The sequence below is a fragment of the Leucopleurus acutus genome (genome assembly GCF_964270905.1).
Source record: "Leucopleurus acutus genome assembly, chromosome: 14".
Taxonomy (NCBI): Eukaryota; Metazoa; Chordata; class Mammalia; order Artiodactyla; family Delphinidae; genus Leucopleurus; species Leucopleurus acutus.
This window is the reverse complement of record NC_139156.1, coordinates 75,973,322-76,117,500: the sequence shown is the minus strand read 5'-3', so window position 1 is coordinate 76,117,500 and position 144,179 is coordinate 75,973,322.

Genomic DNA, 144,179 nt, shown 5'->3' with positions numbered 1-144,179 from the left:
GGATACAGTACTTTATGATCTCAACACAAAATATAAGGGGTTAATAAAGATTTTCCTCTTTGAAATACCTGGATTCCAGTGTGTCCTTCAGCCCCAGGAGCCTGCCACAATCACTACTCAGTATCTCAGGCTCTCATCTGCCTTTTCAGTAAATGGCAGATGTCCCTTGTGGAAAAGATGTTCCAAAATGCTAGGTTAAACTATTTTTGTTTCTTTCTCCTACTTCATTGGTTTATAGTTCTCATTACCCTACAGCACTCCTATGTCTTCAGATATATTTTAAAAACAGTGTTTCTCACCATTCTCAGTAAAAACAGTGTTTCTCACCATTCTCAGTAAAACGGTTGGTGCATCTTACATAATACGCCATTAATATAAACAGAATGTTCTGTATTAAACGTACATATAATCTGTCTGCTCTACTGGGATATCAGCTCCATGAAATTCAGGATTGTGTCCCTGTTCTTTTTAGCAATGTATCTCTGGGTTCTTCTGTTGAGTTTGCATTGTGTTAAATAAATGCGCATGGAGTCATATAAATATGTAGAACTCAGGTGCACTTGTGATCCAGGATTCATGTTATACAGCATTACTTCCCTAAATTAAATTTTCTTCAATCACTGGAAGCAAGAACAGACAAGATCGTGATAAATACTATTCATATTATAAAATATTAATAATCCCAAGCTGCAACAAAATGGTACTTGGTTTTATAATAATGTAAAGGTGAACTTTATTGGTTAAGCAGTTGAATTTATTAAGCTGTTTGTGGTTGTTAAAACCCAAGAACTTGCTTTAACTTTGGAAAAGTGCCTTCTTCTCCTTCTGGGAATAGATCTTTCATATAAATAATAAGTAGGCTTAATGCTACTCCTCAGAGAGAAGACCCAGATATCCGTAGAACAGAGCTTTAGTTCCAAGTAAGATTTATTTTTCTGAGGGCCTATAATTGTAAGTTAGTACCTTGATTCCTTACTGGAATGCAGAGAGGGTCTTATAAATAGAGTCTTTTTTAAATATTTTAATTTACATGAAGTGGTCATTCATTTTACTGGGTCAAATAACCAGTTTTTATGATGTAGAAGAAATAACATCATACATGCTAGCACATTTTCAGGAAAGTTCTGAAGAGTGTGGACTTGACTGTGATGATGTGCTAACATGAGTCATTCAGTTATGCATTTTAAAGAAAATAGTATGGATAATTCATGTAGTTATTCACTACAAAATCATTTTAAATTTTTTCTCTGTTAATGATTTGGTCAGTACAACCAATGGTGGTGGGAAAAACCTTAGAAAAATAATTTAGTCTCATTTTGTCATCTTACTTTGACTTCTTAACTTGAAGAGACTTTCTAGGTAACTCTGTTCTGCTGTGCTAGAGGGATAGTTTTTCAGACCTCTTCTTTCCCCTTCTTTTCTTCCCTGATAGGGTTTGTGTATGTATTTGGGGAAGAATCTAGCTTATATGATCTCATGGCAGCTAGAAGAAAAAATAAAAGCAAACAGATTCTAAGATCCCTGTAGAGTTCACTGGATCTTCCTGGGACTGCTGTGGAGCTAGGCTGATCTACTACTTGAACTTTTGAACACAGAGAAGCAATTTCTTTGGCTACTTGGTTTAGTCATACTGGTTCCATTACAGCAAATGAGATCTAGCCCCTGATCCAACATCCTTGCCCTCTACCAGTGTTCAGGTATGCTGCTACATAACGTACTACTTCAGTGTCACCCTGCTGGCCACTCTGCAGTTTTCAGGATCCTTAGGTCATTTACCTGATACCTGTTACCATCTGATAACACTTTCACATCATATCTCTTGCAGTGTCATCAATGGTTTATTTATACATTCTTTGAACAAAACATTTTGAGTGTCTCCTAATGGACAAGTTGTTGCTATGTGCCTATCTACATATAGCAAAACACCTAGAAACATGTATTTCAAATGTTGATAGTGTCTGTGCACAATCAAGCTTGTTTTGCTTTTATATTTTGCAATTTTCTAAAATTCTATGCAATACTTTGTGTTCAATAAAAAGAGAAATAAGTGAAAATCAAACAAATGAGTGAAGTGCTTTATTAGAAAACTGACAAAGGACATAGCCTGTTTGATAAATGTATAAAAATGGTAACTTCATTAGAAAATAAATTAATGATAATTAGAATTTTTTTAATTTGCCTTTTTTCAGCTAACAAATAAGAAAATATTATGCCACCTATTTTTCTACTACAGAGATAAGTTTCTAGATTTGGGAGAAGACAAATTGTAATGGCAATCAAAGATCAAGCAGAAAGAATTGTTTTGATTTCCTCCGTACTCATTAGGAAACACATCCAGTAGGGAATAATTTCTTCCATTCCTGGATAAATTAAAACTTGTTTTTAAGGTGGTCATTGACAATCTCATCAATATCATAATGTCAATATCACATTAGTGAAACTCTCCTAGAGAAGTCTCCAGGTCTTTAAAAGCGGAAGAGAAAGGAATCTTTTGGAACTAAAACAAATAAGCCTCTTGAGGAGGAAATTGATCTGAAATCACAAAATAGGTTTGTGTTTTAATTAACACTTCCCTTGAAATTCAACCTGTTTCATAACACGTACTTTTTTTTTCCCTCTAGGATCACAGTTGCTGGATGTTAATCTAAAGTTCTTTCTGAGTGTAATAGAGTTTTATTAACTTCTGGTTATTAATTTATAGTTTATAGACCCGCTATTCAATAAAGTTGTTTTTTTTAGGTTGTAAGCACCCCAAGTGGCTATTGAGATTAGTATACATTTTAGATCTCTTAGAACACTACATTACCTAAGGCATACTGCATGATGAGGATACTTGTTAAATTAGAAACCCTGTCTAAATAGAGTTCAAAATTTCAAATATGTGTACTTTATTAGAATTGGTCAGAATTCTTTATTAATTTATTGTTATGAACATAGTTAAGATTTGTGTAGCAATTTGTAGTTCAGAATTTTCTAATATAATATCTCATTTGATCCTCAGAAATTCACTGATGTAGAGTTGTTATCCCAATTTCATAGATATGGAAACCAAGGCCCAGAAAGGTAAATGATTTCTACAGGATCATGCAGGTAGACTGAAATTGCAAACATTGGAAACTTCATTCAGGTATTCCAATTCCATTTTATTGTGTCATCTCCCTTAGTTATAGAACACAGATAAGGTTCCACATTGCCTCATATGTTCTGCGGCTTGGTTCCAAATGCAAATACCTATCGAAATTAGATATAAAAAGAGAATGAATGAAGAGGGAGGATGGGAAATATGATGAACTGGAAAGCACATGCCTAAACTAAAAGGGAAATTATTGTTCATCTACTGATTTTTGTCTTGGGGGATTGTGGGCCTACAGTTTCCAGATTTCTAATATTCAAAGAAGCTCAAAATTATATTTACATATGAAATTTTACTATTTTGAATGACTGAAGTGAATTCTATATTATTTTATTCTATACACACCGGAAGCAAAACTAAACTACACTAAGCTAACTACAAAGCATTCCTGCAAGCTAAAACTGCCCTGTTGACTGCCATTTTATGAACTCTGTAAATAGTTCTAGAGTATTAGAGTAAATAGTAATTAAATTGCTATAACTCCTGAGTCCTCAAAGCAAAATAGGATAAAAAATATTTGGTAAGTTTCTATTTTTGAAGTAATTTCAGACTTCAGAAAATTTGCAAGAACAGTGAAAAGAATTGCCATATACCCTCTCAAGATTCCCCTATTTTAAATATTTACTTGTATTTGTTTTTAGTGCTTTCTCTGCATACACACACATTCTGTGTGTGTGTATGCAGAGAAACCACTATAAAAATGTATAAATATACATCATATATATATATATTTGAGAGTAAGTTGAGGACTGAGGCTACAATGCTCCCTTTACATGTAAATGTGTGTTTCCTTGGAATAATGACATTCTTTTACATAAATTCAAATTCAAATCAGGAAATTAAATGATTCACAGTACAATATAATCTACAGCTTTTATTCAGAGTTCACAAATTGTCCTTAAAATTTCCTTTATAACAACAGAAAATCTCAGATCATGTGTTGCATTAAGTTGTCACATCTTTTTAGCTTAATTTGGAAGAGTTTTTCAATCTTACCTTGTGTTCCATTACCTTGAGATTTGTGAAGACTGCTGATAGGTAATTTTTAGAATGTTCCCCATTTTCGGTTTATCTGATGCTTTCTCATGACTTGGTTGAGGTTTTACATCTTTGGCAGACATAGACCAAAAATGATTTTGTCCTCAGTGCATCGTATCAAGAATCACATGTGGTTGGCTTATTCCATTACTGATGACATTAACTTTGGTCACTCAGTTAACTAATATCCTGTCTTACAGTTTTCTCCACTGTAAATTGACTATTTTTCCCTTTGGAATTTGAGAATATTTGAGAATATGTAGATATCTGTCTCATCATCAGTTATGCTAGGATATGTGTCAAATAGTGACTTTCTAACTGCATTGTTATTACTGCATTTACCAGTTGGCATTCTACTACAAGGAAGAATGTGTCTTTCTTTTTATTTATTTATTTATATCATCAAGGACTCGTGAATTCCTGTTTCATTCAATGGATTTTAAACAGTGTGTTCTAATCCCTTAATATAATTACTTATTTTCACACTGAAATTATCCCAGACTTGGTAGTTTGGCGCTTCTTCAGGCTGACTTCTGCATACTTACAATATTTCCCTGTCATTCTTTGAGTACCTCTTTACTTCCTGGCACAAAAAGCTGTTCTGGATTCATTGTGTAGTTTCCTGCCCCAGTGCTGAAATTATTTCTCTGAGAAGCCAAGCTTACTTTAAGTGAATGGTATTTAGAAATTAATAACTGTGTGCCTAGTGTGTTAATTGCTACTGAGTGCTATTATTTCTAGTCCCTCAGAGTAAGCAGAGGTAGAAAATAAATATTTTTAACAACCATTTGTGATGCTGAAGGACAAGAGAAAGTACTACCATGCTTGTGCCATCAGTCTTAGGCATATCTGAGACAAAGTCAATGAATAAAATAACATCACACTGTTGTGTTGTATGTATAAGATATTATTTTGAAATATCCTTTAATGTCTCTAACTTAAAATATGTTCTATGGATTTTCAACATAAGAATATTAATTATTATCAGAGATGGATTCAAACTGCATAGGCCAATCTAATATTGAAAGAAGCTCCAATAATTTTGGTGTCTTCCTGTTTACATTGAACAAATGTTCAAGTAGAATTAAATTTTACAACTCCCATTTGATAGATGCTGGCACATCAGCCAAAACCCAAAATTAATATGAAAAAAATAGTATTTTATTTCAAAGTAAAGTTTTTCACATGCAAAAAATTTTCTCTCCTCTTTTGCTGTTCTTTACGTCCCAACGTATTTCTTCCTTTTTAATGAGAAATATTTCAGGAAGATGAATGTTGAAGAGTGTATAACTTCATATAAATAAAAAGAACATATTTTCTGTCAGATCTGAACTAATTTATTAATAGAGTTCTGAGAAGTTACCTTCCTGAGAGAGACATGAAAAAACCCCTGGGCTCATAATTTGTAAGACTGCTGGTGAACCAGGGTATACTTTAGAAAGCCACTATAATAGTGAGGTATAATAACATTCTAGTACAAGCTTGTAGTAAAGGTAAAGGTAAAGAAAACAAATATTCTGTTGTTCTAATTGTGTTTCAGAAAGAATGAACATTTGAGTATTGTTTGAGGAAGTATGAAAATTGAAACCTTAAATACGGCTCAAAAATATTTTGAGAACATAGTTGCTCATAAATCTCCAAATAAGAGCACTTCTAGGTTCTGGCTCAAGGGCTGAACTTGGTGCTTTGTCTTGTTTGCTGTAATACAGAACAATAAAATAAAATAATAAACTTCCACTATTTCTAAAATGCTCTTTGGAGCTGATCAAAGACCTTGGCAGAATGCTGGTTTTCCCATCAAATCTCAGGTAGATAGTTCCATTAATTGAATAGATTTATATTTGTGCTGATTGTTTACTGGAATGGGGCCCATCCTTAAAAGATAGAACGTCCTAACTTAAGTAATTTCTGATGATGGAAGAAGGATGACCTTGGTTTTTATATTAAAAAGTAACATTTTAATACATAATTATTTAAGTAAATAGGCCCTTTAAATAAAATTACTTTTTTCAGAAAATAGTTTTCTCATAATTGTTTTATTAGCATATATCTTTTTGTCCTTTTATAAAGTAAATAAAAATTGAATTTTTTCTCATTACAGTAAATTTACATTCACTGAAATTTCTTCTCTGTAAAATATAATTGTAAGATATGCCATTTTATAGGTTTGATTTTTTAATGAATTACCACAGTGTAATAACACAATTATTTGAACAATATTGTAGATATTTTATTACATGTAATATATGTTTTCCTTTTATTGACTTACATATAGTGCCCAAAAGGAATTAGTAGAAAGTCCTCAGGAGGTGTGACTTAGGAAAACTACCCTGCTTCTTACCTGTCGCAATTTTTCTTCTTGTGTCAGATTTTTCTTCTTCTTGTTAAATCCTTCTGACTTTCCTAGGTGTTCTCTCCCTTCCGCGTCTGCACCGAGATACTGCGTATTTATTATTATGACCTTGACTGAGCAGCAGTTTCTCTGTCTGTGCAACTACTCGAAGTTTAGACCTGAAATATCAGATAGCTTTTAAAATTGCCTTGTCAATAAGTCTTTATTTGCCTTTAAATGTGCTCTATAAACCTACATGTCACTTACTGTTGATTCAACAATGGCTTCTCTTTCATTTGCTCCCCATCCCACATCCACCCAGATTCTGTCTCTATCACATCTGAGTAGTCACAGACGTTATTTGTATTAAAGTCAGAGATACACACCAGCGAAGGTTTTGTTTTTCCTTCTCAGAAAGAAACAAGGGAGGAATGAAGTAGGAAGCAGGCAACACTTACTACTTATATTATTTTTATTCTGAAAATAAAATCTGTCATCCACTGACCCATCTCAGGCAATATACTGAATGGAGGTTTTTTTTCACCTGAGAAGAACTAATCGATTTTGCCTTTTTATTAGAAATCTATTGAATTGTAACTGCTGTAATTCTCTCACACACCAATATTGTTGATGAACTTATTTAGGTCTAAAGTATTTGAAGTGTAGTTTTGATGTTTAATTCAAGTAATAACAAACCAGCAATACTGGTTTTGTTTGTTGAGTTTCATTTTTCTTAGTAATAAATTTTGTTGCACCAACTCCTGAATCAGAACTTTGTTCTACTGATGCATAGTTAAATGAGTATTATTACTCAGTGAAGTAATATCGATGTTAGTCTGATACCTTGTTGCTTTTTCTTTTCTGCCTCAATTATGGATTTAATTACTTGGCATCAAAACCTTGCTCCCCCTACTAAGGTACCAGTTGTCTGTATGGGATCTCTGATGCAGCCATTCATGCTAGGGTGCTAGACATAACTGTACTTCACCCTGTCCAGGTATAACAGTAATGACCTACTGGCCAAGTGCATCTTATTTAAGTACTATTATGACAAAAAAAAAGTTAAAAAAATGCATCTATCAGACTCTTTTACTGAAAATGTTACTGAACATAGAGGAAAATAAAGAATTTTCAGTAACTACAGAGGATGATGGCTCATCATATATTTATCATATACTTATAGATATATGTAACATACACATAGGTATATATAAAAATATTTAATCCCGAGTTGTGAAAAGAAGCACCATATATTTATCAGGCATCAAATATTGATTAAAATTTGTAGAAAATTATGGTGTGTATATTAAAGTACAGAGAGGTATAGCTTTGGAATTGGATTTTGATTTTAACTATTTCAGTTAGTAACCATGGGTTTGTAGTGAAGTTGCTCAGCTCTTCACATTTCTTTCTCCATTTCTGTAGGATGATGATATAGAGTGTACCTGCTTCAAAGAATTTTTGAAAGGTTTAACTGAGATAATGAATGCAAAGTTTATAAGTGCCCACACTTGTGAGGTATTCAGAATGTTAAGTTGTGATTATTATCATCATTAGTAGCTGTTGTAGAAGAAAATGCAAAATTTTCATGACTGTTTGAGAAATAAATGAATAGTTTAAGTAAATTTCATGTGTATTTTTATACCTGTAACTATATTCACGCCCTACCTTTACTTCTCAAATTTACTTCACCCTCATTTTGACTTCCTAGTGACCAGGTCAATGATTTATCTGATCATGTGTGTATCATATCAAGAGTACTTCTGTGGTGGTTAGTTTGGATTTATAGTTATATTATGTTCACAGAAAAAAAAAATCTAGCCAGAATGGCTTGGTTAATTCGTACCACTCTACTCTCATTCTGGCCTGTATGGGATTTTGAGAAAAATAACTAACTTCCTAGCAAAGGAAAATGAGGACGTTTAAGCCAACAGAAAAAAAAAAAAAAAAGATCTGTACTACATGGCCTTTCCCTGCCTATCATTTAAACTGAAGCCTGACTATGTATATGTATTGGTGACAAGGTCTTTAGACTTTTCATATTTTTATCACTGTAAATTGTTTTTTATTTCCTTAAGAACTTTTAATACTGTTAAACTAATTTAAATATTATGGGGAGGTGGGTTGTTCAGGTCAGGTTAGTTCAAACAGAGGAATGACCAAAGGCACATATAAGGATAAGACTGAAATTCAAAGATATTGCCCCAAACCCTAATTCATTCATTAGCTTCACTTAACTACCATTTCTGCTCCCACTAGACAGCCTTATGAGTAAGTGATGTGTTTTATCAATAAAATTCCTGTGTGTTTCCTCATTTTCATACTAGGCAGTACATTCCATTGCATAAGATATTGGACAAATAAGGGAATATTGTTGGACTAATTTGTGAAATTTTTTACTCCCAACTGGGAGCAAATTGTTCCCATATTTCATCATACAATTTAATTTTTAAGAATAGTTTTTCGTTTTCATTTCTTTTTAATTTTTTAAAATTATTATTATTATTTTATTTTTTCATTTATTTTTGGCTGTATTGGGTCTTCGTTGCTGCACGTGGGCTTTCTCTAGTTGCAGCGAGTGGGGGCTACTCTTCGTTGCGGTGCACGGGCTCCAGGCGCGCAGGCTTCAGTAGTTGTGGCACGTGGGCTCAGTAGCTGTGGCTCGTGAGCTCTAGAGTGCAGGCTCAGTAGTTGTGGCGCACGGGCTTAGTTGCTCCGTGGCGTGTGGGATCTTCCCAGACCAGGGATCGAACCCGTGTCCCCTGCATTGGCAGGTGGATTCTTAACCACTGTGCCACCAGGGAAGCCCCTCGTTTTCATTTAGAAAGCAAGAATCATGAAATAATTTTGTTTATGCTGAAGCTCACAGAATCCAATGAAGGTATCCATAGATGTCACGACTTCGGCAGTGATTGTTCTTGAGCACAGAGGTGGAGTAAGTCTATGAAGCAGTTGGTGTGCCTTGATGTAGACTCCATGGGGCTGAGCTTTGGGGCAACCACAAGCTCCCAAGAAAACGTCATTAAGCAGTGTGTGAGCACTCCCAGGAAGATGGGACGGCAGTCTGCCATAGCATCTGTGCTCATTTTCCACTGAGTCATCTGATCTCTCCTAAACTCACCCACTCTTCCCTAAATCCTTCAGTTCAAAATATGTGGTATACTTAGGAGCACTCGCTGAATGAAATAAATAGGAATCTGCAAACTAAAAATAATAGATAATGTGGTATGGTAATTCTCAGCCTACTCAATCTTCTCAGGCTGTTCTCTACAGCTTTTAAATATATGTGTGTGTGTATGTGTGTGTGTGTGTGTAATTTCTTTTTTCTTTCCACCATCTGCTCTAGTCCAGTGAGAGCATTTCCTGCTGTGCCTCTCCTGCAAGTCCTCCCATGCCAACTCTCTGACATTCTTTTAGGTCCTTTGGTATATAAATCCTTTTTATTCTCCAATGCTCCTCTCTCCTATTTCATGGCTTAGCATACCCAACCCACACTCCCAACATTGCAGAGATGTCCAGTTTCTCAGGATTTTCTACTGGCTGAATCTGATAGCTATGCCAACAAGCCTATGCATTGTTGAAAATAAGATTATCAAGCATAAAGGCAAAACATCAAACAAGAGTTAAGAATAAAATTCCAAACAATGAAAGTAAAATTCAAATTTTTATTAGTTAAGGAAACAGAAAACTTGTGTGTTTACTCTTCTGGAAAGTTTCCCAGGTCTCCCCATTCATAGACTCAGATGGGTGACACTCTCTCTGTTTTCTCCACTAGCTTCCCTGTCCATGTAACTATTATAACATTTACCACACTGACAGAGCCTTTTTTTAATATAAATTTATTTATTTATTTATTTATGGCTGCGTTGGGTCTTCATTGCTGCGTGCAGGCTTTCTCTAGTTGCAGCAAGCAGGGGCTACTCTTCCTTGTCGTGCACGGGCTTCTCATTGCGGTGGCTTCTCTTGTTGTGGAGCATGGGCTCTAGGCGCGTGGGCTTCAGTAGTTGAGGCATGTGGGCTCTAGAGTGCAGGCTCAGCAGATGTGGCGCGTGGGCTTAGTTGCTCCACGGCATGTGGGATCTTCCCGGACCAGGGCTCGAACCCACTTCCCTTGCATTGACAGGCGGATTCTTAACCACTGTGCCAACAGGGAAGTCCCACTGACAGAGTGTTATCTCTCTCTTTTATTAGAATGAAAGTTTCCTGTGAGTAGAAATCCCCTCGTTCATCATTTGTGATTGGCACATGATATGTATTCAATATATGTTTTTATAAAGAAATCAACTACAGGAGGCTATCTCATTCTTTATGTTTCATACATAAGAAAGATATTATACAGGTTAACTTTATCTCAGATTTAAGAATTTCATTATTGATATAACTAAATTATTAACAAATTTATGAGGTGAAAAAGTAAATCAGAATTGTTCCCTATCGCATGTACTAAGCTGTAACAAGAACACAGAATCTCGGCAACCTGCCACTTATATCTCCACTGAGAACCTAATACACTCAGGTATTTTTTCTTGATACAAAGTGATTGTATAGAAAAGATCATAGATTTGATTTCTCAGCTCTAAGACTCTTGCTGTCAAGTGATTAAACTGAGGTGTGTCCTCACCTTGACTGCTCTCTGATTTGAAACTTTATTATACTAAAATTTCACCGTCTTAACATTTCAAGCTGTCTCATTTTGCTAAAATAGAATTAATAGAGTGTTTTATATAAAATGAAGCCTTAGTTAATTTTTAAATGACAAGCATAAAATTACCTATTTTCTTAAAAATAGTTAATAGTTTAGTCACACAAAATTCGGGGGAAAAAAGCTCAAAAACTACAGTGTAAACAAAGAAAAGTATGACTTCTTCTCACCCCAGAAGGTATTCTATCTTCAGAGGTACCCACCCTGTTTCATTTATTGTATTTATCTCTGAAATGTTCCACACATATTAAAGCACGCATTTACATGTAGTACTATCTTTGGTATCCATTGTGACATAACAAATTACCACAAAATTGGCAACGTAACCCACATTTATTATATTTTTATTTTTTTAATTTAATTTTTATTTTATATTGGAGTTCAGTTGATTTATTGTACAATGTTGTGTTAGTTTCAGGTGTACAGCAAAGTGATTCAGTTATACATACATCCATTCTTCTTCACATTCTTTTCCATGTAAATTATTACGGAATACTGAGTATAGTTCCCTGTGCTATACAGTAGGTCCTTGTTGGTAGTCTATTTTATAATAGTAGCATGTGTATGTTAATCCCACGCTCCTAATTTATCCCTCCTCCCCACCTTTCCCATTTGGTAACTGTAAATATCTTTTTGAAATCTGTGAGTCTGTTGCTGTTTTGTAAATATGTTCATTTGTATCATTTTCTTTTTTTTCTTTTTTTCTTTTTTTTGCGGTACGCGAGCCTCTCACTGTCGTGGCCTCTCCCGTTGCGGAGCACAGGCTCCGGATACACAGGCTCAGCAGCCATGGCTCACAGGCCCAGCGGCTCCGCAGCATGTGGGATCTTCCTGGACCAGGGCACGAACCCGTGTCCCCCGCATCGGCAGGCGGACTCTCAACCACTGCGCCACCAGGGACGCCCTGTATCATTTTTTTAAAATTAGATTCCACGTATGAGTGATATCATATGATACTTGTCTTTCTCTGTCTGACTTACTTCACTTAGTATGATAATCTCTAGGTCCATCCATGTTGCTACAAATGGCATTATTTCGGTTTTTTTTATGGATGAATTGTATTGTATATATGTACCACATCTTCTTTATCCATTTTATCCATTCGTCTGTTGATGGACATTTCGGCTCCACATTTATTATTCACAGTTTCTGTAATTTTGTTTATGCTGTACCCCCTGCTGCAAGGGCTTAGCTTGTACCCCCTGCTGCAAGGTTTCCCACAAGGCTACAGTCTTGGCCGGGGTTGGGACCTCATCTAAAGGAATGACTGACGAAGGATCCATTTCCACCCTCATGTGTTTGTTAGCAGTATTTAGTCTCCTATGGGCTATGGGACTGAGAGCCTCAGGTCCTTGCTGGTAGAATTCCAGAGGCCACCCTCACTCAGCTCCTTGCCCCATAGACCTCTTTAACAAGGCAATAGGGAGAGTCTGAAAGCGAGACAGAAGTTAAATTCTTATGTACTTCTAATCATGGAAGTTATATCCCCTTTGCTCTGAGGTATTCTGATAGTTAGAAGCATACTACTTAAAAGGAGGGGTTTCCACAAGTTCACGATCACCAGGAGGCAGGGATATTGGTAGCCATCATAGAAGCTGCCTAACCAAGTCTGCACTCTGACCCCAAAACACATCACTTTCACATGCTAAACACATTAAACCCCCTTTCTCAAAAGTTCTTTAGGGCTTCCCTGGTGGCGCAGTGGTTGAGAGTCCGCCTGCCAATGCAGGGGACACGGGTTTGTGCCCCGGTCCAGGAAGATCCCACATGCCACGGAGCAGCTGGGCCCGTGAGCCATGGCCGCTGAGCCTGCGCGTCCGGAGCCTGTGCTCCACAACGGGAGAGGCCACAACAGTGAGAGGCCCGTGTACCGCAAAAACAAAACAAAACAAAAACAAACAAACAAAGTTCTTTAGAGTACTAACCTGTTACAGAATTTGCTTCAAGTCTAAAGTCTCACCTTCAGAATCAGGTGTAGATGAGAATGAGTGTAGTTTGTTAAGTAAAACTCCTGAAATACAGTTTCTCTTCCTCTGCAGGCATGTGAAACTAAAGAGAAGAGTTATCTCCTGTCTATCTCTGTAACACACAGTGGTGGGTGAGACATAGGATAATGGCTGCTGACATTCCTATTCGAAAAGGGAAAAAATGAGAGATAAAAATAGTCTAGAATAATTTTGAAATCCACCTGGGCGAAGGTTGGAAGGTCCTTGATTAGGTTTCAAGGCCTGTGAGTAACTCTCTATAACTCTGTTTTTTGGTTTGGGTTTGGGTTTTGTTATAGATTTATGCATCCAGTTTGGAATCCATTTTTTTCCAGGAGTCTTTCAAAGGTGTTAACTGCTCTAATACATTTAGTACATTTCAAAATCTCTATGGCTGTGGCTAGCAAATTTAGAAGGAAAAAAAAATTAACTCCTAGTGACTGGCTCTCTGGCTATTCAGTTTGTGACCTCTTAGGACACATCACAAAAGTCAAGACAGGTTACAATACACACATCATTTCATGTATGAAGCTAGTGAAAGACTTCATTTCTACCTCTAAAATCTTCTGTCTGTGGCAGTGGGAAAAAATGACAGACAGCCACTTCCTCTGCACTCCTTTTATTGGTATGTGTCCATCCTGGACCAACTGAGTATATACCTGAGAGACATTGGTGTTAAAAGTTGTAAACAAGGACTGGTAGATGGGGCCGAAGTGCAGAAAGCATGTTTTCCCTTTGTTTGTTTCATTGTGAGTGTCACCGTTTTTAGAGCTCCTTTTGCTGCCTTTCCACAGTCTTGGTTTCATCCTCTGAGTCTCCCTGACTTTTTCATGAAAAGTAGCACGTGTTTGCTCTTGAGTAGTTTTCTCAATATGGTCACTGTCAGGAGAAGTTTAGAGGAGACCAGCAGTGTCTTTTCATTTTCTATTCTCTTTGTTCCTTTTAGTTCAAACTGTCAGTGGTTTAGGTGACATGATTTTCTCAAAAATTTGTGGGCTTTCTGCAGATTTCATTGGGATTTATTCCATTAGGCAAAGCCACACCCAGAAATGTCTTCTAGATAAACCTTTTTCTGCTTTGGGCTCCTGCAGAGCTGGCTGAGGACAATGCCCTAAAGTTTCCTAGATGCCCTGTGGTTTGAATGAAGGGTTCTATGAGCCACACCATTAGTCTCTCTAAATGACTTTTTGTGACAGAATACTCTGATACTTTATCTTTCTAAAGTTTTAACAAAAGGTTTGTCCAGGGGCTTCCCTGGTGGCTCAGTGGTTGAGAGTCCGCCTGCCGATGCAGGGGACACTGGTTCCTGCCCCAGTCCGGGAAGATCCCACATGCCGCGGAGCGGCTGGGCCCGTGAGCCACGGCCGCTGAGCGTGCGCATCCGGAGCCTGTGCTCTGCAACGGGAGAGGCCACAACAGTGAGAGGCTTGCGTACCACAAAAAAAAAAAAAAAAAAAAAAAAGGTTTGTCCAGTTACACACTCAACTTTATTTCTAGACCAAACCTCATCACTAGAATACATTTTTCTGACATTTTTCTTGGAAGTCATTTCTTAATTTTAGCATCTTTTGCCATCTGAAGAAGCTGAACACTTTGCAAATCATTGGTCTTGGTTCCTTTTTCGTTTGACACCACAGGTCACCCCTAATTTGTCTCCTCTTGCACTTTGCTGTAAGTAGTAAGAAGAAACCAGGTGGCATTTTCAACACTTGTCTCTCACTTCTTTTGAGCCCTCACTGGCTGTGCCCTCAATGTTCAAATTTCTACTAACAGACTGGTCAAGGCAATTTAGGCTTTCTTTGTTATTCTCCTGCAAATCCTTCCTGTCTTTAACTATTACCCAGTTCCAAAGCCAGTCCCACACTTTAATGTTGTAGAAGCATCCCACTTCCAGGTACCAAAATTTGTATTAGTTATCTGTTGCTGCCTGACAGTTTATCACATTATAAGCAGCTTGAAACAATGCATATATACTTAAAATCTTACAGGTTCTCTTGGTCAGGTATTCAGTTATGGCTTAGCTGGGTCCTCTGCTTCTGTGTCTTTCATAAGGCTTCAAATAAGGTGCCATCCTGACCTGGGGTCTCTTCTGAACATTTGACTGGGGAATAATCCACTTATTCTTTCTCTTTGTGGGCTGTTGGATTGAGGGCTTCAGTTCCAAGCTGACATTGGCTCAAGGCTGCCCTCAGTTCCTTCCCATATGGACATCTCCAACATGGCCACTTGCTATATCAAAGCACGCAAGCCGAAAAGAAATAGAATCTGCTAGCAAGATAGAAGTGGCAACCTTATGTAACCTAACTTTCAGTAACATCCTGTTCCCTTTGTCATATTCTGTTTCATAGAAGCAAGTCACAGGTCCCACCCACATTCAAGGTGTGGGAATTACATAAGGGTGTGAACACCAGGAGTCAGGGATCATTCAGGACCATCTTAGAGTCTGTCCACTACAAATTCTCTCCACCATTTTTTCCCATTAAATCATATATTTTGATGATCATTCTATATAAGCATATGTAGATATATCTTCTTCTTAAAATGACTTCTTTATATTTTTATTTATAAAAACTCTTTCAGGTGTATTATGTCCTTGATCAGTGCTCTTTTATAAAGAAAACTGCAATGTGAAAGGAAAGATTAATCCTAAGTCTCTAATATATAAGTGAGCAAATTGTACTGAAGTAATTCTACTCCATAGAACTGTTTTTAAGAAATTCTTGTCGTCTTCTCCATACTAAAATTCATATAGAAATAAAAGTGACAAGGCTTTTGTTATTTGTCATTTATTATATCTTTTCACCACAAGTTTGATTAAACACAATGGAGAGAATTAAAATTTGGCAGTATTCTCAACTTAATATGCCACTTACTAAAGCCTTCGTCATATGACCATAATGAAATCAAACCTGAAAATGATAATAATTACATTAAACTAACAGAACTATTAGGTATTGTGAATGTAAGTATAGAGCTGGTATCACTTAGTAATAAAGAAAACATGTAGAAATTTTCTGGGTCAAATATTTGAATCAAATCTTTTGAAACTATGACAAGGGGGTAAAGGAAGCATTGCACTTTGAATACTTTGTTGATTCACTGCACTCAGAAGGCCGTTTCTGTTTTCTTTCTCTAGCTTAATTAAATAAAACTGTGTTTTTTTTTGCTCATCTGATTTTTAGGTGCCAAACCTTTGTTTAGCCAAATGTTTCATGTGCACTCCTGTTAAACAAAGTAGAGAAAGATGACACTTAAAAGAGTTTATTTAAAGATTCACTTCATGAACCTGGAAAAGCTGTTTATGACTTCAGGAATAGGAAATTTACCAAATTCCCAATATCAAATGCTTCCCTCCAGTAATAGAAAAATATATCAAGCAAAGAACTCTAGAAATGTTGAAGCAAGTCTCCAATGTATAAAAATGCCACCTTTTAAAAAACTTTCATTGATTATAGCAGGACTGTTTAACACTCCTGTGAATTTCCAAGAAAATCTGTCGGGGACTTCCCTGGTGGTGCAGTGGTTAAGAATCCGCCTGCCAATGCAGGGGACACGGGTTTGATCACTGATCCAGGAAGATCCCACATGCCGCGGAGCAACTCAGCCCGCGAGCCACAACTACTGAAATCCCCGCGCCTACAGCCCGTGCTCCACACAACAGAAACCACCGCAATGAGAAGCCTGTGCACCAAAACGAAGAGTAGCCCCTGCTTGCCACAAGTAGAGAAAGCCCGCACACAGTAGCGAAGACCCAACACAGCCAAAAATAAATAAATAAAATAAATTAAAAACAAAAAAGAAAATCTGTTAATAGGAACTTATTTTGTTACTTATGTAAAAAATTAATAAACAGAAATCTCAGTTAAATAGAATGCCAGAGGGGGGAGCTCTCACACCCTACCATAATAGCAGAGCCCAACAGGAAGAAGAAAGACTCCCTCTTCTTTCCTGGCAAAGACTCAGCCAAAGAGAGACTGTCTCAACTCAGCCAATGGAAAGCCATGGCCCTCCCAACTTCCTTTTTCCCTCTATAAAAAAGTTTTCCTGTCAATTTTTGCAGGGGACTTGTAAGGGCTCACTATGGTTGCAGACCCCAAACTGCAATTCTTTGTTGATCCGAAATAAACCCATTTTTGCTGGAGAAACAACTGGCAGTCTTTTTGTTTTAGGTGAACATATTATATATTTGATAACAAAACTACATTAGAAGATTTTTCAATAGAAAAGACTTTTTATTCCTTTAATACACAAACATGATTGACTTGTAATGTGACCGAACCTGGTAAAGTGATTTTATAACAAAGTTTTGATTTAAGTTAGATTAAATCTCTGAGTAATAGTATTTTTTTTAACTCTAAAGCTAATTCGAACTTTGAAAACTTTCAGAGTTAAAATTTATAGTATTTTTTTCACAATGGTAGTAGGATATCTACTCAATAAATTATCTTGGATAGGTCACATGTTGAGGGCAAGGTGATGTTCATATCTTCTTTTTCCTTTTTTGTGCAATTTCTTTTTATTTTTTAAAAAAACTTCTGCTCATATACTAAGTTTTCCTATTTAAATGTTAATGTTGCTACTTCTTTGAAACCATGAAACACAAAGTACATATTGGCATGTCACTTGCTAAATTTTGTAATTGTTTACCATTTCTTGCAATAGGTTTTACCTGTTGTGAAGAAAATGGTATAATCATTTTCTTCAGAAAGCATAATTTTTGAAAGACATATAGATTTTGGAATTCTTATGCTTTGGATTTCAAGGGGAAACATTGACAGTGCCATCTAGAGATTATTCACTTCATTGTGGTCACAGTAGTAAGAAATTTAACCACCTAGACAATTTTATCTTGTACAAGTAGAGCACATGTATTCCTGATTCCAAATTGGGTTCAGGTCATTATTTGAGCAAATCTCTTTCTCCGATATTCTGTTTATGTATATAGGATAGATATGATTTCTAAATAGATGAAAATACCCAAGAATATCATTTCTGTTACTTAATAAACACTCATTGTATGTTAGGTACCACTATCAGCGTTAATAAAACATATCAAATATATATATATATATCTCACACCTAACTCCCTTTTCTAGTCTCTGTTTATTTTTTAATTTTATGTCATGGAGTTGTAAAGCATCTACTCAAGAAAGATAAAATTTCTAAACATACAAGTTGCATAGCAATGGGAGTGAGTGTTGTAGGCTGTGATACATGCTGGACTTTAGTCCCAGGGGTTGTTTCTAATTCATTATATTATTTCAAGAGCCTAGTAGGCAGTTGAATAAAGTATTAGTTTCTTAGCCCTGTTGTAACAAAATGTTACAAACTGTGTGGCTCAGAACAATAGAAATTTATTGTCTCACAGTTCTGGAGACCAGAGATCTGAAATCAAGCTGTTGGCAGGACCATTCTCCCTCTGAAGGCTCTAGGGATGGATCTGTCCAGGCCTCTCTCCCTGTTTCTGGTAGTTCCTTGGCTTGTGGCAGCATAACTCCAGCTTTCATATAGTAGTCTCCCTATGTGCAGTCTTTCGTGAATCCAAATTTCCCTTTTTTATAAGGACACCAGTTGTATCAGATTAGGGGCCCACCCTACTAATCTTAATTTAAATAACATATGTGATGAATACGATCATATTCTGAAGTATTAGGGGATTAGGACTTCAACATATGAATTTTTGCAGAATATATTCAGCTCATAATAGGCAGCAATTAAATAAATGTTATATTACATTAAGATGATATAGGATATAATCTCAATAAATGACCTTTGAAATTTTTGTAAAAAAAATGTTTTAAAGAGAGTTTTCTGTGATTTTACCTTCTAATAAAATTTCATAGGAAGTTACCCTTCATTGTCCTTAATTGTATTTTAATACATACATTTTTAATCTGCCCAATTGTTTACCTCAACTTGTGGGTTTTTTCCTCCAAGAAACAGCATGAAATAATAATGGAAGGCACAGAAATTAAATTCCAGTCTGAGGACAGACTAATTACCACACTGATGTTTCCGCAAAAGTTGGGTGTGAAGCTGGGTATTTAGGTTTCTCCTATTTAATCAGTGTGTGGGTGTTTCAGAACTCTATTGTATTCACATCTGTTCATAATCCAGTGGTGGAACACTCCAAAAAAGCTATCGTGTATGTTGTTGCTTCTAATCAGTTTTATTAATTATTTCCTAGTTTTCAATAGAATAATTGCCATTTCTTTCTTATGCAATCTCTTTTTTTCCTTTTCTCTTTCTCTCACTCTCTTTTTTGCTTCTTATGTTTTGGGCCATTGAATACAAATCAACTTTGTTATTATTTGGCTATTTTTGTGCTCACTGTTTTTTGTTTTTTTTTTCCAGAAGTGAGCTTTAATATTTAGACGTCTGGGGTTGCTACTGGTTTTGTTAGTGATTATAAGCAAGTACAAAAATAGAAAATCCTTATATTGGCAGTTCTTAGATGCTAGTAGTGTTCTAAGCCCTTTAGATATATTAATACACTTAATCTTCAAAACTATATGAATATGTAGGTACTATAATTTTAATGCTGATTTTGTGGGTGAGGAGATTGAGTCACAGTATTTTGTTTATTATGTTATAATAACATTTTACATGTAAAAGGTAATATATTTTATGAGTGTTATGAAGCTGAAATATGTTCAATCCTATTTTTAGGATTAAATTTCACTCTGCCTGTCTCCAAGATGGGTGGTCAGCAAAATTTTTCTTTAAAGAGTCAGATAATAAATATTTTAAGCTTAGTTGGCCATATGATCTTTGTTACAACTAATGAATTTTGTCATTGAAAATATGTAAATAAATGATGTGGCTACGTTTCGATACAACTTTATTTATAGAAACAGGAAGTGAGCCAGATTTGGTCCATGGGCCATACATTATAAATTTCTGATCCAGAATATATTTTTAAAATCCACTATGTATTCACTTATGCTTAAGGTGAAAAAATTTACTAAGCTCCTACTTGCTATGCTGCATAGATTCATTTTCCTCAGAGAACATTTCATGAACCTTTGTAAGGTAGTGCTTTGCCTTAAAAGTAAAAGATTTTCCTCAGTGCTTAAATTTAATGTTTGTGCTAAGTACATACCTAAATCCAGAAAGTACATGTAAGTTTTAAAATGCAGAATTGCATCAGTTCTAAGATGCACACTTTTTATACATCAATATCTGTGAAATTGGAATGTGTCTTGCAATTTGTAGTCTTAAACTTGAGGAATTACAGAATTAGCTCATTTACTTATGTTACATGGTTGATAATTTTTGATGAAAGACCACCAGAAACACACCTGGAGTTGACCAAGTTGTGTTTACTACTCATTTCAGGGAGTAAGAAGGCACCCAGGAGTAAAATGGTGTTGAAAATGACTTACGGAATTGGAGTTTGTGTCAGCAGATTTGGGGGAGGGTATAAAAATGGATATTTGTTCCTCACTGGATGCTGTCAGGAACTGTGGGTAATTCTATGCCTGGGTATCTTACTAAATCTTCTCTGAAGATGAGAGTATAGCTAAAGGCTAAGCTGTAGTTGGTGAAAGGGCAGTAGTCACTCACATTTTCCAGTATAAAGTGATATTTAGTCATTTTCGTGACATGAACAATGTTACAGAGTGGTCTTCTTTTTGGTCTCAATTCATCGTGGTCACAGAATGGCTTTGTTTGACGTTGATGATCCGTGAAATTGTTTATGTTCAAGGGCAGAGCACTAATGCCTCCCGTGTGTACCAGGCCAGCCTCCGGACAGACGGTCAGAGGCTGCTTTTCTCTAGCTCAATATGATGTTACCTTAATCAACTTATCATGCTGCTATAAACTTTTAGTTGACATCAAAGAGCTCTATGTGTAGCTTTTATTCTTAGAATTTAAGATTTCTTGAAGTAATCAAGTTTGAACTAGAGTGACTAGTAGAGTTTCCTGAGTGTAGGAGGTATTCAGTAAACGGTTGCTAAATGATTTTGTTACACTCATGCGGTATATTTTTCTCCATGAATATTGAAGGCTGAATTCTAAATGAAATGTATCAGAGATGAATGACACACAGATGTCCAATATATAGTCTGATATGTCTAACAGACCTTTTAAACATTAGACTGATGAACTTCTGTGAGTTCACTGAAACGCTAGAAATTTTTCCATCTGTTTCCTTACTCTCACCTACAGTAACATCACCTTCAAAACAAGACAAGGTGATTTACAGTTGGGCCAAAAGCCCTCTCAGACATGAGTTTGCCTTAGATAAATATGTAAACTATTCATCCTAAATGAGAAAATAAGAAGTTAAAAATGATTCCGATAACCATAAATTTTAATACTTCTGACTGGAGTATTATTGAGTGATTTATTTTGGTTCCTAATCCTTTCCAAGTCGTGGTCCCAGAATGTAATAGCTTTACATAATCAGGGCAGAAAATATCTATTGCTAAGACTCACAATAATAGGGGAGAAAACAAAGTTAGAAAAAATATAGTAAACAAAGCACATAGGATCTTACACAATGGGAACATTCTGCACTAATAGTGGAGTTGTTGAAGTCATTTAAAGTCTTTGACTTAAATTTTTTGGTTAAGTACATCATTCTTTTCCAACAAGTCTTAAAATGTCATATTTTTCACAGCAACATCAGTCTCATAAAAAAATGAAAAGAACTTGTTTCTGAAAGTGTCATTTTTTAACACCAAGAGAAGAGAGTTGTAAAATGTGTTTCCTTATATAAGTGGGGAATCATGAAATCATTTAAGGAAAAAGTTGCTGAAAAAATTTATTGAAAGTGCTATGTGTATCTTGTTAGGATGGAGTTTAGTTCTGACTTATAGGATCACAAAAACACTCATTAAACTGTCACTCAGATGCTACACAAGTAGAATAAGCTATTACTGATTTAATTAGGTCTTTGGGATTTTTCAGTTTAATAGTGACAGTTGCCTACATGTGAACAAGAATGTATATTTTTGCTTTTTTAATATTATTAAATTTAAAGTTGATGATGTAGTGAAGGCAGAATATTGCCCTTTTCTTGACTGTAGTCATAGTTTATATCTGATGTCTCTCAGTTAAGGAACATGGCTTTTCAAAATTCAGCTTCATTAGTTTTTTCAGTTGGCATGGGCTAAAGAAGAAGGGACTGGAAAATAATTATAAATAGTAAAAGAAGAAAATATGTACTTTGGGGGGCATAAGGAAGTAAAGTTAATTGAGTATAAAGTCCTGTTTTGAAAAGCATGCTCCCCATTCAATCATAAATTGCTTCTGGGTGGACATTTTTTGTCCATCAAAACACCTAACAGCATTTCTTGGTAGATAGATAACTGTTAAATCTAACTGTTTAGTATATAATCTTTCAAGAACTTTTATTTTAAGCCATCATTAAGAATTCATTTTTAATGTGGTTATTTGTAATAATACATATTAGCTAGTTGAATAAATAAAATTTCTTGTATAGGATCCAAGATAGGACCATTCATATGAAATTCTACGTTGCAATAAAGTAGAAAATTCAGGGATATTATTAATCTAAAATGCCTACACTGATTGCTTCTATTCTGGGCAAGATTCTTGACAGCTCTAAGTACCATTATTCCTGAGAGCATCCTTTGGGAAGATAAGAGGGAATGGAATCTAGAGCTTTACTAATTTAGGCAGAAAGGTGCCAGGATGGAAAATCTCCATACAGGATGTGGGTGGTGAGAGGAGGCAGGGATAAACTCCTGTTATGAAAACAAAATTGTCTAGGCTGTTACACTAGACATCTTATTTCATGGCATCGCATTCAGTATGTCTCTGAACATAGCGGGGAAGGAACCCTATCAGACTGGTAAGTAATTGAAGATCTCTTGGAAAACATACTTGTATGACCTACAGAATCTTGTGGAATCTCTTCTCTAGGCTGGCATAACACTTTTATGCTGTCAGTGCTTAAACTGCAGTGATTAGTCCGTGAATTCAACAATTGATATTCATTAAAAACTCCCCCAGTTTGAGTCTATATACATAAGTAGCATGAATAAACTTTGCTAGCTTCGTGGTCCTATTTTCACCCATAAGTTTGTTAAAACCTGTAGAAACTGCCATCTCCTTCATGTTAAATTCTCTGTACTCTGCATAAGATGTAAATTGGTATAAACACCATGGAAACTATTTGAAAGATCTGAAAAAGCTAAAAGAACATATATCATATGAACCAAATTTCCATTCCTAGGTATATATACAATAGAAATGCATAGGTATATGTTCAATTAAAATATGAGTAAAAATATTTATTGCAGCTCTATTTCAGTAGTCCTAATATTCATTTTCTAGGCTGCCATAACAAAGTACCACACACTAGGTGACTTAAACAATAGAAATGTGTTGTCTCAGTTCTGGAGGCTGAAAATTTGAGATCAAGATGTAGTTTGGCAAGGTTGTTCCTTCTGGGGATGGTGAGGGAGAATCTCTTCCTGGCGTTTCCCCTAGCTTCTGGTGGTTTGTTTCATTTTCACATGGTGTCCTCCTTATATGGATATCTGTCTTGAAATTTTCCCTTTTTATAAGAACAACAGTCATATTGAATGAGTATACACACTGATGATCTCAGTTTAACTTGATTACATTTATAAAGATTTTATCTTCAAATAAGGTCACTTTCTGAAGCACTGGGGATTAGGACTCCAATGTATGGATTTTGCGGGCACACAGCTCAATCCATAACAGTCCTCAAATAGAAATGGCCTAAATATCCATCAGCTCAGAATAGATAAAGTGTAGTATATTCCTAAAAAGGAAGAAATGCTAAATGGTAATAAGAATAAATGGTGTATTGACAAATGAATCAACGAGGTTGAATCTCGTAGTCATGACATTGAGCAAAAGCAGCCAGAAATTTACATACTGCATGAGCTCTAGAATACAAACAGAGTGAATCATTGCTTATAAAGTCCCAAAATATGGGCTACATTGCAGAGATAGGAGCAGCCACTCCTGGAGAAGGCTCAAGGGTTGTCACTAGGGTATTTAATTCTTGATCCAAAATGATTAAATCGATGGAATCACATAATTAATTAATTAATTGAGCTGTAGAGACATGATTTGTGTGCTTTTAAAAAAATATATGAAGACAGTATAAAAAGTTCTAGGACACAAAAGAAAGGAATAATTATGTGCTACCTTTAAGGAAGCCACGGAAAACTGTCTCCAATTTCAATAAAAATATTTTCCAACTTAAAAAATTGCTCATAATCTCATGCAAAATGAATGGTTTAATTAATATGCAAACATGATCATATTGAAGCCCAGAATAACTAACTCTTTCATTAGAATATATGAAAACTTCAGAGGAAAAGTGATTTAAGGCAGTTTTTTTTTATGGGTGAGTAAAAATGCTACAGGTGAAAAAGCAGAAGAAAAATTCTAGAAAAAAAGAACTCTCTGGGAATTGGCTGAGATTCACAACAAGACTATGACAAAGTTGAACAGAAGTTACTGAGAGATTTAATGTGACTAAAACATGAAGGAAAAGTCTCAGTGTATTTGGTATATGTCTCCTGCTAACTTACAGAACTCACAGCTTGGAATGCTTTTCTGTATTCTCCTGTGATTGTTGAATCTTTTAACATGGCTTCTGTAAATTACATTTGTTTTGATGCCTTCCTCAATACCCACAGTTTATGACTGACAGCGTATTGAATCAAAAACATATATTTTCTCTGATTGAGAGAGAGACTGTGCCAGCGTTGGCTTGTAGTTTAGTTTCTGGGAATATGGGAGACATTTAAAGAAACATCTCCTAAGAATGTTAGATAAAATATTTATTTTGAAAAATTTTATAATGCATAGGTGAGTGGAATTTAAGTATGAATCAGTGATCAGAAATACCGTAAAGGGCATTGCCACAGAGGTTAGGAGATCTATAGCAAATGTTTGTCCCAAGTATATGCGTCAAACCAAAGTGTTTTGTTTGAGTGTTAAGGGTTGCGTACCTGTGATAAAGGAGACAAAGCCTGGCCTGAGCAAGGTGGAAACTCAGATTAGAGATCCCGTGAGTAAGACTAAGACAGCAAAGGATAGTATCTTCTCCTTATTTCCATTTGTACAAAACAAACAATGTATGCGTTGGAAAATGACCTGTCTTTCCCAGCCCTGTTTCTAAGTGAAGAAAATTCTCACTTAAAAAGCCTTAATAAATCATGAGATTGAGGCCATTATTCACAACATCCATTGAGACTCTAAAATCTAAATTAAAGATTTGCATTAAATATGCTACTAGGCATTTGGCAAAAACCAGTGCACATTCTCTGTGGAGGAGCTCAATTTAAGTGCAGGTTTCAAAGATTTCCCAAAATTAAAGTCAAAGAAAAATAAGCCCAAGCTCAAAAATCACTGAAAATTTAGAAAACAAAACACAATGCAAATGAGTCAACAGAAAATAAATCAGCAAAATCACTTTCAAAAAAGCTTGTAAAAACAGGCATTCCTCACTTTATTGTGCTTCGTTTCGTTGCACTTCACAGGCATTACAGTTTTTTACAAATTGAAGGTTTTTAGCAACCCTGCATTGGGCAAGTCTATTGGTGCCATTTTTCCAATGGCAGTATTTTTTAATTAGAGTATGTACATTGCTTTTTCAGACATAATGCTATTGCACACTTAATAGAATACAGTGTAGCGTAAACAACTTTCATGTGCACTGGGAAACCAAAACCTTCCTGTGGCTAACTTTATTGTGATATTAACTTCACTGGAGTGGTCTGGAACCAAACCCTCAATATCTTGTGAGAGACAATGTAAAATAAATTATGTTTAATATTTTGAAATACATAAAGAATTAAAAACGTGAAAATAATAAGAAATTATAAAAATGGACCAAGCAGATTTGTAAAAGTACTAATGTGAAGTTACAAAAATTACAAAAAATGTATAAGTAAAATTAAAAATTCAGTTAATGTAATAAACATCAGAATAGGTGTAACTCAAGAAAACATTGACAAGTTAGAAAATATATCTGAGAAATAACCAAGAAGTCAGCACACAGAGAAGTAAATAAAATAAAATATAAAATGGAGGTTTATAGACTTACAGAATAAAGTAATAATAATCAAAATACATCTAATCAGAGATTCAGAAGTAGATCTGGGGAAAAGGAAGTAATAGCTAAAAAGAAATTTCTAGAACTGATGAAAAGCATCAATCCAACTGATTGGAAGAAGACTAATGAATAATAAACATGTTGTAATTTAAAGAAGTAAAACTGAAACACATTGACAACAAATAGAAGACTTTAAGATCAAATGCAAAAGGCAGATTTTCAGTAAATGAATGATTACTTGGCTGGTAGAAATAACAGATGCCAGAGACATTAAAATAAGTTCTTCAACATTCAGAGAGAGAAAACAAAGCAATTCATCTAGCTAGAATTACATATCCAGAGAAATTATCTTTCAAAAATAAGGGTAAAATGCTGGCAGTATTACACAAATGAAACTCAAAAGATATTATTAATAACACACCCTCAAAAAAGGAATTTTTAAAGGATGAACTTTAGAAAGAAGTTTCCAAAAGGAAGGTGTCAGATGTAAAAGATGATAAAATTATATTTATGTGTAAATCTATTCAAATATTTTGAATAAAAGAATAAAAAATCACCCTGAAATTTGTGGAATTGAAAAATCAATATAGAAGATAGCACGTATATGACACAGAGGGTGATAGCACTTTAAAGTTCTCCAGTCCTTGTTTTCTTAAACAGTCTAAACCATTCCCTAAAACATTAGACGAGTAGTATATAATTTTCATAACAGTACAGGCAAAACTGAAAGAAAAAGAGATGATTAAGAAAAAGAAAAGTGGATAGAGGAGAAAGAAATACAGGAAAAGTGTAATCACTGAGCACACAAATATGATGGTAGAAATAAATCCAACCCTATCAATAGTTATTATCAATATAAAAGTGTTAAAATCTCCAGTAAATGTCAAAGATTGTCAAAAAATCCAGTTACATGTTGTTTACAGGAGGCATACTTAAAGCATAAGGACATAAAAGTTTAAAAGTAAAAGTTTAAAAGTAAAAACGTTAGTAAATTTTATTCCCTATGAATCCTAATTACTATCAGTCAAAATAGATATAAAGCAAAACATTGTAAGTGATGAACAATAACCATATGTTAATAGAAGGCTTAGTTCCTTAAGAGTCTCTATCAGTAATTCACCAGTATAGTCTTAACATGACTTCCAAACTCAATAAGCAAGTTTTTCTTTTTAACATCTTTATTGGAGTATATTCAATATGCATAAGTATATCCCCATATCCCCTCCCTCTTGCGTCTCCCTCCCACCCTTCCTATCCCACCCCTCTAGGTGGTCACAGAGCACCGAGCTGATCTCCCTGTGCCATGCAGCTGCTTCCCACTAGCTACCTATTTTACATTTGGTAGTGTATATATGTCACTGTTACTCTCTCACTTCGTCCCAGCTTACCCTCCTCCTTCCCTGTGTCCTCAAGTCCATTCTCTACATCTCTGTCTTTATTCCTGTCCTGCCCCTAGGTTCATCAGAACCTTTATTTTTATTTTTTTTTAGATTCCATATATATGTGTTAGCATACAGTAATTCTTTTTCTCTTTCTGGCAAACTTCACTCTGTATGACAGACTCTAGGTCCATCCACCTCACTACAAATAACTCAATTTCTTTTCTTTTTATGGCTGAGTACTATTCCATTGTATATATGGACCACATCTTCTTTATCCATTCATCTGTCAATGGACACTTAGGCTGCTTCCATGTCCTGGCTATTGTAAATAGTGCTGCAATGAACATAGTGCTACATGACTCATTTTGAATTATGGTTTTCTCAGGGTATATGCCCACTAGTGGGATTGCTGGGTCATATGGTAGTTCCATTTTTCATTTTTTAAGGAACCTCCATACTGTTCTCCATAGTGGCTGTTTCAATTTACACTCACACCAACAGTGCAAGAGGGTTCACTTTTCTCCACACCCTCTCCAACATTTATTATTTGTAGATATTTTGATGATGGCCATTCTGACCAGTGTCAGGTGATACCTCATTGTAGTTTTGATTTGCATTTCTCTAATGATTAGTGATGTTGAGCATCCTTTCATGTGTTTGTTGGCAGTCTGTATATCTTCTTTGGAGAAATCTCTATTTAAGTCTTCTGCTCATTTTTGGATTGGGTTGTTTGTTTTTTTGATACTGAGCTGCTTGTATATTTTGGATATTTATCCTTTGTTAGTTGCTTCATTTGCAAATATTTTCAACCATTATGAGGTTTGTCTTTTCATCTTGTTTATGGTTTCCTTTGCTGTGCAAAAGATTTTAAGTTTCGTTAGGTCCCATTTGTTTATTTTTGTTTCCATTTCTCTAGGAGGTGGGTCTAAAAGGATCTTGCTGTGATTTATGTCATAGAGTGTTCTGCCTATGTTTTCCTCTAAGAGTTTGATAGTGTCTGGCCTTACATTTAGGTCTTTAAACCGCTTTGAGGATTTTTTTGTGTATGATGTTAGGAAGTGTTCTAATTTCATTCTTTTACATGTAGCTGTCCAGTTTTCCCAGCACCACTTATTGAAGAGGCTGTCTTTTCTTCATTGTATACTCTTGCCTCCTTTATCAAAGATAAGGTGCATGGATTTGTCTCTGGGCTTTCTATCCTTTTCCATTGATCTATATATCTATTTTTTGTGCCAGTACTATACTGTCTTGATTACTGTAGCTTTGTAGTATAGTCTGAAGTCCAGGAGCCTGATTCCTCCAGCTCCGTTTTTCTTTCTCAAGATTGCTTTGGCTATTCGGGGTCTTTTGTGTTTCCATACAAATTGTGAAATTTTTTGTTCTAGTTCTGTGAAAGATGCAAGTGGTAGTTTCATAGGGGTTGCATTGAATCTGTAGATTGCTTTGGGTAGTATAGTCATTTTCACCATGTTGATTCTTCCAATCCGAGAACATGGTATATCTCTCCATCTGTTTATATCATCTTTAATTTCGTTCATCAGTATCTTACAGTTTTCTGCATACAGGTCTTTTGTCCCCTTAGGTAGGTTTATTCCTAGGAGAATAGGAATAAACACATTAGTGTATAGGAATGCAAGAGATTTCTGTGCATTAATTTGGTATCCTGCTACTCTACCAAATTCATTGATTACCTCTATTAGTTTTCTGGTAACATTATTAGGATTCTCTTTGTATAGTATGTCATCTGCAAACAGTGACACTTTTACTGCTTCTTTTCCAATTTGGATTCCTTTTATTTCTTTTTCTTTGCTGATTGGTGTGGCTAAAACTTCAAAAACTATGTTGAATAATAGTGGTGAGAGTGGGCAACCTTGTCTTGTTCCTGATCTTAGAGGAAATGGTTTCAGTTTTTCAACATTGAGAACAATGTTGGCTGTGGGTTTGTAATATATGGCCTTTATTATTTGAGGTAGGTTCCCTGTTTGCCTACTTTCTGCAGGGTTTTTATCATAAATGGGTGTTGAATTTTGTCAAAAGCTTTTTCTGAATCTATTGAGATGATCATATGGATTTTATCCTTCAATTTGTTAATATGGTGTATCACAGTGATTGATTTGCATACATTGAAGAATCCTTGCATTCTTGGGATAAACCCCACTTGATCATGCTGTATGATCCTTATAATGTGCTGTTGGATTCTGTTTGCTAGTATTTTGTTGAGGATTTTTGCATCTATGTTCGTCAGTTATATTGGCCTCTAGTTTTCTTTTTTTGTGACATCTTTGTCTGGTTTTGGTATCAGGGTGATGGTGGCCTTGTACAATGAGTTTGGGAGTGTTCCTCTCTCTCCTATATTTTGGAAGAGTTTGAGAAAGATAGGTGTTAGATCTTCTTTAAATGTTTGATAGAATTCGCCTGTGAAGGCATCAGTTTCTGGGCTTTTGTTTGTTGGAACATTTTTAATCACAGTTTCAATCTCAGTGCTGTGATTAGTCTGTTTATATTTTCTATTTCTTCCTGGTTCAGTCTCGTAAGGTTGTGCATTTCTAAGAATTTTACCATTTCTTCCAGGTTGTCCATTTTATTGGCACAGAATTGCTTGTAGTAATCTCTCATGATCCTTTGTATTTCTGCAGTGTCAGTTGTTACTTCTCCTTTTTCATTTATAATTCTGTTGATTTGAGTCTTCTCCCTTTATTTCTTGATGAGTCTGGCTAATGGTTTATCAATTTGTTTATCTTCTCAAAGAACTAGCTTTTAGTTATATTGGTCTTTGCTACTGTTTCCTTCATTTCTTTTTCATTTATTTCTGATCTTTATGATTTCTTTCCTTCGGCTAACATTAGGGTTTTTTAGTTTTTATTTCTCTAGTTGCTTTAGGTGTAAAGTTTGTTTATTTGAGATGTTTCTTGTTTCTTGAGGTAGGATTGTATTGCTATGAGCTTCCCTCTTAGTACTGCTTTTGCTGCATCCCATAGGTTTTGGGTCATTGTGTTTTCATTGTCATTTGTTTCTAGGTACTTTTTGATTTCCTCTGTGATTTCTTCAGTTATCTCTTGGTCATTTAGTAATGTATTGTTTAGCCTCCATGTGTTTGTATTTTTTACAGTGTTTTTCCTGTAATTGATATCTTGTCTCATAGCATTGTGGTCAGAAAAGATACTTTATACGATTTCAGTTTTCTTAAATTTACCAAGACTTGATTTGAGACCCAAGATATGGTCTGTCCTGGAGAATGTTCCGTAAGCACTTGAGAAGAAAGTGTATTCTGTTGTTTTTGGATGGAATGTCCTCTAAATATCAATAAGTCCATCTTGTCTAATGTGTCATTTAAAGTTTGTGTTTTCCTTATTTATTTTCATTTTGGATGATCTGTCCATTGGTGAAAGTGGGGTGTTAAAGTCCCCTACTATGATTTTGTTAACTGTCAATTTCCCCTTTTATGGCTGTTAGCATTTGCCTTATGTATTGAGGTGCTCCTATGTTGGGTCCATAAATATTTATAATTGTTATATCTTCTTCTTGGATTGATCCCTTGATCATTATGTAGTGTCCTGCTTTGTCTCTCGTAATAGTCTTTATTTTAAAGTCTGTTTTTTCTGATATGAGAATTGCTACTCCAGCTTTCTTTTGATTTCCATTTCCATGGAATATCTTTTTCCATCCCCTCACTTTCAGTCTGTATGTGTCCCTAGGTCTGAAGTGGGTCTCTTGTAGACAGCATATATATGGGTCTTGTTTTTGTATCCATTCAGCCAGTCTATGTCTTTTGGTTGGAGCATTTAATCCATTTACATTTAAGGTAGTTATCGATATGTATGTTCCTATTACCATTTTCTTAATTGTTTTGAGTTTGTTTTTGTAGGTCTTTTACTTCTCTTTTGTTTCCTGCCTAGAGAAGTTCCTTTAGCATTTGTTGTAAAGCTGGTTTGGTGGTGCTGAACTCTCTTATCTTTTGCTTATCTGTAAAGGTTTTAATTTCTCCATCAAATCTTAATGAGATCCTTGCTGGGTAGAATAATCTTGGTTGTAGGTTTTTCCCTTTCATCACTTTAAATATGTTCTGCTACTCTTCCAGGGCTCAGAGTTTCTGCTGAAAGATCAGCTGTTAACTTTTTGGGGATTTTTAACATAAAATAACTTTTTATTTTAACATAAAATAACTTTTATGTTATTTGTTGCTTTTCCCTTGCTGCTTTTAATATTTTTTCTTTGTTATAATTTTTGATAGTTTGATTAATATGTGTCTCAGCCTGTTTCTCTTTGTGTTTATCCTTTATGGTGCTCTCTGCACTTCCTGGACTTGATTGACTATTTCCTTTCCCATGTTAGAAAAGTTTTGACTATAATCTCTTCAAATATTTTCTCAGACCCTTTCTTTTTCTCTTCTTCTTCTGAGATTCCTATATTTTGAATGTTGGTGCATTTAATGTTGTCCCAGAGGTCTCTGAGACTGTCCTCATTTCTTTTCATTCTTTTTTCTTTATTCTGCTCCCTGTCAGTTATTTCCACCATTTTATCTTCCATCTCGGTTATCCATTCTTCTGCCTCAGTTATTCTACTATTGATTCCTTCTAGAGTATTTTTCATTTCAGTAATTGTGTTGTTGCTCACTGTTCATTTGCTCTTTAGTTTCTCTAGATCCTTGTTAAATGTTAAATGCATTTTCTCCATTCTGTTTCCAAGATTTTAGATCATCTTTACTATCATTTCTCTGAATTCTTTTTCAGGTAGGTTGCCTATTTTGTTTTCATTTTTTTGGTCTTGTAGGTTTTTTCCTTGCTCCTTCATCTGTAACATATTTTTGTCATTTTTTTTTTTGATGGGTGGGGCTGTATTCCTGTCTTACTGGTTGTTTGGCCTGAGACGTCCAGCACTGGAATTTGCAGGGAGTTGGATAGAGCCGGGTCAGTGCTAAGATGAGGACCTCCAGAAGGCCTCACTCTGATTAATATTCCCTGGGATCTGAGGTTCTCTGTTAGTCCAGCAGTTTGGACTTGGAGCTCCCACCACAGGAGCTTGGGCCCGACCTTTGGCCTAGGAGCCAAGATCCTGCATGCTTCATGGCGTGGTAAAAAAAAAAAAAAAGAACGAAAGAATGGAAATAAATAAGGACTAGTACATTATCAAAGAATAAAAAAGAAAATAAAATTAGAAAGATAAAAAATATATTAGGAAAAATAAAACTATAATTGAAACAACTGCAACAAGGTAAAATATAAGCAGAACAGAAAAAAGAAAAAAAAGGGGCAGGAACAAGCCAAAAAGAGAGAACAATAACAATGTATAAAGAATAAAATAAAATTAGAAAAATGAAAGGTTTATTAGGAAAAGTAAAAATATAAAAGAATAACAATGAATCAACAAGGTAAAACAGAACGCCAATCTAAAAGAGAAAAAAAATAAAGCCTTGGCTATGGGAGCGGAGTTTAGGCAGGGGTGGAACTTAGGTAGGGGCGGGGTTTTGGGTGGGGCAGGACCTAGTTGGGTAGGAGAGTGACGTCTGAGAATGGGGTGGGGCCTAGGTGGGGCAACGTTCAAGTTGGGGTGGGGGCTGTGCTTAGGACCTGCATGGAAGGGGAGAGGCAGCACCTCGAAAGGAGGGTCTCTGGGGTGTGCAGTTCCGGAGTTTGGAGGCAGGGCCCTGGATGAGGGTGTGTGGGTGGGGTTAGGCCCAGCACGTTGGAGGGGGTCTCAGGGGGGGGGTCTCCGAGTGTAGAGGTGGGGCCCTGGGTAGAGGTGTAGGGGCGGGGCTTGGGCTCTGAGCAGCAGGAGGGAGGCTCCGGGGGCAAAGAATTAGGCCTGGGAGCCCAGCAAGCTTCCTGGTGCCTAAGTGGACAGGGAAAGCTCTGGCTGTGTTTCCTTCTGTTCCTTCATGCCACTCCCCCACCATGTCCCCCAGGGTCTCCCCCATTGCTGCTGGACCCCTAACAGTGGGTGGGTCCCTTGGATATAGGAACTCCTTCCCTCCTCCAGCCACCCTTCACGGGTGCCGGTTCCGGAGGTCCAGCCTTTACTTTTGATCCCCCTTACCTCCCTCCCTCTCCCTCAGGACCCGCATGGCTGGAGGGGGCCTTGTTGGGCAGAGGATCAGGCCTGGGATCTCAGCAGGCTCCCAGGGGCCCAATTTGGCAGGCAAAACCTGGCCATGCTCACTTTTGATCCTCTGCCCCCCAGTGGTTCCCCAATTTCCCCCTTTAGGCGTGGGATCCCTTCCCCTCCCCCAGTTGCCCCTTGGGAGGGCCAGTTCAGTCCTGCTGCCACTTTTCCTCCCCCTTCACTCCCTCCATGTCCCACATCCTACCCAGTCTCTTGGGTTTTCTCCCATCCCCTTAGGTGTCGGTGGTCCCCCACCGTTGCAGGGTAGATGCCCTAGTTGTGAGGAGACACAAATTCTGCGTCCTTCTAGTATGCCATCTTGACTCCGCCCCGCAATAAGCAAGTATTGACAGAATAAGAAGGAAAACAGAAAACTTCACAGGCATAATAGAATATTTTAATTCAGCAATCTTAGCTGTTGTTGAATCAAGCAGAGAGAAATTCAGTATGCATCCAGGTGATTTATTTAACATATATAACAAACTTATTTAATAAACTTATATACAGATTTCATTGTATACAAATGTGCATTGTATAGTTAGTCAAACTCTTCCAGAAAACTAAAAAAGAGGAAATACTAATTCATTTTATGAAACCAGTATTGCTTTCTTACCAAAACAAAATAAGGATGTTATAAGACAGAAAATTTTATTAATACTTATAAATCATTAATGTAGATACAAAATAATAAAATTGGTGAAGCCAGTATGGAAAACAGTATGACAACTCTTCAAAAAATTAAACATAGGATTACCATGTGATCCAGCAATTCACTTCTGGGTATAAACCCAAAACAATTGAAAGCAGTAACTAAAACCGTTATTTGTTGATCTGTGTTCATTGCAGCTTTATTCTCAGTAGCCAAAAGATGGAAGCAACTCAAATGTCCGTTAATGGGTGGATGAATGAATAAACAAAATGAGGTGCGTATACACATACACACACACACACACACACACACACACAGCACAATGAAATATTATTTAGCCTTGAAAAGGCAAGACATTAAGATACATGCTACATCATGGATAAACCCTGAAGACGTTATACTGGATAAAATGAATCAGTCACAAAAGGGCAAATGTTGTATTATTCCATTTATAAGAAACATGTAGAACAGTCAAATTCATAGAGACAGAAAGTGAATGGAGATTGCTAGAAGCTGGAGGGAAGGAGAGTGAGAAGTTAGTGTTTAATTGGTAAGATTCCTCCAGCTCTGTTTTTCTTTCTCAAGATTGTGTTGGCTGTTTGTGTTTTTTTGTGTTTCCATACAAATTGTGAAACTTTTTGTTCTAATTCTGGGAAAAATGCCCTTGGTAATTTGATAGGGATTGCATTGAATCTATAGATTGCTTTGGGTAGTATAGGCGTTTTCACAATATTAATTCTTCCAATCCAAGGCCATGGTATATCTCTCCTCCATCTCTTTCTGTCATCTTTGATTTCTTTTATCAGTGTCTTATAGTTTTCTGAGTACAGGTCTTTTGCCTCCTTAGGTGGGTTCATTCCTAGGTATTTTATTCTTTTTGATGCAATTGTAAATGGGATTGTTTCCTTGATTTCTCTTTCTGATCTTTCATTGTTAGTGTATAGGAATGCAAGAGATTTCTGTGTATTAATTTTGAACCCCGCAACTTTACCAAATTCATTGATGAGCCCTAGCAGTGTGCTGGTAGCATCTTTAGGATTTTCTATATATAGTATCATGTCATCTGCAAACAGTGACAGTTTAAGAGTTTCACTGTGGGAAGATGAAAATATTCTGGAGGTGGCTGGTGGTGATGGTTGTACACAATGTGAATGTACTTAACACTACTGAACTGTACACTTAAAAAGAGTTAAAATGGTAAATTTCATGTTATGTATATTTTACTAAAATAAAAAATCATAATAAAGTATTTTCTAATTGAATTTGACATTTTATAAAAAATAATATGCCATGGTAAAGTTAAATTTATCTTAAGTATACAAAGATAACTTAATATTTAGGAATATATGCACTTAATCAAAAGAGAAAAATTTTATCAAGAGGAGTAGAAAGTATTTTCAAAATTAAACACTCCTTATGATTAGAAAAAAAGTCATGAATAAAAATGAGGAAGAGAAGGGAACTTCATTAGTCTAATAAATCATATCTAGAGCTGATTACAGGGCAAAGTACATAATTCTAAATGGAGATTTCTGTAAAGAGAAGCAATCTCTTTAACATCAGGTGTAAAAGATGATCACTCTCATTGCTTATGCCCATCAGTATACTAGAGATACTGGCCAGGGTATTGAGGAAAACAAACAAGCAAAGTAAACTGGAGGATTAGAGTAGGAAAAAAAGAACATAATATAATCACTGCATTAGAAAACCCTAAAGAATTGTCAGCAAATTCTAAGAATTAATAAGAGATTAGTTAGATGGCTGGATATAAGGCTGATGATCATAAGTCTTTTTACACACCCCTAGCCAATAACCCAAATATAAAAGAAAACACAGCTTATAACCATATAGGCAAATGTTAAGTATCTAGAAATAAATTTAGTGAAAGGGGCACAAGGCTTCTACAGAAAAACAATTTCACACATTTATGAAAGAGATAAAGAGAGATTTGCAATGTGTATGGATAGAAAGAATGAATGTTTCACAGATTTTAATTCTTCCATGTCAATCTATAGATTCAGTACAATTACATTAAAAATCCCAACACATATTTTCATAAAATGTGATAATATTCTAAAAAAATTAATTGGTCAAGTGAAGGAAGAATAGCTAGAACACTTTTGAAAATAAAGAGCAAAGTGAGGGGACTTGCCCTACAAGATGTCCAGATTTATTCCAAAATTGTCATCAAGAAGATAGTGTGGTATTGTCATAGAGACATACAAAAATTGACAAATGGGTTAGAATAGAGGACACAGAAACAGACTTACAAATGTAGAAAACTGCAGTAAATGCTACAGATGTCATGTCCGATTAGTGAGAAAAGGAGCAACTTCAATGAATCTAGAAAAGAACAATTATTAATATGGGAAATGTTGGATTGGGTGAATATCACCCACCATATTATAAAATAACTCTAAATATAGCAAAGACTTAACTGTCAAAGAAAAATCTTAAAATCTTAGGAGAAAATAAAATGGGACAATCTTATTAAAACGAGTTAAAGATAAATCTAAGACTCAAAGAACATTGTTCAGGAGAAAACAGATCAATGTAACTTATTAAAATTAAATGTGTTTTTCTTCAAAAGACAACAATGAGAAAACACGATAGAGACTGAGAGAAGATATTCTCCGTACACACAATTGATAAATGATTTGTATCAAGAACGTGTAAAAAAATCTATAAATCAATAAGAAAAACACAAACATTTCTATAGAAAAATGGTTTAATACTTGTCAGTGAAATGGAATTACATATTACCAATAAATCTAGGGAGAGTTGTTCACGTCATTATCAGTTTGGAAATGCAAAACATAACCATAAAGAGTGATAATTTTACACCTAAATAGCAAATTAGTAAATTTGAAGATTGTAACACTACCTAGGATTGGAGAGAGTAATTACCCTTAGAACTCCTGTTGTATTGACTGTGATAGTGAACTAGTACTACTGTTTTACAGATGCCATGTCAAATTATTTTGTAAAGTTGAATTTTTTTTTAAAGGGAACGCTATTTTATTTCATTTTTTATTTTTTGGCTGTGTTGGGTCTTTGTTTCTGCGCAAGGGCTTTCTCTAGTTGTGGCGAGCGGGGGCCACTCTTCATCATGGTGCGCGGGCCTCTCACTGTCGCGGCCTCTCTTGTTGCGGAGCACAAGCTCCAGATGTGCAGGCTCAGTAGTTGTGGCTCAAGGGCCTAGTTGCTCCACGGCATGTGGCATCTTCCCAGACCAGGGCTCGAACCTGTGTCCCCTGCATTGGCAGGCAGATTCTCAACCACTGCGCCACCAGGGAAGCCCTGAAGTTGAATTTTTATTTACCTTATGATCCAGTTCTTTATGACCTAAAAGAAAGGTGACAATAGCAAATGTGACAGTTGCAAATACCTGAGGATGATCCAACTGCCCATCAATGAGAGAGTGGATGAAAAAACTGTTATAATCACACAATAAATATGATGTTGCAGTTAAAATGGATGAGAGTAACATGTAACATCGTGGATGAATCTGCAGACAAGTTCCAAAATATTATATACAATAAATACCTTGTTCCTATATTTGAAAAGTATGTAAAACTAAAATTTATGTGTGCATATGTGTATGTAAACATATGCAAATGCTTTTTAGCAATACCTATAGAAGTAAAAAATAAGTTGAAAGCAAGGAAAAAATGAACACAGCATTCACGATTAAGTTAGCTCAAATGTAGTGGAGGTGGAGTGAGGAGATAACTTGGTTAGATGAAAGGCATTGTTCAGGTCCTAGCTTTTGTTATGGGTGTTGATTTCACACATAATAATATGATTAACAGTGATATATAATAATATAAATATATTATAAATGAGAAACTAGATAAGAAACTAAAGTGGTTATGAGAGTGTGTCATGACATTAATGCTAAACATTTGTTTATATTTATGGGTTACCAGAATGGCACTGACTAACGAAGCATTTGGTTACTGTGCCTATCATAAAATTAAAATATTTTGCTCATCAAAGGTCACCTTAGAAAAGGTAGAAAAGATAAATTACAAATGAAGACAATATATATGTCCCCAGTTCTCCTTTTCCCATATATTTGGGAAACCATAAGTTAAAGCAAAAGAATGATTACCCCAATTCAGGTTAGCGGTTAACTCTGGGTGTGGGGGGAGGAGGCTGCAATGAGGAAAGACACAATGGAAACTAGTAGTAAAATTTGGTGTATTAAGCTTAGAGGTGGTTATATGGCTGCTCTTAATTATTACAACCTTGTTATCACAATAATTTGCATGTGTATTGTGTTAATACATATATTACCTGGCATTATCAGTTTCCACTAAAATACCTTCTAGTTGGGTGAAGTGTATCCTTCAAACTGATGTTAGAGTTAAATAATTTATTACATATAGATAAATCAGAACAGTGTCTAGCAATAAGTCCTTATTTTAGTAAGTCCTCAATAAGTGTCAGCTGTTCTCATTATTAAAAATGCTGTAAAAGCCATTTGCAGACTTATCTCATTTAGTCAGCAGAACAGTCTTCTGGAATCAATATGTCTGATAACATTTTATAGATAAAGGGTTTTATGTTTCCCAATGAAATGCCTTCGTCTTGGTCATATTTCTAATGTGAAATAGAATCAGAAGTCAGATTATTAGATTCTAAATAATAATCAGTTTTCTGTAAAATGCCTAAAAAGAACTCAGTGTTAAAAAATTGGCAGGCAGTATGCCATCACCAAAATGCAACGTGGCCTGGGATTCAGCTTCATTCTGCTGCTGACTAGCCTGTGACCATGGCCACTTAACCTCTGTGTAACTCAGAAAGTGACCTGGGCTGAATAAGGTTATATCTTAAGCACATTTTTAGCTCTAAGATTGTGTCACATATTTGATTTTTTTCCCGTATTACCACTGATATTTTTGTAAGGCTTGACAAGAGTAGGTGGAAAGGAGGATACATGCATGTTAATTTTCCAAGATAAATGTGGCTGCCTGTTAGTCTACTTTTTAATCCTTTATTTGCATCACTCTTGCTTTGTTTTCTTGTCTCTTTCTGTGTATGTCAACATAAAATTATTTTTTCTCAGAATTTTTTATTAAGAAAAATAAAACCCATGTCTTTGGTATAGCAGTGGAGCTTTCTAAAACTATGCACCAACCACAGCCGTAGTCTTTTGTAGAGAATATAACACACTTTCGACCAGCTCTATATCCCAGTGGTTCAGAAGTGATATTATGTTTTACATCTTTAAATCATTGAAAATATTTTACTAATTTGCAATTCATGAAACTTAATCTAGAGAAAGACAGAAAAAGAATAGAAGGTGCTCACATTTCTATTAACTTGAAAAGTACTTAGATTGCCTGGCGTATAGGAAGGAACAAATAAAAATCAGTTATTATCATTGCTAATACTAAGTAAGTGGAATTAGGCTTAAGAAGTGACACACTTTAGGCTGTCAGTCAGTTACCTGGTAGGATAAATACAATTTTTGGTACAGTTTGGAGATAGTTTTCTTGTAATATGTAGTAGACAGGGACTGGGCTCCTGGAAATAGGACAGAAGGTACAAAACTAGTTGCTGAGGGCACTGAAAACATACTTCACTGATCTGCATTTTCTTAGGAATAGTCTTTGAAAAAAGGAAACATAATTAGGTAAAAATGTTAAAGCCAATTCCATATTGATAAACAAGTATTAAAGCAATGTGCTCCCACTTTGGAAATAATAGTAATTATTTATATAAATACTATTTTAATGTACTTCACATACCTTAGTCCAAAAATTATACTGCAGATGGAATAACCAGGAGAATTCAAATACAAAAGGCATTAATGTTACTGGAAGTGTTAGATGTTATTTTTAAGAAATGACTACAAGAAATTGTGTGGATAATGACAAAATAAACATTAGGATTTATGGAGAACTCAACATCCATTCAAATAACATCATTCTCTATCTACTATGAGTAAGGACTCTGATTGATATTGGACTTCATGGTCTCCAAGATAAAAGTAAAAATGTCAAATTAATTTTATAGGAAAAAAGAGATTTTTAGAACCACAGAAAAAGTCATGTAGGTGTTGCTTCTTCTGCTACTAAAATATTTGAATAGCAATCATTTGGTGTTAAGAGTATCAAAGATTGTAAAAGACAGCAACTACCTCCAAAGGAAGCAATATCCATGTTTTCTGAACTTTACAAAGATTGCCTCCAAAGAACTATCATATTCTTTATCAACGGGGGATATGTTCCAAGACCCCCAGTGGATGCTTGGAGAGTACCAAACCATATCTATACTGTGTTTCTTCCTATACGAACATACCTATGATAAAGTTTAATTTATAAGTTAGGCACAGTAAGAGATTAACGACAATAACTAGTAATAAAATAGAACAGTTATGACATAAAAGTTATGTGAATGCAGTCCATATCTTTCTGAAAACATCTTGTACAAATGCAGTGCCTTTCCATCTTAACTAAGCGCTTATCATGCACTGTGGCCATAAGTTTCGCAGTTTGAGGTGTGACAGCAAACCTAGCATGAATTTCTTTTCATTCTTCACAATTTCAAAGATAGAAAATTCATTCTTACCATACATTTTAGCAATCTCACTATAATGATTTTTTTCTTTCCTTATTAAGTGGAGAACTTTCAACTTTCCACTTACAGGAAGCATTTTGCAGCTGCTTTTTGGCATATCTGAATTGCTAGCATCCCTGCTCTTGTGCTTTGGGGACATTTAGTAAAATAAGGGTTACTTGAACACAAGCACTGTGATGCCTCAACAGACTATCTGGTAACCCAGCTGCTACTAACTGACTAACGGGTGGGATGTGCTAGACAAACGGATGATTCACGTCCCAGGTGGAATGGAGCGGAATGGCGTAAGATTGCATCTCACTACTCAGAATGGCGTGGAATTTAAAACTTATGAATTATTTATTTCTGGAATTTTCCATTTAATATTTTCTGACCACATTTGACCATGGGTAACTGAAACCTTGGAAAGCAAAACTGTGGATAAGGGAGGACTATCGTATACTTTCTGAATATTTATTTCAGTAGTATAAGTTGATGAACTGTATTAAGAAGCTCATCAGTTGCCAGTCATCTTTAAGAGAATATTAACTTTATCAGGCCAGATATATAGAATATACATTTAACATTCTGCCCCAAATAATTTGAGGCAGTAGTATATATACATTGGTTACAATGAAAAATAATAAAATAATGGTTCCCTGTTTTTTCTCTGTTCCTTCACCCATTCTTCCCTTTATGAAAATAAGCATATTAAATAAATTACTCTAGACAATTAATGTCACTTGAAAATTGAATGGCAGCCAGGCATTTTCTTAGGAAACATTTAGAGGATGGAAGTACTTAGAAAATTGAGGATTTTAAAAGTGCAATATTTCAAACGTATCATTTTCTAACATATTTTAATTTTTTTAATTAATTAATTAATTTTTGGCTGCATTGGGTCTTAGTTGCTGTGCGTGAGCTTTCTCTAGTTGCGGTGAGCGGGAGCTACTCTTTGTTGCGGTGCGCGGGCTTCTCATTGAGGTGACTTCTCTTGTTGTGGAGCATCGGCTCTAGGTGCACGGGCTTCAGTAGTTGTGACTCGCAGGTTCGGTAGTTGTGGCTCACGGGCTCTAGGGCACAGGCTTAGTAGTTGTGGCGCACGGGCTTAGGTGCTCCATGGCATGTGGCATCTTCCCGGACCAGGGCTCAAACCTGTGTCCCCTGCATTGGCAGGCGGATTCTTATCCTCTGTGCCACCAGGGAAGTCCCTTATTTTAATTTTTAAATTTATTTTACTTTTGAAAGAAGAAAGAGGAAAAATTGCAAGGCAAAAAAACCTTACAGAAAAAAAGCACAACAGTTTGAATTGGTTCTTTCCAAGAAACTAATGAATCAGTTCAATAATGAGTGAACGTAAGGTTCTAAAAACAATCTATATTTTAACTCGTTAATTGGTTGCATACTAATTTGAAAAAATATCGTTAGGAAATTGGAGGATTCTGGGAAAATTACATACTAAGTACAATAATGTGTTTTCTTTTTCCCAGAAGTTGACCTTGTATGTGTGTGTGTGTGTGTGTGTGAGCCCATGTGCACATGTATGTGCATTGGAGGTAAGAGAGGGAGATGATTAATCCCCAAAGTTATGATGGGGCCCTCTAATCTGTTTCCAATGTGCCACGATGATGTGGATAGGTGTGGATATAAGAATGAGAGGACCTAGTGTTTGGCGAGGAAAGTTGCCTACCCAAGTAAGCCAAGAGCAAATAAACACCTTGATATGCTAGCTAACAGAGGGTACCCAAATAATTTACATATTGTATCTTCTTAGCCATCTGTTCATTTATCCATCTGTTTAATTTGTGCTCACTTATTTTACATGTATTTACTATCTACTATTTGTTGGAACTAACTTGGTATTGGGGATACAGTGGCAACAAAACAGACATGGTCCTTACCCTCATGGAATTATCAGTCTGATTGGGATTGGGGTGGTAGATCTGTGATGGGTAGGAAATAAATACAAAAACATAAAATCCTCTTTTAGAAAAACATAAAATTCTCTTTTAGAAAAACATACAGAAAGTGGAGACTGAACAAGCATAATCTTGCCAGAGGAGGTCGAGAAAATCTTCCTGAAGGAAGTGACATTTGAACTAAGACTAGAAAGATGAGTAGGAGTTAATTAGCTCAGTAGACAAAGACTTGGAAAGGGCAAAAGTCCCTGAGGCAGAAGGGAGTCTGGTTCATTTAAGGAAGTGAAAGTTGAACAATTTGACTGGAATAAAGAGAAGGAAGAAGAATTGTACATCATGAAGTCAGAGGGCTGGACGGTGACCAGATTTTGTCCTTAAAACTAAGGGAAGTTATTGATTGAAATACTTAATCAGAAGAGTGCATGGTTAGATTTGTAGTATGTAAGAGGCTTCTATGACTTCAGTCTGGAAAATGGTCTAGTGGTTCCCAAGAGTAGCTGTGCAGAGACTATTAATACCATAGCCAGAAAAAATTGATAGTACCTAGGACTAGAGATGGTGAAAAGAGGATAGATTTGTGAGATATTCGGGGGAAAAAATATCGGGTGCTAGAATGTAATAGTAAAATTTGAAGAGCCTTCAGTTATTTGCCATGGGGTATTTTATGTTGGGTATATTGAATTTGAAGAGCATTTGAATTGTGCGAGTAGAGATTCAAAATAGTATTTGGGTGTGTGTAACTGGAAATGGAGCAATATGTATTGAGCAAGAGGTGTAGATTTAGGAGTGAACATCATATATGTGATATCTGAAACTAGGTGGAAGTGTTAACCAGAATCATGTAGAAATTTGAAGGAAATTTGAAGGAAAAGAAAATTACAATATTATTTTGAGGAATAAGAAGGAGAATGCCTAAAAACAACCAGAAGGAAGAAGCAGAAAGGTAGGAGGAATTGGCAGAAAAGAAGAGTAGTACATTTTTTTAAAAACTGCAATGATCTGAAAAGCTGCTGAGATAAAGTCTAAAAGTGTTCATTATTAAGAACATGGAGGGTCATGGAAGTTAATGGAGTCTTTGACAAGAACAATTTTAGTGGCTGCTTGGTAGGAATGGAAGTAGGATTGCCTTGGGTTCAGAAGCGCAACGTGAGGAATTGGAGAGAGTTAGTGAAGGTAGTGTTGGAGTGGGAAAGAGGAGTGGAAGGTAAGAAAAGCTCCCTGGCCCCTGTGTACCCCATCAGGTTGGGAAATAGTTGAGTATGTTGGAATGCTGATGGAGAAGGAGCCATTTGAAATGGAGATATTGAATATAGGAAATAGAAAAATATAGAAAAAATAGAAAATGTTGAACATGGAAAAGTAGTAGGAGTCATTGGGATCACCTTAATCCAATCAGGCATTTAACTCAAAACTCGTGGTATGGTTTTTTTACCTCTGCTTTGCCCCGTATTGTAAGATGTAAATTTCCAGGGACGCCAAATGTTTTATAAGACTCCTTCTATTTAGTATAATCTCATTTTCATCTCTAAATCAGCTTGAGGCTACTGATAACTCTGCTCTGCTTTTTTGGTGGCTTTCTGCTTAGTTTTTAGCATCTTGCTCTTTTCCTAGTTAAAATTTCAGCAAATATATCAAGGAAGGAACCCCTTGAGTTTGACGTTACTTCCCTACACCTCCCTTCTCAAGATTTTGGCTTATTGAATCATGGATGACTGGCCAGCGGCAAAGTTTATCTCACCTTGCCCTTGTGAGGTTGGCAGAAGTTTGCCTTGCTCTACTGATTCTTCGCTGCATTCCTGACGATTTTATCAGCCTCTAGTTCTTCGCTATTATTAGCAAATACCCTGCATAGAAGAACAACTTACATGATACTAGCTCACATTTCTGGGATTCCCTTTCCTTCAAGATCTTGTCCTCTCAAATACTAGTTTCTTCAGCAACTCTGCAATGGATTCCACCTGATTTTGTATTTTATCCAACTCCTCTGGTTGTTCCCAGTGGGAGCACGGCCTTGCAGCAAGCTACTCCGTTATATTCTAAAGCGGCAGAGTTGTGCTTCATCTAACTCTAAATACCATGATTGAGTCAATAAAAATCTCAGAAGTTATGCTCAAGATGTTCTCTTGTTTTATGCAGTTAAATCATTATAGTGGCAATTCATTCAGCGTTCTGATTTTGCATAGAAACCTTTAAAATGGTATGCTGTTAGCATCCAATACCCAGTGTAAAAACAAAGTTCTTTTAATTAAAACCTGCTTTTCCATTAGGGACAGTGCACAGTCTTCAAAAAACTGGTAAACAAAACCAACAATTTGGGTTTGATTCACAATCCACAAGCCATGGATTTTAGAATGTCCTCTGAGGAGGAAAGGCATGTTTTCTCATTCCAATGATTTCGGGAACAGAGAGGTGCCTGATGAAGCTTTGAGGACTAACAGTGCTCCTCTTAATCTTGATTTTTTTTAGCAGGGAATCTTTTATATTGCAAAATTTATAGAATTAAACAATGAAAATAATTTTTTACATGCTTCTGTTTATTCTATAAGAATTTCCCTGTAATAGGAGACAAACAGCATCATTCCTCAAGTATAAAGTTTAAATTATAATTCACTTGATGAAAGAGACGAACTCTATAGGTAGTATGTTGTCCAGTTACAGCCCTGTTAAATTCTCCTCCTTCCATTGTCCTTTGCTTTGTTTTACTAGTGATTGGACATAGCCCAGCGCTCTTGCACTGTTTATATGAACTACATATTGGTTCAGGGCCTTCTTTTCTAAACTCCTGTATTTGCATTCCAAGTTTCCACAAGAAATCAAGAATAAAATTATATTGTCATTGGGAGATAACTACAATATCCTTGGAACTTACTTTTAGGACATCAGACAATATCGTTTTTTATCTGCTAAATAACCTGAAAAGATCTTTCTGTAGCAAGTCAGGTTGGTTATATCTCTCACGAAGTTTGAATAAGTTGGCTTTTACCGTCTTGTTCTCTACTGCTGTAGTGATTAAGGAAGGTGAATTGAGTATAGGAGTGATAATATATGTCTATTTTGAATATTGAACTGTAGCTTTCAAAGAATCTAAACAGCAGCTTTGGGCCTTTGTGTTGATGTGTCTGTAAGTCAGTGTGAAGAGTTAGGCGAGGTGACACCTCAATCAGAAGGACTTGAGAGTACGAAGAGTCTGATATTGACTAGCTGTATCCTTGGGCAAGTTACTTAATTACTCAGCTCTATAAATGGAGAAGAATAGAACAATAACAACACTGTCCTCAAAGATATTCCCTCAAATGCAAATCAAAGAGTGTGTGAAAGCACTTTATAACCACATAATACTAGGTAAATGTTAGCTTGGACAACAGTTAATAACTAATAATCGAAAACATCAAGGGTAGTCAAAAGGTACAAACTTCTAGCTATAAAATAAATAAGTCAAGGGGATATAACATACATTATGGTGACTGTAGTAATAATACTCTATTGTATATTTGGAAATTGCTAAGAGAGCTAGATATTAAAAGTTCTCAACACAAGAAAACAGATTTGTAACGGTGCGTGATTATGGATGTTAACTAGATGTTGTGGTGATCATTTCACAGTATGTACATGTATTGAATCATTATGAAACTAATATAATGTTATTTTGTCAATTATATCTCAAACAAACAAATAAGAGCTGAAATCTATACTTAAGGATCATGGTAAATCCTAAACCACAACCTAACACTTCATTGATTAAACAATGAGGTTTGGTTTTAAGAAAATACTATTTTTTTAACACCATAGTGGTATATAAAACATTGAGGATTTTGTTCTTATCATCGTGATTTTCAAATACAAAATTAGGTGTGCCATACCATGTAAGTGCTTCGAATATTTTCATGTGCAAATGACTGATCATCCAATTTCGTTTAACATGAATGAAAACTTTTGGCTTCCAAATAATTGCTAATTCTATAGAGATGGCCACATGGATAATCTGAAGAAAGATATTAGCGTTGTATCGTGTTTTCATTTTGGTTAAATCCTCATTCCAATCTGATTTAACATTGATAAAGCAATTACTCTGCTTTTATAAAGCAATTATAAAGTCCCGGCCTAGGCTTGGTTCATAGTTTGTTCCTCCTTGGTCTTCATTTTCTAAACAATCACATTATAAAATATTTAATAGATATTGTGGGATAATAGATATTCTGGGGCATCACATTTTTTCCAAAACACATCTATTGGGATACTGTATAAATATAGTGTAAGAAAAGTATGACTCCCTGCAAATAGTTGTCTAAATACTTCTAATAGTCCATATTTATTTTGTTGAAAGTATAATTTTAAGGATGTATAAAAGACAGGAAAAAGAAAGCTCAATTGAGAAATCATGTGCTTTGGGGAAAACGGAATAATAAAATAGTGATATGTAGCAAAAAAGCACAAAATTTGATTGTGTAGATGCTTCCTACCTATAGAATGAAAGGGTTTCTATTCATTTTAAGGTAAAACGGGTAATAATTTAGGAACAAGAATGAAGAAATTGACCTCCTGTTAATAAGGCACTAACTTGAGAACAGTTTGTTTACTTCCCTGAAAAAACTGAGTCATGCGTACCTAGCCTGAGGTGGTTGCTGGGATCTGAATCCCAACCCCATGGCCTCAGAAAACACTGTGCAAAGGAGGGCCATGTACCCCAGCAGGCGGAGACAGGGGAAGTGGGTTTTGCTTTCCTTTACTACTTGTCTTGTGAAAACCCAGTTGGGATTTTTCCCCCTTTCCTCCTTTCTTTTTACTGTGTCCAGTTCTAGTGGTGGGTGGATGGTGGGAGTAACCAAAAGCAGGCAGGAGAAATCTGTAGAATACATGTTAATGTTGTGTGCACACAACCAGTACAGTACAGATTACCAGGATTTAACAGACACATGGTAACTGGAAGAGCTTTCCCTTAGCTGTCAACCCAACAAAAACACAACAATGACCCGTTCTTTCTGAGTATCAGTCTGTGATTGTCCTTCAGTGTCTACAGGTTTTCGTTTCATCTCCTGTGCTTTTGAATGCCTTGGCACAAAGATTTCCCAATCTCCTACTATTGTCTCCGGGGTAACACAGCCAATGTGACAGGCGAAGTCTCACGCTTTAACGTTCTGCTTCAATTTTTTTTTTTTTTTCTTGTCGTCCTGCTTCCACATTCTGTGGGCTTATGCTCTGGCACAGATCCAGCCTGGGACTGAGCATCAATATTAAAAGATTGGATTTGTCTAAGGAAGTTGTTAATCCTATTGTGCTAGTTAACATTATGAAATATTTATGAAAAAATACTGCAAAACACTTGGAAAAAACCCTCAGTAATTTGTCACGAAAGAATACTAGAACTTAAAAAAAGTAATACAATAAAAATGTATGGTGCACATATTAATATGAGCCCAAATCAAAGGTTATTTATTATGTAGTATACAAAGTAATAACGTTTTTAGGAGAAAAAGGCCAGAGTAAAAGGCACAGCCCCTGTTTTTATGGAAATAGAGTGTAATTACAGACACAAGTAAGTAACTAGTTACATAGAGATTGAGCATATTATTTTTGTTATGATAGAGTAATAATCACACAGAGGATAAAGAAATTATCTTGATTGGCAACATAAGAGAAAACTTTATGGAAGAGGTAACATTGAGTAGAGATTTACAGAATTTCAGCATAACAAGTTGAGTAGGGTAGGTTGTCCAACATAAAAGAAAAAATGTGAAAAAAATTAAGAAACCAAATGATCAGAGAATTGGAAATTATCATGTGTTTCATTTTTTCATGAAGAAATAGTTACTGAACATTTGCAAACAGTGTTTAATAAAATAGGATGAGCCCTTACTGCTTAGTGTTGAATACAAACTTAAAATAAATGAATAATTATAATTGTGATGAATGTTATGAAAAACATAGCCACTATGTTTTCATAGTTCCTTACTTGGTCAACTCAGGGTGGAGGAGCAGAGAAATCCGTCTGATAAAGAGATTTTTAATTAAGTTAGATATAAAAATTGTTTATATTTTGCCATACTAATTGCATCCTTTTTGCTAAATTTTGTGGGGTTTTTTTGTTTTGGGTTTTTTTTTTTTTTTGGCCACACCCCTCAGCATGCAGAACTTCCCTGACCAGGGATCAAACCCGTGTCCCCTGCATTGGAAGCATGGAGTCTTAACCACTGGACCACCAAGGAAGTCTCTTTTTGCTAAATTTTGAAAGTAAATTATAGACATTGGCATTTCACACCTAAACATTTTAGTAGGAATCTCTAAAGTATAAGAACATTTTCTACGTAATCTTAAAATCATCATTAAAGCTAAGAAGGTACCAGTATTTCCCTAATATCATACACTTTCCAGCCATATTTAATCTTCTCAAATTGCTCCCTTAAAAAATGTTATTTTTTTAATAACCAGACTGTAGTCAAGGCCACGCATTGCATTTCTCTCTCTTAATCTATAACATTGCCACTGCCCAACCCAAATGTGTGTGTGTGCGTGCACACACATGGAATATTGGCAATATTCTACCTTCTGGATTTGTCTCAATCATTTCTTTTTGGTGTGTTTTAGGTTGTTTTTCTATACCCTGTATGTTCTGTAAATTTAAGATTAAATCTAGGGACTGGATAAGATTCACTCCATAGATGATGTTGTGTACTTCCTTTTGCATCATTTCAAAAGGCATATAATGCGTGGTGTAGGTTTTCTCATTATCAGTTATTTTAAATTTGATCTCTGGGTTAATGTAGAACCAGCAAGCTCTCTCCATTGTGAGGTTATATTTTACTCCCCAAACCAGCAATTAAGCTGAGACAATACCTCAGCTCCTTGCAAATTCCAGTTATCCATTGATCTTTGACCTCATAGTTTTAGAGTCTAATGATTATGCCTGGTTACCAGTTCTAACACTACAGTTGCAAAATTGTGATTTTCTAATTCTACCACTCAATATATTTTTATTAGCTTATAATTTTTAAAGAAGTTCTTTGCAGTATAACTATTTGGGCATATTTGGTAACCTTGAAACACAATTGTTACTAAAAAGGTACCACAAAGGCTATTTCTTTTCCTGTAATTACCAATGCTTCAAACAAGTAAATAGTTTACTAATTCATTTGATGAAACATTTTTAAGCTAGGAACAACAAAAAAAAGAACAAGATGTGGAAAAGAATTTTTTAGACAAACAGGACAGCATTTCAGAGTGTACACTTTAAAAAAAAAGATATAGTTCATTAAAGGAAACAAAAGAATGGAGTGAGGTTTGGATGGGGAGAGTGAAATAATGCTAGAAGAAATGAGGCTGTAATTGTGGGCCTTGTAACTGATGGTAAGGATTTTGGTCTTCATTTCTATGTAATTACAAAATCACTTAAAGGTTTTAAGCAACAGAACCAAATGTTCAGATACGCATATTTTTACATAGTTCCATTTTTTTCTTTCTTTATATCTATTTTTTAAATTGAGGCATTTCATACATAGGATAAAGTGCACAAATCCTGAATGTACAGCATCATGAATTTTCTGATATCGATACCTTCATGGAACTACCCAGATCTACATATAGAATATTTCCAACCTCCCAGGATGTTCCCTGATGCATTTTCCGAGTCAGTACCCTGTGGTACCATCCTCAAGTTGAATCACAGTGACCCCTGTGTCATGGTATCCATATCCTTGTATAGTCCCCTTGCACAATAAATAAGGCTGGGTTTTCTTGTCTTCTTGTTTTGTTTTGTTATAACAGATAAGATGATGTATGTTGCTGATAGAGGTTGCATTGTGTGCATCTCACATTTTAATAATATTAATTATTCCAACCCAAGAACACAGAATACCTTTTCATTTATCTGTGTCTTCTTCAGTTTATTTCATCAGTGTCTTATAGTTTTAAGTGTATAAGTCTTTCACTTCCTTGGTTAAATTTATTCCTAGAGTTTATTATTTTAGATGATATTGTAAATGGAATTGTTACCTCAATTTCCCTTTTAGATGGTTCATTGTTAGTGTACAGAAATGTAATGTATGTTGATTTTGGATCCTGCAACTGCACTGAACTCATTTATTAGTTCTCACAGTTTTGGGTGGAGTTTTTAGGGTTTTCTTGTAAGATCATGTAATCTTCAAACAGAGAAAATTTTACTTCTTCTTTTCCAATTTGGATGCCTTTTATTTATTTTTCTTGCCTAATGCTGTGGCTAGGACTTCCAGCACTGTGTAGAATAAAAGTAGTGACAGTGGGGCATCCTTGATCTTAGAGGAAAATCTTTCATCTTTTCACTATTGAATGTGATGTTTGTTGTGGGCCTGTCATAGATGACCTTTTAATTAATTAATTTATTTATTAACATCTTTATTGGAGTATAATTGCTCTACAATGATGTGTTAGTTTCTGCTTTATAACAAAGTGAATCAGCCATACATATACATATATCCCCACATATCTCCTCCCTCTTGCGTCTCCCTCCCACCCTCCCTATCCCACCCCTCTAGGTGGTCACAGAGCACCAAGCTGATCTCCCTGTGCTATGCGGCTGCTTCCCACTAGCTATCTATTTTACATTTGGTAGTGTATATATGTCAGTGTTACTCTCTCACTTCATCCCAGCTTACCCTCCCCCTTCCCTTTGTCCTCAAATCCATTCTCTACATCTGTGTCTTTATTTCTGTCCTGCCCCTAGGTTCATCAGAACCGTTTTTGGTTTTTTTTTTTAGATTCCATATATATGTGTTAACATATGGTATTTGTTTTTCTCTTTCTAACTTACTTCACTCTGTATGACAGACTCTAGGTCCATCCACCTCACTACAAATAACTCAATTTCTTTTCTTTTTATGGCTGAGTAATATTCCATTGTATATATGGGCCACATCTTCTTTATCCATTCATCAGTCAGTGGACACTTAGGCTGCTTCCATGTCCCAGCTACTGTAAATAGTGCTGCATGACTCATTTTGAATTACGGTTTTCTCAGGGTCTATGCCCAGTAGTGGGATTGCTCAGTCATATGGTAGTTCTATTTTTCGTTTTTTTAAGGAAACTACATACTGTTCTCCATAGTGGCTGTATCAATTTACATTCCCACCAACAGTGCAGGAGGGTTCCCTTTTCTCCACACCCTCTCCAGCATTTATTGTTTGTAGATATTTTGATGATGGCCATTCTGACCGGTGTGAGGTGATACCTCATTGTAATTTTGATTTGCATTTCTCTAATGATTAGTGATGTTGAGCATCCTTTCATGTGTTTGTTGGAGATTTGTAGATCTTCTTTGGAGAAATGTCCATATATGACCTTTATTTTGTTCAAATCCATTCCCTGTATTCCCACTTTGTTGAGAGTTCTCATCATGAAAAGATGTTGAATTTTATTAAATGCTTTCTCTGCATCTATTAAAATTATCATAATATTTTATTTATTTATTTTTATTTTTATTTTTTTTTGCTGTATGCGGGCCTCTCACTGTTGTGGCCTCTCCCGTTACGGAACACAGGCTCCGGATGTGCAGGCTCAGCGGCCATGGCTCACGGGCCCAGCCGCTCCGCGGCATGTGGGATCTTCCTGGACCAGGGCATGAACCCGCGTCCCCCACATCGGCAGGCGGACTCTCAACCACTGCGCCACCAGGGAAGCCCTATCATAATATTTTAAAAATTTATTCTGTTAATGTGATGTATCACATTTATTAATTTGAAATATCCTGACATCCCAGGGATAAGTCCCACTTGATCATGGTGTATGATCCTTTTAATGTGCTATTGAACTTTGTTTGCTAGTATTTTGTTGAAGATTTTTGCATCTGTGTTTGTAAGGGATATTGGCCTATAGTTTTCTTTTCTTGTAGTGTCCTTATCTGGCTTTAGTTGGTATCAGGGTAATGCTGGTCTTCTAAAATGAGTTTGGAAGTGTTCGTTCCTCTTCAGTTTTTTTGAAAAAGCTTGAGAGAAATTGGTATTAATTTTTCTTTAAATGTTTGGTAGAATTCATTAGTGAAGCCATCTGGTCCCTTAGTTTTTTTCAGTGGAAGGTTTCTGATTATTGATTCAATCTCTTTCTCATTATTTATCTGTTCAATTTTTCTATTACTTCATGACTCAGTCTTGATAAATTGTATGTTTCTACAAATTTGTCTGTTTCTTCTAAACTATCTAATTTGTGTGCATATAATTGTTCATAGTAGTCTCTTATCCTTTTTATTTCTGTGGTATCAGTTTTAATATTCCTCTTTCCTATAATTTTATTAATTTGAATCATCTCTCTTTTTGTCTTAGTCTAGCTAAAGGTTTGTCAATTTAGTTTCTCTTTTTAAAAAAATAACTCTTAGTTTAGTCTATCTTTTCTATTGTTTTTTTAGTCTATTTCACTTATCTCTGCTCTAATTTTTATTATTAAATTAACTTCAGTTAACTTTGGGATTAATTAGCTCTTCTTTTTCTAGTTCCTTAAAGTGTAAGGTTAGGTTGTTTGAGATCTCTTTTTTTTTTTCCTTAGTGTAGGCTTTTATCCCTCTAAACTTTCCCGTAAGAACTGCTTTTTCAGCATCCCAAAAGTTTTAGAAGGTTGCGTTTTCATTTTCATTTATCTCAAGATATTTTCAAATTTCCCTTTTGATTTCTTCTTTGACCCATTGATTGTTTAGAAGTTTCTTGTTTAATTTCCATGTATTTGTGAATTTTCTAGCTTTCCTCTTGTTAATTGGTTTCCAGTTTTATACCATTATGATCAAAAATGACACTTGATATGATTTCAGTCTTACATTTGTTAAGACTATTCTTGTTACTTAACATATGATCTATCCTGGAGAATGTTCCGTGTGCTCCTGAGACGATTGTACATTCTACTGCTGTTGGATGGAATGTTCTACATATGTCTGTTAGGTCCATTTTGTCTAAAGTATAGTTCAAGTCCATTATTTCCTTATTGATTTTCTGTCTGGCTAATCTATCCTTTGTTGAAAGCAGTGTATCAACCTCTGCTACTTTGATTGCTTCTTTCTACCTTCAGATCTGTTAAAAATTGTTTAATATATTGCAGTGTTCTGATACGGGATGCATATATATTTACAATTGTTATATCCTCTTGATAAAATTACTCCATCATTATATAATAACATTATTTATGTCTTGTTATAGCTTCAACTTAAAGTCTATTTTGTCTGATATAAGTAGAGCTACCCCTCCTCTCTTTTGGTCTCCAACTGCACAGAATATCTTTTTCTGTCTCTCCTATGAGTGTTCTTAAAGCTTAAGTGAGTCCTTGTAGGCAGCATATATTTGGGTCTTGTTTTTATCCATTCAGCCACTCTATGTCTTTTAATTAGAGATTTTTAAACCATTTACCCTTAGAGTATTTACTGATAGCTAAGGATTTACTATGGCCACTTTGTTCATTGCTTTATGATTATTTTGTGGTTGCCTTCTTACTCTCTTGCTATCTTTTGATAATTTTTTATAATGGTATTCTTTGATTTTTTTTCTCTTTATCAATTGTGTATCTATTGTAGGTTTTTGCTTTGTGATTCCCATCAGCCTTTCATAATACATCTTATAAGGGTCTATTTTAAGCTGATAAGAACTTAATTTCTACCTACTTACTTGACCTCCTCCCACATTTTACATTGTTGATGTAACAATCTACATATTTTTATATTGTGTATCCATTAACAAAATATTGAAGCTATATAGTTATTTTTGTAACTTTTGTCTTTTAACCTAACTAGAGTTCAAAGTGATTTATGCACCAGCATTTCAGTACTAGAGTATTTTGAATTTTACTATATATTCACCTTTACCAGAGAATTCTATTTTGAATTCTTTGTCAGGTAACTCATTGATCTTCATTTCTTTGGGGTCAGTTACTGGAAAATCATTGTTCCTTTGATGGTGTCATGTATGATTGCTTCTTCACATTTCTGAGGGCTTTGCATTGATGTCTGAGCATTTGAGGGAGCAGTCATTTCTTCCAGCCTTTTTGGAGAAAGACTTTCGTCTGTGGTTGGCTGTGAGGGCACTGGCTGGGTGGGGTGTAGTGTCTCCAGTTCCTGGAAGGGCAAGGTGGCGGTAGTCTCCACGCAGCTCTGCCAGCTGAAAGCCGCATCCACAGAGACTGTGGGGGTCTTCTGTGGTCAAGGGTACAATGGTCCCATGAGTGGCAGGGTACTCAGAGGCAACAGCTGCTAGACTTCTGTTTTCCCCTTTTTGCCTATGGGAAGAAGTTTTAGCTGAGGGGATTCCTCTTGGTGCCAGTTATGGGGTGCTGACGCTCAGAGCAGCAGCTGATCTGGGGTCCTGGGATCAGGTACAATTAGAACTACTGTAGCACCTGGGTTCTGGGTATGTTTGTTGTGATGGTGGTGCAGGTATCTGAGATGTGGGCATGTGCAGATCTCTTGTGGAACCTTGGTCTGGGTCTCTGGGGATTGCCACAATGACTCAGGCTGAGGATGAGGGGGGAACAGTGGAATGGTCCCTGGGTTGAGAGGGTGTAGCGGTGGCTTCGGCTCAGAAGGCGGGGTGCAGCAATAGCCTGCCTTGGGAATGGTGGCCCCTGGGGGCGGTCACAGAACAGCAGTAGCTCAAGTTTGGCAGGTCAGAGCCCCAGCTTGGAGCCCAGCGGGTGGGATGCAGAGCAGCAACAGTGGAGCCCTGGTAATAGTGGGTAGAACCATGACATACAACCTTGGGGATGGGGCAGAGCTGCAGCAGAGCAGCCTGGTGATGGCAGGTCAAAGCCCCAACTTAGGACCAGGGAATGGGTTGTAAAGCAGCTTCAACTTGGCCTCGGTAATGGCAGGTAAATGACGTAACTCGGGGCCTGGGGAAACGGGGGGTGGGGTGCAAAGCAGCAACAGATTTGGTCCTGTAGATGGTGAGGTGCTTTGGTGACATGATCTAGGAGAGCCAGGCACAGCAGTCAGTGTGGTCTCACCGCAGAGACAGCCCCAGCCCCAGGGAGGAAACGCAAGGGCAGGGACTTTAGGCAGCTCCATCATCTGGGTTCAATATTGGTGAAGAATTGGGAGATCCTGAGCAGCAAAGTCTGCATAAGTCATTGGTAGTAAGGATTGGTGAAGTTCTCCTGCTCTCCTTTTCCCTTTGGCATGAACTCCCCACAAGGGAGGGTGTCTCTGTTGGCCCCAAGCTCCTCTATGCTGGGGGATGGGGTGGTGCAGGTGAAATGCTTCCTACACTCTTCTCTGTAGCCATCCTTGGATTTTGAGCTTCATAGTTTTTTGCTACTTCTTTGCTGTAGTCCAGAGCTTTCCCAGAGATATTTTCTTCAGTTCGTGGTTATTTATTTACTACTTTTGTTGTTTTTGTGGGGAGAACAAGTGTTGAGACCCTCCTAGCCCTCTCTTTGCTGACATCACCCTCGTGCAAATTTACTTTTGTTCTGAAGTCTTTCGCTCAACGTAATGTTTTTGAGATAGATTCATGTTCTTGGTCGGGTATGAGTAATTTGTTCCTTTTTACTGTTAAATACATTTCATTATGGAGATATACCATATTTTTAAAAATTCATTCTACCACTGAAGGGTATTTGTTTTAATTTTTTCAATTTGGGGATATTATGAATCAAACTCTTTTTTCTATTACACATATTGTATATGTCTTTTCATGGAGTTATGCACTTCATTTGTCTTATGAATATGCATAAAAGTAGAATTGGTGAGTCATAAGGAAGAAGTTCATTTAGTTTTTAGTAGATTCTGCCAAATAAATTTTCAAAGTTTTTCTATCATTTTACAGTCCTACCAGCAATATATGACCATTCTAAGTTGTGTCACCGCTAGATATTGTCCCTTTCTAGTTTAAGTCGTTTGTTTAGATGTGTAGTGGTGTCTTGTAGTTTTAATTTGCATTGCCATGGTGAGTATTGTTGTTTCATGGTTTGTGACCACTTAGATAACTTGTGATATATCTTTTTCCCATTTTACTTTTTATTTTGATCTATAGGTTATTGATTTGAAGAATTTTTAGGACTTCTTTATATAATCAGGGTATGACTCATTTATTGTATATATGTATTGAGAGACATTTGCATTTTCAATCTTTTAAAACTGTCTGCTGTTTAGCAGAAGTGATTAAGTTTAATAAAATTCAACTTATCTATCTTGATTTTATGTCTAGTGACTTCTGTGCCCTAAACATTTAAGAAATGTTTGCTTATTCCAGGTTATGAATATATTATCTCATGTTTTCTTCTAAAAGCTTTATAATTTAACATGTCACACTTAAAGCTACGATCCATTTCAAATTAGATTTTGTATAAATCATGGGGGGAGGTCAAGGTTCATGTTTCTCTACAGTATCCAGTTGGCTCAGTATCATGTTTGGAAAGGCTCTCCTATGCCCTATGAATTGCAGTGGTGTTTTTGTCATAATCATATAACTGTATAGAAGTGGGTCTTTACGTGCAATGAATGGATCCTATAACAGAAAACAGGCATGAGTGGAAAAATTGGTGATTCTTCAGTAAAGTCTGGAGCTTAGTTAACAGTAATGTTTCAATTTTGGCTTCTTGGTTTTGCCAAATATATCATGGTGATGTAAGATGTTAACATTAGGGAACACTGGGTGAGGGTATATGGACACTTTCTGTATTATCTTTGCAAATGTTCTCTATATTTGAAAGTATTCCAAAATAAGTAGCTTGTTTTTCTGAAGTCAAGTCAGCATGGACTCTATTTTGCTTATTTGGTGTATTTTTCTACCATTTGCATTGATAGCACAGTGCCTTAATTGCCGTGGCTATATAGCAATCCTTGTATGTCTGATGGCTTTAACCAATTCAAGGTGGTGGAAGTAAACTTAGCCAGTTCTGGGATTAAGCTGGCCTGTCAGATTCTGCTTTTTCACTTCTAGGAGTCTTGAGTCTCCAAGTAAGTAGTTCCAGTTAGAGAGAGTATATGTAGCTATGACACAGAGAGGTGACATGGAAAGGAAGAGAAAGAGACTCAGCTAACCCAGAATCTCTGCTGAGCCCTGCCTTCAATATTATCCCCTACGTCAGCTGACTTGGGAGTGAGCCATCTTGGAACTCCAGGTTACTGAGGCTACTGCTGGTATCATTGGGAACAGAGCGCTCCAGCTGAGCCCAGTGAGCATATGGAATTGTAAAAGCCACTTTTAAGCCACTGAATTTTGGGTTTGTTTATTATGCCACAAGAGCTAAACAAGATTAAAGCTCTAACAAAGGCCTAGGCAAAAGGTAGGGTAGTTTATCACTGAAGTTAAGAAGGAAGGTTCAAGTGACCAGGGAGGAGAGAAGTGTAAATGTGTAGAATAAAAGGAAAGCACATGACCTTCTATAATGCTCTGAGGGACACAGTGCATGGCTCTTTCAGGAGGTGAAAGGAAGAAAAAAGAAGAGTGAGTAACCACCTCTGCTTCTCTACATGCTGGAATTCAGGGAGCAGACTTATTCTCCTACCTTAAACAATAAATATGACAAAACATAACAAAAATTGTTCTCAAATATGGGACAATAAATAGTGCAGGACTTATTATTTTTTTCCTTTTTTAAAATATTTATTTATTTATTTGGCTGCACAGGGTCTTAGTTGCGGCATGCGGGATCTAGTTCCCTGACCAGGGATGGAACACAGGCCCCCTGCATTGGGAGTGCAGAGTCTTAACCGCTGGACCACCAGGGAAGTCCCAGGACTGATTCTTAGGCAAAGGGAAACAAACATGGTGAACCCTGTGACTGTACCAGATATCTATCCAGAAGCAATTTCTGAATCATGGTGCAGGGAAGAGGAACCGAAGCAGAGCCAATAGTCTTGCTTAGCTGAGGAAACAGATCAAAGTTCCGGAAAACCGCTGCACGCAGAATTTGGAGGGCAGAACACTGAAAATGAAGGCACCATGAGAAGAGAGCTCCATAAATCAAAATAGGGGTCCCATTGACCCTTTAGCTGCAAACCTATCCACACTTACATGGGGTAAAAACTCATGAAAAAGGTGGGAGGCCAGGAATCTTAAAAGTCCATAGTTCCTGGTTTTCAACAGGACTGGGAAATGTTTGAATTCCAGCCACTGTGGAGACCACTTTGGACAACATTGAAATTTTAATCAGTAAAGCCCCAAGACAAGTCAATTCTTACCAGTAAGGCTAATTTAGTCCTGAATAAAGGCTGCTGTAAATCTTCCCTGCAAAAGCTTAACAGTAAGCCTCCAAAAGAAAACCCTGATTTGCAATTAACTTATTGCCTACCAAAACAAACTTCAAAGCTCTGAAAGAAAGAAAACAAAATCCGAACAACCAAAATTCTATAAAGGAAGAAAACAAGTTCTAACACTCAAAAATATGAGTCAAAATATCATACATTCAATTAAAACTAGTAAGCATATATGGACATAGAAAAAAGTGATCCATTACTGCATTTAGTCAATAAAATCAGCCAGAAATAATAGAGATGATAGAATTTGTAGACTAGGATGCTAAGGTGTATGTTTTAAATGTGCTCAGTATGTTTAAGGATTAAAGGAAATTAGGACAAGAGTAGAGGGAGAAAAGAAACACATGGAAAAAAAGAACTGAAGGAAATTTCTGGAGATGAAAAATGTAATATTTAAAATGAAAAATTCAGTTGATAGAATTATAAGTAGATTAGTCATTGAAGAAGAAAATATTTAGTGAAGTTGAATACACAGTAAAATAAATGAGCTAATAGTGGAGATAAAATGGACTGTAAGAAAATATAAAATTAATAAGGAAAAAAAGAAGGGCATAAAAAAGATGAAGAGAACAGAAGGGAGAAATGGAACATAATTGGAATAGGGTTGATTTACCCTAATCATGTTAAAATTTTTATTAAACAAATAATCTAACTATTCTAACAAAGCAGTGGTTTTAAATACAAAGATACCAATATTTTTTACAGAAAGTAATAATTTTAAAGTGATATAATCATCTAAAATAACAGTAATAAAGCAGCAGTGGCTGTGTTAATTTCAGAACAGGTAGACTTTATGACAAAGGACATTACCAAGGATGAAGAAAACATTTCAAAATTATAAAGAATTCAACTTATCCATGGGACTTCCCTGGTGGCGGAGTGGTTAAGAATCCACCTGCCAATGCAGGGGACACAGGTTCGATCCCTGGTCTGGGAAGATCCCACATGCTGCGGAGCAACTAAGCCTGTGCGCTACAACTACTGAGCCTGCACTCTAGAGCCCATGAGCCGCAACTACTGAGCCCATGCACCACAACTGCTGAGCCCGGGTGCTGCAACTACTAAAGCCCACGCACCTAGAGCCCGTGCTCTGCAACAAGAGAAGCCTCCACAACGAGAAGCCCGCACACAGAAATGAAGAGTAGGCCCCGCTCACCACAGCTAGAGAGAAAAGAGCTTCAAAATGCATGAAGTAAAACTGACAGAACTGAAAGCCAAAAATAGACAAGTCTATAATAAGAGTAAGAGTTTTCAACACTCAGAGCTTAGTAATTAATAAAACAAGTAGGTAGAAATCTCTGAGGATGGGGAAATTTATACAAAGATTATCAACCAATCTGGTCTAGTAAATTTGGTAGAGTACTCCATACAACAGCTTAAAAAATAGACATTCTGTAATGCACATAGAAATTTACCAAGATAGGCCTTATGCTCATCCATGAAACAAGTCTCAATACATTCATAAGAACAGAGGTAATTCAGAATGTGTTTTCTGACCACACTGGGATTAAACTGGCAATTAATAACAGAAAGAATGAGACACTGCCAAATATTGGTGAAATTATAATGTACATTTTAATGTAACTTATAGATAATAGAAGAAATCACAAGAAAAAGTAGAAAATATTTTCACCTAAATGGGGATGGCAACAAAACATAAGAAAACTTGTGTGATACTAATGAAGTGAAATTTGAGGGAAATTTATGGCTTTAAACATTGTTATTAAAAAAGAGGATTTATCTAAAATTAAATAATGTAAGAGAAAGAGGAGAGAAAAAGGACAAGGAGCAGGAGGAGGAAAAGAAAAGTGAGTTAAATCCAAAGTAATTAGAAGGGAAGCAGTGGTAAACATAATAAAGATTAAAATCAGAAAGTGGCAAAATAAAATATGAAAAACAATTAAAAAAACAATGAAACTAAATGCATATTATATGGAAAGGTTTAAAAAATGGGGGAAAATGTCTAGTTATCAAGGAATAACAAAAAGACAAAGACGTAAATTCCTAATACCAGGAAGGAAAGGGCCCATTACTACAGATTTTACAGACATTAAAATGATACCGAGGGACAGTTATAAGCAACTTTATGCCAGGTTATTGAATATCTTAGCTGGAATAGACAAACTTGTTGATGAACACAGCTTACCAAAATTGACTCAAAAAGCAATAGAGTACCTGTCTCTCAATAAAATCAAGTAATTTTTAATTTATAATAATTTGCCACAGCAATGATTTTAGGTCCGGATGAATTCATTGCTAGTTTTGACCAAGCATTTAATGAAAACTAATATCAATTCTACAAAACTCATGCAGAAAATACAGGAAGAGGAAACACAAATCATTTTATAAAGCCCGCATTACTCTAGTATCACAACCAGACATCAACAAGAAAGAGATACACAGTCCAATATCTTTTATGATCATAAATGCAAAAATCTTTTTCATTAATATTAGCAAATCAAATTTAGTAATATATTGGAATAACATACCTGACCAAGTGGGATCTGTCCCACTTGATTTCAACATTTGAAAAACATTCAATGAACTTTATTAACAGAATAAAACAAAGGAGATATATGATTGTCTCAATAAATGCAGAAGAAAACACTTGATGAAATTCAACCTCCATTAAAAATAGTCTCAGCAAATCAAAAAAATTCAACTTTTCATGTTGAAAATAGACATCTTTAAATTTCAAAGCTAAAATTATACTTAAGAATAAAAGCATGGGTCTTCCCTGGTGGCTCAGTGGTTAAGAATCCACCTGCCAATGCAGGAGACAAGGGTTTGAGCCCTGGTCCGGAAGATCCCACATACCGCGGAGCAACTAAGTCCATGCGCCACAACTACTGAGCCTGCGCTCTAGAGCCTACAAGCCACAACTACTGAGCCTGCTCACCTAGAACACGTGCTCCGCAACTAGAGAAGCCACCGCAACAAGAAGCCTGCGCACCGCAACGAAGAGTAGCCCACGCTCACTGCAACTAGAGAAAAGCCCGCGTGCAGCAATGAAGACCCAATGTAGCCCTAAATAAATAAATAAATAAATAAATTTATTTTTAAAAAAAAGAAGAAAAACATGAACACTCCACCCATGAGACTGGGAAAAATCAAAGATGTTCCTCTCACCACGTACACCAAACATTGTACTGGAGGTCTTGAAAAGTGCACTAAGGAAAGAAAAAAAGGAAAGCATACACTTTAGAAAAAAACTAAATTTTTAAATTAATAGACAATATGATCATGTATGCAGAAAATTTGTGGAAATCTACAAATAACTACAAGAATGACACAAGTTATTTGACACAGTTCAATATGTAAAATTAATTGTATTTCTATGCACTAGCAATGAAAATTGGTACTCAATATTTTTAAAAAATTATTTAGAACAATGTAAAACATGAAACAATTAGGGATACTTTTAAAAAATATGTGCAAGAATGGAAATAAAACAGTGCAAAATGAAGCAGAGAGAAAATAAGAGATCTACATAAACGGAGAAGTAAGTATACCATGTGGATAGATCAGAAGATTCAGTATTATTAAGATTTCAATTATCCCACACACTGTTGGTGGAAATGTAAATTGATGCAATGACTTTGGAAATGCATTCGGCAGTTTTTTAAAAAGTTAAACAACACTTATAAATATTTATATCCTTAGACATGTTTGTCAAAGAGAAATGAAAACTTGACCACACCGATACTGGTATACAAATGTTTATAGAAGCGTCATTCAGAATGGTCAAAAATAGGAGTCAGTTTATCCATTGAAAGGTAAATGGATAAATACACTCCACAGTATATATAGTCATACATAGAATACTACTCAGCGATAAGAATGAACCAACAACTGATATATGAAGCATGAATAAACCTCAAAAATAACAAGATGAGTACATACTGTGTACTACAATTTAAATTAAATATTGGGAAGGATAGATTGCAGAGCAGTTGGTAGTGGTATCTGGTTTGGTAAATGGTATACCAGCAATAAGCACATGGGAACATATTGTGGTGATGGGCATATTCTGTATCTTTCTAATGGTGATAACTACATGGATGTACACACACAGGTATTTGTGAAAACTCATCAAAATGTGCACATAAAGTGGATGCATTTCATAGTATGTAAATTATATTTCAAAAATTTAATGAAAAATAAAGTGTATAAAAAATAGCCAGGAATACAGGATTTGGGTGAGGAAAGTAGTGGAACAAATATTTGGAATTACATGTAAGTTCGGATAATGGAGGGAGTTGAATTCCATTTTAAAATTTGGGGATTTTATTCTGCCTTTCAGGCTGTTGTAATATCAAATTCTCACAGTTTACTGTCAGACACTCAACTTTTTGAATTGTTTTACTATTGTGTCTCATAACTTGACATGTAAGAGCCCGATTTAAAAATACAGATATGGACTAACAGATTTTACAAGGATGGGTAAACTTGGCCTGATAATTGAGGCTGGTTGGCTGAGGAATTGGCCCCTGTTTGGAAGTCTACTCATGAAACTATTAGGACAAACTTGGTGAGCATAGCATAAATAAAATAGACCTCAGTATTCTGAATGGGGTGTTTCCATGGTGAAGTGATAAATCCTCTTCTACATTGAGAAATATACACTTGTACTATGCCCTTTATTTTAGGCTATAAGGGACAAGCAAGGAACTCTCCTTTTTCATGTATGATGATCATCCTCCATCTTAATAAATTCTAAAGAATGACTTGATTTTACAGTTTGCAAAGCATTTTCGTGTAAAAAATTTATATTAGTTTTATTAATTGCACTGGTAATAGAGAGTATACTAGCTTTATTTATATTAGCTTTATTATTGCTTCTATTTTAGAGGTAAGGAAACTATGATTCCAAAAGTGAAGGAGAAGAAGACACAAATAGAACTGACATTTATTGAACATTTATTATGTCTCAGCATTATGATGTAGAACCTAACCTCTGTGTGCTGTCTGCACTAATCCATACAACACTCTTGAGAGATCAGAAGTATATCACTGTTAATACATACAGAGACTCAGAACCAAATGTCCAGGCTAGTAAAAAAAAAAATAGTAAAGAACAGAAACAATGTTTTAATCCAGATGTCTGGCTTCAAATATCTGTATGTTTCACTAATCAAAACTGCCTTACGTGAGTTCCTAAAGAAAATATAAGTTGAATCCTGCACTTTCTATTCCAAGTTTAGTTTTCTTCACTGTGCGTCTGCTGGTCAAAGTACATATTCCCCCACTTACAACTCATTTCAAATTAACTTTATAATATAACAAGTTTTAATTAATTCTTGTGTGTAGAATAATTTTATCCATTTTATATAACTGAAACTATTCAAATTAATATATAATTTTATCAGGAATATGATCCAAACCAAACTCCAATAATGGTCATTTAAAAAATGTTTAATTTAGCATCTGTTCTTTCCTGTAATTTGCAGATTTTTGTAGACTGCATTTGCAGATACATTTTCTGACACAATTATCCCAGGGAAGCCCGGTTTGTTTTTTGGGTTTTTTTTTTGATATTGAGCAGCATGAGCTGTTTGTATATTTTGGAGATTAATCCCTTGTCAGTTGCTTCGTTTGCAAATATTTTCTCCCATTCTGAGCATTGTCTTTTCATCTCATTTATGGTTCTCTTGATGTGCAAAAGCTTTTAAGTTTAATTAGGTCCCATTTGTTTATTTTTGTTTTTATTTTCATAACTCAAGGAGGTGAAATCTAGAAAAATGGTACTGATGCACCAGTTTTCAGGGCAAGAATAGAGACACAGACGTAGAAAACGGACGTGTGGACATGGGGTGGGGAAGGGGGGTGGGATGAATTGGGAGATTAGAATTGACATATATACACTACCATGTGTAAAACAGCTAGCTAGTGGGATCATGCTGTACAGCACAGGGAGCTCAGCTCGGTGCTCTGTGGTGACCTAGATGGGTAGAATGGAGGGGGAGGGAGGTCTAAGAGAGGGGATATATGTATACATACAGTTGATTCATTCCGTTGTACAGCTGAAACTAACACAACATTGTAAAGCAACTATATCCCAATTTAAAAAAAAAAAAAAAGAATAAAGTTGCAGAGTGGGACTTCAACCACTAAAGCATTTCCTCTAAATAGAGTTGAAAACACAGGATCTTTCACCAGACTTTGAACTTCTTGGTTTTTAAAACAATGGTCTAGGCTAATTAAGTAATGTTTAGGAATGTAGTTACCTAAGATTTTATTTGCTCTCATTTCAGTAACAGCTGACAGCACCTTGCTGTCTATAACTAAGAGTAGAAAACAGTTTTGGACACTGTAGACCTAATACTTTTGAAATAATTTCTAATGAGTTGATGAATTGCATAAGTTTTAAAATACTGTTTTCTTTCTCTTTGGTTTTATAATTCATGAGGTTTCAGAGAGAAAAAAAATCACACATATTGGGGCTTCCCTGGTGGCGCAGTGGTTGGGAGTCCGCCTGCCGATGCGGGGGACACGGGTTCGTGCCCTGGTCCGGGAGGATCCCACATGCCCCAGAGCTGCTGGGCCCGTGGGCCATGGCTGCTGGGCCTGCGCGTCCGGAGCCTGTGCCCCGCAGTGGGAGAGGCCACAGCGGTGAGAGGCCCGGGTACCGCAAAAAAACAAAAAAACAAACAAAAAAACCCCCACACATCTTCAGCCTTTTAAACAGCTGAAAAACGTCAGTAATTTATCTAAAAGTTACCCAGATGTAGGCAAAACTTGTAACATTTCCTAGAGTTTTGTTTGTGTATGCTTGACCTGGAGTTTGTGATCTTACAAATTAAATTCATGCTGATGTTAATGGACCCAAATATATTTGTCTAGTGAGTATTACTACTTTAGGCAATTTTGCCTGAAGAGGACCGTGCTTCATCAATGGAAGAAATCTCTAAGGGTAACCCTTTGGAGACTGCAGTGATTCTGGTGGAAAAAAAAAAAAAAAGCCCACGGTCTATGTTTTGGTTGCTCAGGTGGCGACATTTTTTCTTTTTTGTTGTCTTACTTAATAGTTGAGATTACTAAATAAATAGGAAGAGATCCAATTTGAAAAGACCTTGGAATGATCCAATGGCACATAAGAAAAAAGAAAAAAATGCCAGGTATAAAAGACTGGGGAGGAAGAAGTCTTGGAAAATGAAAATAGTGACAAAGGTTTCCATAAATAGAAAATAACTATCAATAGTGATATGTATACTCGTATAAAATTTACTTCAGATCAGAAATTTTTTTGGAGACACATGAATGCAATGTAAAGAAATACGAATATTATTCTGTATCTGTATTATATATTATATTATTCTGTATCTGTATTATTCTGTAGCTAATATATACAGAATTATTTAATGGGTGTTGAGAAATATACTCTTCTGAAAATCACACTTTTTTGTTATTGTTATTGCTGAAGGATTTCACTGCCAAAATGAACATTAAAGGGGAGTAAATTCAGTAAAAGTGAGCAGAACAACACATTAACTTGTCTTAAAAATAGTTCTGCGTGTGGGAGAGAAGATGGTTGCTCTAAACTTCATTAAGCCAATTGTTAAGAAGACATCTGGAAGCTGATATACTAGGGGAGGCCAGGCAATAAACGTGCATTGCTATTTTATGTTAAAATGCAGCCGTTTAAGTTGGATTTGCTTGAACAAAACGCATTTTTTTAGTACTTGCCAATTGCGTTGCCTCCCTGGGTCCTTGCTGGTGTGGCAGGAGGACAAGAGATAATTTTTTTTTTTGTATTCCATATATTATGCTCTAGACCCAAACCAACATTGTGGTGGGTCTTTGGCAATATCATTAAAGCAAAAATGAAAGTTCATAAAATGTCTTTGGATATATACTTTTACATCAACTTTATCACTGAATATAAGACTTCATTTTTCCATGCATAAATAATGAATTGATGTTAAAGAATTATCAGATATGAAGTTCCAAGAAAGAAACGTTAGTATACTCATAGCTTGGCTCCAGTGGCTTTTAAATTGTTTGAAGGCAGCTGCTGTGTCTTACTCACCTTTAAATTAACAGGGCCTAATCCTGCATTGACTGAAAAAATTGCATAAAATGGTTCAGGAGCCTTTTGATATTTTACAGAAACAATTCTTTAAATCCACCACTATCTCCCTCTTTCCATACCATTTGCACAACCATTTAATATCTGTTCTATATATTTCTGCACAAGTATAGCCTGTGCATAATGGTCACTTCCCTGCAAAAAGCATCATGTATTTGTCTTCCCAAGGATTCTGAATATGCATGGATCCTCAAAGCCACCACCAATTCTTGCCTAACTCTGGTTAACAGTCTGTTTTTATTAGTTTGTCATCTTTCCGTGTGTCTTTCCTTGCCTTCATCAAAGCACATTTTTAAAAGGGCTGAGTTTTTTTTTCTATTTCAAAGCAGCTGTTTCAAAATATATACAAATGAGTTTCTTTAAAAATGTATTACCAAGGATTATGCTCAGCATAAATCTCCCTGACCCTGACTCCTGAGTCCCACTTCGATTACTGAGCACTTTCACTTTCTATTTTATACATCCCTCTAGTGTTTGAAGTTTCAAAGGGTGTATTGCTTTTTCTATTCAGGGAAAACAATAAAGATATTAAAATTTTGAGTAGGCTTCTAAGGGGATATATCAAGCAAGTATATCCTCAAAAGAGTTTTCCAAATATTAAATTTAATTTATGTGAGCTATTGAGAGAACTGTAAGAAATTTAATTAAGTTTTTCTAATGCAGAATAGAGATGATATAAGAAGAAATATTTTCCCAACCCCATCTCCTATATAATTAGGAATACCATGAAAGATAGAGGTGTTTATCCTCTAGAATAAATGTAACACTAAACAATTCTTATTCTTCAGCATGGAAATGTATTAATTCAAATAAATTACAGCAATCAAAGACTTCAGGTATAAAAGAGAAAATACTTGAAGGATGTCATTTAAAATATAGTTTATAGACCTTAGAATTTGATTGTAATTTTCAAAGGCCCTGAGTCAGATAAACAAATAGGACCAAAACATGACTCCTGATTTTATGTCATATTTCTATTCCAATCCTCATCTGTGTCATCACCCTGTTTTTGAGACATTTCTCACCCCTACCACATTAAGTTCCCCAGTTCAGAAGATAAGGGTGGAAATGAGAGGAAAATCATGGATATATTCAATCATGTATGGCACTATTACTTTGACTACGCTTTTCATTTCTTTATACTCACTAAGCCCTCCAGAAATGCTTGCATATCTCTTTTATAATTTTCTCCCACTGTTGTACATTTCTGCTGTTTCCAAGTAGCTCTATACCACTTGTGTATGAAATCTTTAAGAATATTTTTGTAACTTCCTTCCTAGAGGAGTGAGTGTCACCTGATAGAGGATAAATGTATTTGTAATAAGTAGTATTTTTTAATTAATTTATTTTTAATTTATTTAATTTTGGCTGTGTTAGGTCTTCATTGCTGTGTGTGGTCTTTCTCTAGTTGTGGTGAGTGGGGATTAATCTTCATTGTGGTGCATGGGCTTCTCATTGTGGTGGCTTCCCTTGTTGCAGAGCACATGCTCTAGGTGCTCGGGCTTCAGTAATTGTGGCACGCGGGCTCAGTAGTTGCGGCTCATGGGCTCTAGAGCGCAGGCTCAGTAGTTGTGGTGCATGGGCTTAGTTGCTCTGCGGCATGTGGGATCTTCCCGGATCAGGGATTGAACCCGTGTCCCCTGCATTGGCAGGTGGATTCTTAACCACTGTGCCACCAGGGAAGTTCCCAGTATTATTTTAATGAGTCTTCAACATGGAAATTTAGGCAACAGTAAGGCTGTCAGAAAAACAAAATGCCATTTAAGAAATGTTAATCTAGGACATAATGCTATAAATGGAATGAATGAAGTCTAAGAGCATGTTTCCAATGCTTTTCTATTTATTATTCTGTTTATTTGGGAGTACTCAAAAAAGCTTTTTGATGGTTATCAAGTAAAGACGTACAGTTGTAGTAGCCAGCTTTGATGATGGCCCCAGTGATGCTCACCCCCAGATGTGTATCCCTGTTGTCTTCCCCTCCTGCATTGAATAGGGATGACGTGTGAAACACGTAGCAGATTGGGGAAATTATTGCAGCTTCTGCTTTTCTCTCTTGGATCATTTTCTCTGGGTGAAACCAGCTGCCATGTCCTGAGAATACTCAAACAGCCTTTTGGAGAGATCTCTGTGGCTAGGAATAGATTCCTCCTGCCAGCAGCCAGCACCGACTGGCCAGGCATGTGAGCACTCCCCTGAGAAATGATCCTCCAGCCACAATTAAACCTGCAGATGACAGCAGCCCTGGCCAACATCTTGACAACAACTTTATGAGAGGTCCTAAGCCAGAACCAGCCAGATAAGCCACTGACAAATTCTTATCCACAGATGTGATAAAATAAACATTTATTGGGTTTCCCTGGTGGCGCAGTGGTTGGGAGTCCGCCTGCCGATGCAGGGCGCACGGGTTCGTGCCCCGGTCTGGGAGGATCCCGCGTGCCGCGAAGTGGCTGGGCCCATGAGCCATGGCCGCTGAGCCTGCGCGTGCATCCGGAGCCTGTGCTCCGCAACCGGAGAGGCCCGCATACCGCAAAAAAAAAAAAAAAAAATTGCTTTAGGCCGCTAAGCCTGGGGGTAATTTGTTATGCAAATATAAATATAAGCCTATTTACTAAAGAAATTACTATAACTTTAATTTTTTTTTCTTTTATTCCATCACATTATAGATAGAAAATATATTTTAAAAAAAATTCTGATAGAATCTAACTACTTTATATGAGATTATAACCATGAGAACATTCTACGACAGACATATTTAAATATATCTTGCTCTTGATCTTTTTTATTTTTAACAATGCCAGCAGTCAACATAATAAGTCTTGTTAGTGCAGAGTTACAGAAACTTCATCTTAGAAATAGTTTTACAGCTTTTGATTTAAAAGACCATGAATATTTAATCCAAATGGTGTTAAATTAAAATGTATCTTAATTCAACTATTCCCAACTTAACATAATTTAACTTTAATAAGATGTCCTCAAAATTAAAAAAATATGAACCATGAATATATGCATATAATTTATCGGAGCAAAGTGATTCCTATTGCTAGCTTTTGACCTGCTATGCTTAATCTATTTTTTAAATCCTTTTGTAAATGATGATTAAGATGCACAGCATTCAAAGGTAAGAATCTCAATTAAATTGTTCTTAAAAAAAGTCTAAATTGTTCCAGATTAGAATGATAGACTGACATTGGAGTTCATGTCTCCCTCAGACTTTATATTGGAAAAGAGAGATAACAATTACTCATCCATCCTCCTAGTAATTGTACTCTATAGTCCTTCTTACTGATTTATTCAAATAAGCTGCTGTAGTTTTTCCTTCCAATATACACCTCACAGGCAGTATCTATTCCATACTCTTCCCCCTAAATTTAATATATCTCTCATAAGAGAAGTATATTTTATGCATTTTTTGAATAAGTGTATTTTTAAGAATTTTGAGGCCCAGTATTTATGAGGTAGATAGAGGTGGTAAGTGGAGTGAAATGTTGATCTCATCAAAAAGAAACAAACAATGAAACCCGACCCAGGTATCAAATCTATTTCTCTTGGTCAGGATTATCAGGTCTCAAATGGAAGCTAATCTCTCATCCATACTAATATTAACTGCTTTTGTTTCTTAGGTTGTTAGGGAAAGGCTAAATATATTTCATGGGAATTCATGGTTTTTAAGTCTCCCTGATTACTTGCCAGTAGAGGGAAGGGAAGATATTAGCATTGTTTTCCTCATCTAACTCCCTTAATATTGAAAAACAATCTGAGCCTTCTCGGTGAAAAGCTTTACTGAATATATTCAATTCTCCTGCAGTAAAACTGAAAGCATTTTTTGTATTCAATTATTTCTAGTTATTTTCCCTGTATTTTCAATGCTGTTTTTTTAACCACACTAAGGAGTAAATCAAATAGACTTGGTTTTGCTACTTACCAGCTATCTTGAATATATTTCTCAATCATTTATGTTATTTTTCCTATGGTGGTTGTATTTCTTAATCACTCTGAGCCTTAGTGTCCTCATCTACAAAGTGGGAATGATAATACCTAACATTATGTCTAAGAAATGTGAACTGTGATGATTTTACCTTGAGAAAAGGGAAAGTGAAACCACACAGGAACTATTTTGGTTTAGAATGTATTACTCTGAGTAAATGAAGTGTAGATAATTTTGGGCTGGACAATATCATCAGGAATTGGTAACAGCAATTTCTTCTTTGTAGAAACATTTATTCTCCCTGAATAAAATAGAGCAGTTTAGCATTGGTAATCATATCCCTAATTCTCTGAGCAAGTCTTAGGAGACATTGGCTGCTCCCTTGGGGAGATGCAGACAGCTGGTCTTTGATGGGCAGGCATTCGGTTGGTGGTACAGGATACACTTGGAAGGCGGAGGCCTGGTAACCAGGCATGCCTATAATGCAGATTTGACTTGTTCACAAAACACTGAAGTTCTGGGGACGCTCCCTTTAAAATAACAGTGGAAGAGAGGTCCTAGTACCAACAAACCATAGTTTAACACAGGTCCCTGAAATCTGCTGCGATCTCAGATTTTGCAAGGGAAAATATCCATAGTCTATGAGCATTCTCCCTTGCATCCCAGGACAGGACAATGGCAGAGATGGGGGAGGTTGGTTCTTTTATTGTCCGTTGATCCTTATCAGTTCTTCTTCCCTTGCCTGATCCTGAGTGCTCAATGCCAGGACCCACATATGCAGTTTCCCTACCTAGCTCAGAAGCACGCAGAGCACCAAAATGCACAAGGCTGTGGTGATGATTAAGTAAAATATCAATGAACATTTACAAAATACCCAGCCCCATACCTGGTCCAAGGTCATCATCCAGCAAATCATATATAGTCCCTTGCTCAATCCTTTGCATTCATTTATTCAACAAAACTTACTGTCAATGAGATTTCTTAATTAAACATTTTCTCTTTTTGTCTTAAAATGTTAATTTAGGAAGAATTTTCATCTAAGCATGTTGAAGTTGTAGATGATGAGAATTGAGTTCAGATTTGAGATCATTGCAATTTTTAACACTAAAAAGGTATCTGTTTCTCAGTTTTAGGCAAAAAGACTCTGGTTTGTTTACTTTCCCTTTTTTTGGTATTTCTTGCTACATGTCAGTAGCCCTTGAGTGTGATATGTGGTCACTGAGCAGCAAAGAGCCAAAAGGAGGAAGAAGCCAGATGTGAGGGAGAGGTACTGACTGGGTAGTGGGAAGGGGGTAATCCTGGTAGAGTATCCAAGGCACTTTCAGTGCTATTTCCAGAGTAGTTTTTCCCAGGACATCTAATGAATTGGAAAGTTATGACATCTTTTTTAAATTGAAGTATAGTTGGTTTACAATGTTGTGTTAGTTTCTGTTATACAGCAAAGTGATTTTTATATATATATATATATATATTCTTTTTCAGATTCTTTTCTATTATAGGTTATTACTAATATTGAATATAGTTCCCTGTGCTATACAGTAGGATCTTGTTGTTTATTTTATATAAAGTAGTGTGTATCTGTTAATCCCAGGCTCCTAATTTATCCCGCCCCTTCTGCTTTCCCCTTTGGTAACCATAAGTTTTTCTTTGTCTGTGGGTCTATTTCTATTTTGTAAATAAGTTCATTTGTATGATTCTTTTTTAGGGTCCACATATAAGTGATATCATATGATATTTTCTTTCTCTGTCTGACTTCACTTAGTATGATCATCTCTAGGTCCATCCATGTTGCTGTAAATGGCATTACTTCATTCTTCTTTATGGCTGAGTACTATTCCATTGTGTATATGGACCACATCTTCTTTATCCATTCTTCTGTCAATGGACCCTTAGGTTGCTTCCATGTCTTGGCTATTGTAAATAGTGCTGCTATGAACATTGGGTGCATGTATCTTTTCAAATTAGAGTTTTCTCTGGATATATGCCCAGGAGTGGGATTGCTGGATCATATGTTAACTCTATTTTTACTTTTTAAAGAAACCTCCATACTGTTCTTCATAGTGTCTGCAATTTACATTCCCACCACCAGGGTAGCAGGGTTCCCTTTTCTCCACACCCTCTCCAGCATTTATTATTTGTAGACATTTTGATGCTGGCCATTCTGACTGGTGTGAGGTGATACCTCATTGTAGTTTTGATATGCGTTTCTCTAATAATTAGTGATGTTGAGCATCTTTTCATGTGCCTATTGCCCATCTGTATGTCTTCTTTAGAGAAATGTCTATTTAGACCCTCTGCCCATTGTTTGATTGGGTTATTTACTTTTTATTTGTTTGTTTATTTTTATTTAGCTGTATGAGCAGTTTGTATATATTGGAAATTAAGCCCTTGTCAGTCACATCATTTGCAAATATTTTCTCCCATTCCATAGGTTGTCTTTTCATTTTGTTTATGGTTTTCTTTGCTGTTCAAAAGCTTTGAAGTTTAATTAGGTCCAGTTTGTTTATTTTTGCTTTTATTTCCATTACTCTAGGAGTTGGATCCAAAAAAGTATTGTTGCAGTCTATGTCAAAGAATATTCTGCCTATGTTTTCCTCTCGGAGTCTTATAGTATCTGGTCTTACATTTAGGTCTTTAATCCATTTTGAGTTTATTTTTATATATGGTGTTAGAGAATGTTCTAATTTCATTCTTTCACATGTAGCTATCCAGTTTTCCCAGTACCACTTATTGAAGAGACACTCTTTTCTCCATTGTATATTCTTGCCTCCTTCATCTAAGATTAATTGACTGTAGGTGTGTGGGTTTATTTCTTGGCTCTCTATTCTTTTCCACTGATCCATAGGTCTGTTTTTGTGCCAATACCACACTATTTTGATTCCTGTAGCTTTGTAGCATTGTCTAAAGTCTGGGAAGATTATACCTCCAGCTTTGTTTTTTTCCTCAGGGTTGATTTGGCAATTCTGGGTCTTCTGTGGTTCCATGTAAATTTTAGGATTATTTGTTCTAGTTCTTTGAAACATGTATGGGTAATTTTAGAGGGATCACATTAAATCCATAGATAGCCTTAGGTAGAGTTATGACATCTTATGGTAATCCAGCTGGGAATTAAAACTTTGGGAGCAGAGGCATGAAGAACATCATGACCACAGATACATATTTAGGTACTGAAGTGTTTATGATCAGGGTTAGGTGTAAGGCCTAGAAGCAGGGGATAAAAGCTGTATAGAGAGAGTGATGTAGGGTTCATATGGATAAGTTATACATTTGTTCACCTTCTGTGGATAAGTATATGAGACTGACCCACACATTCACTATCACCTTCCTAGCACAACTGCATTAATTACATTATTACATAATATTATTCCCTTTGCTTTGGGCAGAATTAATATTAAAACCAGTTGTGTGAATAATACTTTGGTGTGTGTTGGAGCTGATATTCACTTGGGTCCTTGAGTTACTTTTATTTTTTTAATTATTTATTTTTGGCTGCATTGGGTCTTCGTTGCTGTGCGTGGGCTTTCTCTAGTTGCGGCGAGTGGGGGCTACTCTTCGTTGTGGTGCGCAGGCTTCTCATTGCGGTGGCTTCTCTTGTTGCAGAGCATGGGCTCTAGGTGCGCAGGCTTCAGTAGCTGTAGTACACGGGCTCAGTAGTTGTGACTCGCGAGCTCTAGAGCACAGGCTCAGTAGTTGTGGTGCATGGGCTTAGCTGCTCCGTGGCATGTGGGACCTTCCTGGACCAGGGCTTGAACCCATGTCCCCTGCACTGGTGGGCAGATTCTTAACCAGTGCATCACCAAGGAGATCCTTTGAGTTACTTTTTAAAATGTCTTTGTGAGAAATTTGTGAATTCTTACTTTCAGGAGAAAATACCTCAGAGATTAAGTTCCCTTTTAAGAAACAGATAATGAAATATAGCTAAACAAATGTTTTTGTTTTTACTAAAATATTTCTTCTCAACTGTAGTAAGGGATTAAAATCAAATGGAATTCCAATAGCTTCTATTTTGTTTTACCTTAAATATCCTAAGGGGTGAGTTGGACATAAGAACAACTAAATATAGTATCATAAAGGCTTAAATAACAAAAATGTTCATTTGAACAAAATCTTCATTTTCTATAGATTTTCTCATGGAAGCACCCTAGAAAGTCTTGTTCAGAGATTCAGACAGTTGAGGTTAACTCTACAACCTACTGTACTCACTTTTGCATTTATCAAAGAGCATAGTATGATCTAAATTTATTTTGATATTTTTGATATTTGAAAGCCTATTAATAATATTTATCAAGACAATGGAATGTGCATTTATGTGTTCTCTTGAATCTGCAGTGGAAAAAATCCAACACAGTATTCGGCAAGAATATTGAATTATGAATACTAATAGATTCTGGGTTTTTATAAGACTCTACATCCATTTATTTGATAAATAAAAATAATGGGTGAGACTCTGTGCTAGGTCAGAAAGATTCAGTGTATTCCAGGCTTCATGAATCATGGAATCTAAGACGTAGGACAGACTTTAAACAAATTAACTATGTAGGGACAAATGAAAGCATTTATCAGAAAAATATTGAAATATAATCCGAAGGGCCAGAGAAATATCTTTGAGAAGTGATTTTAGATGAGTCTTAAGGGATGAGAAGAAAGTTATACTTGTGAGAGTGTGAAAGGAAAGATCAAGGTCTAAAAAAGTCACCATCTTTCAATGTTTAGTGGAGAGAGGAGCATGATGAGGGAACTGAAGGTTAGGTGAGGCCATAGAGATAAGAAAGAGGGGAAAAAAAGAAAGGAATTAAAGAAACAAAACTGGAATTACAAGTGATAAAAAAGTCAAAGGAGTGTAAGATGAAGGAGGCCTTGGTCAAAACTGCAGACTTGTACAGAGAGAGAAAAACTAAGATGAATACTGATAGAAGACCACTCCATTTAGTGGGCTAGACATCATTTGAAATCTTACCAGTGAGTGAAAGGTAAGGGGAAAATAAAGGGATGAAGACAAACATATACCACTCTTAAAAAGTTTAGCTATGAGAAGATTAAAAAATCAGAAATTGAAAGAAAATAAGGGTAGTTGGAGTTTTTTGTTTTGTTTCACTTTGTATTATCTGAGAATGCAGTGCTATTGTGATCATTGCTTATAACACAATGGGAGCTGCAATAAAGAAAATAATTTGAACATGTTTGTAAAAGTGAAAATGTGTTAAAAGGGAGTCTTCTTTCTAATTAATGATTTAACTATATACAAAAATACTTACAATATGAAACCTGTGCAGAATTATGAGATGAGTGTGATTACATCTCAACATTTTAATGTCACATAAAATCGAGAATATTTCAACAGCACTTAAATCTTCAAAGCTAAATCCATTTTTCAAATTGATTTTAATGGCTCATAGCACAATGCCTGATTATTTTCTCTGCTTTCACCCAGTATATGTAAGGATATTAAATAAAATCAAGTAGAAACTATCTTTAAGAAAGGAAGCTTTGTCTGGCCTATAATTGTGTCAGATTAGATGGGTTAACAACCACTGTTTTAGCTTAAATATAAACTCTGGATTTGGGTATTGAAAAAGGATAACTTTTTGGACTAGTCTAACAGACTAGAACTTTTTACACTGCTGGCTTAACAAATGGGTCAACTAAAAAACAAGTACAGTTTGAAAACATAGTCTTTTAGATGAAAAGTATGCCAAGATTGTTCATGTCAATAACTGATACCATTAAATTAAGACTTGTCTGAAGTTAATCAGGGAATGTATTTTATCACTGTGAGCTACAATTGCCAAATTTCTCAAAGTTCAATATTATTTGTGTTAGATTAAATGATTATCTTAATGATATTAATTATTAAGTACTTACCATTTAATTAAGCATTTAGTAACCACTGTCTTATCAATTGAGATGATATTCATGGTGGCACTGGATTAGTTCACTAGATATGTTATTTTCCATGATCATGATTCTATTACAACTCTGTTTTCAAAATCAGATATTGTAGCAATAAAAAAAAACTGGTAGAGCTTCCCTGGTGGTGCAGTGGTTGAGAGTCCGCCTGCCAGTGCAGGGGACGCGGGTTTGTGCCCCGGTCCAGGAAGATCCCACATGCCGCGGAGTGACTGGGCCCGTGAGCCATGGCCGCTGAGCCTGCGCGTCCGGAGCCTGTGCTCCGCAATGGGAGAGGCCACAACAATGAGAGGCCTGCGTACCGCAAAAACAAACAAACAAAAAAACTGGTAGAGCTTATGATTTCTACTAGGATTAAAAATGTTTGAGTCAATCCAAATAGGAATTCTAAGAATAATAAAGGTGAAAATTAAAAGCTGATAATAAAAGTGAATAATTTAATCAATGATATTAGAAAGAGTGAGGCACCAAGGTTAATAAAAATAAAATAAAATTTCTACTTAATTTTTTAAATTTCAAAATAAATTCCAGTTGGATGAAAACTTTTAAGATAAAAATAAGAATGATTTTAGCCCCAGTATGTAAAGAGCTGAAAAGCTGCTATTTTCATCCTTACAACAGGAACGTTGGACAAAATGAAAACTGACAACTTTCTACTCATCAGATGACTGAAGTCACAGGGCAGACTGACACCCCAGGCACATCCACAGAAAGAAACCCAGATCTGACTACCTGGAGCAGAATCCTTTGAAGTCATAACCTGAGAGGAGCAAATAAAGGGTAATTTTGATTAATTGCAGAGATTCAGTGTGGACTTGAGTATGAGTTAGAAACTCCTTGGTCTCTTAGGGGAGCCCTCACACAGTTTTCACTTTGAAGATCTGAGAACATCCCCTCCTAGCCTTGACAAGGGGAGGGGGAAGGAAATCAATGTGAAAGAAGCCCAGCGCACTCTCTACCCAACTCCCAAGTGTATGGGCTGTGGTAGAGGAAGGAGTAAAAGCACTTTACCTGAGCTCAATTCTGAAACCATATCTCAGCTGGGAGAAGGAAATTCCTCTTTCCTCCAGCCCCTTGAGCTTTCCTGTCTTACCTGAGTGGGGGGAAGAGGAAACACATTTCAACAGGGGGTAGGGCTTCAAGAAAATAGACTGAAAGTGTAGCCAGGAAAGTCAGCAAGAAGAAAAAAGCTGTATGAATGGAAGAGGGGGAAAAAATCACTTTTGAAGTCTACGGTGCAGAGACGCAGGCCCACTAAGTGGCTGAGACTTTTTCAGAAGACTATATAGAATGTTCCTCCTCCTCCCCTAATTGACCACCACACCAACTGGGATCCAGGATAATAATAATGAATTACAGTTGAAAAAACAGCAAGCTGTAGACTCTCTCTGAGGAAGAATACTTAGATAAGCCCAAAATCAAGAGGAGAGACAATAACAAAAGCTCTAGAGAGATCTGAAGCCTCAGACACTCATAGCTACAGCAAACATTAAACATAGGCTAACTCCTAGTAAGATTAACATAATACTCAGACTAAAGGAATTTCTGTTACCTAATACAACATGTCTGGCTTTCAAAAAGCAAAATTACAAGCTTTGAGAAAAGGCAATAAAATACACACCATGAGGAGATAAAGCAAGTGTCAGATTCAGACTCAGATATGACACAGATTTTGGAATTACCAAACAGGAAATTTAAAATAACCATGAATAACATGTTAATAGATCTATTGAAAAGAAAGACAACATATAAGGACAAATGGGTAATGTAAGGAGACACAGCAATTCTAAGAAAGAATCAAAAGGATACATTAGAAATAAAAATACAGTAACAGAAATGAATACCTTTGACTGGCTCATTAGTAGACTCAACATGGCCAAAGAAAGAATCAGTAAACTTGAACACAGATCAATAGAAACTTCTCAAGCTGAAATGTAAGACGATAAAAATAAAAACAATAACAACAACAACAAAAACCCAAAACGTGATAGCACATTGAACAACTGTGGGATAATATTAAATGATATATCTGTAATTGGAATATCAAAGTAGAAGAAATAATGAACAGAACAGAAAACATATTTGAAGTCACAATGGCAGAGGACTTTCTAAAATTAATTACAGACACCGAATCACAGATCCAAGAACCTCAGAGAACACCACGCAGGATAAATACCGACAAAGACACACCAAATCATATCACATTCAAACTACGGTAAACCAAAGAAAAAGACAAAATCTTAAATGACATTAAGGGATGGGGGAGTGTCTTACATATAGAGGAACAAATATAATAAGTAGGCTTCTTATTGAAAACAATGCAAGACAGAAGACAGAGAAGCAGAACCATAAAAAGAATGAAAAACATTTAAAAATAATATACTGTCAAATTAGGATTCTTTTTAATTGGACTATAGTTGATTAACAATGTTGTGTTCATTTCAGGTGTACAGCAAAGTGATTCAATTATACATATACAAGTATCTATTCTTTTTCAAATTCTTTTCCCACTTAGGTTATTACAGAATATTGAGCAGAGTTCCCTATGTTATACAGTAGGTTCTTGTTAGCAGCCTAAATGTTCATCGACAGATGAATGGACAAATTAGGATTCTATACCAACAAGTATATTTAAAAATGAAAGTGAAATAATGACATATTAAGACATACAAATCTGACATAAATTATCACAAGAAGACCCACATTTTAAATATTAAACAAGCCCATCAGACAGAAAGAAAATGATAACGCTTGAAAATCTGTATCTGGGTAAAGAAAGGAAGAAGACTGGAAATGACTTACATTTGGGGAAATTGTTATTCGTTTGCATTATAAAAACTATAAAGCAAATTACGAAGATTATGAGTTATCTCATATGGGTTATGTCACATTTTTTAATTAATAACTTCCAGATAGAGCCCACATTATAACGATTTCTGTTGCCTATTTCTTCTGGTATATCAAACATTCTTTTCTGGGTTTTGTTGTTATTGTTTTTCATTTGTCATAATTCTTTGTGTAAACTGCATTTTAGCTAAAAAAATGTTGTAGCAACTCTGTCCTCCCACATCCAAAATTTGTTGTAGTTTTTCATTATCTCTTTTATTTTTTTAGTGACTAACTAGATTATTTAATTTAAATCTCTTCTGCCCTCTGCAGAGTTAAGTCTCTAATGTTCTTTAAGAGGCATAGCCTCGGTTATGCCCAAAGTTGACTGGGAGTGACAGCAGTTTTGGCTTGTTTCTCTTTGACTTTCTTTCCTTAACCACATCCAGCTCTTACAGTCCATTAATTGCTAATCTCTGTAGTCATGAACAATGTCCTGAAGCATAAATAACTCAAAACACTATACCCATCAATAGCAGACTCCTTTGAAAGGATCTTTCCTTAGGTTAATGTTTGAGATGTGTTTCAACCCCAATCAGGCTCTTCTGTGCTGTCTTTTTAGCAGGTTCTCACAGGCAAACTAACCAGCCTACAGTTTAGCTTATATGCACAATGACTCTACTAATCTTCTGCTTTTTGTCTTTTACTACAAGCTCCACTATTTTTAAGAGGAATCGGAAGCTTTAAGTTCTCCATACTCTATTGCAAATAAAGACAGTCTGTTGGGGTAAAGAAACTATCTATTTTACGCCCTGCTTTTGCTCCCCCCCAAAATTTCTGAGCCTTGAATCTGGAGTGGGGCTTGGGGATGCTGTGCACTTCTCACTGGATGGCATCATTGCTTTGGTAGTGCAGTGCTCAGTGGACAGGAAGCAGTAGTCTCAGATCTTCTACGCTTGTCTCTCCTGAAATGGAACCATTGCTAAAGGAAGGGCTCCAGGATTCTCAGCTCCATGCCCAAGGTAGACTTTCTGACCCACAGGCGAGGGCTGGGTGAAAGAAGAGAGTTCACACTAATCAGCTACACTCACCCAAAACTTAGCCTCAGCAACACACCCTGAAGGCAGGATGAGAAATGCTGACATCCTGCCCATCCCAGTCAGATAGCCCTCCATCTGGGCATTGGCTGGATGGGAGCCTTGTGGGGAGCCTTGTGTCCTTGGCTATACCAGTATGAACTGGGATTTTCATCTCGCTGAACTGGAAAGGGAAGGGAGGAAGCAGGTCTCAGTTCAAATACCACAAACTCTCATTATTCTTGCCAAATGTTAGTGAAATCTCTTGAGTAAACAGTTTCCTCATTTGCCGAATAGGCAGACCTGAGAGATGTGGCGGGTTTGGTTCCAGACCACCGCAATGAAGAGAATATGGCAAGAAAGTGAGTCACACAAAGTTTTTGGTTTCCTAGTGCATGATATATGTTATGCTTACACTATACTGCAGCCTAATAAGTATGTAATAGCATTATGTCTAAAAAAACAGTATACTTGTATAACTGATTCACTTTGTTATAAAGCAGAAACTAACACACCATTGTAAAGCAATTATAGTCCAATAAAGATGTAAAAAAAAACAGTATACATACCTTAATTTAAAAATACTTTATTACTAAAAAATGCTAACAATCATATGAGTCTTTAGCAAGTCGTAGTAGTAGCATCAAAGATCACTGATCACAGATCACCATGACAGATAAAATAATTACGAAAACGTTTGGAATATTGCAAGAATTACCAAAATGTGGCATAGAGACAAGAAGTAAGCAACGCCTTTGGAAAAATGGCACTGATAGACTTACTGGATGCAGGGTTTCCATAAACCTTCAATTTGTAAAAATTGCAGTATATGTGAAGCACAATAAAACACGGTATGCCAGTATACCCATGGGACCATTTCCGGAGACTACAGATTTTTTATATATACATATATATGTGTAAAATTTTCCCCAGTATCACTGAGGAATGGATCCACAGAACATCTCACACTGTCATGCTAGAAAATACTGCAAAGAAATTATTAAAGCACCTAGTGTCCAATTCAAATAGAAAATACAAAATCAAGTGCTTGGGTTTTAATTTGATCCAAAGAATTATAATATAGAATTAACTAGGAAGAAGATAAAATGAGGAGGCAGAGTGATTACTTTCGTATATTAAATTTTTTTTAATTTGGAACTCATCCAGTACCTCATTTATTTTAAAGGCAGCAAACAGGCAGATAACGAATTAAAAAAGGTCTATGACCACCTGTAATAGATGTTACAAAATCCATTCACATACTTAGAATAAAGTCATTCAGGTCTTCATTCAGAATCAATTTGCTTTAATACATACAGAATTCTAACAATCTTAGTCATCTGGTTTTGAAACCCAAAGCTGACTAAAAGCAGCTACTACGAAGATGAATAAATTCTACTGCTGCAAAATGTAATAGCACAACAGAATAGACCTATTTAGTATAGGAGAAATAATCTTCAATAATATAATAATTTATGTTAGTAATGGTCATTTTTAAAAATTATTTATTTTTGGCTGCATTGGGTCTTTGTTGCTGTGCACAGGCTTTCTCTAGCTGCGGCGAGCAGGGGGACTGTTCGTTGTGGTGCGCGGGCTTCTCATTGCAGTGGCTTCTCTTTTTGCGGAGCACGAGCTCTAGGTGCGTGGGCTTCAGTAGTTGTGGCTTGTGGGTGCTAGATCACAGGCTCAGTAATTGTGGCACACAGGCTTAGTTGCTCCGTGGCATGTGTGATCTTCCCAGACCGGGGCTCGAACCCATGTCCCCTGCATTGGCAGGTGGTTTCTTTACCACTGCGCCACCAGGGAAGTCCTCTCTTTGCTCTTCTTAGAACACACTCTGACATGTTCCTACCTCAGAGGTTTTGCATCCCTCTTCCCTCTGCTTCAACTTCTCTTCCCCAGATATCTCCAGAACTCCTTTCTTTACCTCTGCAGCATCTTTGCCTGACTGTGAACTTCACAATTAATCTTCCCCGATCTCTGTATTAACTTGTACACCTCCTCACCATTTCCTATTCACTGTCCCTGCATACTCTCCACAGCCCCTGTTGCCATCAGACATATTTATTATCTAACCCTCTTGTGTACGATATAATGTCTATGACAGCAGGAGTCTTTTTTGTTGTTTGTTTTGTTCATTGCTAAGCCTCCGTTGGTAGAAAAGTGTTTGACACAATATACCCTCTTAGTAAGTATTTTTGAATCAGTAGCTATGACTGGAACACCGGTGTGCTCAAGCTCTTAAATTTAGTTGGAAAAGGAATCAGTAAAGATCATTAAGAGCAAAGACAGAGGAGAAAGCAAGTCATATAAGTCATGGGTAGGAAGAGTCTCATGAAGGTTTGGGTAGGTGAAGATTTTAAAATGTGGAAAGTAGTCAGGATTTTGAGGTCAGGTCATGCACTTTGAAATTAGGAGCTTGATGATGAGACAGACTCTTTCCACAGAAGCATGGGTCTATAAGTGACATTGCACTGATGTTTTGTTTTGTTTTTTAAATATTATTTATTTATTCTGCTGCGTCAGGTCTTCGTTGCCGCACGCAGGCTCTTCATTGTGGTGCACGGGCTTCTCTCTAGTTGTGGCATGCGGGTTTTTCTCTTCTCTAGTTGTGGAGAGAGCTCCAGAGCATGTGGGCTCTGTAGTTTGCGGCATGCAAGCTCTCTAGTTGAGGTGTGTGAGCTCAGTAGTTGCGGCGCGTGGGCTTAGCTGCCCCACAGCATATGGGATCTTAGTTCTCCGACCAGGGATCGAACCCACGTACCCTGCATTAGAAGGTGAATTCTTTACCACTGGACCACAGGGGAAGTCCCTGCACCCATGTTAAATGTGATTTGGAGTAGATGAAGTCAAGCAGCAGCATTTGACCATCGTGTTACATAGCCTGATAAAGCAAGAAGAGATAGAGATTGAAAATGACTCTATGTGGATTTAGGCATGAAAATAGGTTATTTTAAGATGTGGGAGACTTGAAAAGAAGTCTGAAAAGAAGGAAGGCAGTAGAGATGGACCATGGCTGAAGATAATAAGATAAAGTGTTCTGCTTCATGGATCCACCATTCTAACTGGAGAGGAAAAACCAGAAATTTCCGTAAAGAACAGAGTATAATCAATACTATCAGAGGAGTAAAGGAGTTCAGCCAGAGCAGATAAAGTTAAAAAGGTTTCAGCAAGGTTCTGACATATGAGACATCGCTTGGAAAATACAACAATCCCTTCATAGTATGTATACATTTATACAGTTATAGTTTTCATCTAAGAATAAAGTTTGGGGGAAAAAAAACCCTTATGCTTCTGAGTTTTGTAGACCCAACACAAGAAGCAGAACTAAGCTGCTGTAAAAAATCATTAAGGTGCAAGGAAAAGCAAACTTTATAGAAGCAAACTGTAAACCTGTGATCCTGATGGTTTTAACAAGTTCCAGAGTAGACATGCTATACAGAAGGAACTTCCACAGCAACACAAAACAAAACAAACTGAGCCAGGGAAAGGGTATTTTGATGCAGTGTTACAATAAAATATTTTACCTAAAAATAATTCATTGTGTCATAGTAGGGAAATAAATTTGCCTGCAGAAATGACAGATTTTGGAGTTAGAGTCCTAATTCAACTATTTAGATTGATTTCATTTTTTTGGAGAGTGGTATTGGGTCTTGAAATTTCTTAGTATTTGTTTGTTTATAAAATTGTCTTCTTTATTTGAAGGATATTATAAAAATGATAAATAAAATTAAACTTGAATAACACTTGCTTTGCAAATAATAGGCAAAAAGATATTGCTTCTTCAGTTTTAGAGACATCAGTGCATTGACATTTGAAGGCTTTCAAAGAGTGACAGAGCAGTGGCCCTTGTCAAAATCAATCTAATCCTTAAGGAAGTATCTATACGGCTCCCACATTTTGTTGTCCTTAACATGTCACATTGAGAAATTTAATGGTTAAGAATTATGTTTGATAATATATAATTTTAGAAGGCTTTCGAGTGAGTATAATACTGTATTTTTATGGATAAAGACAACACAGGTGAAGGAGTAGTTATTGGAGTGCTCTTATGGGAATGATATTCAACTTGTCAAATCAGTATTGTCAACTTGAGAGTACTTAATAAAAACAAGGAAGGGGAAATACAGGGAAAATGATCTCTGTCAAGAGGAAAAAATGTTATTTTGCAATGTTCTAATACATTAATCAAATAGATTTCATGTTTGCTTTTCATTTCCCAGTGGTATGCTAGTTTAAGATAATTAGTGCTATGTAAAATATATTATTTAAGTAATTGAAGGTTGGTTGTGGGAAAATTTTTTATCTATTTCTATTACATTCTGGATTTTATATTAACACAGTGAAACATGGTTTCCACGAATATAAAATTCTAATAAGGATTTTTTATGGTGATGTCAGGTATAAAGTAAAGATTAGTTGTTTTTTTTTAGTTACACTTCCTTGGCAATATATTTTTTTCATTGTTTAACTGAATGAAAATTATCTAATACAAATTATCCTCTTTCTTCTAATGCTTAAGAGAAATGGAATGGGTTTATAGTAACAATCATTAAAAATGAGAATCATTTCAAATGTAAAATTTATCATTTTAAAAGAAATGATTTCAGAAAAATTTATACTCATTTTAGCAATAAACATGTACTTTAGGAACAGATTTCCTGCTATTTTATTTCAAGCAGAAATAATTCAATATCAACCTCTTTTTACAATGTTAAATTATTCAATATGTTCTTTGATTTGAGACTGGGAATTGAGCAGATCATTTAACATAAAAAAATTGCATAAACTCAGAGCTCAGACATTGGAATCTCTTTGTTATTTTGAAACTTTTAATTGTCAGTGAATAAAAACAGTCCCAATATTCTCTGAGTCATTGAATCGGTCAATTCTATCAGTAATCACCTATTGTTTTATGGTAAGCACAGTGTTAGGCCCTATGGGTATACAACAAGACTAACTTCTTGACCTCAGGAAGCTCACAGCCCAATGGCAAAGAGAGAAAAAAAGAAATTCACTTGGCACCATAACTATATGCAGCTAACAAAAGAAACTAAATCTGTTTACCTTTAACAGATGTAGTGTTTATGAGAAGAGCACTGGAGAACCCAGAGATTAGGAGGGAAGCCTGAGGACCTTAACTTGTAAAACCCAAAGGAACCAAGGCATGGTGGCTCTGCTGATGGGGTTTTGGACGCTGTCGCGGGCACGGTCACCACTTGATAACTGCTTCACCACTGCTAGATTCTTGGTGAGTACACTGCTGGTGTTGGGAATTTCTCATCTTCCCCTGCAACTCTGTGTCACTTGCTCAAGATTCAAACTCGAAGTGGAACGCAGGTTTGACTGAACTTAAGTAATGTATCCCACGCCCTGTGTGTCAAAGAGAAGGGAGAAAATATTTTCCCCATGTGGTCCTGAGGTTGGATCCACAGCTGAAGTTCTCATCATAAGAGTCAAGAGGAGGGAGCATGGGCTGATGAAGCAGCTTGAAGGAAGCAAGGTGGCTAGTGCCATACTGAAGTAAGCCCAGCTCTCATTCATATAAATTTGACAATAAGAGGAGAAAAATGTAATTTTTCAGTATCTGATTCAGCCCTGTTCCCACCTGCTCATCCTTGATAACTACTATTCTTGATTTCTTCTGTATCTGTCTAGAATTTCTATCTTTAAATTCAAGTAAATATGAATATAGTCTTATTTCCTTCCCGCTTTACACATAAGAACATATTAAACCACTGTTCTACATCCTGCTTTTTTATTTAATTTATCGTGGGGCTCTTTCTCTATCAGTACATATTTTCCTCCCCTTTTTTTAAAGTTCCATGCATCATTTTGGATTAGCATAAGTTATTTATCTTTAAATTACATAGAATTTAAAATAAACTGGCTTAAATTATTTTAAATTATTATAATTTAAGATAAATCAATACATTATTGATGTCTAAGTTTGTCCTTCAACCTTTTGCCATCACAAACAATTTTTGCAATGAATATTCAGAAGTCATTTTGCAAGTGTGTGTATACATCTGTATAGATATAGATATGATAAATTCCCATATGTGAAGTTTCCCGATTGAAAAATACATGTATTTATTTTGAAAAAAATTTACAAACTTTCTTCCATTAGGATTGAAGTTTTGCTCCCACCAGCAGTATATGAGAGTGCCCATTTTATCCCAGCAACTTCACAAAAAAAAATGACTTTGAACTTTTGTACTGTTGCCCATCTAATGCAGTTTCAGATTTTTTCTTGCCACTTTTATTTGCATTTGTTTATCAAATTTTGCCAGTTTTAAGTTTGGTGTTTTAGATTTTTGTGGTTGCTGTTTATTAATGTAGTCAAATGTATCCTCTCACTGTTTCTAAATGATGAGTAAGAAAGGCATTTTCCACCACACAATTATAATGGGATCTCCCACATTGTCTTCCGAGGCTTTTACACTATTATTTTTACATATAAATCTTCGATCCACTTGGTTATAATTTAGTGTAATGCATATGATGGAACTCCAAATCCATCCTTTTCATATGGATATTCAGTTACCCGTTTATTCAAGTCTATAATTTGCTAACTGTCTTGGGTCTCGCTTTTTATCTACACTCAATTACCATACCATTTTGATTTATTTCCAGGTTTTTAATCATATTACATTGGTCCATTTGCCTATCTTTCTAAAAAATGAATTTCTTACCTACCAGGGTTATGATTTACTTCTTAAAATGTAAAGGGAGGGCTTCTCTGGTGGTGCAGTGGTTGAGAGTCTGCCTGCCGATGCAGGGGACGCGGGTTCGTGCCCCGGTCTGGGAAGATCCCACGTGCCGCGGAGCGGCTGGGCCCGTGAGCCATGGCCGCTGAGCCTGCATGTCCGGAGCCTGTGCTCCGCAACGGGAGAGGCCACAACAGTGAGAGGCCCGCGTACAGCAAAAAAAAAAAAAAAAAAGAAAAAATGTAAAGGGAGAACCTGATGCAAATTGTTGCACTGGATTTAACTTTAACTACTGAAAAATAACTGGTGCTACGAAAGTGTGTGAAGGCTTGGGAAAAAGGTAGTCACAGTGAAAGTTGCTTTTTTGCCAAAAATCTCTCCCCTTCCAGTCTTTCCATAATTCTTGAAATTATCACACAATGTATTCTGTAGGGTTACACTGTGAATAGCTCCTTTTCAAATGCAAATATTAAACTGCTTAACATTTTTTATATATATATATATATTTTACATCTCTTTTGGAGTATAATTGCTTTACAATGGTGTGTTAGTTTCTGCTTTATAACAAAGTGAATCAGTTATACATATACATATGTTCCCATATCTCTTCCCTCTTGCGTCTCCCTCCCTCCCACCCTCCCTATCTCACCCCTCTAGGCGGTCACAAAGCACCGAGCTGATCTCCCTGTGTTGTGTAGCTACAGGTAAATCTTAGACACAGCAGTCAAAATCCAGGGTAAATTACATTATATCAGAGGCACTGGAAAATCTTCAAGGATGTCTTCCATTTAAAAGATTTTATACCTTTCTGTTCCCTGTACATTTATTTTCATAAAGGCATATTAGATTAATCCTGTAGGTAGCAATCTACTGTGGTAGATTAGATTAATCCTGTAGGTAGCAATCTACTGTGTCAGGAGCGCAGTAAAACTTCAAAAATACGGTTCTAAAATGAAGAATATTTTATCCAGAGTAATGATTGATGTTTACTGCTATCAGGGAGAGTTTGAGGATTGTTACGTTAGTAACTTCCTTTTCTCATCCTTACATGTTAACAGATGCAACCTGAACTTCATTGCCAAAACTCGAAAAACATTCCCTAGGGCAGGGGCACAAACAAAGGTCCATCGGATGGCAAAACATGAACTTCTTGATTGCAGCTCTGACAGGGACTTCTAAATGTGCTGGGATACAGGAGAAGCCTGCTTTATTTCACCCTGTGTCTCAAGCCCAACAGATCTGAAAAACAAAGCCATCTGCTGATTGGTCATTTATTATGCTATGAACAGTATCTAAATCCTTAGAAGAACAACAAAGGGCATCCTTACTTAAAATAGATTTTTTTCTCTTTTTCCTCCCTACCATTTATTGTATTTTGCCATAGTTTTCTGCACACTTTTTATTGAGTTATAATTTATAAAACAAAACACAACTACATTTTACTTTTGAATAAAATATGTAATGTCATGAAATAAAATGCATTCATTTTAAGAGCACTTTTTAGTGACTTTTGACAAATATGTACATGTAATACACCTCCCCCAACACACGCATATTCAAAACCAAGAAATACTTCCACTCCCAGTGTACCTGCATGCTCCTCTTTTCCCTTTGTAGTAGATTGTGCACTGCCCCTCCAGGTGCCTGAACCCAGGCAACCAGTAATCTGTTTGCCAACAGAGATCAGCTTTGCTTTTCTAGAATCACATATTAATGAAAATCATGGTGTATGTACTCTTTTGTGTCTTGTTTTTTTCCTCTCAAAAAAATGTTTTTGAGATTCATCCATGTGGCTCAATGTCAGTTTTTAAATCTTCTCTGAGGTTGCCCATTTGAATAAAGCTGCTGTCTTATTAAATTGTAGACATTACATATTTGGATACCAGTCCTTTGTCAGATATATGTATTGGAATATTTTCTCTAGTCTATAACATACCTTTCACCAGAAATCAGAAGTTTTTATTTTTGATGAAGTCCAATTTATCCTTTCTTTGCCTTATATGCCCCAAATAACATAGCTCTGCCTATTTTATTTTATTATTATTTTTTTGCGGTACGCGGGCCTCTCACTGTTGTGGCCTCTCCCATTGCGGAGCACAGGCTCCGGACGCGCAGGCTCAGCAGCCATGGCTCACAGGCCCAGCCGCTCCGCGGCATGTGGGATCTTCCCTGACCGGGGCACGAACCCGTGTCCCCTGCATCGGCAGGCGGACTCTCAACCACTACACCACCAGGGAAGCCCAGCTCTGCCTATTTTAAATTAAAAAGCAAACTGTTTCTTGTTTTACAGGCATAGATTTTAGGTTTAATGATCCATTTTTAGTTCATTTTTCCGTATGGTATGAGGAAAAGAAAGTAGTTTGTTTTTTCCCTCCCAAATGATATCCACTTGTTCTGGCACCCTTTGTTGAAAAGGCTTTAATTTCCCCATGAAATTACCTTGGCACTTTTATTAAAAATCAATTGCACATGTATGTATGGTTTACTTTCTGAATCCTTTCTGACCCATTGATCTGTTACCAAGTTGCCTTCATTACTGTAGCCTGTTAAGTACTGAAATAAGATGGTATAAATCCATATGGTATAAATATGTTCTTCTTTTATAAAATTGTTTTGGCTATTCTAGGTCCTTTGTGTGCCCATATCCTTTTAAAAATCAACTTAACAAATTTCTACAAAACAAATCATGCTTTGATTGAGATTGCATTGAATCTATAGATCAATATAAGGACAACTGATATCCTAGCATTTTTCAGACCAGGAGCATGGTATATATCTGCATTAATTTATTTCTTTAATTTCTCTCAGCAACGTTCTGTAATTTTCAGTATACAAATCTTGCACGTATTTTGTTAAATACATCCTTAAAATTTCATGTTTTTGATAATGTTGGAAACTTGTTGTTATTGTTGATGTTGTTTTGAAATTGTTCATGGCAGGTATATAGGAATACAGTTGATTGTTGAGAACTAACCTTGGCTCTTGTTAGTGGCCTGAGATCATCTCTGAAAATTGTTCGCTGTTTACTTAACCCAGAAAACCCCACAAAATCATGCGAATCAAGAGGTTCAGATCTTTGTGTTTACTTGTAGAACATGAGTGAAACTTTTCAGGCCATCAAGGGCATGCATACCCAAAAAGCCACTAAGTATCTGAAGGATGTCACTTTATAGAAGCAATGTGTGCCATTTTGTCATTACAACAGTTGAACCAGTTGGTGTGCTTAGGCCAAGAAGTGGGGCTGGATACAGGCTCAGTGACCCAAAAAGAGTGCTGAATTTTTGCTGCACATGCATAAAAGTGCAGAGAGTAATTCTGAACTTGAAAGTTTACATGTAGTTTCTCTGGTCATTAAGCACATCCGGATGAAAAAAGCACCTAAGATACAGAATTTACAGAGCTCATGGTTGGATTAAACTATACATGAGTTTCCCCTGTCACACTGAGTTGATCCTCAGCAAAAAAGAATAGATTGTTCCTAAACCAGAAGAGGAAGTTGCACAGAAGAAAAAGATATCCCAGAAGAAACTGAAGAAACAAAAACTTGTGACCCATGAATAAATTCAGCATAAAATAATTACAAATAAAAGTAAACAACAACAATAAACTAACCTTGTATCTTACTACCTTACTAACTTATTATTCGTAGTAGTTTTTTATAGATTCCTTAGAATGATCTACATACTTGGTCGTGTCATCTACAAATAACACTTTTGCTTCTTCCTTTTCAATCAGTATGCATATTATTTATTTTTCTTGCTTGTTGGACTGGTAAGGATCTTTATGATGCTAAAGAGGAGGGTTCAGAAGGAACATCCATGGCTTGCTCATATCTTAGGGGAAAGCTTTCAGAATTGCATCATTAAGAATATTGAGGACTTCCCTGGCTGTGCAGTGGTTAAGACTCCTTGCTTCCACTGAAGGGGGCATGGGTTCAATCCCTGGCTGGGGAACTAAGATCCCACATGTCGTATGGCATGGCCCCCCCAAAAAAAAAGATTATTGAGAGTTTTCCTCATTGATGGGCATTGAATTTTGTCATTTTTTTTCACCTATTAGTATATGCATGTGGCTTATCCCTTTCTTTCTCTTAATAAGGTGAATTACTCTGATTCACCTTTCCATGTTAAACCCAATTTGGTCATGCTGTATTACATCTTTATGTGTTGCTGCATTCTATGTTCTAATATTTTGTTAAGGATCTTTACCCTTATGTTTAGCAAGGTATTATTATACACATTCTGGATTTTTTTTTCCCCACAGACTTGTGATGTTTCACTTTGAGTAGTTCTGGAAAATTGTATACACCATGAACCAAATACTAAAAAAAACTACAGAACATTTCAGTTACACCAGAAAGCTCTGTCCTGCCTCCTTACCCCGTGGGTAACCATTGTTCTGATTTCAATCACCATAACTTAGTTCTGCTTGTACTAGAACTTTATATAAATAGAATCATACTGAAGTCTTATACTTCTCTTTTGTTACTCAGCCTGATATTTTTGTGATTCATTCATGTTTTTTTCCATGCAGAAGTAGATTTTTTTCCCTTTATTGCTGAATGGTAGTTCGTTTGGTGAATATACTACAATTATTTTAAAAATCTCCTTGTTGAAGGACATTTGGCTTGATTCCAGATTTTGATGAGTATGAATAAGGGTCCGAGAAGATTCCCGTAGAGGATTTTGGGGGGGACATATGATTTTATTTTTCTTTCTTTCTTTCTTTTTCTTGGGTAAATACCTAGGAGTAGAATTGCTGGGTCATAAGACAGACATATGTTTAAATTTAAAAAAACACAGAAGAGTGTTTCAAAGTGATTATACAATTTTTCTTTCCTGCCCACAATGTATGAACATTCAAATTGCTCCACGAGGACGTCACCATTTTGTATTTTCAGCCGTTTTGATTTAAGTCCCTCTACTGGGTATAAGAGGGTATTTAAATATTGTTTTAATTTGCATTTCCGTGATAACTGATGAAGTTAGAAGTATTTCTGTGTGCTTATTGGTTATTCACTTACCTTTCTTTATAATTGCCTCTTTATGTTCTTAACCCATTTTGATTAGATCGTTTTTCTTTTAATAGTTTAGTATTTCTTCATGTTTTCTAGATACTATGCTTTTACCTGGCTTTGGTCTACTGATTCATTTCCTTAATTGTACTTTTGATGAGCAAAACATTTTAATTCTGATAAAAATCCATTCTTTTCTCCATTTTAACTGTTAATTTTTATGTCTTATATTAAAAAATCTTTGCTTATACCCAGTTTGCAAAAGTATCATCTTATGTTTTTCTTTAAAAAACTGTATAGTTCTACCTTTGTATTTATGCCCATGATCTCTCTTGAATTAGTTTTTGTATATGAAGCATAGTCATGGTAGAGGTTCTTTTGTTCATATGGATACCCAATATTACAAAATTATTTATTAAAAAGCTTCTCCTTTTTTTTATCAAATTGAATTGATGCTTTGGTTGAAGATTAATTAACTGTATAGGTATGATTCTATTTCTGGACTCTTCATTCTGTTCCAGTGATTTATGTGGCTAGCTTTCAACCAATACTACACTATCTTGATTACTATAGCTTTATAGTAAGTCTTGAATTCAAATACTGAGAGTCCTTCAACATTGTTTTCATTCTTAACCATTTTTCTTCTCTGGCCATTCTAGGTCCTTTGCATTTCAATATTAATTTGAGAAACAACTTGCTAATATATTTTTTAAAGCCTGTGGGATTTTAATTGAGATTGTGTTGAATCTGTAGATCAGTTCCATGAACATTGTATATGTTTCTATTTACTTAAGTCTTCTTTAATTTTTTTCTCAGCAGTGTTTCATAGTGTTTAGGTCTTGCATACCTTTTGTTAAATTTACCCAAAGGTACGTGATGGGTTATATTTAAGTATTTTAAAATTCAATTAATTTTAAATTTGATTTCAAATTGTTTATGATTACTATAAAGAAATAAGTTAATTTTGTATTGACCTTGCTAAATTAATTTATTAATAATGATAGGTTTTTATAAATTTTATAATGTGCCCTACATGCAATCACATTAGCTGAGAATAATGACAGTTTTTTACTTATTCCTTTATATACTTAATGTCATTTTTTTCTTGCTAGTATCTTCATGAACCACTACATTAGGCCCTCCAGATGTTATTTTTTTAACTTTTTTTTCCTTTTTTTTTTGCGGTATGCGGGCCTCTCACTGCTGTGGCCTCTCCCATTGCGGAGCACAGGCTCCAGACGCCCAGGCTCAGCAGCCATGGCTCACGGGCCCAGCTGCTCCGCGGCTCGTGGGATCTTCCCGGACCGGGGCACGAACCCGTGTCTCCTGCATCGGCAGGCGGACTCTCAACCACTGTGCCACCAGGGAAGCCCTTAACTTTGTTTTGATTGAAACATAGTTTTCTCTTTTTTTAATGGCTCTCATAAAATATAATTGACTAAAACAAACTGTACATATTTAAATTGTATAGTTTGATAAGTTTTGACATATGTATATCTGTAAAATCATTGCCAGAGTGAAGAAAATTAACAAACCAATTATTGCCCAAAATTTTCTCTTGCCCCTGTAATCTCCCATATTGTTCCTTCCCATATCCATTTCCAGTCCCTCACTGCTACTGGGCTGCTTTCTGTCACTGTAGATTAGCTAACATTTTCTAGAATGACATATAAGTGGAACCATACATTACTCACTATTCTTTGACTTATTTTGCTCAGCATAATTATTTTGAGACTCATCCATATTGTTGTCTGTATAAATAATTTATTTTTATTGCTGAGGACTATTCCATTGTAAAGATATACTACAGTTTGTTTACCATTCACCTTTTGATGGGCATTTGGGTTGTTTTCAGTTTTTGGCTAATAGCAATAATGTTGCTATAAACTTTTGTGTACAGGTTTTTGTAAGAACATGGTCTTTCTCCTGAGCAAATACTCAGTAGTAGAATGTCTAGATCATATGGAAGATGTAAATTCCCAAGCTGTTTTCCAAAATCTTACCTTTTTATATTCTAGCAGTGTTGGAGAAATCAACTTGCCCCAAATATTTGTTAATATTTAGTGTGGTTAGTTTTGTTGACCTAAAACAAATAGACTGCCAGATATTTCTCCAGCAAAGATGGATTTATTTAGGATTAGCAGAGAATTGCAGGTTGGGGTCTACAGCCTTGGCAAGTCATGTGCAAGTCCCCTCACAGCAAAGGAAGGCAAATACATTTAGAGAGGCAAAAAGAAAGTTGGGAAGGCTCTAGTAAACAAAGAGTCCGTGGCTCTTCATTGGCTGAGTCCTTGCCAGGCAAGAAAAGGAGTCTTCCTTCTTCCTGTTAGGCTCTGCTATCCTTCTAGGGTGTGAGATGCTCCGCCTCTGGTTTCCAGACTCTATTTAACTGAGGTTTCTGTTTATTAATTATTATACTCTTTTAAAAATATTATATATTCTAATACGTGTACAGTGGTTACTCATTCTAGTTTGAATTTGCATTTCCCTAATGGCTCATAATGTTGACATCTGTTTATATGCTTATTTATGTCATGAAATTAAAATAAACTAGGTAGTTAAAAATGACACATTTGCAAGAAAAAAACAACATGGCAAGAAAACACAGATTTATTTATGCTTTAATAAGTTATGAGCAGAATAACTAGTATGTTATGAATTACAGTTGCAGTATCTTGGCACTGGTAAATTTATCTGATTGTTACACTATCCCAAGCTTAAAATATATTTGAATATTAAAAAACAAAAATGACTGTGTATTTCAAATATTAATATTTCTTTTCACTAGAATATTTCTTTCTGAATATTCCTCTAGTTTTACAGTACACACACATGCACACACATACTTTAAAAAATAAAATTGTTACTATTAAAAGAAAACAGTATACTGAGACTTATAAATTCTTAACTGTACTATTCTTCTGATACTGCATCTGATATAGCTCCCAGGTGATGTAATATGCTTAATACATTTCTCATTAGTAGTGAATAATTTGTGTTATTTCATACGATCCATCCTGTGACAAATATCAACTTAAATTTAGTAGTACTGTCAACAACTGTGCTGCAAATTGTTGATGAGAAGGCTTTACAGGAATTAAATCCACAACCTTAACTATGTTGTCAATCTTTTCTAACAAATGAGTTAACTTATATAGGACTGGTTTCTGTACGTGGTCAGAAATGTAAAATAATGCTGAATATTTATGAATTTTGAACTGAGATGACCTGGGTTTGATTTTGAGGTCTGAAATGTATTAAGTATATATTGATAATTTTGGACAGAGAATTTAATCTCACTGCACATCAGTTTCATATTTTATATGATTGCATTAAAATCTTTTATATGTCACAAATAGTAAGTATAAGTTTACAGGACTAAAACTAACAAGAACTATTTCCATCAGTACATGTTTTTGATTGCCTATAATGTGCCAGTCCTAGTGTTAAACCAGAGATTTTTTTTTTCTTTTGGCCGTGCTGCGTGGCATGAGGGATCTTAGTTCCCCAACCAGGGATTGAACGTGCGCCCCCTGCAGTGGACCACCAGAGAAGTCCCTAAGCCAGAGATTTAGATATGAGTAGGTCATATGTGATTCCTGCCTTCAAGGGAGTTATATTTTAGTAGAGAAGATAAAGCTAAGGAAGTGAGAATTCAGTAAAAATATCTAAGACTAAAGGAGTTAAATAGGCAAATGAGGGAAAGAGATAATATGCCAGGCAGAACAAATTCCATAGGCAAAAGCCAGTAACTGAGAGAAAATAACATTAAAGTTTTGTGTCATGGCTAAGGTTTAGAAAATAACAGGAGAGAAATGGCACAAGATGAGCCAGGAGGGTTGAGCTGGAGACATCTCAGAGACCATGTAAACATATTACTAACATTGCAATTAATCCTTAAGACAACTGAACAGCTAGGTTGAACTGTACTAAATTGCTGTCCTTATAGATGAAAACAACTCTTTGGTTCAAGCTTAATAAATAATAATAAATCATAAAATAAGATGAATAATAATACCTGACATATAAGAATAGAGATTTACATGATCCAATATATTTAAAGTGCTTAGAACAATGTTATACTGTGTTAGCTATATTTTAAAAAGGCAATGGCGACAATGATGGGGAAAAGATGACCAATAAGAGGTTATATTTAGAAAATGTGAGATTATTTGGAAATTTATTGGTTATAAAGGAGATGGAATAAATCTGGGGTTTTAAGGATGATCTTCACGTTTCTGGCTTAATGCAAATGATTTGTACCATTTCTTGTCAGCATGAACAGTGTTCAGATATCACATCTCAGGGAGCTCAGTTTTGGACATGAGGAGTTGGGGATGGCAGTGGAATGTGAACATAGAGGTGTTTGGTATAAAGTTTTGGGGTAAATGCTGTTAGGAAATATCAATATAAGAGTTGCTAGCATGTGGATGATAATTGAAGGCATAGGAAGGATGAGTTATGGGTGTCCCAGGGAGAGTGTGGGCAGTGGACAAAGTGAAGGTATTATGCTGTAGCTCTGAAATACACCCACTTTTAAAGGGTAGATGGGAGGATGGAAAAATAGAGTAAGAGACTAAACAAAAGTAATTAGAAAGCAGGAGATCTGTTGTCTTAAAGGTCAAAGGAGGAAAGTATTTTGAGGAGAAATCGTTTCATGTGGAAAGCAGTCAAATTTAGTGGGGTCAGTTGGTGCATCACCATGAGTGAGTATTCTGTACTGCTGCTTTTCCTCCATGCACGTTTCATTTTCTTATTTTTCTCTGACAAGAAATATACTTCATGTGTCACTCACAGGGAGCACAGTGTACAAAAATCAGCGAAAGAAGACGGTTATTCATAATAACCTTCTTGATAAAAGCCAAGAATGATAGTTTCAGTATATTACAAAATAGACACATGCTTTTTTCCTTTGCTAAATGACTACAGTAGTGACTGAGATAAATGCATAAGAAAAGTCAGAAAGGGGAATTCCCTGTCCATCCAGTGGTTATGACTCAGCACTTACACGGCCATGGCCAGGGTTCAATCCCTGGTTGGGGAGCAAAGATCCTGCAAGCCCCGTGGCGCTCCCCCTTTCCCCCTCAAAAAAAGAAAAGGCAGAAAGTTTGAAAATGAAAAATTAATAATTTAAATTATTACTATTTAAAGTCATTAACATTCATTGTGAACAAAGAGGGAAAGAATGTCAATCTCTTTTTTTAATATTTTTATTTATTTATTTTTTAATATTCATTTTTATTTATTTATTTGGCTGCGTCCAGAGTGCATGGGCTCTGTAGTTTGTGGCACGTGGGCTTTCTAGTTGAGGCACGTGAGCTCACTAGTTGTAGCGTGCGGGCTTAGCTGCCCCGCAGCATGTGGGAACCTAGTTCCCCGACCAGGGATCGAACCCACGTCCCCTGCATTGGAAGGTGGACTCTCTACCACTGGACCACCAAGGGAAGTCCCAAGAACGTCAATCTTTTAATTCACAAATAAACTAAACAAATAAATGTCACAATTAAAAAAATTTTTTTAATAAATCTATTTATTTTATTTTTGGCTGCGTTGGGTCTTCGTTGCTGTGCGCAGGCTTTCTCTAGTTGTGGTGAGCGGGGACTACTCTTCATTTTGGTGGGTGGGCTTCTCATTGCAGTGGCTTCTCTTGTTGTGGAACACAGGCTCTAGGCACAAGGGCTTCAGTAGTTGTGGCACACGGGCTCAGTAGTTATGGCTCGTGGGCTCTAGAACATAGGCTTAGTAGTTGTGGCACATGGGCTTAGTTGCTCCACGGCATGTGGGATCTTCCCGGATCAGGGATCAAACCCGTGTACCCTGCATTGGCAGGGATATTCTTAACCACTGTGCCACCAAGGAAGTCCCTAAAATTTTTTGAAGAAAGTTTTATAAGGAGTTGGAACACTCCAGGTTACCAGTGGACTATAAGGACCATGCAGTGGAGGCCTACTGCCTCACTTAACCTATGGTGCCTTTTGAGGAGAATACTGATCTGAACGCAGTGTTGGCCTGTATGATGTGTTTATCACAATTCAACAGAATATTTTGGAGATTGTGTTATCCCTAATCGTTTTCATTAAAGAATAATTTCTGAAATATTTTCATTTTCATATGTGATGCCTATCATGGAAGATATTTATAATCTACTTTTACAAACTTTCTTAGGATGTGAAATAATAAATTATATATATTTGTCCCAATAATTCTGATAAAATGAAGTGTAAGAGTAACAAAATTTATACCGATGGGAACTTATATTACAAATTAATTTGCATAACAACCTGAACACTAATGATTAAATATTACTTATGTTTGTGGCATGAGAGGGTTGAAGGGGTCATTGATGATATAATAGTGAAATCACTACTTATTGTTTAGATTATATAACATTTAATTCTGTCACCTAAAAATGGAGCATCAGTGTTACTATACTTCTCTCCAAGAAAATGGTATGAAATAATGTGTTATCATCAATAAATGTAGATGAGCTGGGCAGGGGTTAGCAGGGCACTTCCTTATAGTTTCTTTGCAGAGTCAGCCTGTTTCATTATTGACTTAAAAAATTGATGTCCTTGTTTAACATGCTGACCAAGCACTTTATGTCTCCCGGATTACTTTAGAGAGGTTGGTGAAGCATAGGAGAAGGTTAGGGCCATCAGTTGTTGGAAAAAAGCAGAGTATATAGCAGCAAGCTAAGTGGAGTGGCTGTAAGATCAAAACTCTTAGAGACTTAACAGTTTATCAGGAGGTAAATTGGGGAAAGAAGAAAATAAATCACTAGCACAGAAGAGGAGATTAGAGGAAGAAATGTAACTAAGTAAAGTGCAAATAAAGTACAAAACAGAAGAAATAGGGAAAATGTTTTCCTACTTACCTGGAGATAGAGAATTAAGAATTTAGAGAAACCCACCAGAATAAATGAAATTACCATTTCTGAATATGAACTCTTACGATTTGTTCGAGTATCTCATAGAAGCAGAAGTGAAATAATTCTGAGTGTTTGAAAGATCTACAGCTTTAATGAAATGAAAATGATTTTGGGGTGGGGATTTTTAAACATGCTATCAAGTTATAGTTTTGCCTTATCATGCACAGCAATGTGAATTATTACTAACATTAGTTATTGTTTTCCATTTCATAGATTTCTACGTTGCTTTCATTAAACTGACATTGCAAAATGTATCAGTGACATTTTTCCTCCAAGGTCCAGTGTGGAATCTCTTTAAATAAATGAGCTGATGTCATCTTAACTTTGAGTGATACTGAGATCAGGTCAATACCTAAGGATGAGAATGCACTTTCATTAAGAAAAAAAGAAACAATAAAAGTAAACATGTAATAAATCACAATCTTCTTTGATGGCTTTAAATGAAGCCTCATTCTGTAATCCCTTTCAATCAGAAAAAACATTATCATGTATTTTTTACTTCTCTTGCAAACTATTTTAAAGAAACCTTCAGCATTTACCTAAGTAACCTTACTACCAGCTCAAAACTTAGTTTCTCTGAACCTTCTCAATTTCTGTTAAACTAAGTGAACATTTCTATTATGGTATTAAACTTAAAAATATTCCTTAGAAAATCCAGCATAACTGGCAATTTTGATTTTTTATTGGTTACTACATCTGCCATGGAACATCAAATATATGATTTCTGATGTTTGTTTTAGGAATAGTTCCAGAAAATATACAGAAATTTGAAATAATAATCCAACTTGAAAGAAAAAGAATGAAATTGGCACACTGGACTGGACAGCATAGGAAAGTAGTCAAGAACAGGGACTAATCTTGGCTGTGTGATTTACTGGCTGTGTGATTCCAGACAACTGTCTACTTCAGTTTCCTCTTGTGAAAATCAAATATACTAGTACCTAATTCATAGAGTTGTGAGGATTTGATAAGGTGATATATATAAATTACATAGAATAGCACTCTCTCTATATAAATGCATATGTGTGTGTGTGTGTGTGTGTGTGTGTGTGTGTGTAAAATTATTGCCTAAGGTAAGCCAGGGATTGCTGACCAAATTATATCTATAAATGACAAAACAAATAAAACTAGGTTATCGTTTAGAGAACCATGATTGGTTATTAACAAAATTTAACATTGTTTTCTAATTTATGAAGACAGTTGTCTAATTCTATTCAGGCTGCTATAACAAAAATACAATAGACTAGGTGGCTTACAAACAACAGAAATGTATTTCTTACAGTTCTTGAGGCTGGGAAGTCCAGGATCCAGGCACTGGCAGATTTGGTGTCTGGTAAAAGCCCAATTCCTGGTTCATAGATGTCTATCTTCTGTGTCCTCACATGGCATAAAGGGCTGGAAGATTCTTTAAGGTCCCTTTTATAAGGGCATTGCCCACCCTCGTGATGTAACCACCTTCCAAAGGCACCACCTTTAAATATACTCATATAAGGAATTAGGTTTCAACATATGAATTTTGGGTGGGGATGAATGCAGTCTATAGCAACAATCCAGAAAATATGTCTGTGTGAATGCAAAGACTGTCTCCTACAATCATGGTCTAGAGATCGTTTGCTCAATAGAACATCCTGTGATGACTAGCATGTTCTATAATCTTTATTGTCCAGTATGGCAGCTACTAGCTTCATGTGGCTCTTGAGCCCTTGAAATGTGGCTAGTTTAAATGCTGAACTAAATTTTCAATTTTAATTAATTTAAATTTAAATAGTCACGTGTGTCTCATGGCTACTACATTGAATATCACAGGTGGAGAAGATATGATAGAGGACCTAGAAATATATTTTTAATTATGTTTTATTTTGTTTACAGGTTATAAAAGACTGCATAGTCTTTTCAACAAATTTGCATGCTATATAAACAATAATAAAGGGAAAACTGCCTATAATTTCAAAATGTATAAGAAATAACCTCTCATCAAACCTAAGTAGATTTTCTCCCAGATTTAATCATGAATGTGTATAAAAATTCTATGTGCTTAATTTTTTGAATAGTTGGTATCATAATGTGTAAAAAGTAGGGAATTTCGAAAAATGGACTTATGTACAATGTTTTTGGGGTCATTGGGTGCCTCTGGAAATGGAAGCAAATTCGTTTGTGTTTCAAGAAAAGGTATTACCAATATCAGACAAATGCAAATGGACAGACGTTCCAAAAAATAACTGATCAGTACTCATCAAAATTGTTTTATGATGAACTGGAGGGATGTGGAATGCAATGTGGAGCACTAGATTGGGTTCCGGACGAGAAAAAAAGAAAAAGTACATTAAAAGTTGGGTTTCCCTGGTGGCGCAGTGGTTGAGAGTCCGCCTGCCAATGCAGGGGACGCGGGTTCATGCCCCGGTCCGGGAAGATCCCACATGCCGTGGAGCAGCTGGGCCCGTGAGCCATGGCCGCTGAGCCTGCGCGTCCGGAGCCTGTGCTCCGCAACGGGAGAGGCCACAACAGTGAGAGGCCCACGTACCGCAAAAAAAAAAAAAAAAAAAAAAGTACATTAAGAGAGGGGACAATGGTAAAACTCAAACAGGTTTGTAGCTTAGTTAAATAGTGTTTTGGATGATAATTGTTCGATAGTTACATAAATTGCTAACGGGAAGCTGAGTGAAGGAAATACGTGAAATCTATAATTAACAAATTCTTTGTCAGTCTAAAATTACTTTAAAATAAAAAAAAATCACCAAATTATGTAGCTTTAAACATAGGCATTCAGTAAATTTTCTTGAACTGAATCAGACTTCAGTTAGCAGCATGTACCTTTCTGTATTCCTCCTGCCCATTTTCCTTCAGCTTAAGCACAACGGCAACACACATCGTACAGGTTGTGTGTACGCAGGAAAATGGCTTAATCTCTCTGAAGTTTAGTTTCTTCACTTAAAAAATCAAATAAAACCTGTTGCCTGCCTGACTCATAGGGTGGTTGCCAGATTCAGATAAGGTTTGGGAAAGGAAACTGTAGCTCAAAGCTTTTCCCTCCTTATTGAGCCTGAAACTCTAAACTTCATTGATTTATTGTATAAATATTGAATGGGTATATAGTACAGCATATAAAATCATGGCTCTCAAAGTGTGCTAACCTAATGGAAAACACAACAAAGTCAACAGATAAGCAAATCCTTTAGGATTTCATGTTAGGAGAATCTTATTCCAGATTTTGGATATCAAAAAGTTTTCTCTAAGGTGAATGTGATTTTGAGATTTAAATAATTAATATGTATTATCAGATGAAATATGACTTTTGATCCAAAGACACACACATAACCTGTTTAGGAAATAAACTTCAGCATGACTAGACAGTAGTGAAGTGAACAACAGGAGCTTTAATTGTTTAACTTCAGACAGAAATTATATCATGACGCCTCTTGAACATCATGCTAAAAATTGTTATCTTTAAGGTTTGGGGGAGGAAATATGGATTTTAAGAAGAGGCTTTGGAGGCCTGTCATCATGCTTACATTTTGGAAAAATCATTCTGTTGAAATGTGGAAAAAGATTGATAAATCTTTTCATGAATCTGTATGATTTTTCCAGGAATCCTAAAAATAAGCTTTGGTAGGAAATGGTAAAAATAATTACAGGTGCTACTGCTCTTGCAATAGCAGTGGGAGCAGGAAAGAAGAGATTCCTTAGGTTTAAGGAAAGGTAGTTGGTATGCATTTTGAACCAGCTGGATGTTGGGAATAAGAGTAGTAATCGGTGGCATCCTTGATCTTGGGTGGTCCGTTAATTATGCAAGATTATGTACATCAGGAATTTGTGTATGGAGATGGGGATTTAGAAGTTGTCAATAAATATACTGTAGTTGAAAGGAAACATCATGAGAAAAGATTATTAGTGAAAAGTATACACCGCAAGACAAGATACACCGCAAGACAAGAGAAGGGCTGGAGGATGAAAGAAAGAAAGAGTACAGAGGAGTGTTGAGTAGGAGTAGCGAGAGAGATTGAAGAAACATCAAACATGGAAAGGGTTTGAAATTCATTAATGATGCCAAATACTGAAGAGTGGCCGAGATGCTGACTTGGCGCTCAGTTGTTCACTGGTGACCTGGAAAACAGACTTGGTAGAATGGCAGGAATCCAGAAAGCAGCATGGATAAAGAGTAAATGGGAAATTGTAAAATTGGAAAGGCAACTATGGCTAGTTCTCTCAAGAAGCCACTCTGAATCTGTATCTCTAGCTAAACAAAATTGTTGAACTCAGTTATCTTGAGGGACTCTTAGCAACTCTAAAGTTCCATGTAAATAGTACTGAATGGAGCATTGCATCACTTCTCTTTAAGTTACGTATTTGGACTGAGTGATCAGAATTCTTAGTTGATATGCTCTTATAAGAACCATATTCTTTGTGAATTCCCTATTCAGCATACACATTAATGATGTTAAATGATCAAGGAGGCTATTAACATTCCATTGTTTTAAATTTTGTCAGCGGATTTGATAAAAATAAAAAATACAGCAGTTTCTCTTTTCTCTACCCAAGTAATAATTATCATACTTCTTTGCTTCTGCTTATTTCTATGTTGAAATATAAATGAAATGTAGTCTAAGTGCTAGTTCCCTTTGTTTATATACTTTATTTTAATTTATCTTTAAAATGAAGTATTAAAGATTATTTTGAGTGCCTCAAATTTCTGCTAAAAGTTTTATCATAAAATAGTGTAAAATGTGCAAATCACATGTCAGAAAAGATTATTCCAGCCCAACTGAAAATTCTTCCCTGTGTGTTCCTTGGCACGTTAATCAATCATGAACATGAAGGAACAGCTGGTGCCAACTAGTCTCATTGACAAGGAAGTGCCAGCGTCTGGAAATAGATGGTCCAAGATTTCCTTGTGTTGATTTCTTTAACCCTCTCTCTCTCTCCTTTTTTCTAGTTTCCTCCCTACCCTCTTTCACACATACACACACACACGCTCACACATGCATGCACACATGCACACGTGATTCATGGCCAAACAAATAGGCATTTTGATCAACTTATTCATGATATCATGATTAGACACTATAAGGAACCATACAATTAAAAAACATAGCTTGGGGCTTCCCTGGTGGCACAGTGGTTAAGAATCCGCCTACCAATGCAGGGGACATGGGTTGGAGCCCTGGTCCGGGAAGATCCCACATGCGACGGAGCAACTAAGCCCGTGCGCCACAACTACTGAGCCCGTGTGCCACAGCTACTGAGCCGGTGCACCTAGAGACCGTGCTCCACAAGAGAAGCCACCGCATTGAGAAGCCCGCACACTGCAACAAAGAGTAGCTCGCCGCAACTAGAGAAAGTCTGCACACAGCAATGAAGACCCAACACAGACAAAAATAAATAAATAAAATAAATTTATTAAAAAATAATAAAAAATTAAAAAGTAACTTTAAAAAAACATAGCTTGGGAAACATTGGGATTTATTTTTATTTATTACTAACCATGTGTTCATTTCCCTTGATTATGAATAAATTTCTTTTTAGAGACTAAATTATCATATTTAAACATTTATGAATACTAGCCCCTAATACATTGAACAAATATGGTTATCAGTCTTGATTTTAATGTATATATTATTTCTTCTTGAATTCCTGATGCCATTTTTATTGTATTCCTTATTATGCATACCACAGATGAAAATCCTCAGAAAGTATTTCAATAGACATTTAGGAAAACTTGTACTGATTCTGGATTTGCAGATTGCTGTATCACTCTTTTCAAATGTGTGGTCCCCAGTCATTTGTTTGAATACTATAATTGTATATTTCTGTAAATTTGTTTTAGGTGTTGTTTTAGAATAAAGTCAAAAGAAGATATTTATTATAGTTCGTAAAAGGTAGCTAAAATAATGTAAAATTCCTAGAACTGAATAAAAAGGGTCTTACAGAGACAGAAAACAATACAATTTCATAGTGAATTGGAAACAGTATGTGTCACCTTGGCAAAACCACCTTTGTTTGTAAACATTACAAAACAGTGTTGCCTAAGCAGGAGGAAGAAAATGGAGTGATAAATTACATGAAAGGTTCTCCATTATAAGAAACATACAGGAGGAAAAAAATTGTGTTTAAAGGAGAAAGGAACAGATTCTGTTCAGCTTAGAAATTTTGCCAGTGAGGAAAATGAAGGTAAGGGAGATTAAATTGTTTGTTCTAAACCACAAAGCTATTTACTTAATGAAACAGGTGGGAAAATAATATTTTCTTTAATTCAGAATTATAACTAGTTTTTCATTAAAATGCATTTAGCTTGCATTATTATGCTTCCAAATTACGATTATATGGTTGGCAATAATTCATCTTCTCTAAATAAATAAACTTAGTTTAATCTGAATATTTACAGATGAAATAGGATTGGGATACCTTCATTAGTTAGTGATTTAAATGTAATTTGTGCCTAATAAGCAAGAAAACTAAATTGTAAGAAAGCCAAGTAGGCTATTACTGCAAATAATGAATACATTTAGTAGATGCTAATTCTAGAGTACATACATTACACTTAACTCTACATTGCTTGTACTGCATAACTCTACAATATATCAAATAGATGATCCATGAAAACATTCACTAATATTTCAGAGTTTAAGCTTCATTTTCCTTTCTGTAAAATGGAGGCCTTAGACTATTTGTCCTTTAAGATTCCATCTGTTTTAAAACTTTTCTAACTTTTACATCTGATACTAAGTAATATCAATTTTATGACAAAGCATTAAATAATGGAACAGTGTATCTTTACAGTAGCATTGTAGAAGAGCTCATTTCTTTTAGCTCTTGTCTCCTTGCCATTGGTCTCTACTTCTAGGACTACCCTTCACACTGTCAGAGTTATAATATTTCCATCAGAGAACAAGAAACACAATAGAAAACTCTCAACCAACCTTTCTTTAAAAAAAAATGCACAACAACATAAAATGAAATGGTTTCAACACCTGAAAACTCACCCCCTGAGGTCTCCAGGCATCTCGGAAGGCAGGGGTTAGGCTTAAGTCTAAAAATAGAGGGATTGTTCAAACCTCCCCAGAGGGAGCAGGTCAGTGGCTATGTACCCTCTGAAACCTCTTAGCATCAGCTAGGTTGTGACCCTTCTACCTGCACCACTACGGGAGACTGGATTTCTTCTCTGAAGATTTAAAATCTGAGAAATTGCGGACTAAGGACTACCAGGTGCAGAAAAGTTTAGTGTTGAGGTTCAGGAATACAAACATTAAATGAAAGTCAAAAGGCTGAAAGAAACTGCTCCAAGCCCTCTTGCTGCACCTTATCTAAGAATACAGGCAGCCAGGAGGATCCTCTCCAGAGAGAGCATTCCTCTAGATACTAACATTTGGGAAATTCTCAGTGAAAAATTCACTCACTATCTGTTCATTCTACAGGGAAGCCTACACGTTAATAAGTCCTGGCCATGCACACATAACTTCCAATCAACACGATTAGTTTTTAAAGAGTAAAAGGAATTCTACTTCAGAAAATAAGGTGAATTGGTCTTCTTCCAGTGTAAACATATAGACATTCTTGATTAAATATATTTTATATTAAACTACACTGTTCTTGTTAATACATTTGTATTTTATTAGAAAATCAATCAAAGTATCCAGATTCCAATGACAAAGAAAGGAAACAAATTGGCAGCATTAAGTTGGAGCTGATGTCAAATAACCCAGATGGATTGGGTCCTACTTCCAACTTTTTGTGACCATATAGGCATAAATGTGACTTTACTAATAGATAGCATCACATACACAGTAGTCTAGAGTAAAAATGTCTTCATAATAAAAAATATGTAACAGTGAACTTTGTTGACATAATGACTTAATATAATAATACTATGTTATAATTAACATGATTTTTTTTTTTTTTTTTTTTTTTTTGCGGTACGTGGGCCTCTCACTCTTGTGGCCTCTCCCCTTGCGGAGCACAGGCTCCAGACGCGCAGGGTCAGCGGCCATGGCTCACGGGTCCAGCCGCTCCGCGACATGTGGTATCTTCCTGGACCGGGGCATGAACCCGTGTCCCCTGCATTGGCAGGCAGACTCTCAACCACTGCGCCACCAGGGAAGCCCAATTAACATGATTTCTAACCTAAGGATGTACCTAGGGAGTTACTTTCAGCAAATAGTCATGCCTCATAACACTGTTTTTCTTCCATGTCAAGAAAAAAAGTGAGAAATATCATCTCTGTATAGACTGTTGTACTAACTTCTAGCCACTTTGTTTTTTAACTTTTAGCCTATCTGTCCAATTGTTTTGACGACTCTCCTTGCACAAGGTCTAGAAAGAATTAATCAAAGTAATACCAAATAATGGCAACTAAGATGTAGAGAAAATAATTTTGTTTTTTACCTAGAAAATGTTATTAGCATAAATAAATCTTTTCAAGCCATTAAAAGGGTGAGTTTAGAAATATCAAATTACTGATTTCAAGAAAATGTAAGATTTAGTACTCTGAATCATCTATTATTTTTCTTGATGTAAGCAGCTTAGTAAATGGGTTGAAATCACTGTGCGTGTAAATGCCTTAATTTATCTCCAACTGCTGGTATCTGGAGATCAGAGATGTGACGTCTCTCACACCCTCCCACTCTGATGACATCTCCAGCACACACCTTATTTTTTCAGAAGTTGAAGGAAGTGAAGGAGGCAAGAGAGGAAAGGGACAGGTTATTTGTTTGTTTGTTCATGTTGTTGTTTATTCACATTTAACTGTCCTGCTATGGCAGGTCTTTCTTTGTTAATGCTCATAACCATAAATGCTCAAGATGTGGCAGTCGCTCCAAAGCTTACTTGGAGATACATGCATATGCTGTTTGGAGGCCCCATGGGAGAAACACTAGTATGTTTCATGATATGGACAAGGCACATTCTGGCTGCAGTCTTGCCACATGTCCCTATTTTTGCCCCTTTGCAAGAAATAAAATCTATGCCCTTTCAACAGTTGAGGTCTGCTCATCTTGGCAGTATGCCTACTTTGGAAGAATACTTGCAAGATGGCTCTGTTCAGCTATCATCCAAAACATCCATGTGCCAGTCAATTCCCGCATCTTTGAATGTCAATCCAGGATGCTCCCCAGCTGCCCCCTCTACTCACCCTGTCATAAGGGGCTCCTCCAGGTCATTTCATGTCTTCATCATCCTTAAGGCAGAGAGGTCGGCGCCAGTTTCAGCGTTTGCAAATGTCCTCAGACTCCAATAGATGTATCACCTTCTGGCTACAGTCCATTTTCGTGGTGCCCTGGGGTACGCTTAAGAGTTTCTAAAACTCAGTCTCCTCTCCTTTCAGACATCCCCAACTCTACAAAGTTGGGGAAGCCCTCTTTACCTGGCATAACTATAACATTATGTGAAGCTTGATATTTTATGAGATTAATCAACTTCAAAATTACTTTGCTATTTTCAATAACTTGTTCTTCCATATGAATATTATGAAAAATACCTCAGTGTCATTGTAAAACATCTCTGAGATTATTAGAATTACATGTAATTTATACGTTATTATGAAGAAAATTGGCGTAGTGAATCCTTTTATTTATGAACATGGTTTCATTCTACAATTAGATTCTCATTAGTTTATTTCAGTAGAAATTTATAATTTTTTGTAAAACTCTTGTACATTTTTATTTAATTATTCAGTATTTTCAGTTATTGATACCATAGCTTAAAAACTACTTTTTATTGTGGTAAACTATACATAACATAAAATTGACCATTTTATCAATTTTTAAGTGTACATTTTAGTGGAATTAAATACATTCACTTTGTTGTGCAACCATCACCACTATCCATTTCCAGGACTTTTCATAATCCCAAACTAAGCTCTATCCTTTTAAGTTAGATTGCCTAATTAATTCTTTTGCTACTATAAAGGATAACTACTAATTTTGTGTAGTTACTTCATGTAAGGAAAACCCTCAAGTCTGTTATTCATTCTAATAGTTTATCTCTAGATTCTTTTATATTTGCTGTATAAAAGTTCATGTTGTCCTAAAACACCAACTATGCCATTTCCTGATAGTTTCGTGTAACTTAATCTCATATTTTATAACACTTTTTTTCTCTATTCTAAATCTTGGACATTTTCCTTGTGTCTTTCCTAAATTTCTGCTAATTTCCCTTTTAGCTGGGTGTAATTAGATATTTAACTCAGTTGCTGAGGTTTTAAGTTCCCAATTTTAATTTTTCTCAGATCTACCTGTTCTCTTTTTTTTAAAGATTTATTTACTATCTATTTATTTGTTTCATTTATTTTTGGCTGCGTCAGGTCTTAGTTGCGGCACACAGGCTCTTTGCAGCACGAGGGCTTCTCTCTAGTTGTGGCATGCGGGTTTTCTCTTCTCTAGTTGTGGTGCTGGTTCCAAAGCGCTTGGGCTCTGTAGTTTGCAGCACTCAGGCTCTAGTTGAGGTGCACAAACTCAGTAGTTGTGGCGTGCAGGCTTAGTTGCCCCGAGGCATGTGGGATCTTAGTTCCCCGACCAGGGATAGAACCTGCGTCCCCTGCATTGTAAAGCGTATTCTTTACCACTGGACCACCAGGGATGTCCCTCTACCTGTTCTTTTGTTCATAGCACCGACTCTTTTCATTATAACTTCTCCTCTTTGTATTTTGCTTCTAAATGATTTTTTTAACATCTTTATTGGGTTATAATTGCTTTACAATGTAGTGTTAGTTTCTGCTGTATAACAGAGTGAATCAGCTATATATATATATATCCTCATATCGCCTCCATCTTGTGCCTCCCTCCCACCCTCCCTATCCCAACCCTCTAGGTGGACACAAAGCACCGAGCTGATCTCCCTGTGGGATGCGGCTGCTTCCTACCAGCTATCTGTTTTACATTTGGTAATGTATATATGTCAATGCTACTCTCTCACTTCGTCCCAGCTTACCCTTCCCCCTCCCTGTGTCCTCAAGTCCATTCTCTATGTCTGCATCTTTAAGTGATTTTTACATCACTTTAAAATTGTTCTGGGGCTTCCCTGGTGGTGCAGTGGTTGAAGGTCTGCCTGCCGATGCAGGGGACACGGGTTCGTGCCCTGGTCCAGGAGGGTCCCGCATGCCGCGGAGCGGCTGGGGCCGTGGGCCGTGGCCGCTGAGCCTGCGCGTCCGGAGCCTCTGCTCCGCAACAGGAGGGGCCGCAGCGGTGAGAGGCCCGCGTACCGCAAAAAAAAAAATTGTTCTATTTTAGTTTCTCTGGGTGCTAATCTTCACATGTGTTGTTCTTGTGTTCTCTTCTTTATGGTAGAATGTTTAACATTGAATTTTTTTTTTCTGTTAGCTCATCTTCTGTTGCTTCTTCCAATCCTGTAGTCATCCATAAACTTCAATACCACTTGTTCCTCTAGAGTTATTTCATGTTTGCCCCAGCAGGTGCTCAATGGATTTCAAAAGTCACCTATTTGTCCCTCTATATTAATTACTGGCTTGTAGATATCTAAACAAAGGGAATGCGGGCAATTTGCGCTCAGTGCTTGCACCAGGTAGAGGCTATAGCTTTTTCCACATACTAAGTTCAAGTTAAAGCCAATTTTCCTATTCCATCTTGACCTGCAGGTGGTTTCTTTTTCATTCACTATCCTAGAGGGTGATGCCTGCCAGGCTTCCTATATCATGCAGATATCTCAGTTCTAGAGTCTGATTTGCTTGGGCCCAAGGAAAAGTCCTTATGCCCCTTACCATGGGATAACCCAGACACCCAGTCATTATGTCCTATTTCTGGACCTAGTTCTTTCAGGCTGCATATCACTGTTGTGTCAAGTTCACTCTTGTTTTGCACAATGATATTTTTTTCATTATTTTTTTTCTCCTCTATTTAAAAATTCTTCATGTTATTTTTTTTTATTTTTTTGCAGTACGCAGGCCTCTCACTGTTGTGGCCTCTCCTGTTGCGGAGCACAGGCTCCGGACGCGCAGGCTTAGCGGCCATGGCTCATGGGCCCAGCCGCTCCGTGGCATGTGGGATCTTCCCGGACTGGGGCACGAACCCGTGTCCACTACATCGGCAGGCGGACGCTCAACAACTGCACCACCAGGGAAGCCCTATAACCACATTTTAATAAAAAACATAGATGCTGGAAGAAACTGAGAGATCTTTTAAGTCTAACTACTTCATTTTAGAGTGAATCTTCTTATTTATGCAGATTTGGCTCTTGGCCAAATTGAATGCCTCTTATCCCCCTGCTTTTAAACGGTAGAGGTCTCAAAGTAATCTGACTGAAGTACAATAATTTAATCTACTTCTATTCTATTTCAGTACTAAACATTGCAGACTATATTTTTTATTTTTGAGTACAGATGCTTTATTAAGAAATGGCAGAGAAACAAAAAGAAATATAAGGCAAGGAAGAATGGGAAATAAAGAGATGGTGCATTACACAGAGGTCCTTTCTTCATGCAGAAACACAAACCTCCCCTCTTTTACTTGCAAGATCGGCAAACAGGCTATAGAGAAAACAACATACTCCAAAATGGACATAGAAGGAGAAATGGAGAGGGAATTTGTCTGTCTGCTTCCACCATCTTCCATTGGTCCATGTTTGCCCATGGGGAGTTCCAGTTTTCGTCTGACAGATCAGATAATGGAACTGCCCAGATGTGCATGGGGAGTAGGTCTCCTCAGCAGCAGCTTCAGCTGAGCAAAGGGTCAAGGACTCCAGAGACAGGTAAACTGAGAACCTAAAACAGTGCCTAAGAGGTATGATAGTACATCCATAGTCCCCATCCTCTTTTCTTCATCAGATTTGCTTGCGTATCATGTGGCGCCAAGTTCCCTTTCTGAAACCCCTACACTCTTATTGTTGGATTTTAAGCAGACCTAGATGAGAGGGGTCCTTCATCACCAGAAATATCCCTGTGGAGGTGCTGTAGTACAATCTGAAGCGTACAGTGCCAGAGGATGTTGAGCATCGAAATTGTATATCGACCTTCCAGTCCTGTTGTCCAGTCTTGAGCCATGCAGAGTGTCACAGCTCTGGGCAGTAGGTTCCAGCACTGCATCCCTGCTAACACGGAGTTGTAGGCTCACCCTGAACTTTCCAAAGAGGTTTATGGTCAGTGGAAATTGGAATTTTTTGCCCTAGAGGCATTCTTTTTCACCCCACAAGCATTCTTTTTAGGTATAAAAATATCTTCTTAAAGCACGTAGAACCTGGGGAGATAAATATTATAGACAGGTTAAGAAGTGGTTTTAATTACACAGTAAATTATTGGGCTAGTCATTATTATTTTTTTTAAGAAGATGTTGAGGGTAGGAGTTTATTAATTTATTTTTGCTGTGTTGGGTCTTCGTTTCTGTGTGAGGGCTTTCTCTAGTTGTGGCAAGCGGGGGCCACTCTTCATCACGGTGCACGGGCCTCTCACTATCGCAGCCTCTCTTGTTGCGGAGCATAGGCTCCAGATGCGCAGGCTCAGTAGTTGTGGCTCACGGGCCTACTTGCTCCGTGGCATGTGAGATCTTCCCAGACCAGGGCTCGAACCCGTGTCCCCTGCATTAGCAGGCAGATTCTCAACCACTGCGCCACCAGGGAAGCCCGGGCTAGTCATTATTGAAGGTAGATACGGAATTCCTTTATATTCTCTCTGTGAGTTGTCCTAAATGAAGGATGTTCTCTGAACTGTAACTTAGTTATTTTAATACACTTTAAATGAATAGATTTCAGAAATCACCTGAAAACATATTAAGTCAGTTTGAGTCTCTCCTTCGATTTCTTTTAGGTTTTATCTATGGGTTACGAAAATAAATTTGGTTAAGTTTTAATTGTCCTTCCATTGTATTTCAGAAGAGGAATCACAAATAGTCCCTCACGCTAGCTGCTGACTTGAAGAAATTAAAAGTCATAAACCAGTTGGAGCTCTTTGAGTAAAAGATAGTGTGTATAGTCTAGTAAATAGACTATATACTAGCCTATTATATACCATAGTGTACCTACCTATAATATACAGTATACACTATAGTATAGTGTGTCTTTTGGGAAGGAGGATGGGAGTTGGTACCAGTGGGAAAAAAAAAAGAAAATAAGCAAGGGAAAAGTAAAATGGTAAGCCAGCATCTTTATACAAACTAATGAGATGGTGTACTCTGAATTGAGAGCATGTAAACTCAAATATATGAACTCAGCAAACACCAAAGTTTTAAAATAAAAGTGAAGTAGGAAGAAATGTAATTTCAAACTGTATTCTGTTTTCCTTCCTCCTTTACACAGTGGTTTTCCACAGACCTTTAGAGGTACATTGTATTAGACAACTTCTTTTGAAATTCAGCGTCATGCTCTAAATGTAAATTTGAATCAAGCATGATGATGCGTAGTTTTACGTGTCAGTGGCTACACTGTAGTACCCAGTAATTCAAGCACTAATCTAGATGTTGCTGTGGAGGCGTTTTGTAGAAGAGGTTGACATCTACCATCAGTAGTCTTAAAGTCAAGGAGATTATCTGCAATAATGGGGGTGAGCCTCATCCAGTAATGTGAAAGACCTTAAGAGCATAACTGAAGTTTCCTTAGAAAGAAGAAATTTTGCTTCTCAACTGCATTTTCTGTTCCTGCTTGTAAGTTTCCAGCCTGTCGTCCTACCTATGGACTTCAGACTTGCCCAGCCAGACCCCACAACCACATAAGCCAATTCCTTGAAAAACAATCGGTGTGTGTCTGTGTGTCTGTGTAGTTCTGTTTCTCTGGTGGAACTCTGACTGATATAAAGCTTGAAACCTTGACTGTCAAATACAAAAATCAGAATTATGAACAAAATAATCAGCACTTTCAATATCAACAGTGAATTTGGCTTAAAGGGACACAAATTCTCAAAAACAAAAAGGCTCTTTGGATTGTTTTCCTCGATTATGAATCAACCATGTTCTGAATTTCTGACACTGCTGTAGAAAGGCAGTTTTATATATGAGTCTATATTTGGAGATTTACCTCATTTTCTGCACAGTCTCTCAGTTTATATTCTTAGGAGTTTGTTTATTAGCACATACCTTCACAGATGCAAGCATGCAGATAGTAGATGATAATTTTAGGTAGACAATTGCAGGAACAATCATTTGTCATCAACAACAAAAATTTTCTCAATTTTTATTCAATTATGAACTGCTTACTTTCACATGAAACGTTTTGTAGACTTTTAGTTACAATAACTCATTAATTTTATCATGCTCTATTTTCAAGTATACTGCAAACTTTTGTTTTTCTTTTATTTTTTACATATTAATTATTTATTTATTTATCTTTGGCTGCACTGGGTCTTCATTGCGGCGTGTGGGCTTTCTCTAGTTGTGGCAAGCGGGGGCTACTCTTCCTTATGGTGCACAGACTTCTCATTGCAGTGGCTTCTCATTGCGGAGCATGGGCTCTAGAGCACAGGCTCAGTAGTTGTCGCGCACAGGCTTACTTGCTCCATGGCATATGGGATCTTCCCGGACCAGGGCTCGAACCCCTGTCCGCTGCATTGGCAGGCGGATTCTTAACCACTGTACCACCAGGGAAGTCCTGTTTTTCTTTATTTCAAAACATTCAGTCAGTTCTCTCAGCAAAACTATTCCTTCTCTACTGCCCCTAGGGGAGTTTGCACCAACCTGTTAGTAGTTTATTTTTCTGAAATATCAGTTTTGCTGTTTGAATATTTAAGCCAAAGAGGAGGGGGTCAGAATTTTAAAAAGCATTGCCTACCTTGTAAAAAAGCAAGTAAATGATCTTAGAATTCTGTCAAGGCAGGATGTGCAGTTTTGCAAAGGAATTTCCCTTCATAATTTTGCCTTTCCTTCTCTCTCACCTGTGGAATGGCTTGTGTGTCTGAATACTTCTGTAAGGCTGGGCTTGGCTGGACTTCCTTACACTGACTCTACTTGCCTGGTCCCTCACTGTCATTTGCATCACCTTTGATCCTGGCCATGGAAGTTGGAGTTCTTTGTTTCTCCCAGTGCTTTCATCTCTTCATGAGCCTTACCAACTCCACTGTTCCAAGTGAAAAGGCAGTCTAACCGATTTTCCTTGAAGGCCCCCCCCACTGGACCTTTTTCTACTTTAGACACTTGAACCTTCAATTATTCTCTTTGACCGAGAAGCAGATGTGTTTGCCCTAAATATTACACACTCTGAAACAAAATATGTTGAATGCACATTCATTTCTGTATATACATGTTTAGCATAACTTCTTGAAGTGTGGGTAAGGGGAAAGCTAAAACTTAGACAGCAATTACAACAGTTACACAAGTAACACTTTTTCTTCCCCAGATCAGATAGTCTCTGAGAAGGAAAATTAAAGGCCCTTATTAGTTTTGCAGTCTTGGACAAATTATTTAACTCTGAGTTACATCAATGAAATGCAAATGATATCTATCTTGCAGAGTAAGGTAATGATTATGTACATAAAGTTCCTGATACATTGTAGGTGTTCAGTGAAAGATAGCTGTTACTGTCATTAACTTTCTCTCCAGAAAAGGACATAATCACACTTGATTATATCTTCCCTGTGATCCACACCCCAGGGTGTGAGGATGGGCAGAGAAGCCTCAGCTCCATCCAACCTCAAATTAATACCCTGCCTGTGAAGGGCATTGCCCTTAATATTAGGGTAGCTTTGGTTCCTGCTAGTTGTTCAAGTGTCTTGACCCTAGAATATCAGGGCAAGCACATCGTCACTGTCTTCCCCATGAGCCTCATTCAATACAAACTTTGATATCAAGAAATTGTCCATGCATGCACGCAAATTGGGCAATCCACTTTGCCCTGTAGTTGTTTATTCTACTCAAATATTTTGAAGCTGATATAGCTGGAGAGGTCAATTTGAGATGAGCTGGATTCCACATAGGCAACAGCATATATTTGGAAACATTTATCTTAAGGTTTTGGTTTTTAATTTTTCTCGAGTTGGAAGATACATATGTGTTTGAGCTTAAACTGATTTTTCAAAATCCAATTAAGAGTGCTACCCACTTGACATGGAGATCGAAGCACCAATAAAATTCAGGAGTTGGAGCTGAAATAAGGTGGAAACAGAGAGTCAGAGCCAGATCCCACACCATTGCCATTCGGGCACCTACTACAAGGTGTGTTCGTGTTAACTGGAAGAACAAAGACAACCAACAAGCCGTGGACTCGGCCTCAATCATTCTGTAGAGACATCTGCCCTTAAAAACCATCTTTGATGACTCCCAAGACTGAAGGACTGTAACCTGAGAAGGGAGAGGACTTGCTTAGAAGCTGCCACTTTGCTCATTTTTCCTTCCACGCTCTTGAAATGTTTCCCCTCCTGCTGGGAGTGCCACCATCCTTCTCTTTCTCCAGTGAGATTTCTGCATTCTTATTGAGTACTGAGCTCATCCAGGAACAGAACAGGAGACTGTTCTGAGTCTCAATGGATTACGTGCTCTTTCTTTGCGCTCCCACATCCTCATTAAAATTATTACAGAACTGTAATTTGTATCTATGTGCTCCACTGGACCACGATCAGTTTAACAGCAGAGACAATGCTACACTCATCTTTGATCTCCAGTGTTTAGAATATTGACTGGTAAATGATACAATTTTGGCTTTTAGAAAGAGTTACATCAATAAATAACATTTGTAAGATACATTTATTCAAACTACTCTGCATTTACTTAAGAATACTGTTATTTAACTCAAATCTTTATTCATTTTTCAAAAAACATATCACAATAAACTTGATTAAATGATCTGTTAAACACAAAGGAAAATACTGATTTTAACATACCTTCATGTGCCACACTAGAAATGTCATTAAGGGAGGAAATGATTTGTCTGTTATGATCCCTTAGGTGGCCTGAGTTTGGTCCCACTTGTAAGTTCTTTCTACATCCTAAGACATGATTTGCTGATACGAAGCCAAGGTAAATCATCTTTTGTCATCCTTTCTTACCTTTGGGCCAGTCCATTTCTGAGATGGTTGGTTCTCTTCCCTTCTCATGGAGGTGCCTTAGTCACAATAGATATTTACTGCTGGGGGCTTTTCCTCATCATATGGAAATCTGTACCAACCATCCCAGATAGTAATCCCGTCTTTTGCGTCTTTGGTCCTTATTGTTTCTTCTCTCTTTACCCAAACACATTTAAATAGTTACTAAAGTTTGTGAATCCACAAATTCTTCCCTAGTAATCACTGTCAGGTCTTATTGCTTTCCTCCATGATTTCCTGTAGCATTTTTTCCTATACCATTCACTTTGCCATTTAATTCTTTCTCCAACTGATGACAAATGCTGTGCAGTCTATTTCCAAATATAATATAAGCTGACATGTTAACAAATGGATAACATCTCAGTGTGAGTTTTCTCAAGCCTGAGACAAGGGATTGTACTCCAGTACCTTATTTTGGGAAGTAATTCCAAGGGACAAAAGTGGGGGACTGGGAAACATGAAACCAGGAAAGCTTGCCAATTCAAGGCTAAATGGTTACTGCTGTGGACAATGGGGTCCCAGTTCTACTGGGGACTCTGTGAAGAGCCATGTGAAGTAGTCCTTAGTCAGTGAATCAGGGTGTACTTATCCATGGACCTCCCCCTTCGCTTTGACCAAGGGCTTGCCCATACTTCTTGGTTTAACTTACCTCAGAATGGTGAGTGGATCCCTGCAGACCCCCATGTGGGGGTCATAGAGAATTCTCACGGCAAGAAGTAAGAAATGTGTGCTGCTGCTAGAGCACAGTATTTCAGGTTGCACTGCATAGTGGTGGCCACACAGAGCCTAGAGTAAAACGGTGGGCGAGGGAAGGTGAGGGGAGCATAAAACTGGCTCATAGAAGCTATAAAAGCGGCATCTCTGGCTTTTGGTGGGTAAACACAGGAGCTAACTGGTCAGCTGCTCCATAGGGCAAGAGGAGGGGCAGGGAAAACGTTGTAGATGGGGTGATCATTGAGTTGCACAAAATATTGACTTCAGCCTCAATGAATTACTGTAGTACAGCATGAAATGCTTTGGCAAATTCAATGAATATAAAGGAGAGATTTTTCTATTTCCCTTCTTCGGCATCTTACTTACAGGAATAATTTCATTCTGGCTCTGCTTAATGAGTTTTATGACCCCAGGCAAGTGAACACCTTGGCTGGACTCCAGTTTCTTCATTTATGAAATGAGGTGATCACTGAACTCCACTGAGGCTCTAACATTTTGATTCCGTGAATCCGTATCCTCATAGTACACTAGAGCCTAAAATCCCACTGTCTTTCCAGAAATATGCACATCTGTATTACTGTGCTTTGCTTTCCTGCTAAATTCTCTGCTAGAATTTTTCCAGGGCTGGGAGACTCCACTAAGCTTCATTTTGCTTTCTTATGTTCTGTATGCTGATATTAATGATTCATGAATTGCTTTGGAATTTCCTAAATATTTATACAAGAAAAAAGTCTGTAAAGAATGCAACCCTGAAAAAAATAGTTAATGATGACTTCATGAAAATTTTAGCACATGTGCCCTTGGAAATAGTGACTTATAACTGCATGCTAAATGGTAAATTCCCAGAGTGTTTCCACTAAGATGAAAAACAAAAACAAAAACAAAAAACCCTGAACTCTTTCCCATGGCCTCCAGATTATATATCATCTGATAAACAAACTCTGCTTCCTCATGCCCTTCCATCTCCCTTCCCTCTCCTAGTTCGAGCAACAGTGGCTTGCTTTCTACTTCTTGACCATGCTTAGCTCATCTCTGACTCAGGGTCTTAACCATTCATGTTCTTCCTGCCTGGACTGCTCTGCTCATCTGTGTCTTCTCCTTGTCATTCATCTCTCCAAGCCAATGTCACATCCTCGGAGAAGCCTGCCCTGCCCATCCAGCCTAAATTTGCTACGGTCAGTCTGTGTTACTTTATTTTTCTTCCCCAAATTATCACCATATTTTTTGGTTATCTAGTTTATATTTAGTTATGTATTTATTTATTTTCTGTCTCTAATAAAAGATAACCTTCCTTCTTCAATTGCATCCCCAGTTCCTATTAGAATATCTGGAACATAATCGATTCAGGATTGCTGAGTGGCCCATGGTCAACATTCAAACAAAAGAAAACAAACATTGAACTTGAAACTAGAATTCTTGAGTTGTTTCTGATATGAGATTATATAATCTGAGAATAATACCATCTATCCTGTCTATTGCACAGGTTGTTGCTTTATGTTTCGACTTTAATTGTCTGAGACGTTCCCTTCAAGAATATTCTAGAAGAATGCATTCATTCATTCTTTAACACTTTATGCTTATGGTTTGAATCCCAACTTCATCATATATTAACTGTGACAACTTGTCCAAGTTACTTAACTGCCTTATGCCTCAGTTTCCTCATCTACAAAACAATGATGACAACAGTACCTATTTCATATATTATATCCAGAGTGCTTAGGAAGTACCTAACACATGGTAACCACTATGTAAGTGTTAACTACTATTTTTTTTTCATTCTGTATAAGCTTCTTTCTCTGTTAATAACTCTGATGAATCCTAACCATCCTCCTAGGCAACACTCAAATGCTTGGTCTTCCATAAAACCCTTCCTTATATCCCCATTTGCCTTTACCTTCCCCAACCAAAATCCACGTAACATTTATAATTTTTTACATTCTATTCACTTAGAAAACACTTTAATACTTTCTTGTTTGTTTATTATTTGGTTTTGTACCACACAGTAAAGAATCATCCGGTATTTTCTTAGTGCCAGTTTATGAATAAATTTTTCTCCCAATAAATGGAATTAATTCTGTCTCAATTTACTTAAAATGCATATTTAAAACATTTGATTCAAACGATTCCCTTTGTAATGATCACTGGTCTTCCTGAATAGAGGGGAAAATATCACATCTACTTTTTCAAGTCAGTTGTCTTTTCATTTCAACATACTTCAGAAAAAGTTCATTTTTATTTTACTACAATTTATTTGTTATAATTCAATATAAATTTTGAGAAAAATAGTTACTGAATTTAATGAAAAAGATCTGTACACCAACCCCAAATGATGTGTATCTGCTGTTTGTCCAGAAGATTTGTAACTTTAAAAGTACAACACAATATTCTTCAGGATAGTTCTTATAATTTAAAATCATTTATACCCAAAATGAAGTGTGAGGCAAAATATTATACACAAATTATAGTTTACATCTATTTCCGGTTATAGTCAGAAGTGTTAATCTCTTAGTAAGAACTTCATTTGCTTCATTTTCTACTGATAGAAATATAGACGAAACTCCAAAGGTGTTCTCCTAAATATATTTAGAAATTGAACAAACATAATTCCTTTATTTATCTCCAGTCAGTCATCTCTTCTATTTCCTGAAAAGACGGGTCTAAATCTTTATCGCTAGCTCCAGTTCCCCAGGTATACACCTGCAGGGACATTCATCTGCAGATAAAATAGGACCATCGGATATGAACCTTTTGATTTCCCTCTACTTCCGGTCATAAAGATCTCTGTATTCACTTATATTTACTTCCTGTTCTTCTGTGGAAGGTCAAAGAAAAGTACCCCATTTTCAAGCTCAACACCTTTGTCCCCTTGGCTTGCTGGAATAAAGAGTATTAGATATACCTGATTTAGGTGTACCTGAATATGAATCCCAGTTCTGTTACTTAATAACCATGGGACAATGGTTATTAAAATTTTCTGAGTATCTTTTGTTTCTCTGTTGTAAAGTGGAGATAATAAGTCCTACCTTGTCGAGTGATGATTATAAACGTTATAAATTACATAATGTGTTAAGTAACCAGCAGTGTACACGTACAGGACCTAAAAAAGTTGATTTCTCCCTCTGCTTCTTTTTCCTCTCTTAAACTCACAACTCGCCAGACCTCAATTGTCTTTGTCTCAATGAGGGGAGATTCCTTTTCCTTTCATCCCTCTCTAACATCTCATTTTCTTATTTTTATCTTGTCCTTATCCAAATCACTCCATTACCTCCTGGATTCTACACTTAAAGACCCTTTCCTTACTGTCTCTCTTCTCCTTATAGCCAAATTTCTCCAAAAGTTTCTCCTGTCTTCATTTCCTCAGTTTCCCATTCATCCTGCTAGCTAACTCAGACGCCTATCATGTTATTAAAACTTCTGTTTGCAAGTTTAACAAGAATCAGTTGTCAATTTTACCCTTTTCTTTATGATCATTCTACTTCTTCCACGTCCTTGAAAGTCGTACCTTTCGTGGCTTTGATGACGTGGTGCTATTTTTCCTTCTCTCTAGGTAAGTCTCCTTATTCTAGCTCCCTCTTACATACACGTAAGTTCCAGCAGCCCCTTCTTTGTCTCATGTGCACTCTGTCTATTCTAACAGAGCATTATTACAAGTTCCCACAACGTGAATAGTTTCCTCTCTGCTGCTGTCTCCCAAATCAAACTCCCCAGCCAAGCATATCAATTGGTTAATATGCATTTCAACCTGAATATTCTACATGACACTCAAACATCTAGAATCATCATCTCTTACACCCTCAAATCTATTGCTAATTGTTTTCTATATGTTGCTTACTGGACAAAGAGCTTTCAAATGTCCAAACTACAGGCAAATGAAACTTTCCAGATTTCTCTCTGGATTCCTCATCAACCCTATCCAAATGTCCGTACAGTGAATTCTACCTCATAAATGTCATTCCATCTGTTCTGTTTTTTCCCACTGCTTAAATTTAATGCCTTAGAATTTTTCACCTACACTATTTTCATATTTCCCAATTGATCTCCTCAATAATTCTCCTTTTTTATTGATCATTGTGCAAAATACTACCAAAATTGTTAACATTCTAAAACATAAAACTTAAAAAAATTTATAAACTTTAATAATTTTAAGTTCATCAGCAGCCTAATTATGTATTCAATTATAGTCCCTAGAGGATGGGAGAGGACAGGAAAAATATTTGATGAAGTCTGTAACTCCTTCATGAGAAGCTCAAAGTTATGAATACTTCCAAGAATCCTAACATCCTCCTAACTTCCCCCCCCAAAAAAAATGAAGGAATCTGTAGTTGCTTAAGAAAATTACTTAAAAGAAGTGATGAAGATAAAATTTTAAAATCAGCCAGAGAAAAAGTTTGAATTACACACAATGGAACAAAGATATGGATGACAGCAGATTTCTTACTGGAAACAAGGTAGGCCAGAAGAAAAAAAACGCTGAAAGAAAAAAATTTCCACCAAGCTAATATTCTAAATTCAACAAAAATTAAAATTCAAAAACAAAGGCAAAATACTTTTTTAGACCAAGAAAAGCTGAAAGAATTCATCATCCATCAGCACACCTTCATCATACTATATACTGAAGAAAGTCCCTCAATAAAAAGGAAAATGACAGAAGCTGAAAATCTGAATATACACCAAGAAATGAAGAGCACAGGAAATGGTAACTGCTTAAGTAAATACAAAAGATGTTTCTCTTGCACATTAAATCATTTTAAATGGTAATTGATAGCTTAAGGCAAAAATAATAATGCACTATAGTATTTGTAACATTTGTCAGAAGTAAAATATATGACCAAAAAAGCACAAAGAACAGGAAGGAAGAAAGAGAAATATGGATTTGAACAAATACTTTATCATAAAAGATATATGGAAGGCAACTAAATACATGATAAGCTGTTTAACAGCATTCGTCGTTAGGGAAATGAAAATTAAAACCATGATGATATACCACTAAATACTTATGTGAATGACTCAAATTAAATGACAATACCAAGTGTAGACAAGGATGAAGAGCAACTGGAACTGCTGATGGGAATGTAAAATGGTACAATCACTTTGGGCCCTAAGTTAACAGTTTTCTAACATTGTGAATAAACACTTCCCAAGTGACGCAGCCATCTTTATCGGAGGTATTTGCCCAAGAGAAATGAAAGCATATACCAGTATTCCTCTACATGCATGTTCCTAACAGCTTTGTAATAGCTCAGAACTGGGGACAACCCATATATCCATCCATAGTCTAATCAATAAACAAATTACAATATATACTTACAATAAAATGCTACTCAGCAATAAAAAGAATGAGCTATGGATATATTTTAAAATATAGATGAATCCTAACCTGTTTATGCTTAGTGAAAGAAGCCGCTTCAAAAAAGTACAACTTATGATTCCGTCTAAAAATTACATGTAAATCTCTAGTGACAGAAATGAATCAGTAGTTTCCTGGAAGGGGATGCAGGCATTGCAGGAAGGAAGAAATACAAAAGGGGCATGAGGAAATTTTTGCTGATGATGGATATGTTCATTATCTTTATTGCTTTGACTGTCTCATCAATGTCTACCTATGTCAAAATGTATCAAATTGTACACTCTAAATATGTATACAATACAGTTTATTGTATATTGATTATACCCCCAATAAATCTGTTAAGTTTTTTTAAAATTCAATATCCATGTTCTTCAGCATATTATGAAAGGTGCTGTTTTATGTGCATAGCCTTAATTCCTACTTCCCACGTGCATGCATCCTGTCCTTCAGTCCTGCTGCATCACTACCTACTATGCTCTAAGAACCATTCTCATGCCACCATGACTCAATATCCAGGCCTTCTTTTTAGAGCAGACTTTATCCCTTAACTGGAAAATACATAATTTTTCTTCAAGGTACAATTCAAATGCCCTTGGCACCAAAGTACAACCAAAACAGCAAAAAGAAGGAAACACTATTTGTTGGGTATGTCTTATTGAGTTGACCCATAGTGAGTGAAAAATCTTAATGTCAATAACCAGTAGAAGTCCATACAATCAATAAACAAATTTCAAGGATTCTTTACTCTGGAATTTTTAAAGGCAAGAAAGATACTAGTTGAGAATGATTAATCCAACACTAGGAGTGTATGATTAATAGAGAGTTTAGTAAAGAATTGTATTAGGCACACAGATACTAATAATGTTACCTAAATTTTATTGAGTGATTATTATACTGTGGTTACTACAAATGTATTATCTCATTTAATGCAGAAATTATATTAGTGACACATTTTTATTATCTTCATTATAAAAATAAACTGAGATTTTATAGTTAAATTAGCTTTCCCAAAGTCTCAAAGGTCATGAGTTGGGAAGCAGAGGTTTGAATAGTAGTAGTCCAAATTCAGAGATCTCTCTTACTGTCAGCACCCTGCCATTCATTCTTATGAGAATTTCTAAAACCACTTCACTGAGGAATTAGTTAAACATTTATCCAGGTATAGTTAAGTAAAATGTCTGTTTTGTTTTTTTATAGATCCTGTTAATTTCCCATTCATACTCTACATTGTCCTAAACTTTTATCTTCTCCCTTACAAATAAGTGACAGAATGAACTCTTTTTAGTATTTGGGCTGCTAAACTAATTTCACAGAATTTTATATCTCTGTCTGCTCAAAATCCAGATCCTAAAACCCATCTTTCATCAACAGCATTCACATTGTTTCAAATACCCCTGACTCTGGTTGTTACTGCATTGAGTCTATATAATGCAAAGCTTCCCAATGCTTCTCCTGCCATATGTCTAGTGTCAGTTGCTTTCAAGATGGTGTTTGTCTCTGTTTATCTGTAATGTCTTCAGCAGTACTAATAAGGGTGGGAGGTATTGTGTGGGCAACCCTAGCTATTACTGAAAAGAAACATATTCCAGACTACATTTCACTAGATTAAGTCTCCTCCACTGAAGAGAAATAATTTATTCTTCGTCACTTACTGCATAATATTTTCAAATATTTGCCTTATGATTTTTTTCATATCAGGGCTTATGTGGTTATATCACATTTTCCCTGCACTCTTTCGTGTCACCCTCAGTTAGAATTGCCACCACCCCCGCTCTGTACTGCCCTGGCGCTTTGCCTGTAGCAGAGTTATAAAACTTTGCCTCTTGGAGTCTGCTAGACTATAAATTACTCCCAGGGCATGACCATGTCCTATTTCTTTCATATGAAAAAGCCATCAGGGACTTCTCAGTCCTCATCTTGTTAGAACTCTTAGCAGCACTGGACACAGTTGCCTCTCCTTCCTTGAATCCTTTCCTTCGTTTGGCTGCCAGGTCACCACCCTCTATTAGCTTACCTATGCTTGTGGTGGGCCCTGCTTCTCTGTCTCTTTCTGAAGGTGAATGGTCCCCAAAGGGGTCGTGCAGAGCATAGCTGTGCCATGGGGTGTGGCAGCCCTGTCCCCAGGGCCGATCCTTTGAGCATTTATATTCTATCTACTTTAATTCTTTTTTTCTATCTCATCCATTTCTGTGGCTTTAAAAACCATCTCTAAGCTGACAAACCCCACATTTATATCTCCAGCACAGACCTCTCCATGAACCCCATCCTCTTACATCTGTCTGCCTATTTGACATCTCTGCTTGCACGCCTAATAGACATACAAGTCCTAGCTTGTCCTAAATTGAACCCTGAGTCTTTCCTGCTCCCGAATCTCCTAATACGGGCTTTCACCTTTTGGTAAAAACAATTCCATCCCTCCTGTGGCTCAGGGTAGAACCCCTGGACTCACTTCTGATTCTGCTCATTTGTCTCCTATAATATAAATGATCCATTAACACATCCTCTCATCTCTCTTTTCAGTATATATTCAAAAACCACACACTTCATACCTCCTTCACGGCTACCACCCTGACCCAAACCACCATCATCCTCTACATGGATTATTGCAGCAGCTTCCAAATTGTCTCCTAAATGATAACCTCACTCTCTCCAGCCTGTCCTCAATACGGCAGCTAAAGAAATTCTGTTGCTCAAACCTGCCTAAGGCTTCACATCTCAGAGTAAAAGACAAGCTTATTGCAATGGCCTACGGGGCCTTTCAGGATTTGTCATCTCGCCTTCAGCGCGTTGTATCTATTCCTCCTTTCCCTACTCACTCTGATGATCCACGCTGGCTTCTTTGCTGTTGTTCAAATATCCCAAGCAAAATCCTCTGTACTTGCTATTCCCTTTGCCTAGAACAGTCTTCTCCCAAATGTCCACACAGCTCATTCTCCCCCTTCTCCCAGGTTTTGACTCAAATGTTATCTTCTAGGGAAACTCTCCTTTATCCTCCCTAGACGATAAAAAGTTTCTGACCACTTCTATCTCCCTTCCTACTTTGTTTATTTTCACAAAATTCACCTTGGTGTAGTCTATTATATATTTTAGTTATTTAGTTAATTTATTGTCTTTCTCTCCCCTCATTAGAATGGAAAACCCAGAGTGCAGGGATTCTGTTTTTCTCACCATTGTTTTCCCAGCACTTAGAACAGTGCCTGATGCATAGAAGGCACACAAAAAGCATTTGTGGAAACTGTAAACGTATGAATGAAACAAGTGCATGTGTGAATGAGAGAGTGAATGAATGAATATTTCCCATGACCTAACCTCATTTCTGTGATAGATAAATAACAGTAAATATTTATTGAAATGAAAAAGAAAGCTCAGGCAAATAGGACAAAGTTAAAATGAGAAAAAGGTGAAGATTAATGGAGAAGGACAAAAGTAATAACAATATTACTCTCTCTTCTCTCATCTTCACATCTGATGTGGGAAAAGGAGAATTGTTCTGGACAACTTACACTATTGTTTACTTTAGCACAAGCACTGAATTTTTCTTTTCATTTGTTAAGTTCCCTGCCACCTGCTTTCTTTATGTTTGTAAATACAGATGATCCACCTACTCAGTTGGCTTCTGTCAGCTGTCCTGACTTTTGTTCCAATCTTATTTTGCTGTTTGACCTACTCTACCATGCTGTAAGGACATCTAGATGTAAAACTGCTAAATAAATCAAAAAGATTATGCCAGGTCCTTTTAGAAGAGACTGTACTTTGGTTCTCGAGGAATAAACATGAAAAATTGTTTACATATTAGTGGAGACATAACTTGTCTCTATATGTATTTTTTAATATATATAATCCCACTTTCGCCAAGTTATGTCAGGAAAATTCCCCAGTATTTTTCCTCACTTCACAAAAGTCAGTTTATCAGGGTTCTTATAAAATAGAACTGAAGAGGAACTCATTTGTGCCTAATCATGGTGGTTGATTCAGACACTCATACTATCAGTACTATTGTCACTCCATTTTGAGAGGCATGTTGTATGCAAACCTCTTGCTTTTTCTGTAACTAGATGGACATTGTAATTTCTGTAGTGTGCTGTTCCCACTTGGTTACATTTTGGAGACACTGTCAAAGCACTAATGAAAATTACTAGTCAATGAGCAATCATTTATTGCGCAGAGCCCATGCCTTCAAGGAGCTAATGATCCAGCAGAATTATCAGACATACATATGGGATTATAATATTCAGATTAATAGTACACAGCTATTAAAAAGGCATGCTACTCTAACCCACATACAAGTGGGCGTGAGCCAGAGGTTGCCTTTCAACTTTCATTGAGACAGCATGTTGCTTCTCTCTGCCCAGCCTGTAGTCCGAGACAAAACTGATCATGTTAGAAAACAACCGAAAGAGAAACAGCTAATCCAATGTGTTTTCTGCTCACACAGGGAACAGAAGACAATTTATGCTCTTCTAAAGCCAGAGAGGAGTGTGTAAACCACCCCTTACTCCCACCTATGCATAAAATCATTCACAAGCAATGCAGCCTAAAATGCAAATTTTAAACAAGGTTTAGCAGAGCCAGAGAAAGCAGAGCCTCTTTCCAGCTTCCTTTGGCTCTCACTAAGAGGGAGATGAAGACAGTCTGTAGTGTCAAAACAACCAGGCTGCAGAGAGGATCCTGCTGTTGAGATTGAGGAGGGGGATCCACCTGAGGGATCAATCTGGGGGATTCTGCCTCGTGACAGTCCCTAGTTATCGCCTCTGTGGCTGGGAAGAGTCAAGAGTCAGAGGATTCTGCAGGGCATGGAACTCTGCCCATATTCTTCTTCCAGCTCCCTTTTCTCTTAATGGCTTTGAGGAGAGCAGCCGGATGACCTCGATGTGACTGCCCCAGAAATAAGCACCTGGCGCTAGCACCCGTGTGGCTTCCCGTCTTTCTAGTCATTCTGAGCCCTGCATCTCTGAATTGCAGGATATGCCCTGTTTGCTCTCAAATCATTTCCTGACAGTCTCCTGCCTGCTCTGCGTCTCAGGAAACTATTTTCCATGCTCCCTGTCCTCCGGCTTCTGGGTATTTTGAGTCCATGGGAAGCGGGGCCAAAGGAAGGGAGAAGCCCTTATACTGGGTATCGCTCCCCCTCAGCCTCCTGACAGCTCCTCGGTAGCTTCATTTCATGCTGCATGGGACCTGCCTATGTCACAGCTCCTGCCAGGGAGCCAGCCTCATGGCGTCTGAGCTCTGTTAACACGACCTCTTCTTATTCCTCCACTCCTGGGCTAATAGGGGCTTCCTGGTACAGCTAAGCTCTAGGTTGCCTTCCTGTCTCTCTCTGTCTTGTCAGGCTACCCTTCACCTGTGTTACCAATTTCTTGCACTAAATTATTTTATTTTGAAGGAGCCAGTGCCATTTCTGTTTTGCTGCTGGACACTGATTCACAGGTTGTCAATCAAGTTGGATCTTTCAACCTCCTTCTTGGCTAGGGTTGCTAAGGTGTAGAAAAGGACAATGTTCAATAGACCACCAGTTGTCTTCCCAATCCAGCAGATGATAGCCCTGAAGTGCATATTAACTATATATATGTTTTATTTAGTATATTCTTGACGCTCTGACATCTGGGCCCTCGGTGACTGGTAGGAGACTGCCCCTTGAAGGGCTAGCTAATTCTTAGAGGTGGCAGACAACTCCTCTGTGCGCATGACTGTCATAAACAAACCAGCCAATCCAGAGCCCACAGGGCTCAATCACCTCCTTTATCACAGTCTAACACTTCCAGCTCTTATCCACCTGCCGTAATGACCCTGGGCAGTGCTTGTACTCCAGAGCCCACTGAAAGTATTCAAACTCGCCAACCCTACGCCTGCTTCCCCTCCTGCCTCACCCATTCTTGCCATGGAAACCATGGTAAGGGCTTCGCTCATATTTTCCTCTTACTTCTTCTGCCTCCCGACTGGTTCCCCGTGTGGCCCTGCATGGTGTGTCATGTGTCCTATTTCTAGGGATCTAGCGCATATGAGTATAAAAATTTCTTCCTTCCTAACAGTCAGTTCTGTGTCTGTTTGTCTTACCACACATGTTTAAACAAATCTTGGTATGTTTTTAAACAATGAGATACAGTCTTTGGTTTCTGTAGATTTTTTTCCTCTAATATTTTATTCTTAAATATCATCATTCTATTAAGATAGTCGGTTGGGAGATCAGATGAAAGGGAATGTTAGCCTGAAGCTACATTTATCTAAACACCACAGAGTGTTTGCATGCCACTGGTCAGCCTTAAGCCATCTTCCTTAATGGTCATTTTTAATTGTAATCAGTCTTATTAGGTCTTCTGCCCTAAAAGAACCAACCCCCTGGTTCACCTTTCTTTCCCTCCTATTTCACAAAGAGAATCGAATGCACCGTAGGTGAATTACTTCAGTTACCTATCCCCCACACACAGAATGTTCTGTTCCTGCAACCTCAGAGAATGTAGCTTCACTCCTCCTGGAAGCTAATCCCCTCCCCTGTGCTCTATATCCCACCTGCTCCAAACTGCTGTATGCTCAACCCAGCTCTCTTCCTTGGCTTCTCTACTTTTTTAATTCTTCCCCTCAGCTTAAGAAAAGTCCAAGTCTTTTCATATTTTTTAAAATTTATTTTATTCAAGTATAGTCAATTCACAATGTTGTATTAATTTCTGCTGTACAGCAATGTGACTCATATATATATATATATATTCTTTTTCATATTCGTTTCCATTATGGTTTATCATAGGATATTGAATATAGTTCCCTGTGCTATACAGTAGGACCTTGTTGTTTATCCATTTTATATATAATAGCTTGCTCTGCTAATCCCAAACTCCCAATCCATCCCTCTTCCCCTTCCCCTCCCCCTTGGCAACCACAAGTCTGCTCTCTATGTCTGTGAGTCTGTTTCTATTTTGTAGATAAGTTCATTTGTGTCATATTTTAGATTCCACATATAAGTGATATCGTATGGCATTTGTCTTTCTCTCTCTGACTTACTTCACTTAGTATGATAATCTTTAGGTCCATCCATGTTGCTGCAAATGGCATTATTTCATTGTTTTATATGGCTGAGCAATATTCCATTGTACATATGTACCACATCTTTATCCATTCACCTGTCGATGAACATTTAGGTTGTTTCCATGTCTTGGCTATTGTGAATAGTGCTGCTGTGAACATAGGGGTGCATGTATCTTTTTGAATTAGAGTTTTGTCTGGATATAAGCCCAGAAGTGGGATTGCTGGATCATATGACAATTTTATCCTTAGTTTTTTGAGGAACCTCCGTACTGTTTTCCATAGTGGTTGCTCCAATTTACATTCCCACCAAAGGTGTAGGAAGGTTCCCTTTTCTCCACACCTTCTCCAGCATTTGTTATTTGTAGACTTTGTAATGATGGCCATTCTGACCAGTGTGAGGTGGTACTCCATTGTAGTTTTGATTTGCATTTCTCTAATTAGTGATGCTGAGCATCTTTTCATGTGCCTGTTGGCCATCTGTATGTCTTCTTTGGAGAAATGTCTATTTAGGTCTTCTGCTCATTTTTCAATTGGGTCGTTTGTTTTTATGCTGTTGAGTTGTGTGAGCAATTTGTGTATTTTGGAAATTAAGCCTAGTCGGTCACATCATTTGCAAATATTTCAAGTCTTTCATCTTTAAACAAAATATTTACCTTTTCTGTGTGTCCCCCCTCCTTCCCGCTTTCCTTTCATACCTGAACTTATGGAAGATTAATACTTAAAAGTAATTTATCTTCTCTTCGTCAATTATAATCTGGTTTATGCCCCTTCTTTCCACCGAAACTGATGTTTCTGTGGTCTCCAGTCACCTCCCAATGAACTACTTTGTAAATCTGATTTGGCCTGTGCAGTATTTATCACCTTAGGCTCCTCTTTCTTCCTTTGATTGACATGACACCACCCTCTCTTGATTCTCAGGCTGCACCTTCTCACTTCCCTTCCTTGTCTCTTCTTCTTCCTGTTTGCCTTTTGAATATTACAGTTCCTGGGTTTCTTCCTTTGTCATTCTCAAAGATCCATTCACCTACTTTCCTGGCCAAAATGGTGTCACTCCAAGTTATACCATTGGGTTAAGCCAGCATTCCCCTAGTGGGTATTACAAAGAAAATGTATGTAGATATATACAAATATTGACAGATATTGGTAGAAATGCTATAAAGGAATGTTTTCCCTAGTCAGATAAGATTGGGTAACAGTTAACTAGAGAAAATTAAACAGAGAGAGCATACCTGCAATGCACCATTTCTAAAACATTTTAATTATTTTTAAATAAGGCATATATTAGCACCTTTTGGCAGTATTGTCATGCAGAAGCTAGTTTATAAAATGTCAGATGGTAACACTGTTTCAGAAGGACCTTGCATAAATTTGCACTAAGATACATTAATTTATTGGGACCCTCTAATAGTCCAGTGTGGGCAGGAATAACACAGTGTATCTCATATTAAAACGTAAGTTAAGCAAGTTTTGGTAAAAAGGAAGAGACAGGCCTGAGGCAAGTCAGGACCATGAGAAAGCATGGCACTAGGCTAACTTAGACATTCCCAGAACTTGAAGAAATTTCACGAAACTGCAGTAAGGCAGTAGACATACCAAAGGAATGAAAGATTTGTACAAGACTATTGTTCTGCACCAGTGAAAGTAAAAAATTACATGTTTTTTAAAGTTGTATAGGTTAATGAAACTCTTCAAAATATATATAACTTCTCCCCATCAGTTTCATCAAAATGTAATACTCAGATAAAACCTTTGAAAAACTAAAAAAAAAACCATTTTCCTTATAAACAATTTTATTTCCTTTCACAAATGATAAGACTGTAACTAATCCAATTTATAAAGAGAGAAACCTAGTTTTAGAAGATAATTGAATTTGTGTTATTACGTCCACAGAACTAGTCTTTGTTTTTCTTGTAGGTATAATTAGAAATAGGAAAATGAAGAAACAAAATTGAATTTTACCTAAAGCACATATGAAAGTTGAGTTACAAACATGGTGTATATTGTTCAGCTTCGAGCTGTGATGAATACTTTTCAAAGTCATGGAAACCTGCTTTAGAATGGTGTCCACAGCAACCTAGCAAAATCTAAGCAGAGGTACAGTTTTTTTTTAATTAGTCTTTAATTGTCCCTTTTCAAAGCTGGAACAATCATATCAAAACTTTCAATAGATTTCATTTATATTGACACAAAAATACAAGACTTTTAAATAGTACCCTTTAGCATCTACACTACAGATAGACACAAAATTAGAATACAGCTGTAAATAGGAGATTACTCATTTCAAATTATGCTGTTAAAATAGAATGTGACATTACATGATGCATCTCTTCTTATGAAAAAAGCATATCACAGATATTTCAAGACAATCCCATATTACATAGAATTTGTTTCTTTTTGCTTACACATGTGATTTTTTAATATTAACCACTGACTATGGTATTTAAAATTACATATTTGGCCACATAAAAGCTTTACAACATTTTAAATGCATACATTGAAAGTTTAGATTACATTGTAATCTAAACAAACAGTATTCACCCAGCCAGCAATACTCAAGAGAAGGGAACACTAAAAACTGGACATTTTAATTTTAAAATTTTGTATGAAAGAGAATTTGCTATTCTCTCAAAACTTGACGGAACTATTACCAAACTGCAGATTATGTCTCTTCAGTCCCTCTGGGAACATCTATCTACCCAGCATCTGTCCTTGTTCCCAGCTTCACTCCTCAGCGTCACAGCTTCTGTTGAAGTATAACATCTTTTCTGTCACTTAGCAAACTACTTTTGCTCACAAGCACAGAACTTGGGATTTCCAAGGCATTACTCTAAACTTGAGAAGAACATCTTTGAGGATGTAGCACTTCTCTGCTAATCCTTCCTTGTTTTCCATCTTCAACACACACAGAGGCAGCAAGGAAATAAACAGAACCATACAGTTGTTTGGAGGACTCTGTGACGAGGAAGTGTCTGGGTCTCAGTGGATTGTTTAAGACACTGATGTCAGCCTATGCAGTATTCATTCTTCCTTTCCTCCAACCTGAAAGGCTCCCATCTGTTCAGGATTACAGCATGCTCAGATAAAAACTTACAACTTATAGATCCTTTGTTATTGGACATAACTGAATGCTGGCAAATAATGCACATAACGGCATTGAGTGGGGCTTTGGGAAAGTTTCTTTTAAAGGGGGAAGATTTAGCTGACATGTGCCCTTTGCCTTTTTTTTTTTTTTTTCCTTCTTCCTGCTTGAAACTCAGTACAACACTGGAGGCAAACCAGAGGTGCCAAGTATAACATGTGAAGGATGACTGAATGAAAGGCTGAATCCCACACAGAGTCTTGGGACCACCATACCTGTCCCAGGCAGCCTATCTCTGGACCACTTGATATGTTGAACAAACAAACAGAAAAACCAAATCCCTCTCATGTACAACTGATTTTTCATTTGGTTTTCTGTTACTTGTAGCTGAACACAATCCTAGCTACTACAGTAAGAATAGTCTACCCTAGTTAATTTTTATAATGCTGAGCCATGTCCATAGTATTTGTGCCAGATAAGCATGACTTTTTCTGTATTATAACAGAATGAAAATATTAGACTTTATCCCTATTTAAATCCTTGTTTTTGTGGATAAACTTAAAAGAAGCATAATTATCAGCACTATAGCCATTAGAAGTCAGAAATAAAACCAGATAAAATCTGAAAACATGTTTGTATTGGGTGTTGTTTAGAGCTGTAAATTTAATTGTTAATAAATTGTATATGTAGTACATTAATTAAAATGGATAACTCCACAATAATGAAATATATGACATTTGAACTATTAAACATAAACAGAATTAAATAAAAGAAAATTAAATTTCAATAAAAGAATGTTATAACTTAAAACCACCAGAAAGCTGGTAACTGAAAGGACATCATTTGAATTTAAAATTTAAGGATGGAATGAGCAGCTGTGTTGTTGAAGAGCAGTATAGTTTTGTAAAACAAAGTGCTTGTGTAAAATCTGTGAAACCAAAATCTCAACGCTATCCACTCTTATCACACTAAATAGATAAATTGATGAGAGAGAGAGAGAGAGATGATAGATGATGGGTAGATGGATAGGCAGATGGATGGATAGATAGATGAAAGATAGAGAGATAGACAGGTAGATGATGGGTGGATGGATAGATAGGTGATACATACATGCGTACATACACAGATAGAAAAAATATGGCAGTTACCATGGTACAAACTCTTTATGTGGCATTCATGACTCTCAGCGAAATATCCCCAGACTCTTTCTCCAGTTCCTATCTTCCCACCTCGCCACCCTCAAACTCAATAATCAGTTCAACACAGTTTGCATAAATGGCCACAGATAGAAGGAGAGTTACCACAGCCTTCCCCCACTCCCTTAGGAAGAGCAGACAGGGGCTGATAACTGTGTTCCCACTTTGCACACTGAGTAAAAAATGTCTCTGAAAGAAAGTTAAAAATGGGAAATTCAGTGCTTGTGAACATGCAAGAATCAGGACAGCTTCATTTTTTAGATTGTGTAAAATGTGAGACTACGGCTTTACTTTGATAAGCATGCATTTGAAGGTGGCTGAATTTACTAATACTGTAGAAGCATTTTAAATTATTTGCTGATGACTGACTCTTAGAATTACCTGGTATTCTCCATTTTCCTTGTAAAAATATCAGTATGGACCTACTCACCTGATGCAGGAGCCCTTCTGATCTCATTTGTTTTTACTTTCGTTATGTTCATTATGCATTTTAATTAGACATCAGGAAACCAAATAAAATATAGGTGTATAAAGAAAAGTAATTAAATAGCCTTGAAACTTGTAAAAGCGAGCTGTTGCTGCTCTCCTCTACCTCCCAAACCATCTGTGGAATTAGGTGTGAGCTAACTAAAATAGGAGTAAAAATGTAAAAATATTGACTAATCCTTCATTTGTTTCGTAAGTGTTTATAAGCTACCACTTGATGTTAAAAATAAAAATTGAAACTTTAGACAATGCATTATGAATATAGTTTATGCAAGAAAGACTAAGAGATATCCATCATGGGCATCTATTCAAACGAAAGGCTTTGGTCTTACATCAACAGGTGGGAGATTGCAGGTATACTGCTCAGCTTCAAGTTACAAAAATGGTGTTAAGCTATTGGATCAGATGATTACTTTGTTGCCTCTGAACTCTGAACTCAGTATAATTTATGCCTCTCTTATAGAAGAGGAAAGACTAAGAAAGGGAAGCAACATGGCCAAGATCACCTGGTAGAGTTCATACTTGAACAAAATCTGCTCAATTCCCAAACCGCTGTAAGCAGATACTGAATTCCTTCCTTAGATGACCACTATGATATAGTAACATCATCGACAGTGGCTAAATTGGAAACAAGTATACATACATAGAAAACATATGTATCCCTCAAGCAAACTGTATTGATTTTCAGTTTTGCTTTCTATGAATCAAATAGAAAAAAAAAAGACAGTATTTTAGTATTAATGTATGTTACCAACGAATTATGATTTCCATTCAATTGGAATGCATTTACTTGCATCCTGGATATTAAGATATTTACTAAATTTATATTGTTGCTAAGTAACAGATTAAATGCAACCCACCTCAGTGATTTTAAACACTGGATAAATGCCACCAGTTTTTAAATAGAAAATGTTAAGTACTATAGGATACTCAGTTTTGGGTTCTTGAGTTGCATTATGATTGGAAACAAATTTTCAACTAATTATTCTTCCCTCAGCCTTCTTATATCACATCATTCCCTTTGCCTTCATGTCCTCCTCATGTAGAAAAACGTATTTTTGTACACAGAAAAAATATGAAGGCTCTTTATTTAGCTCACAGAAATTATACCTTAAACCTGGAAAGATTTTAAGTAAATGGTAAAAGATCATTTAATAATCTTATGACCATTAAACCTAATAATCTTTTTTTTAACATCTTTATTGGTGTATAATTGCTTTACAATGGTGTGTTAGTTTCTGCTTTAAAACGAAGTGAATCAGTTATACATATACATATATCCCCATATCTCTTCCCTCTTGCATCTCCTTCCCTCCCACCCTCCCTATCCCACCCCTCTAGGTGGTCACAAAGCACCGAGCTAATCTCCCTATGCTATACAGCTGCTTCCCACTTGCTATCTATTTTACATTTGGTAGTGTATATATATCCATACCACTCTCTCACTTCGTCCCAGCTTACCCTTCCCCCTCCCCATATCCTCAAGTACATTCGCTAGTAGGTCTGTGTCTTTATTCCCATCTTGCCCCTAGGTTCTTCATGACCATTTTATTTTAGATTCCATGTATATGTGTTAGCATACAGTATTTCTTATTCTCTTCCTGACTTACTTCACTCTGTATGACAGAGTCTAGGTCCATCCACCTCGCTACAAATAACTCAATTTAGTTTCTTTTTATGGCTGAGTAGTATTCCAGTGTGTATATGTGCCACATCTTCTTTATCCATTCATCTGTCGATGGACACTTAGGTTACTTCCATGTCCTGGCTATTGTAAATAGAGCTGCAATGAACATTGTGGTACATGACTCTTGAATTATGGTTTTCTCATGGTCTATGCCCAGTAGTGGGATTGCTGGGTCATATAGTAGTTCTATTTTTAGTTTTTTAAGGACCCTCCATACTGTTCTCCATAGTGGCTGTATCAATTTACATTCCCACCAACAGTGCCAGAGGGTTCCCTTTTCTCCAAACCCTCTCCAGCATTTATTGTTTGTAGATTTTTTGATGATGGCCATTCTGACTAGTGTGAGGTGATACCTCATTGTAGTTTAGGTTTGCACTTCTCTAATGATTAATGAAGTTGAGCATTCTTTCATGTGTTTGTTGGCAATCGGTATGTCTCCTTTGTAGAAATGTCTGTTTAGGTCTTCTGCCCATTTTTGGATTGGGTTGTTTTTTTGATATTGAGCTGCATGAGCTGCTTGTAAATTTTGGAGATTAATCCTGTGTCAGTTGCTTCATTTGCACATATTTTCTCCCATTCTGAGGGTTGTCTTTTCGTCTTGTTTATGGTCTCCTTTGCTGTGCAAAAGCTTTTTAATTTCATTAGGTCCATTTTTAAATTTCTGTTTTTATTTCCATTTCTCTAGGAGGTGGGTCAAAAGGATCTTGCTGTGATTTATTTCATGGAGTGTTCTGCCTATGTTTTCCTCTAAGAGTTTAATAGCGTCTGGCCTTACATTTAGGTCTTTAATCCATTTTGATTTTATTTTTGAGTATGGTATTAAAGAGTGTTCTAATTTTATTCTTTTACATGTAGCTGTCCACTTTTCCCAGCACCACTTATTGAAGAGGCTGTCTTTTTTCCATTGTATATTCTTGCCACCTTTATCAAGGTGACCATATGTGCGTGGGTTTACCTCTGGGCTTTCTATGCTGTTCCAGTGATCTATATTTCTTTTTCTGTGCCAGTACCATACTGTCTTGATGACTGTAGCTTTGTAGTATAGTCTGAAGTCAGGGAGCCTGATTCCTCCAGCTGCATTTTTCTTTCTCAAGATTGCTTTGGGTTTTCGGGGTCTTTTGTGTTTCCATACAAATTGTGAGATTTTTTGTTCTAGTTCTGTGAAAAATGCCAGTGGTATATTGATAGGGATTGCACTGAATCTGTAGGTTGCATTGGGTAGTAGAGTCATTTTCACAATGTTGATTCCTCCAATCCAAGAACGTGGTATATCTCTCCATCTATTTGTATCATCTTTAATTTCTTTTATCAGTGTCTTATAGTTTTCTGCATACAGGTCTTTTGTCTCCTTAGGGAGGTTTATTCCTACGTATTTTATTCTTTTTGTTGCAATGGTAAATGGGAGTGTTTTCTTAATTTCACTTTCAGATTTTTCATCATTAGTGTATAGGAATGCCAGAGATTTCTGTGCATTAATTTTGTATCCTGCTACTTTACCAAATTTATTGATTAGCTCTAGTAGTTTTCTGGTCGCTTCTTTAGGATTCTCTATGTATAGTATCTTGTCATCTGCAAACAATAACAGCTTTAGTTCTTCTTTTCCGATTTGGATTCCTTTTATTTCTTTTTCTTTGATTTCTGTGGCTAAAATTTCCACAACTATGTTGAATAATAGTGGTGAGAGTGGGCAACCTTGTCTTCTTCCTGATCTTAGTGGAAATGTTTTCAGTGTTTCACCATTGAGGATGATGTTGGCTGTCGGTTTCTCATATATGACCTTTATTATGTTGAGGTAAGTTCCCTCTGTGCCTACTTTCTGGAGGGTTTTTATCATAAATGGGTGTTAAATTTTGTCAAAAGCTTTCTCTGCATCTCTTGAGATGATTATATGGTTTTTCTCCTTATTTGTTAATATGGTGTATCACATTGATTCATTTGCATATATTGAAGAATCCTTGCATTCCTGGGCTAAACCCTACTTGATCATGGTGTATGATCCTTTTAATGTGCTGTTAGATTCTGTTTGCTACTATTTTGTTGAGGATTTTTGCATCTATGTTCATCAGTGATATTGACCTGTAGTTTTCTTTCTTTGTGACATCTTTGGTTTTGGTATCAGGGTGATGGTGGCCTCGTAGAATGAGTTTGGGAGTGTTCCTCTCTCTGCTATATTTTGGAAGAGTTTGAGAAGGATAGGTGTTAGCTCTTCTCTAAATGTTTGATAGAATTCGCCTGTGAAGCCGTCTGGTCCTGGGCTTTTGTTTGTCGGAAGATTTTTCATCACAGTTTCAATTTCAGTGCTTGTGATTGGTCTGTTCATATTTTCTATTTCTTCCTGATTCAGTCTCAGAAGGTTGTGCCTTTCTAAGAATTTGTCCATTTCTTCCAGGTTGTCCATTTTATTGGCGTATAGTTGCTTGTATTAATCTCTCTTGATCCTTTGTATTTCTGCAATGTCACTTGTTACCTCTCCTTTTACTTTTCTAATTCTATTGATTTGACTCTTCTCCCTATTTTCCTTGATGCCTCTGGCTAATGGTTTATCAATTTTCTTGACTTCTCAAAGAACCAGCTTTTAGTTTTATTGATCTTTGCTATAGTTTCCTTCATTTCTTTTTCATTTATTTCTGACCTGATCTTTATGATTTCTTTTCTTCTGCTAACTTTGGGGGTTTTTGTTCTTTTTTCTCTAATTGCTTTACATGAAAGGTTTGGTTGTTTATCTGAGATGTTTCTTGTTTCTTAAGGTAGGATTGTATTGCTATAAACTTCCCTCATTAACTGCTTTTGCTGCATCACATAGGTTTGGGTCATTGTCATGTTTTCATTGTCATTTGTTTCTAGGTGTTTTTTTGATTTCCTCTTTGATTTCTTCAGTGCTCTCTTGGTATCACTAAGTAGTGTATTGTTTAGCCTCCATGTGTTTGTATTTTTTACAGATATTTTTTCCTATAATTGATATGTAGTCTCACAGCATTGTGATTGGAAAAGATACTTGATACAATTTCCGTTTTCTTAAATTTACCAAGGCTTGATTTGTGACCCAAGATATGCTCTATCCTGGAGAATGTGCCATGATCACTTGACAAGAAAGTGCATTATGTTGTTTTTGGATGGAATGTCCTATAAATATCAATTAAGTCCATCTTTTATAAAGTATCATTTAAAGCTTGTGTTTCCTTATTTACTTTCATTTTGGATGATCTGTCCATTGGTGAAAGTGGGGTGTTCAAGTCCCCTACTATGATTGTGTTACTGTCGATTTCCCCTTTTATGGCTGTTAGCATTTGCCTTATGTATTGAGGTGCTCCTATGTTGGGTGCATAAATATTTACAATTGTTATATCTTCTTGGATTGATCCCTTGATCATTATGTAGTGTCCTTCTTTGTCTCTTGTTATAGTCTTTATTTTAAAGTCTATTTTGTCTGATATGAGAATTGCTACTCCCGCTTTCTTTTGATTTCTATTTGCATGGAATATCTTTTCCATCCCCTCACTTTCAGTCTGTATGTGTCCCTAGGTCTGAAGTGGGTCTTTTGTAGATGGCATATATACAGGTCTTGTTTTTGTATCCATTCAGCCAGTCTATGTCTTTTGGTTGGAGCACTGAATCCATTTACATTTAAGGTAGTTATCGATATGTATGTTTCTATTACCATTTTCTTAACTGTTTTGGGTTTGTAATTGTAGGTCTTTTCCTTCTCTTGTGTTTCCTGCATAGAGAAATTCCTTTAGTATTTGTTGTAAAGCTGGATTGGTGGTGCTGAATTCTCTTAGCTTTTGCTTGTCTGTTAAGGTTTTAATTTCTCCATCAAATCTGAATGAGATCCTTGCTGGGTAGAGTAATCTTGGTTGTAGGTTTTTCCCTTTCATCACTTTAAATCTGTCCTGCCACTCCCTTCTGGCTTGCAGAGTTTCTGCTAAAAGATCAGCTTTTAACCTTATGGGGATTCCCTTGTATGTTATTTGCTGCTATTCCTTTGCTGTTTTTAATATTTTTTCTTTGTATTTAATTTTTGATAGTTTGATTAATATGTGTCTTGGTGTGTTTCTCCTTGGATTTATCCTGTATGGGACTCTCTGTGCTTCCTGGACTTGATTAACTATTTCCTTTCCCATATTAGGGAAGTTTTCAACTATAATCTCTTCAAATATTTTCTCAGTCCCTTTCTTTTTCTCTTCTTCTAGGACCCGTATAATTCGAATGTTGTTATATTTAATGTTGTCCCAGAGGTCTCTGAGACTGTCCTCAATTCTTTTCATTCTTTTTTCTTTATTCTGACCTGCAGTAGTTATTTGCACTATTTTATCTTCCAGGTCACTTATCCGTTCTTCTGCCTCAGTTATTCTGCTATTGATTTCTTCTAGAGAAATTTTAATTTCATTTATTGTGTTGTTCATTACTGCTGTTTGCTCTTCAGTTCCTCTTGGTTCTTGTTAAATGTTTCTTGTATTTTCTCTATTCTATTTCCAAGATTTTGGATCATCTTTACTGTCATTATTCTGAATTATTTTTCAGGTAGACTGCCTATATCCTCTTCATTTGTTAGGTCTGGTGGGTTTTTATCTTGCTCCTTCATCTGCTGTGTGTTTTTCTGTCTTCTCATTTTGCTTAACTTACTGTGTTTGGGGGCTCCTTTTCACAGGCTGCAGGTTCGTAGTTCCCGTTGTTTTTGGTTTTTGCCCCCAATGGGTAAGGTTGGTTCAGCGGGTTGTGTAAGCTTCCTGCTGGAGGGAACTGGTGCCTGTGTTCTGGTGGATGAAGCTGGATCTTGTCTTCTGGTGGGCAGGTCCACTTCTGGTGGTGTGTTTTGGGGTGTCTGTGGCGTTATTATGATTTTAGCAGCCTCTCTGCTACTGGGTGGGGTTGTGTTCCTGTCTTGCTAGTTGTTTGGCATAGGGTGTCCAGCTCTGGAGCTTGCCGGTATTTGAGTGGAGCTGGGTCTTGGTGTTGAGATGGAGATCTCTGGGAGATTTTTGCCATTTGATATTACGTGGAGCTGGGAGGTCTCTTGTGAACCAATGTCCTGAACTTGGCTCTCCCACCTCAGAGGCACAGCCCTGTCGCCTGGCTGGAGCACCAATAGCCTGTGATCCACATGGCTCAGAACCAAAGGGAGAAAAGAAAGAAAGAAAGAAGAAGATAAAATAAAATAAAGTAAAATAAAGTTATTAAAATAAAAAAATTATTAAAAAATGTTTAAGTAATAAAAAGGAAAGAAAAAGACAGAAAAGAGCAACCAAACCAAAAAACAAATCCACCAATGATAACAAGCACTAAAAACTATACTAAAAAAAAATAATGGACAGACAGAACCCTAGGACAAATGGTAAAAGCAAAGCTATACAGACAAAATCACACACAGAAGCACACACATACACACTCACAAAAAGAGAAAAAGTATAAATATATATATATATATATATATATATATATATATATATATATATATATATATATATATATATATGTATCATTGCTCCCAAAGTCCACCTCCTCAATTTGGGATGATTCGTTGTGTATTCAGGTATTCCACAGATGCAGGGTACATGAAGTTGACTGTGGAGATTTAATCCGCTGATCCAGAGGCTGCTGGGAGAGATTTCCCTTTCTCTTCTTTGTTTGCACAGCTCCCGGGGTCCAGCTTTGGATTTGGACCTGCCTCTGCGTGTAGGTCGCCGGAGGGCGTCTGTTCTTCGCTCAGACAGGACGGGGTTAAAGGAGCCGCTGATTCGGGGGCTCTGGCTCACTCAGGCCGGGGGGGGGAGGGGCACGGAGTGCGGGGCGGGCCTGCGGCGGCAGAGGCCAGCATGACGTTGCACCAGCCTGAGACGTGCCATGCATTCTCATGGGGAAGCTGTCCATGGATCCCGGGACCCTGGCAGTGGCGGGCTGCACAGGCTCCGGGGAGGGGAGGTGTGGATAGTGACCTGTGCTCACACACAGGCTTCTTGGTGGCGGCAGCAGCGGCCTTAGCGTCTCATGCCCGTCTCTGTGGTCCGTGCTTTTAGCTGCGGCTTGCGCCCGTCTCTGGAGCTCCTTTAAGCAGCGCTCTTAATCCCCACTCCTCGTGTACCAGGAAGCAAAGAGGCAAGAAAAAGTCTCTTGCCTGTTCAGCAGCTCCAGGCTTTTTCCCGGACTCCCGGGTAGCCGTGGCCCACTAACCCCTTCAGGCTGTGTTCACACCGCCAACCCGTCCTCTCCCTGCGTTCCGACCGAAGCCCGAGCCTTAGCTCCCAGCCCCCGTCCGCCCCTACGGGTGAGCAGACAAGCCTCTCGGGCTGGTGAGTGCTGGTTGGCACTGATCCTCTGTGCAGGAATCTCTCCGCTTTGCCCTCTGCACCCCTGTTGCTGTGCTCTCCTCCGTGGCTCCGAAGCTTCCCCCCTCTGCCACTCACTGTCTCCGTCCGCGAAGGGGCTTCCTAGTGTGTGGAAACCTTTCCTCCTTCACGGCTCCCTACCACTGGTGCAGGTCCCGTCCCTATTCTTTTGTCTGTTTTTTCTTTTTTCTTTTGCCTTACCCAGGTACGTGGGGAGTTTCTTGCCTTTTGGGAGGTCTGAGGTCTTCTGCCAGTGTTCAGTAGGTGTTCTGTAGGAGTTGTTGCACATGTAGTTGTATTTCTGATGTATCTGTGGGGAGGAAGGTGATCTCCACGTCTTACTCTTCCGCCATCTTGAAGCTCCTCCCAAACCTAATAATCTTTTATATAAATACTTTTGTTTGTAGCGTTCAAAAATATAAGAAATAATTATTTTAGATTAGAAAAGAATGCTTTCTTCAAACTGAACATTTTAACTTATTTCTGTTAGAAACTTAAGGTTGAAAAGACCCACACCACTAAATTCCTATAAAGCTTCCTTTAACTTTAGAAGTGTTTCAACACTGAGATCAGAACAGTGTCTCTTTATTTAAATAGTTCTTTACCAAATTCTATGGCTGTTTAAGGAGGTATATTCATACTGCTTCCTCGGAAAGTCATAAATCTCACAAGGATGTGCCTCACTTTAGAAAAATTCATCTTGAAAAGCCACCACTTATGGAAAAAGGATAACATGTACATATATTTTTGCATAAGTCCAAGCAGCGTCTTAATTATGTATGAATCCATAGCTCATAACAAAATCAATAGCGGCAAATACCTTTATTGTGCTTTCAGCCCA